Source organism: Camarhynchus parvulus, unplaced genomic scaffold, assembly GCF_901933205.1.
Source record: "Camarhynchus parvulus unplaced genomic scaffold, STF_HiC, whole genome shotgun sequence".
In the NCBI taxonomy this organism is placed as follows: Eukaryota; Metazoa; Chordata; class Aves; order Passeriformes; family Thraupidae; genus Camarhynchus; species Camarhynchus parvulus.
The window spans coordinates 1-141,091 of record NW_022148534.1 but is presented as its reverse complement, the minus strand read 5'-3'; the positions used below and the strand labels follow the sequence as shown (position 1 = coordinate 141,091).

General features: G+C 53.3%; 7 protein-coding genes across 7 annotated transcripts; 3 read left to right on the top strand and 4 right to left on the bottom strand.

Moving 5' to 3' along the window:
- Positions 1 to 73,276: 73,276 nt before the first annotated feature.
- On the top strand, positions 73,277 to 76,326 carry LOC115916897. Its single transcript, XM_030970628.1, has 3 exons — positions 73,277 to 73,288; positions 73,914 to 74,298; positions 75,854 to 76,326. Exons 1-3 carry the CDS (start codon positions 73,277 to 73,279, stop codon positions 76,324 to 76,326), a joined length of 870 nt encoding a protein of 289 aa, XP_030826488.1.
- A 4,684-nt stretch (positions 76,327 to 81,010) lies between these two features.
- On the bottom strand, positions 81,011 to 86,948 carry LOC115916900 (trichohyalin-like). Its single transcript, XM_030970631.1, has 10 exons — positions 86,849 to 86,948; positions 85,998 to 86,101; positions 85,533 to 85,902; positions 84,725 to 84,814; positions 84,346 to 84,435; positions 83,825 to 83,898; positions 83,521 to 83,624; positions 83,065 to 83,128; positions 82,468 to 82,612; positions 81,011 to 81,975 (listed from the first exon to the last, which is right to left on the bottom strand). The coding sequence occupies exons 1-10, from the start codon at positions 86,891 to 86,893 to the stop codon at positions 81,955 to 81,957; spliced, it is 1,107 nt and encodes a 368-aa protein (XP_030826491.1). The 5' UTR covers positions 86,894 to 86,948; the 3' UTR covers positions 81,011 to 81,954.
- Positions 86,949 to 88,332: 1,384 nt separating this feature from the next.
- On the bottom strand, positions 88,333 to 97,695 carry MDC1 (mediator of DNA damage checkpoint 1; the record flags this gene model as incomplete). The annotated part of the gene is given in 9 exon segments (XM_030970627.1): positions 88,333 to 88,656; positions 89,923 to 90,033; positions 90,690 to 90,763; positions 90,766 to 90,814; positions 91,613 to 91,820; positions 92,474 to 92,544; positions 93,150 to 93,388; positions 93,480 to 96,523; positions 97,649 to 97,695. Coding segments are annotated over 9 exon segments (4,134 nt in total), but the record flags the coding sequence as incomplete, so codon positions are not given.
- Positions 97,696 to 97,947: 252 nt separating this feature from the next.
- On the top strand, positions 97,948 to 109,453 carry TUBB (tubulin beta class I). The gene is made up of 4 exons (XM_030970625.1): positions 97,948 to 98,167; positions 102,322 to 102,430; positions 104,913 to 105,023; positions 106,738 to 109,453. The coding sequence occupies exons 1-4, from the start codon at positions 98,111 to 98,113 to the stop codon at positions 107,793 to 107,795; spliced, it is 1,335 nt and encodes a 444-aa protein (XP_030826485.1). The 5' UTR covers positions 97,948 to 98,110; the 3' UTR covers positions 107,796 to 109,453.
- A 1,008-nt stretch (positions 109,454 to 110,461) lies between these two features.
- Positions 110,462 to 122,029, bottom strand: FLOT1 (flotillin 1). Its single transcript, XM_030970626.1, has 12 exons — positions 121,913 to 122,029; positions 121,328 to 121,403; positions 121,153 to 121,243; positions 119,521 to 119,664; positions 117,874 to 117,993; positions 117,369 to 117,464; positions 116,536 to 116,688; positions 115,217 to 115,398; positions 114,459 to 114,504; positions 112,900 to 113,037; positions 111,807 to 111,962; positions 110,462 to 111,159 (listed from the first exon to the last, which is right to left on the bottom strand). The coding sequence occupies exons 1-12, from the start codon at positions 121,953 to 121,955 to the stop codon at positions 111,070 to 111,072; spliced, it is 1,335 nt and encodes a 444-aa protein (XP_030826486.1). The 5' UTR covers positions 121,956 to 122,029; the 3' UTR covers positions 110,462 to 111,069.
- Positions 122,030 to 124,505: 2,476 nt separating this feature from the next.
- On the bottom strand, positions 124,506 to 129,453 carry LOC115916899 (class I histocompatibility antigen, F10 alpha chain-like). The gene is given in 10 exon segments (XM_030970630.1): positions 124,506 to 124,769; positions 125,267 to 125,299; positions 125,419 to 125,454; positions 125,553 to 125,660; positions 125,746 to 126,018; positions 126,278 to 126,476; positions 126,479 to 126,552; positions 127,680 to 127,706; positions 127,709 to 127,942; positions 129,368 to 129,453. Coding segments are annotated over 10 exon segments (1,065 nt in total). The 5' UTR covers positions 129,435 to 129,453; the 3' UTR covers positions 124,506 to 124,755.
- Positions 129,454 to 137,368: 7,915 nt separating this feature from the next.
- LOC115916898 (zinc finger protein 239-like) lies at positions 137,369 to 140,204 on the top strand. Its single transcript, XM_030970629.1, is given in 1 exon segment — positions 137,369 to 140,204. A coding segment is annotated over 1 exon segment (825 nt). The 5' UTR covers positions 137,369 to 137,390; the 3' UTR covers positions 138,216 to 140,204.
- The last annotated feature ends 887 nt before the right edge of the window (positions 140,205 to 141,091 follow it).

The window sequence follows — 141,091 nt, the reverse complement described above, 5'->3', positions numbered from 1 at the left end:
GGCACAAGAAAACCGGATTTTCTGGACGGTGTGGACCTGATGGCCTGGCGCATCAGAACCACAAAACTATGATGCCTTAGTTGATACTGGTGTGCACTGTACCCTGATACCATTGGGGCATGTGGGGGCGTGTTGCAGACAACGTTTATGAAAAATCCTTTCCTTACAATTTTTCCTCCTGACAAGCTGAGAGGCCTCAGGAACAAAATGTAAACATTGATTATCTACTGCTGTGGAATGCAACAGGTGGATCTGTGATTGGTCTCATAGAGTTGTTTCTAGTTAATGACCAATCGCAGTCAGCTGGCTTGGACTCTCTGTCCGAGGCAGAAACTTTTGTTGTCATTCTTTGCTATTCGATTCTTAGCTAGCCTTCTGATGAAACCTTTTCTTCTATTATTTTAGTATAGTTTTAATGTAATATATATCATAAAATAATAAATCAAGCCTTCTAAAACATGGAGTCAGATCTTTGTCTCTTCCCTCATCCAAGAACCCCTGTTAACACCATCACAGATGGTGACCCTGAGTGACTGAAGAGGAGTTCATCGCTTGGTGAGACCCCAGAGGAACACTGCTACACTGGGCAAACCCCGAGTGTGTGGCATGGATGGTCACCTCACAAGTGACCACAGAAGTGGATTCTAGCCAGGAGCTGAAGAACTGAAGATCCTGAATTTAGACAGAGTTCACAGCCAAGGCTGACCACAAGGAGAACCTTTTGAAAAGCCTCCAGAGAAGATGTCTGGAAAGTTCGGCAGCACCAAGCAGCCTGCCAGAGCCTGGTGGACACTGTCACAAGGTACTGTTCGCTTTTCCCTTCCTGAAGATGCTGCCCTTCACAGATTGTGGCTGCAAATGTGGGGGAGGGTTCCCACAGAGGCGGAGGTTCCTTTCTGCCCCTCAGAGGAGAAACTTATTGCCCTCTGGCAAAAATGGGGTCATGAGGACAGCGTTCCTATGGTGAAGAGACTTTTCGATGGGCAAAGTTCTATGGGTTTTTTACGAATGTGGTCTATGCCCTTGATTAGTACGTATGGGAATGCATGGAATTCATTATTATGGCCCGGTGCCAAGATTTTGGTTTCCCTCAGATATATCCGTCATTCAAAATGCTCTTCCCAGTTTTGAAACTGAAAGCAGTTGAATTTCAGTGGATTGTTGATTGCAGGGGGCAGGCCCCATTGCCAGGCCCAGCAGGAGAAGACCCCCTGCAGGACCTGTTGGTTTCCCCCTCCCTGACTTGCAGCAGGGGGGTGAGGTTTTGCCTGCAGCCGAAGAAGGTTTTTTTGCTGCGTCTTTGGAGCATGCTCAAACAGAGCTGCATTTCCCCCGCCTCGTTGCTCTCAGGGGGCATCTGAGTGGGCTGTGCCACCCTGGCCAGCACCATGAGCGCCGCCCCAGCCAGCCCCATGGACCCTGCCCTGCCCAGAGTCGTGGGCAGCACCAGTCCCTGGGGCCCTGCCTCCCGAGCCCACGGGGCCGCCCCAACCCGCCCCGAAGGTGCAGGTGCTTCCCTGCACAGCCCCTACTGCAGTTGCCCCTCCAGCAGAGCCTGTGGGGGCTCTGGCCACGGCGGCCCCGCCTTCACCTGCAGCGCTGATGGCAGAGCTTTGAGCAGAGGGCAGCGATCGGCGAGTGGTGCTGCTCCCCCCGGCTGTCCTGCCACCTCCTGTGTTGGCTCCCCTGCTTTTGCAGTCTGCACCTGTGCTGCAGATTCCGGAACCTGGAGCAGATGCGGCTGCTGCCTCCGGCCCAGAGGGGGAGGCGCTGCCTCCGGCCCAGAGGCGGAGGCACTCCCTCTGGCTTCGCCGTCTTCTGCCAAACCGATCCTGGTTCGGGATGATGCTGACAATGGCGCCGAGCCTGCGGGACCCTCATCAGAGTCGCCTGCGGTCCTGCTGCCCCCAGCAGCACTTCCTGCACCCAGCGTGACTTCCCCTCCAAGTTTTTTGGGCTGTCTTGAGGCTGCCCCTGCAAGGGAGCTGGGACTGGGGAAGGGGGCGTTGGCCTCTCCTTCCATGGAGGAGGCATGGCCCGACAGCTGAGTGTGGGCGCAGCCCGGCTGCCTGCTTTCAAACTCAGCGTTTTTGGCAGGTTGGTGGGTGTTTGGTCAGGGGTTCCCCCTTGGGGGTTCCAGAAATTCCTGCCGTCCCTCACGCACTCCAGTGGCGTGGGGGAGGTGGCTCCCAAAAGTTCTGCCTCTGGTCCCCAGTCCGGAGGGGATGGGAGCGGTACCGGGAGGCATATGGGAGGAACACCTTTTGCATTTGCATTGCAGAGGCAGAGGAAACAGCAGAAAGCGACCATCGCTCGCTTGCTGTCAGGAAAAAACATTCCCAGACCCAAGATGAAGATTCTCAGGACAGCTTCTATTTCCCCACTGCCGGTATGGGTCAGTGGTTTGGGGGGAAGGAAGTGTTTGGTCACTCATTCTGCCATTGCATTGGCAGCAGGGTACAGGGTTGTGAGAACACAGAGCCCGCCTGGTGGGCCAGGCCTGGGCTGTTTGGCTTGGTTCCCTGGGACCAGGGCCTCAATCTGGCCAGCTGTTGGGTTTGGGGGTTTCGCTGCCCCCATCAGGACCTGGACCACCATTTTGTGGGCCAGTTCTGGGGTTCTGATCCTTCCAAGAGGGCCAGGGTGCCCCAGGGCCTCTCAGGCTCTCTGCTGCTGCTGCTCTTTCCAAAAAAAAAAAAGGGTTGAAAGAGCTAGTAGCAGCTCAAAAGTATTGAAGAGCAAAAACTTAGCCTCAGCCCAAGTGGTTCAATAAAGGGCTGTGGCCAAGACATTCCAGAAATTTTCTCAAAATTGTTTGAAATTGTTTGATAACTGTCAATGGATTTTTGATAGGTATTGATGGATTTTCTTTAGCAATTTGTTGTTTCAGGATTCTGGAAGCCTGTTTCAGGACCAAAAGAGACTTTCAGAGATGTCAAAGAGGATCATCTTCAGCTGAGTTCCTAAAACACAGGTGTTTGGACTTGAATTTTCTTTGCATTGTTTTGCATTTTGTTACATTGTTAGATTGTTTTAGTGATATGATAGAATTTTATGTTCTACAGGTGAAGAATTTCCCAGTTCATTCCACATCAGTACTTGACTGAGGTTTGGATTGGCAACAGATAACTTGTCACGTGTTTGTTCTTTCCTCTGCATGGGTACAGCAGACAAAATTACAAACACTTTTCTTTTTAATTTAACTAAATAAAAAAAGGTGACATGTCACAGACATCTTTTCATGAAAATCCTTTCCTTGGGATTTTTTTTCCTCCTGAGAAGCTGTGAGGCCTCAGGGACAAAATGGAAATAATGATTATCTGCTGCTGTGGAATGCAACAGGTACACCTGTGATTGGTCTCGTGTGCTTGTTTGTAATTAATGGCAAATCACAGCACAACTGGCTCTCTCTCTGTCTGAGCCACAAACCTTTGTTATTCATTCCTTTCTATTCTTAGCTAGCCTTCTGAGATGAAGCTTTTTTCCTTTATTATTTTAGTATAGTTTTAATGTAATATATATCATAAAATAATAAATCAAGCCTTCTGAAATATGGAGTCAGATCCTCATCTCTTCCTTCAACATAATACCCCTGTGACCACCGTCACAAAGTACACATAGTTCTTAGTATAAAATGTTGACACCAGCCCAAGGGCGGGCAGTGTGCTTCAGACAGACCTGCCTGACAGACGCCTGGAAAAGAATGTTTTAGATACAAGAAAATAAACAACCTTGAAAACCAGAGCTGATGAATTCCGACTCCTTTGACCATCGGGCTGGGAAAAAGAGACTTTCTAACAATCTTGGGGCCATCCTGACTGCAGAAGCTCCGAGAGGAAACAAAGAAATAAATTCAAACCACAACAAGGAAACATCCACGCCATGGATTCAGGCCTTGCCTACAGCTTTACTGAGACTCCTCATACAACCAAGGCAGAGGCACAGCATCAGTCCCTGTGAAATATTGTATGGCAGCCATATCACATTCCCCATGTTCCAGGTGAAATTCTCTCGGGTTCTCCAGCTGGTCAGAGTGACCCCGAGATATTTTAAAAAGTCTCTTTTCCCAGCCTGGTGCTCGAAGACGGAGTCAGAGCTCTTCAGTTCTGGGTCTCAAGGTTGTTTATTGTATTTTATCTAAAAAATTCTTTCTCCTGTCCAGCCGAGGTCCACTCAGCAGAAAAGTCAGAGGCATTCTGCCTGCCCCTGAGGCGGTGTTATCTCTTTATACTAAAAACTACGTGTACAATATTTACAACTACTTTCCAACGCCTGTCACCTATGTTAGGCAGTGAGCTTCTACTCTAAACCAATCTAAAAGTGCCAACATCACAGCAGAAGATGGAGGCCAAGAAGAAGAAGAAGGAGAAAGGCTGGACATACCCAGATCCCTCCATCTTGCCCCCTGAACCCCCATTCTAAAAACCCCAAAATCTATTTTTCACCCTGTGATAAATTCACTATCATTCTACTTAAACTGTCGTGGTTTGCAGATCTTGGTGACTTGCTCTATAGGTCATAATCAAAACCACAGGCATTTTGGGCTCTGTGCCAGCGTCTCTGAGCCCCCTGGCAGGGGTTCAGACAATCCAGGACAGCCAGAGGGATGTCCTGAGTTCTGACAAAATTCACATGGAGGGGAAACTTGATCTGCAGAGATACCGAATGGCTTTAGGTTCCACTCTGCAGAAGCTCCAGAATTACATTTTGCTATCCAGAGCCATAAGACTGGACACACCTGCACATCCCTTACAGCCTGGAGACTGGGTCTATGTTAGGTGGTGGGACAGTGATCCTCCAGAAGCCAAGTGGAGAGGATCATTCCAAGTCCTGCTGACCACCCTCACCACTGTCAAAGTTGCTGGCAAAGTGTGAAGGCTGACCTAGAACAGAGGCCAGACAGAGTTAAAGTAGGGATTTATTAAAACATCTCCATGGATACACCTTGGGCAGAACAAGAGCCCAGCCAGGGCTGCACCGAAGATGAACCCAAAATGGCCACAAAATGGATGACCGGTCATGGGCTCTCTGACTTTTATAAGTTGTGGTCTGTTTGTATATTGGAGTTAGTTGTCCAATTATAGCTTTAGATGATCAAGTCCCATCCTTCTTGTTTTCTCTCTTCCTTCTGCCTTTTTTATGCTCTTGAACCTGAAATTTGGATTATTTGTCCTTGGTCCCCAGCTAGAGAAAGAATTGTTTTTCTCCCTGCTCTGTGAAGAGCTCACCATCCCCTGATATGAAGCTCAGAACTACACACTAAAGCAGCACAGAATCTGAAAAATAGAAAAGCTCAAACCTGAGGTATCCAAAGGACCCTGGATTCACTGCTCCAGAGATGTCCTGCGATGCCTTTATGATGCTGAGCTTTATCCCCATTGGTCTGTGCAGCCCAGAAATAAGTTTTGCACCTTTAAGGCTGGTTCAGAGAGAGAAGGGGGCAGAGAAGAAGTGCACAGTTTGTTTTCAGACACTGCACTCACTCCTCCACATTCCTGCTCCTGCACTGTGTTGTCTGCAGCACAGACAACAGGACAGAGCTCTCCTTGGCTTTTAGTTAGTTTTTAGCTAGCTGAGGCAGAGAAGTTCCCTGGGCTGTGGCTTTTCTTTTTCTTTAGAACTATTTAAACCTGCTCTGGACTGAACACCCAGAAGAGCAGCAGCAGCTCACACCTGTGGCCCACCTGGGCAGGCCTGGGCCAGAGCATTTCTCATAAGAGACTGATAAGAGGTTGATAAAAGACTGAGTGAGCTGAGCTACAGCCCACTGAGGGATTTTCTGAGTTTGTCATCTCTTTGGAGGGGCAAGAGATTTTAATGTTTAAAATTGTTCATTTTTTGTGCTGGTGAATGCTTTGCCTGTTAAACAAGCAGTTTTTTCCACTTTCCTCCAAATAAATATTTTCCTGAACCAAGTAGAGGAAGGGCCACTTAAATTGACTTTCTAAAAGAACCCCTTCAGAAGTTTTCTCCCTAATTTACCCTAAACCAAACGCTACACGGTGCATACATAAACTGATAGATTTTATTGTACAATGAGCAGATACAAGGAATTCTACAAAGCCAACATCAGTATGAAATACTATATCAAAACCCCAGTGATCCATAACGATGTTAAAAAACAAATACAAAAATGCAGATTTGTCTCGAATCCGTCCTCCAAGGGAGGGGACAGGTGACAGCAGTGGTCCCCAATGATGTCACTAGTCTGATGACCTCACAGCAGTGATATCGCTGTCCTGAAGAAGGCTGGGGATGTCCTCGATGACTTTTTGCCACCACTCGGCCACCATGCAGCCACCACAGGGCCTGGAGAGGTGGTCCGGGATGTCCCCAAGTGGCTTCAGCAGGTGCTCCGTGAACAGGCGGTCCATGGCATCCAACAAACGCCTGCCCTCGACCACCATGGCCGCCATGTCCTCAGGGACATTGGAGGATGCCTCCTCTGTCCCCTCCAGGTTGGCTGCGATGGCCTCGAGCAGGCGCTGCAGCTCCTGGAGGAATGCGGTGGCTTCGTGACATGCGGTCACCCAGCGCTCCAGCAGCCCCAGGACTGCCTCCGCCTGCTGTCTCATCATGGTGGCCGCCCTCACCCGCTCGACAGCCACCATGGCCTCTCTCATGGCCTTGTTGTCCGCCATCACCTTGTTGGCCGCCTCGTGTAGAGCCTCCACCAAGACCACCTGCTCACTGCTCAGGGTCACTGGCAGCTGCAGGACCATAGCTGCCAGGTTATCCCCAGAATCCAAGCAACAGGTGACCTGGTTCTTCAGGTCCTTAGCCTGGTCAATGGTGGTGTCCTCGATGATCGCTGCAGCACAGACACCAACACCTGCAAGGCACTGGCCAAGTCTCTTGCATCAGCCCAGGTGGTTCCAGGGGAGGCCTTGCAGGCGGCCAGGGCCCCGCCCAGGGAGGGGACACCGTGGTGGCCCAGGGTGTCAGTGAGCAGCCAGGTAAGATTCCTCAAGGTGTCGTGCAGGCGCAGGGCCTTTGGGTAGGCAGGCTGCAGCTCGTCCTTCTGTGGCCCCATCACAGTGACCACCACCTTGAACAGGATGACCACCATGTCCACCAGCACCTCCAGCACCTGGAGAAGGGACAGAGGAGGTGTCAGGGACCTGGTGACACTTGTGGCCTCCTGTGGTGGCCCCTGTACCCTCCCTGAGTCCCCTCTCCCCCTCCCTGGAGGGCTCTGCTGTCCCCTCTGTCCCTCCCTTGTCCCCTCTGCCACCTCCTGCCACCACACTTGTAGTCCCTCTGCCACCCAACGCTGCCCCCTTCTGGCCCCCATTTCCCCTTCCCCTCCGTGTCCCCCCCATCCCTCACTGTCCCCTCCCCCCCTCTGTCACCTCCCCCCTTCATGCCACTCCCTCCTCTCCCCTTTGCAACCCCCTGTCCCTTCCTGACACCTCCCATGTCCCCCCATCCCTCACCGCCCCCTCTGTCCCCTTGTCCCCTCCTCCTCCCGTCACACCTCTTGGGGGTTCATGGTTACCAGGGACACCTTTCGGACCAGTGCCGTTCCCGGCTCGATTTATGAGGAGCGCTCTGAGACATGGGCACCACCCCTTCCAACCAAGCGGGAGCACGGCTTCTCTTGCGAGACCTCTGGCGAGAAGCGCCAAACGCGGCGCGGACCAATCAGAAGCCGCGTCTGGCAGAAGTGCTGGTGAAAGTTTCCATTGCAGCGCTGTGCATTGTGGGCATTGTGGTCCCGGTGGGGCCCAGTGGCAGAGGAGCAGGGCCAAGGCCACGGGGTGGTTGGGGGGAAGGGGGGGGCTTGGCCCCGGGGGGGGGGCCGGGCGGGAATTTGGGGGTGCCAAGGGAGCCCCGAGCCCCCCCACAGCAGCGCAGGATGGGCGACCATGACCACAGTCAGCACTGGGAATGGGGAGTGGGGAGCAGGGGAGGGGTGATGAGGGGGGGTTTGGAGGGGTTATGAAAGGATTTGTGGGGGACTGAGGGAGAACTGGGGATCCTGAGGGGATGTGGGGGGTTCTGAGGGGGTTTGGGGAGGTCAGGAGGGAGACTGTGGGTTGTGAGGGAAAACTGGGGGTCCTTAGGGGGTTTGGGAGTGTCCTGAGGGGATTGGAGGGATTGTGAGGGGATTTTGGGGGGTGTGAGGGAGAATTGGGGATCCTGAGGGGATTTGGGAGGTCCTGAGGGGGTTTGGGGGTGTAGTATATGGTAGAGATAATTCACGCTATTAATGTATAAAATATTGTAAAATCCAAACCATGCCTTTTGACCATCCTGGCCAGGAGCAGTTGTCTTATTCATATATATCTAGTTCCCGGACACGTGTTAAGATAAACATCGATGCTTTAATGTAAGAATAGAGGCTTCCAGGACGATAATCACTGGCTTCCCCGAGCTGTCAGGCTCACATGAAAGCGATTATCACCTTGCCAATTACATCTGTCAAGATAACCAACAGTGCCACCCTGATACATGTGAATACATGGCTTCTCGGAGTCGACTGACAACATCAAGACATCTGGACTGAACCTTTGTCCACCTCTGCACATGTAAAGCCACAACGATGCATGTGAAGAGACACAAAGAACATTTGGTCATCTCTGCCTCGGGCAGAATAAACTGTATAAAAACTTGCTGCATGAGGCAGCATTCATGAATTGGGGGAGACTCTGACATTCGGAGGTCAGATCCGTGTGTTCACCTGGTGCCGATCCCGGGCTCGACGTTGACTCTTTTGCTGTGGTGGTTTTGACGACCAAACTTTGGTCTCGCAGACAAATTAATAAATCTTTGCTACATTTTCTTATAAGTTTGGCTCACACTTTGAATATTTATAACAATCTGGTGACCCTGACGTGATTCGATATTGGGGTTCAGGACCCCCTTCCCACATGGAAAGCGCCCTGCTGATTTCAGTGGTCTGAGCAGGATTGGAGTCTGTGAAACCAATCAAAATCACAAGAACTGAAACCGGAACCATAGCCAAGGAGGGATAAAATGGGCCTAATTCTCGGAAGCTCGGTATGATCCAGAGGGATCTTCGAGCCTGAGGGTTTTTTTCACTCAGAAAAATCGACATGCATGAAGAAATCCACGCGGGAAAAGGAACCGTGAGTATCGCGTGGTTGAGTGGGGTGTGACCGAACGTGTATGTGAGACGTGACTCTGTCATGGGGCGAGTGCGGACCCCACAATTGCAGTTCCACCATCCCGTGAGGGACGTGGTCGGTCAGAGGGAAGCGGACTCTTTTGCTTAACACACAGGACTCGTAGAGAGTTCTGAGGGGGGAAATCGGTCACGGTTGGGTCAGGAAGGGGAAAAAGACAGTCTTGGAAAATTCCAGGAGCCAGTCTGCCTTTTGATCCCGGAGACAACAGGTAAGAAAACCGGAGATCAGTTGAAAAGTCAGCGGAATTGTTCTCCGCTTGACTGAGTAAGACTGGCAGCATTTCGCAAGCTCAGGAAATCGACATCGGACAAAGAGTTGGGACTCGCGACGAGCATCCCAGCCAGAGGAGACAAGGTGAGAAAATTCGCAGGAGGGATTTTTGGAAAAATGGGGTTGGGAAAGAGTAGGTTCCAGAGAAAACCCCAGGAAAAATCTCCCCAGGGTCCCGGGTAAGTTCTGCCAGAAATCCCAAGAGATAGTCTGTTGAGGTCAATGCTAGAGCATTGGGATGAAAGCCCCAGGAGAGTGGGCAGGTCCAAGGAGAAAATGATCCATTTTTGTATGGAAAAATGGGGAGGGAAGGAGAACGGAAAATACGTGGTTTGGCTGGTGTTCAGCACATTTGAGGCATGGACTTGTGAGTCTTTGTACGATCACGTATTTGATCGCCGCCTGCAGGATTTTGAGGAAATTGAGTATGCCAAAATGTGGAGGTACGCTTGTATGAGTTTATACCCGGTATGAGCTCCCAGACGTGTGGCAAACGGGAAAAGAATGGGAACCCTTGGACAATCTTCCACCTCCCTACCTTGTTCCTCTGCCCCAGCCCAGACTGGCTCAGGCACGACCGGTGACCGCGTTGCCTCTCAAGGCGGCAATTCCGCTGGGTCAGGTCTTGGCACCACCGCTCCCACTGCAGTAGGCTGCGGCGCCTCCCCCTCCAAGTGAACAAGCGGCGGCACCTCTGCTCCCATGTGAGCAGCTGCTGCTGCCGATCCTTCCCAAAACTGAAGAAAACCAGGTAACCATCCCAAAAGTCAGCTCTCCCCTGGCCCATCGGACGAGGTGACGAACAAGGAGGGCAACCACGGGAGACAGTGGGGATGAGGAAGAGAAGCCCGGCTTCTTCCCTTTACGGGAGGTGCTGATGGCTCCTGGAGTTATCGGCTTCGTATACGCACCGATCGACACCAGCGATGTGAGAATGTTCAAGAAAGAGATGGGAAAATTAATGGATGATCCCTTGGGGATGGTGGAAAGGCTAGATGAATTTCTAGGGACTATCACCTACACCTATAAGGATCTCCAAGCAATCCAGAGATCACTGTTCAACAATGAGGAGAGGGACATGATCAAACAAGCCACGATCAAAGATTAGGAAAAGAGAAAACCCAATGGGGAAAGCGGGGACGAGAGGTGGCCAAACCAGAAACCGTCCTGGAATGCCCAGATGGAGGAGGGGAGGGAGAAAATGATAAATTTGGGAAATATGATAATTCAGGGTACCAGGGAAGCTGTACCCAAGGGACAGAACATGAGTAAGGTACTCAGGGAGTGCCAGCGCAAAGATGAGACTCCTGCGGAATGGTTGGAGAGGCTCCACAAGGGTTTGAGAACGTATGCAGGGACGGACCCCAATTCTCCAGTGGGGATGGTTTTGCTGAAAACGCAATTTGTGGCGAAATCTTGGGAAGACATTCAGAAGAAGTTAGAAAAGATAGCTAGGTGGCAGGAACAGGGATTGCAGGAGCTGCTTCAGGAAGCCCAGAAAGTCTACATGAGAAGGGATGAGGAGAAACAAAAGATTCAAGCCAACGTATTGGTAGCTGCAGTAAGGGAAGCACAAAAGCAGGAACAAGGTAAGGATGCGGTGAAAAAGGCGCCAGCAAAGAAACAGGGTTCTTAACAGGGAAAAGGATCGAACGATCAGAGCGGGATTTTGAGTGCTATTACTGCAAAGAGAAGGGACACATCCGAAGGAATTGTCCTAACAAAGCCAAGAACCAGGCAATGTTTCAAGAAGATTAGGGGTGTCAGGGGATTTTCAGTTTGGGGTCCAGAACACCGAGGGAGCCCTTGATAAAATTAAAAGTGGGACCCCACAGGGACGAGATGTGGTTTATGGTAGACTCGGGGGCAGAACGGACAGCGGTGCAACAGCTGCTGAAGGGGTGCTCTCTGAGCGACGATTCCATGATGGTAATAAGGGCAAAGGGGGAACCTTTCGAGGTTCCAATCATAAAAGATGCAGAAATAGAAACGGAAAACAAAAAGCGCAAAGGAAATATATTGTTGATATGGGATGCTGATTTCAATTTGCTGGGGTGGGGCATGATGGTTGCTCTAGAGATTGGGTTGGCAGTGGAAAAATCCCGGCTCAAGGTGAGGATGTACAAACTCACCATCCAAGACAAAGAAAAGCTAGACCCAAGGGTGTGGTATGTTCAGCGGAAGGCTAGGAGGCTGGACATAGAGCCAATTCAGGTCAAAATTGAGAGACCAGGAGACCCGATATGGGTCAAACAATATCTCATCTCCATGGATGGGAGGAGGGGCTTGAAACCGGTGATTGACGAATTGATAAAGAAAGGAACATTGGAGCTGTGCATGTCCTGGGACAACACCCCAGTGCCGGCTGTGAGGAAAACAGATGGCAGCTTCAGGCTGGTGCAAGATTTAAGGGCTGTGAATCAGAGAACTAAGACTTTGCTCCTCATGGTCTCAAATCCTTACACTTTGTTCAATAACATTTCTCCCAAGGACACGTGGTACAGCGTGATGGACTTGAAGGACGCTTTCTGGACTTGTCCTCTAGCCGAGGACAGCAGAGATTACCTTGCATTTCAGTGGGAAGATCCAGACACGAACAGAAAGCAGCACCTTAGGTGGACTTCGTTGCCTCAGGGCTTTGTGGACTCTCCGAATTTATTCGGGCAGGTACTTGAGCAGGTTTTAAGTCATTTTGTACCAACGGAGAGAACAAAACCTACAATATGTAGACAATCTGTTGGTTGTGGGTCCAAGGGAGGAGATTGTAAGGGCGAGCACAATTGAGCTTTTGAACTTTCTGGGGGAAAAGGGGTTGAAAGTGTCAAAGTCGAAGTTGCAATTCACAGAGCCCGAGGTCAGGTGCTAAGGACATTGGTTAACCAAGGGCAAAAAGAAATTGGATCCAGAGAGGGTGGCAGGGATTATCGCCTTACCACTCCCGCAGACAAAAAGGGAGGTCAGAGAGCTTTTGGGGTTGTTGGGATATTGCCGGCAGTGGATTGAAGGGTACAGTGAAAAGGTGAAGTTTCTATACGAGAAACTCACCACGGACTGGATCAAATGGACAAAGGCGGATGAAGAGGAATTCAGGGGAGTCAAGGAAGCACTCACAGCGGTACCACTGCTGAGCCTTCCTGATGTGAAGAGACCCTTTCAGTTGTTTGTGGATGCGAGCAGTCACACAGCACACACGGTGCTGACACAGGACTGAGCAGGGGTCAGGAAACCAGTAGGTTACTTGTCGAGGGTTTTGGATCCGGTCAGCAGGGGCTGGCCCACGTTCTTGCCAGCGATTGTCGCTGTAGCATTGTTGGTGGAGGAAGCTAAGAAGGTAACCTTCTGCGCACCCTTGGTAGTATTTGCACCGCACAATGTGCAGGGCATACTACAGCAAAAGGCAGATAAATGGCTCACTGATGCTAGATTGCTGAAGTATGAGGCCATTTTGATTCACTCACAGGACTTGGATTTGAGAACAACGACATTGCAGAACCCTGTGCAATTTTTGTTTGGGGAAGCTTCGGAGGAGCTGATTCACGATTCCGTGGAGGTGGTTGAATTGCAAACGAAGATCAGGGAGGATTTAGAAGAGGAAGAATTGGATGAGGGGGAAAAGTGGTTTGTGGATGGATCAAGCAGAGTAGCTGAGGGGAAAAGGAAATCAGGATAAGGAGACATGGATGGAAAGATGGGAAAAGTGATTGAAGCAGGTCCCCTGAGTGTGAGTTGGTCAGCACAGGCTTGCGAACTGTACACAGTTCTGAGAGCCTTGAAGGGACTGAAAGGGAGAAAGGGACCAATTTTTACAGATTCTAGATATGCCTTTGGAGTGGTTCACACTTTTGAGGAAAATCTGGGAGGAAAGGGGGTTGATCAACACCAGGGGGAAGGGACTGATGCACGGAGAACTAATCTGGCAAATCTTAGAGGCTCTAAGGGGGCCAGAAGAAATTGCAGTGGTCCATGTAAAGGGAGACCAGGCAGGAATTCAGTTCCGGACCAGGGGAAACAATTTGGCAGACCAGGAGGCCAAAACTGTGGTGTTGATGACGGTGAGTTGTCACAGACATTTCTTTTATGAAAAATCCTCTCTCAGGATTTTTCCTGCTGAAGCTGAGAAGTTCAGCAACAAGACATAAACAATAGGTTATCTGCTGCTGTGGAATGCAACAGGTCCATCTGGATTGGCCCAGCTTGGATGTTTGTAGTTAGTGGCCAATCCAGGACTGAATTCTCTCCGACAAAGTCGGAGAGAGCTCCTTTGTTTTCATTCTTGACTTTCTATTCTTAGGTTTAGGTAGCAGCCTCTGGAAATCTCCTTTCCTCTTCTTTTTAGTATAGTTTTAATAGATGTATATATCATAAAATAATAAATCAAGCCTTCTGATCATGGAGTCAGATCTACGTGTCTTCCTTCATCTCAAAAACCCTTGCGACAGCCATCACAGTGAGTACCCTGGAGATCGAAGGGGCTGAGGTCCCTGATGATCCTCCTCAGCCCTCACAAAAGAAGATCGAATGTTATGAGAAGATCAGGGGAAAATTGAAAGAAGGTAAGTGGAGATTACCTGACGGGAGAGAACTAGTTTCTAAAGGTTTTACCAGAAGGATTTTGAGGAAATTGCACCAGCAAACACACTGGGGGCACAGACCCTGGCAGAACAATTTTTGAAATTTTTTGGGTGCAAGGGAATTTATGAATTGGCCAAACAAGAGGTACAGGGGTGCCTGATTTGTCAGAAAGTTAACAAATCGAGGGCAAAACAGGCTGCCCTGGGGAGCCGCCCTGTCGCGTACTGACCATTTGAAAGAATTCAAGTTGATTTCACAGAGTTGCCAAAAGCGGGAGGATTCAAATTTGTGCTTGTGATTGTGGACAAATTGACTCATTGGGTGGAGGCTTTTCCTATCTCATGGGCAACGGCTCAGACAGTGTCCAGAAAATTATTGGAAGAAATTGTACCCTGATATGGGCTGGTGAATTGCATTGATTCAGATCAAGGGACACATTTCACATCGAAGGTTATTAAGCAGATGGCTGATGCGCTAGGCATCCGGTGGGAATACCACACTCCATGGCATCCCCAGAGTTCAGGACAAGTGGAAAGGATGAATCAGACCTTGAAGGCGCAGTTATCTAAATTGATTTTAGAAACTCAGATGTCTTGGTTGAAATGCCTGCCTTTGGCACTGCTTAATATCCAAACAATGCCTCATTCGGAGATGGGGCTCTCGTCGCTTGAAATGTTATATGGGATGCCATATAGACATGGGATGCAGGTGGGACACCCCAGGTTTGAGGATTGTCAGATTCAACCATATCTGGTTGCAATCAACAAAAATTTGCAGGAACTCAGAAAACAAGGAATAGCGGCCCAGAGTGATCCTCTGGGATTCGCTATCCACAAAATCCAACTGGGTGACAAAGTGCTTGTGAAAGTGTGGAAGGAGATGCCTCTCTCTCCTCACTGGGAAGGCCCCTTTCTTGTGCTCCTGACAACACACACGGCCATTCGGACGGCAGAGAAAGGCTGGACACACGCGTCTAGAGTGAAGAAAGTTGAACATCAGGAGGAAGTGCCCGAGTGGAGGGTCACTTCTTCCCCAGGAGACTTGAAACTCAGACTCCAACGTCTTTGTAGATGAGCGATGGCAAGCGGATAAGTTGTATACCGTTTGACTATGTATGCTATCCATTTGTACATTTCAAGTGTTAATATTGTCAGGGGGTGTTTGTTGTACACTGTAGAAGGGGACAGAGGCCAAAGGGGTTGTGCACTCAGTATTTGGAAGAGAAGCTCAAGCTGACTGACCAAATCCTAACCCTAGCCACAAGTCTAGGAATCATTGAATTAGATTCACAGGAGTGGTTTCAGATTTTTCAGAATGGGCTGCGTGGAAAGCTTAGATCAAAAGCGAAGATTCTGGATGTGGAGTGCCAGAAGTCAATCAAAGTACCGTGCAGCTCCGATGCCATCAGGGTTTCATGGTGGGGCGCCTTTAAAAGGAGGTATGTGGCTAGGTCAGAGAACGTGTTCCCCAAAGAATACTCCTGCTGCCACGAAGATGGCCTTCCTCGCCGCTGGTGGCACCCCAGGGGGTGGAGGCAAAGGCAGAGGAGTACGCCTGGTGGGAATCCTGATTGGCCTGAGCCTAGTTGTGAGCGGGACACAGAGTCTGCACACTGAGGTCCCAAGGAGAGGCGGAAATGAGACCTCCGCAGATGAGTGTGGAAATTGCACTCAGGTGGTCCCAGTTGTGAAAGGGATGGAAAACCCTCAGCATACCAAGCCCTGGAAGAATGTCTCAAGGAGCCTGACAGGTACTGTTGGAAAAACAACACGAGGGTCAAATTGTGTGAACTGGAAAAGGGATTTGGTGTATCAATCCCAAGGCAGGGCTAAGGAACAGGCAGTCAGATGAGCACAAACATCACAGAAGGAAATGAAATATTGAAACAATGTCAATTCCCATTTGTAACCAATGTAACCAGACCATGTGTGTTGGGGGAAAGATGGAATCGATCTTTGTCGCATATCACCAGGTGAATCCATTGTGTTATGACAATGTGAGGCTGGGGATATGCATGATGAAGGGGAAAATGTATTGGATGGCAAGAAATGTTAAGTTTGATAGCAAGTTTACCTTGAACAGAGACCCACTCACATTGGATTTGGCACAGGCGAATGATGACAGGGCGTGCCTGCAATATGACCGGGTTACCTGCTTCACAAAAAATAAAGATGGTGAGGATCCTGAGGGAAGAATGAGGGAGATAACTCAGGAATTGAAGAGAAGGGAGTCAGAACTGAGGAGAAAGTGAGTTGAACAGGAGAGATTAAAAACTCTGGGAGAACAGTATGAATTACTTGAGAAACAATACACTGATGGGGAATTACCTTCCCTGGATAGAAATCTATTTATTGATTTGATGCAAGAAATTGCAACTGAGCTGGAATTGTCAAATTGCTGGATTTGTGGGGAGCTGAAGTCAGCAGAGAAATGGCCATGTAAAGGGGAACGTTTGGCTCTGGAACAGCTTCTGAAATGCGACAATCCGAGAGTCTCAAAATTGGCACAGAGGCCTGAGGGGTTCATTTTGGACCAGAGGGTGATTGGAACCATCTGCATCAGTCGGGAAGGAATATACCGAAATGGTGGGATACACTCCATGTGTGACTAACCTGATGGTAAATTCAAACAATAAAGGCAAGATCTGGCAGCCAGAACCCCCTACAGGGTACTGGAGCCGAAGAATGAGACCAATTGTGAATGGAACAGAAAGATAGGACTTTGCTAGGTCAAAAATCCTAAAAGTCTTCTTTACTCTCCCTCGAAAGAAAAGTAACCTATTAGGGGCTCCTCTGTATGAGACCCTGAGGAGGGGGAGAAGAAGCCTGAAAAAGATGATATTGGTCATAAGTGGCAAACAAACCTGGGGGAAGGAAGAGTGGCCAGCTGCGAGAATAATTGATTATTATGGACTGGCCACATGGGCTCAAGATGGAAGCTACAGATATAGGACTCCCATTTACCTACTGACCTGGCTGGTCAGGCTGCAGGCAGTGGTAGAAATTGTATCAAATCACACCTCTGAGGCCCTGGATTTACTTAGTCAGCAGCACACCCAGGTACAGGCATTTGTGTACCAGAATCTAATAGCTTTAGACTATTCACTGGCCGAAGAAGGGGGAGCGTGTAGAAAGTTCAGTGAATCAGAATGTTCTGTTGAGATTGACGATTATGGGGAAACCATTGGAGGATTGGCAGCCGAGACCAAGAAAGTGGCCCATGTCTCAGTTCAGAAATGGAATTCGATTTTGCAATCTTCATGGTGGGACAGATAGTTTGATGGGGCCTGGTGGAACAAAATAATAATCTTTGTGCTGTGTTCAGTAGCAGGAATCCTATTCCTGCCCTGTCTAATTCCTTGTTTTATTAGACTGATCCACTCCATGGTACAGGGGATGCAGATAGCAATAGAGCCCATGGACCCGGAGGTGACTTCTGGAAGCAACACACCTAAGATCATGAGCCTGAGAGAAAAGAAGTATGCCAGCAATGCTGCCTAAGTATTGGCAAAATTTGAGAAACGAGCGAAAACTAGTGTAAACAATACTGAGTATCAGGGTATTCCATAAGGGGAGTACAGGATAATTTAATAAAGGTTGCTCTCTTTGTGAAAGACCCTTAAAGGTGTCGCATAGAAGTAGAAATAAATAGAATTTAGCAAATTTGGTAATAAAGACAGCATTAATTAAATTAGTGATATAACAGGGGAGGGATTGTAATATATGGTAGGGATAATTCATGCTATTAATGTATGGTATAAAATATTGTGAAATCCAAAGACTATGTCTCTGACCATCCCAGCCGGGACCAGCTGTCTATTCAGATTACAACAAGTTCTTGGACACAAGATAACGATCGATGCCTTAACGTAAGAATAGAAGCTTCCAGGACAATGATTGCCAGTTTCCCAAGTTGTCGGGAGCCACCCAAGAGTGATTATTGCCTTACTGATTGCATCTATCAAGATAGTCAGTGGTGCCAACCTGATACATGTGAATACACAACTTCCCCAGAGCCTGTTGACACCATGGCACACCTGGACTCGGCCTTTGTCCACCTCTGCACATGGGAAGAAACAGTGATGCGTGTGAAGAGACACAAAGGAAATTTGGTCATCTTTGCCTTGAGCAGAATAAACTGTTTAAAACCTTGCTGCAAGAAGCAGCGAGCGTGAACAGGGGGGACTCTGACACTCGGGAGGTCAGATCTGAGTTCACCCGGTGCCGATCCCGGGCTCGACACAGTTTCTTTGTCTGTGGTGGTTTCAAAGACCAAACTTCAGTCTTGCAGACAAATTAATAAATCTTTGCTATATTTTTGATAATTTTGCTCACGATTTGATCATTTATAACATTAACTAACTGCTCTGAGTTTAGACTTAGATACAGAGCAAAGTATTTATCACTTCGAAATGCATCCCATTAACCAGACAGCCTTGTGGGAAAGACATTCTGTGCTGTCCTTGTGAGCTAGCAAGGCCTTCTGAAGATAAGGAAGGAAGACCAAGGCCATTACCATGGAGACCAGAGGAAGGAGAGAAAGTTAAGAGATACGGACTCTGGCTGGCTCGCAGAGTGACGCAGCTCCCTGGTCGCCTGCTGGGAACTTTGTTTCTCTTTTATGGCCAATGGGCACTGTATCTGTGTTAGATAGGTGTAAATATCTGGAAGAACTATAAAAGCAACGTTGGTCTAATAAATTTCTCTCTTGCACCCTTCTGATGGAGTCGTGTATTGCTGTACTGTGTCGTGCTCTATAGTAACACCTGGTGGCCATCCGCCGTGATTGCCACGGGACTGTAAAGAAGAAAACAAAGTTGAAGGGTACCCTAAAAAAATGTGAGTGAAGGCAGCAGGGACGCTGTGGAGGTCTGGACCTAATTCAGACATCTGATTTGAGGTGAGCGATTGGGAAAAATAATGGGAAATAATTTATCAAAGGAGGAAATTACTGTTTTGTCCATGTGAAAAACTTTACTGAAAAGAAAAAATGTTCAAACTTCTGATTATGTTCTTTGTAGTTTACTGATATGGTGCAAATCACAGGACTTTGAAGCTGATGCCGACACTGCCTTCAGCGTCCAGGCATGGAAAAAGGTTGGGAAGAGACTATGGGAAGTGATATCTAAGGAGGATAAGATGGTTGTTGATTTGGCTACTACCTGGAGACTGTTGTATGAGGCATTGAAGGAATGGAAAGGAGAACAAGATAGAGGGGAGGAATTGGAGGAGCAGGAATTGGAGCAAGGAACTGGAGTAGAGGAACAGGAGGAAGATGAGGCTGAGCCTGTCGATGTATCTCCCCCTGAGGAGGCTGCTGCAGCTGCTGTGGAGCTTCCCCCAGGGTTTGCTTTTACAGCAGGCTAAGACTATTCCTCAGTATTTATCTCTTAAAGACTATGTTAAACCTGTGTATACTTCGCCTGCTCAACAGTTAGCTGAACTGAGTGCTAAACCAAAGTGTCTCACGCCTGCACAGCAACTAGCAAAAATGAAGTCACAAAAGAAGCGAAGTGAAAAACAGGCTGGGTCATGGGCCCTTCTGTCTCTCCCTGGGCCGTTTGCTCCCCCCTCCCTCCCGTGGATGGGCTGCTCCCCGCCCCCCTTGAGCCGTCCGCCCCGCCTCTGCCCTCCTTCGAGTCATCTGCCTCCACATTCCCTTGAGCCAGTCACCCCCTCTCTGCCCCGCTTCGAGCCGTCTGCCTCCGCTCCAGCCCCCCCCGAGCCATCTGCCCCCCCGCCCCCGACTAGTCGAACAAACGCAATCTTTAACATTGTGTCCTGCCCTGTCCAGTGACAGCTCTGACGATGAACTGCCGGTTATGAGTACATCTAAAAAGACACAGGAGTCTGTTTCTGTTAGACCTCATAGCAGATCCAGGCCTGCTGTTTCTTGGACTCTGCCTCCCTGCCAGGTGGCTGTGACTCCTCGACATCCTTTGCACTTTTGGGAGCACGTGAGAATGCAAGCAGCTGAAGTAGGAGATTGGAATTTGTTAGAGAAAATAGGTCCACTACAAGGATGGGGATGATTGCTGCTGCTTCTGGTGGGCCTGCGGCTTTTCCTGTTTTCAAAACTGCTCCTAATTCAAGACAAGAAGACAGCCATCAGGTTTTTTCATGGAGCGTTGTATAGGACCTTCAGTCAAAAGTGGACCAGTATGGTGTTAACCCTTTGCAGGTGATGCAAGTGATTTGTGTTCCAAATGATAATGTACTTGCACCTTATGATACTGTTCACCTTGCTACAATTCTGTTTCAACCAGTGCAGTGTGGTGTGTTTCAAGCTACCTGGAAACAAATGGCTGAAAGGGTAGCTTTGGACAATATGCAGTTAACTCAGCACGATCCACGTCACGCTGTGGGAGCTGATGCCTTGCTGGGCAATGGACAATTCTCTAACCCGGATTTGCAGGCAAGATGGGACCCCCTGGTTCTTGCACAGGCCCAGCAGCTGGGTATGAGTGCCTTGCTTAAGAAAATGGAGACAGCAGCTCCTAAACCGAGGTATATTACCATCCAGCAAGGGGTGAAGGAACCTTTTCTGCAGTTTGTGGAGAGGGTTGCTGCAGCTCTTGAGAAGCAAGTGGAAGATGATAAGTTGAGGCAAGTTTTATGCCGACATCTAGCACGAGAAAATGCGAATGACAATTGTAGGAGAATTATTGATTCTTTACCAGGAGAACCCTTGCTGTCTGATCTTGTAGTTGCTTGCTCAAAGGTTGGTTTGGTTGAACATAAAATGGCTGCTTTAGCGAGAGTCATGAGGTCCTCACCCAGATGTTCTGCTTGTGAAGAATAAGGGCATGTGAAGACCCAATGGCCTCAAACTGCTGGACAGTGTGCACATTCCAGGGTAGTTTGGGCCAGTAAAGTGCCTTGTCATCGTTGTGGTAACTTTGGCCATATTGCTAAATTTTGTAAGTTAAGATCTTTTTCAGGTGGTCGACAAGTGCAGGGAAACTGGAAGAGGAACATGAAAGGGTGCGAGGAGACACAAATACCCTGATGACAATCATGAGCTCTGCCAGCACTGCAAAGCTCTCCATTTGTGACCGATACACCGGGGCCACAAGAGGCTCAGCAGGGATTGATATACCAATAGCTGACACAGTGACTATTTTGACAAGAGGTATATGTAAAGTGCCTCTTGATGCCCATGGTCCTATAGGCTGAGGTTTGAGTGCTTTTCTAATGCGAAGATCTAATAGCACTATTTAAGGTATTATTGTCCATTTGGGTCTTATTGATTCTGATTATGTGGGACAAATTCAGGCTATGGTGTCTGTTAGTGAACCTCCTGTTGTTATTCAAAAAGGTACTTGTATTGCTCAACTTGTTCCTTTTATGAGTTCTGTTCCAACTGTAGTTGGACCAGAGTCGTGGCACTGAAGGTTTTGGATCTACAGGACCACCTCAGGTTCTCTGGACTCAAAAGGCGACAGATGAGCGTCGGTAATACAATGTTTGGTCACTGCTAAGGGGTATCACCCAGAAACTACAACAATATCAGGTTTACTTGACACAGTAGCAGATGTAACTATAATTTCACAGCTTCTTTGGCCTCCAACATGACCCCTCACTCAATCAACCTTTGGAGTTGCTGGGTTAGCTGGGTCAATTGCTGGTGCTTTATCTGTGATCGCGATCACTGTAACACATCCGGAAGGCCAACAAGCTAACATTAGACCGTATGTTACTAATGCTCAGCCTAATTTATGGGGACGTGATTGCTGAACCCAATGGGGTGTTAAAATTACCACGGATTTTAGTGGGGGCCACTGGGATGCAGGGCTTTAAACGCCCGGTTGTGTCCCTGACATGGCTGATAGGTAAACCTGTGTGGATTGATCAGTGGCCCCTGCCTACTGAAAAGCTTCTTGCCCTGCGATGCTCAGTGAAAGAGCAATTATTAGCTAGACATATTGAAAACTCATTTAGCCCATGGAATACACCTGTGTTTGTAATAAAAAAGAAATCTGGCAAATGGAGACTTTTGCACGATTTGCGGCAGATAAACGCTGTGATGGCCACAATGGGTGCTTTACAATCAGCTCTCCCAACACCTACAATGATTCCACAAGGACAGGAAATAATTATCATTGATCTGAAAGGATTGCTTTTTTACAATTCCATTGGCTGATCAGGATAAAGAAAACTTGGCCTTTACTGTGCCTTTAAATCTTGAGGAACCGGCCCAAAGATATCAGTGGACTGTTTTGCCTAAAGGAATGAGAAATTCTCCAAGTATTTGTCAGTGGTTTGTGGCACAGGCTTTATCTCAGGTCCGAGAGCAATTTAGCAATTGTTATTGCTATCATTATATGGATGATATCTTGTTGGCATCCGGAAATAAACAACAATTGTTGGCTCTCAAACAATGTGCTGTGAAAAATTTACAAGCCTTTGATTTGGTCATTGCCCCAGAGAAAGTTCAAAGACAGATGCCTTGGAAATATTTGGGGTTGATAATCACCAATACACAAATTGTGCCTCAACCTGTAAAATTGGACATGGATATTAAAACTGCTGTTGACGTACAGAAATTGGTTGGTGCAATAGGTTGGCTTAGGCCATACTTGGGGATAACCAATAATCAACTGCAACTTTTGTATGACTTACTATCAGGGATAACTTCCTCTACTGATGAAAGACATTTGACTGCTGCGGCAAAAAAGGCTGTAGAAGAAGTTGAATTGGCCTTAATACCTAAATTTGCTACCAGGATAGAAGTTTCTGTTGGTGAGCAATTATTAATTTTGAGAGATGATAAAATACCATGCGGATTGTTGTGTCAATGGAATGACAAATGGGAAGATAAATTGCATATTTTGGAGTGGATATTTTTGTCTTTCAGGTCCCAAAAAACTGCTCCAGGTCTGTATGAGCTTTTTGCAGACATTATCAAAGATTGCAGAAATCTTAGAAATCTGCCGTGAAATCTTAGGCTGTGATCCTGTAACTATTGTGACACTGGTACAACAATGGTATTTTGAGTCGTGTTTTCGAAATTATTACGAGCTGCAATCTGCTTTATCTTCTTTTACAGGTAAAATAGCATATCATTTACCTTCTCATCCTATTTTGAATTTTACTAAGAGGATTCCTTTTCAGGGGAAACAACTTTGCTCTTCAGTACCAGTGGAAGGCACAACAGTTTTTACAGATGGATCTGGAAGAACTGGAAAAGCTGCTGTAGCCTGGAAGAAAGATGACTGCTGAGAATATGAAATAATGGTTCAACAAGGGTCTCCTCAGTTAATTGAACTTTGTGCCATACTTTTGGCATTTACCTTATTTCCTAGTTCCGTAAATATAGTTACTGACTCTGTTTATATTGCTAATTCAGTGAAGCAGTTGGATCAAGCTGTGTTGTATAATTTAAAGGAGAAACCATTATTTGTTATGTTGTTGAAATTGTGGACCGTTATTTGTAACCGAAAGCATTCTTATTTTATTATGCATATTCGTAGCCATATATGACTACCTGGATTCTTTGTTGAAGGTAACGCCTACGTGGATTCCCTTGTGGCTGCCTCAGCAGTAAAAATGGTGCCTAGTATGTTACAGCAAGCTGTTCTCTCTCACCAATTTTTTCATCAGGGTGCTCAGGCACTACGGCAGCAATTTAAATTATCACATAGCGAAGCAAAGTCAATTATTTCTTCTTGCCCTGATTGTCATATGTCTCATGTTTCACAATATTACGGCACTAATCCTAGAGGCTTACTCCCTTTGTAAGAATGGCAAACAGATGTTACAAAAATGCCTGAATTCAGCCATTTAAAGTATGTTCACGCCACAATTGACACCTTTTCTCATGCCATGGTTGCTTCAGCATTGGCAGGTGAAACAGCTTCAGGATGTTATTAGTCATTTTTGCCATGCTTTTTTCATCTTAGGTGTTCCATCACATTTAAAGATGGATATAGGCCTGGCATGTGTTTCAAAGAAATTGCAAGTGTTTTTCGTGCCTGGGGGGTTGGTCATTCTACTGGTATCCCTCATGCTTCGACAGGCCAAGCAATTACTGAACGTGCTCACGGTGTGTTGAAGCGCCAGGTACAAAAACAAAATGGGGGAATGCAGAAGGAGTCGCCTCAAGTGAGATTAGACAAAGCTGTTTATGTCTTAAACTTTTTGTGTCCTTTACCTGACTTACAAGTCTCTCTTATATTCTACCATTTTTCATCTTTGAATTCAAAACAACCAAACTTTAAGAAAGGTATTAGGGTTTGGGTAAAAGATTTAATGACAGGAAAATGGACTGGCCCAGTGGAATTAGTAACATGGGGAAGAGGATGCACATGTGTTTTAACAGAAAATGGCCCTTGATGGGTCTCTGCCCATTGTGTCAAACCTTATTTGGAGCACGCAGAAAAGGACAGGATGAGTGGTTCTACAGTGGGAGCAAAAATGAATAGGTAATTGCATTGGTTATTAGGTAGATGGAAGCATGGACCCTCAAGGAATGTGTGGTAAAGATGGTAATGCAAGACAGAGTAAAGGTAGTTGTTACAACGGTGAGGGAAAACTTATGCTCCCAATATGAGAGATCAGCAAACTTCGATTTATTGATTAGAGCATCAGACTTTTATACAGTAAGATAATAAGCTAATACATATTCTGTAACCTAAGCAATTTATTAGTTATTTTATACATGTCAGCTCCACCTTGTGTTTACATTTTTTAAGAATTAGATTTTCTCCTTCTCATGCTAGTTTTTAATCACCGTATCTCTGCTTCAAGGATACAGGGGCCTTGCTTCATCCACAGCTCATTAGCTGAGTTCATTATTTTCCAAACTCTTCAGCTACCTGGAACAGGTCAACATGACCTCTGTCACGCAGCCATTCCTCCACAGGTAGTTATAGGCTTACACTGAAATTCCAAAAGTTAAGTTAGTGGATGTTATTTTGCTTCATTTCCTTGAATTCTCTTATAGAGAAGTTGGTAATACTGAGAAGTATGCCTTGTACCATCTCCTTTTGTAGACCACCAACGGTCCCAAAATAGGGGAACTTGATGTACCTAAGGGAGAAGTGTTGCCTTTGCATAGGAGTTGAACTAGTAGCTGAAGTCCACACTTTAAGCAACTAGGTTGGTTGCCTGTTATGATAGCAGCAACCACTTCCAAGGTTAAGTGGATGCTACTTAGCTCTGAGTGGTGACTAGGCAGATGACTTGGTCTCTGACTCTGTATGGGAGAAAGTTATTTGATTAGAGGTGAAGGTGTCATTCTGCTACAAATGTGTCATCTGGAAATTGTGAGGTCTGTAAAGGTATTTGAAGATCTGTCTTTATGTGCTTTGTTTGTATATGAACTTTAGGATTGTGAGGGTGTGTGTTGTGGGGTTGGCAGAAGTTGGTTATCTGTCAGTGAATGAAGAATGGATCCTCCATCTGCTTGGATTTTTGCAAGGGCCCTGCAGAAGTCCTTAGCAGTTGTATTTGCGGGTCAAATACAAAAAGGGGGAATTGTGGGAAAGACATTCTGTGCTGTCCTTGTGAGCTAGCAGGGCCTCCTGAAGATAAGGAGAAGCCCCATATCTCTCCTGAAGGAACACCAAGGTCATTACCATGGAGACCAGAGGAAGGAGAGAAAGTTAAGAGATACGGACTCTGGCTGGCTCGCAGAGTGACGCGGCTCCCTGGTCGTCTACTGGGAACTTTGTTTCTCTTTTATGGCCAATGGGCACTGTAGGTGTGTTAGATGGGCGTAAATATCTGGAAGAAGTATAAAAGCAACGGTGGCTTAATAAAACTCTCTCTTGCACCCCTTTGATGGAGTTGTGTATTACTGTACTGTGTCATGCTCTATAATGACAGGCTACCACAAGCCGAGAGGTAATAGAGTCTGGATCATTAGCAATCAACACCTTGGCACAGGAGGCTGAAATAATTGCATTAACCTGGGCTTTAGAGCTGGCACAGACTCAAGGTATGCATTTGGGGTAGTCCATGCACAAGGAGCCATCTGGAAGGAAAGAGGACTGTTGAACTCACAAGGAAAAAGCATTAAACATGCACAAGAGATAATAAAACTGTTGGAGACAATCCAGCTATCTGAAAAGGTAACCATCATGCACATCAAGGCCCACCAAAAAGTGAGCTCTGAATTGGAGGAAAGGAATGAGCTGGCAGACAGAGAGGCAAAAGAAGAAGCTACAACTGATGTAATTGTTGAGACAGTTGAGGTGGTCTCAATCCCAGATGGACAAATTTTTAAGGAAAGTAAGCCAAAGTACAGCAAAAAAGGAAAAAGGCTTATTGAGAAAGGAAACTGAAGTTATAATCAAGAGGAGTGAGCTGTTGCAGATGAAGGGAAAGGAAGGCTTGCGATCCTCTCTTATATGCTGTGGTCATAGTGAAAGAGGAACATGAGAAAGCACATTGGGGAATAGATGCCTTGTACAATCACTTGAAAAACAGAATCCTAGCCAGAAACTTGCAAAGTACAGTGATTCAGGTGATTTGCCAATGTAGCCTTTGCCTCCAAACTAATCCCAAAAATATTCCTAAACCAAAGCTTGAACAAATTAAGAGAGGATATGAACCTGGGCAACAATGGCAAATTGATTTTTCAGAACTGCCCAGGAGAGGGGGGTACCGACACCTATCAGTGTTAACAGACACCTTTTCAGGGTGGCCAGAAGCTTTCCCTACTAGAACTGCCAAAGTGCAGGAGGTAACCAAAGCATTGTTATGAACCAGTACATAGCACACAGCCTGGGGATTATGTATATGTTAAGTCTTTTGCAGAGAAGACTCTGGAGCCACAGTGGGAGGGACCATTCCAAGTGCTCCTCACCACCTTTACTGCAATCAAGATGAGGGAACAAAGCACCTAGATCCATCATTCCCGAGTGAAGAAGGCTCCTGAGGCACTTTAGAAAGTTACACCAAGTAACAACAAACTGAAATTAAAACTTTCTCAAGAAAATAATGAGTGTGTGTAAAATGATAAGCACAAGTGTAATAATCCCCCAAAGAATAGAAAGACTTGTAGTTGTAATAGATAATCAAGTAGGTGTAGCTTAGAGACTTGTGGCATTTATGATTATTGCTATAACCACAGCTAATGCAGCACCACTTCCATATCGTGTGACTAGTATATAAGTGCCAAGGGAAAGCCTATGATTTTAACTTTTGTAAGTCTCTGGGTCAAATGCTAAAAATTACAAATGCAACTGTGTAAGAAAGAAGAAATGTTTGGGGATGTAAATATGTGTTTGTCCAAGACAGATTCCATGAATCTCATCAAGAATCCTAAATACTGTGACAAATGCTTAACTAACTGCACTGAGTTTAGACTTAGATAAGAGCAAAGTATTTATCACTTTGAAATGCATCCCATTAACCAGACAACCTTGCCTGTGTATGCAAGACAAGGTTGCATCTGCCTCAGAACAGCATGCCCCACTATAATAGTAGATGAGATCACTGTGAAGGAAACTCAATTTAACTTGTGCATTTGTAACTTTGTCAAAATCAAAGGATGTGCTTTTTCCTATCAGGCACCTGTTGTATCATACCAACATATAAAAGCGAATTTGATCACTGTCCAAGAAATATTGCCTGTGCCTATAGGGATGAACTTAGCTTTGGTTATCCAATTGTTAAAACATTACGAATTAAAGAAAAGTCTTAAAGAAGTTAAAGATAAAAGAAAAAGAACTTTGATTACAATACACCATGCCACAGAGACTATATGGAAAGTATTTAAAGGATTGGAAAAAGGCCCATCCCATCATTAGTGGGATGTGCTTTTTGAGTAGTCTCCAACGGCAACCAACTTGCTTATCAATACCTTAGTTCATCCAAAAATTCTTTTACTTCTCTTAGTTAGTGTAAGTTTGATTTTGTCTATTATAGTACTTATTTAGAATTAGAGACTGTTGTGGCAAGTAGCAGCTTTAACTTCAATATCGAAAACATACGGTACGGTTTTAAGAAACACCTACCACATAAGTTGGCTCGATAAAGAAGAATCTATATATTAGATAAAAGAATTTACCAGCCTTGAAGAAGGAGTAGAGAATGAATCATGATTTTAAAAATTTAAGATTTTAGCTGAGGGTTAGAACCAATTCATATTGAAGTCAGATATACCAACCACAATTGGTTAATGATTATTAGATGCTTAAGCTAAAGCTAATTGTTATATTATGAGCTCATTTGTAGAAGGAAGTGGAGCAAGTGAACCATTATAGGAACATATTGAAACCAGTAGAACAATGCCCAGCACCTGGACTCCATGTTAATCCATCCCAACAGCCTTAGATCGTGCCAGAGGGTCACAGAGACCTGATGAAGATCTTCCTGACTTCATCCCTGGGACCACTGACCCAATTGGAGACCACCCACCCAATTCAAGAGAACTGTGCACACATGAAGGACTAATAACCTCATTTTAATACAAAGCGAGAGAAGTACTAGAGTTGTGCATATGTATTATTTTGGGAAATAAATAGAAGGCAAAAATCCTTGTGCGGTGCAGTTACACATTTTGGGGAACGAATCCCCCCGTGCTGCCCACTGGTGTAATAAACATACAACTTTCTAACTTTAACTAGTTAGAGAGTCTTTGTCCCTGATTTTCAGTTTTAATGATTCAGTAACAATGCCTATAGACCCAAAACTGACTACATTTGGGACTGCACAAAAGGTTATGGTATTAAAGAAACAAAATAATAAGAAATACCCCTTAGAAGAAGCAAAAATTATTTATGAAAAAAAAGCAAATAATGGAGGATAGAAAAAAGAAATACTGCTCAAGCCAAATGATTTGTAAAAAGGGAAGAGAAGGGATTGATATAAATGTATGTTATATTGTTTGGTTTTTTGCAAATATTAAGATGAATGTTGTATGTACAAAGTTAAAATAAGTTTGCTTTTATTTCTGCTATTAACAAAAACTTAGACACAGTAGTAGTGGTAGCTGATCTAGTTGGGAGTGAACTGTCTGTTTGGTCAGGATAACATCCAGTGAACATGTCATGAGCACCCTGCTATTGATGTGCCAACTATCAGCATCTGCCCTCTGAAGAAAGTGTGGGCCAAGGCCCAGAGTGGATATAATTGCCTTTTGCCTTTTGTATTCCCTTTTGCACACTGTTATTGATCACCAGCAATTTGATATGGTATTTGATACTGATATTGATTATTGATGATTCCTTGTAGCTGCTGATTGATGCAATATAATTTATCAATTTATGTGTGCACCATACAGCCTATAAATAAATAAATAAATAAATAAATAAATAAATAAATAAATAAATAAATAAATAAATACCCTCTCTATAAATCAGCCTGGGCTGATCTGAACTCTGTGTCAGACACATCACTGACCCCACTGAGGGATGGGTGGTCAATGAATCCATCCCAACATTCCTTGAGGGGAGCACAGCCAGGGAGCTGCTTCAAGGCGCTGTCGCTGAGATATTTCCCCTTGGAAACCCTGGGTGGGATGGAAAACTGGGGACACTGGGCTGGTGACACTGGGATTGAACTTGTGGCACTGGGATGGAATTGGTGGCACTGGGCTGGTGGCACTGGGATTGAACTGGTGCCACTGGGCTGGTGGCACTGGGATGAAACTGGTGGCACTGGGATGGAACTGGTGGCACTGGGGTGCTGACAGTGGGGCAGCCCTGGGGACACTGGACTGCTGGCACTGGGCTGGTGGCGCTGGGATGGAACTGGGGACACCAGGACAGCACTGGTGGCAGTGGCACAGAGACACTGGGATTGAACTAGTGGCACTGGATGGGCGGCACTGCTGTGTCTCTGGTGCCACCTGCCACCTGTGCGGTGTCCCCGTGTCCCCGCAGTGTCCCTGGGGTGGCTGAGGACGGTCACCTGCTGCTGGCCCTGCCCGCGGTGGCCGTGTCCTGCCAGGTGGCCCAGCGCGTGAGGGGACATCGCGGTGTCACCTGGCCATCGGCGGGGCCACCTGCGGGCCGTGGCCATGCGGGGGGCGGGGCCTGGGAGGTGACGTCACCTCGCCCCGCCCCTTTCCGGCGGGTGCCATTCCTTGGCCATGGGCTCTGGCTCTGCGGGGAGATCGAACCGGCACCGAGAGATCAAAGGAACAATGGGAAGGGCTCCTGAGCGATGGATGCAAAAAGAGATTTGCCTTCGCAAACAATCGGGGCTTGGGGGGTTAATTAATTAATTAATGCTGACATCAGCAACCCAGTGCCAGCCCAGTGTCCCCAGTCCTGTCCCAGTGCCACCAGCCCAGTGCTCCCAGTGCCAGCCCAGTGCCACCGCCCCATTGTCCCCATCCCAGTGTCACCATCCCAGTGTCCCCATGCTGTCCCAGTGTCCCTGTCCCAGTGTTCCCATTTCTGTCCCAGTGTCCCCAGTTCCACCCCAGTGTCCCCAGTACCATCCCAATGCCAGCATCCCAGTGTCCCCCATCCTATCCCAGTGTCCCCATCCCAGTGCTCCCAGTGTCACCAGTTCCATCCCAGTGCCATCAGCCCACTGTCCCCAGTCCCTTTCTGATGTCCCCATCCCAGTGTCCCCTCCCAGAGTCCCCAGTCCTGTCCCAGTATCCCCATCCCACTGTCACCAGTCCCCTCCCACTGTACCCAGTCCCACCAGTTCCAGCCCAGTGTCCCTGTCCCACTGTCACCAGTCCCATCCCAGTGTCCCCCATCCTGTCCCAGTGTTCCCAGTTGTGTCCCTGTGTCCCCAGTTCCATCCCAGTGCCAAAACAGCAAAAAAGGAAGAATTTGTGAATTCTTCTCCCGTCACCAGAGAGTGGAAACACGACACGATGGAACCACAAGGAGAAATGAAATAAATTGGTTTAATGCACAAGATGGCGTGGAGGCAAGTCAAGGGTTAAAACCAAACAAAAGTACATCTGAACTTCCAGGAATGTTTGAAAATAATTTATACAGAACATAGAAAAATATATGTATATTTATGTATATATAAAATATTAACATAAAATATTATTTTAAATAATATGATAAATTAATATAATAATATATATAAATATAATATAAATTCTGTTCGTATAAAATATATTAATATAAAATATTTTTGTAAAATATATATTGTATTTCTATTTTATTACTCATGTAATTTTTAGATCAACAATATGTTATGAATATGCATAAACCCTCATGAATATGCATGAACCTCTGTGATGTAACAGGACGTAAAGAACACGGCTTAATTAAGGGTGAGCTTTTGGCAATTAGCACCAGGATTTTATCCCCTAACAAACTTTTATAAAAATTTCAATTCTGACCCGTTTCTCACAGGGGGGTCCTGGCTGATAATGGGGGGGGAACGGGACTGAGCCCCAAGGGACCCGCCAGGTTCTCCTGCATGAGGTCCTGGTGACACGAGGAGCTGGTGGCACTTGGGGAGCTGGTGGCACTTGGGGACACGAGGAGCTGGTGGCACTTGGGGACACGAGGAGCTGGTGGCACTCAAGTGTCCACAAGTCTCCCCAGTGACATCACTGCCCCAATGACATCACAGCAGTGACATCACTGTCCCTGCAGCAGCCTCGGGATGTCCTCGATGGCTCTTTGGCACCTCTCGGCCACTGCGCGGCTGCCGGGCCCACCTGGGCCACCGGTGCCACCAGGGCCAGCATAGGGACTCGAGAGGATGTTGTCAATGAGCTCAAGTGTCCCCAGCAGATGATCCCTGAACAGGCGGGCGCTGGCATCCCACAGCTGCTCAAACTCGGCCACTTTGGCCGCCATGGCCTCGGGGACATTGGAGGACTCCTCCTCTGCCCATGCCCACCCCACATCAGCCTCGAACTCATCGAGCAGCCACTCCAGATGTGAGAGGAACGACATGGCTCTGTCACACGCGGTCACCAAGCGCTTCAGTGGCTCCAGGGCCGCCCTTGCCTAACTTGTGTCACTATGGCATCCCCTCCTCACTCATGGCTGCCTCCTCCTCGCTCATGGCCACCTCCTCCTCACTCATGGCTGCCTCCTCCCCGTCGGTGGCTGCTGCCTCCAGGGCATCGCGTGCCAACCCCGCCGAGGCCACCTCCTCCCAGTCCAGGGCCATCAGCAGCTGCCGGGCTGTGGCCGCCGGGCTGTCCCCACCTGTCCCCCGGGGGGTGGCTTCATCCTGTGGGTCCCCAGCTCGGGCGGGGGCCCGTGGGCATGCAGGCATTACAGAGCTTGGTGGCCTCCTTGGCCAGCTCTTCCCAGATCTCCGTGAGCTCGAACACCAACTCCCGCCAGGCCATGGCTGCCGTTCTCACGTTGTCCCAGCTGGCCTCTGGGGTGGGTTCAAAGGCAGCCAGAGCCTGGCCCAGGGAGGGGACACCGAAGTCGACCAGGGAGGTGACAGTGCCGTGGTCCAGGGTCTCACGGAGTTTCCAGGTGAAGTTCCTCAGGGCGGCATGCAGGAACACTGGGGACACGCGCCGCCGCACGTCCCTGTGTTGCCCGGTCACGGTGGCCACCACCGTGCCCAGTGCGGCCACCACGGCGACCTGCCGCTCCAGCAGCTGCGGAGGGGACAGGGGAGGTGTCACGGACCTGGTGGCACTTGTGGCCTCCTGCGGTGGCGCCTGTGCCCTCCCGGGGTCCCCTATTCCCCTCCCTGGAGGGCTCTGCTGTCCGTCTGTCCCTCCCTTGTTCCCTCTGTCACCCTCTGCCACTCCCCTCCCGCCCCGTGCCCCCTCTGCTGTCCCCTCTGCCACCCCTCCTCCACCCCCCGGGTCCCCTCCCCCACCGCCCCCTCTGTCACCCCCCTCCCCTTCCCGCCCGCCCCCCTGTCGCACCTCTCCGTCCTCCATGCTCACTGAGGACCCGGCGGGGACACCTTGGGGACGCTCCGGTGGCGAAGGAGCCTCGGGACAGGCGCCGGTCCCGACCCAGAACCGGCCCCGGCGGCGGCGCTCGCGGAAATGGCGGAGCCTTGGGAAGGCCGGGAAAGAGCGGGCGGGGCGAGGTGACGCCACCGAGCCTCACCCCGCACTAGGACCGCCGCAATCCATGGGAAGTTCCAGCCTGGATTTGTGAGATTTTTAGGCTCCATCCCAGGCGATTTAGGCTCCCTCCCGCCATTTCCAGACGGATTCCACCGTTCCGCCGTTCCATCTCTCATTGATGAGGGAACGCGGAGCGCTCTGAGGAGCGGGCGGAACTGCCCTCAACCAAGATGGCGGCGCTGCTTCTCCCGCGAGACCTCTGGCGAGAAGCGGGGTGGGGGACGGTTGGGAGGGGATTTTGGGGGGCCTGAGGAGGTTTGGGGGACCCTGAGGGAGAATGGGGGGTCCTGAGAGGATCTGGGGGCTCCTGAGGGAGAACTGGGGGCTCTGACGGGATGTGAGGGGGTTTGGGGTTCGTGAGGGAGAATTGGGGGTTCTGAGAGAGAATTGGTATCTGAGTGAATCTGAGGGCGTCTTGAGGGGATTTTGGGGGGTTCTGAGGGAGTTTCGGGGATTTGTGAGGGGATTTGGGGGTCATGAGGGGATGTGAGAGGGGGTATGAGGGCGCTGAGGGGATGTGAAGGGTTCTGAGGGGGTTTGGGGGGATCTGAGGGAGAACTGGAGATCCAGAAGGGGTTTGAGGTGGATTTTGGGAGGTTCTGAGGGTGAATTGAGGGTCCTGAGGGGATCTGGGAGGGGTCTTGAGTGGCATTGGGTGGATTTTGGGTGGTTGTGGGGGAGAATTTGGGCTCCTGAGGGGGTTTGGGGATCCTGACAGGACTGGGGGGGGCTTGTGAGGGACTTTGGGGGGTCCTGAGGGAGAATTGGGGTCGTGAGGGGATTTGGGGGGAATTTGAGGGGGTCCTTGGGGGGAGTTTGAGGGGGTCCTGGGGGAATTTTGGGGTCCTGAGGGAATTTGGGGGGTTCTTGACTGGATTTGGGGGTTTGTTACTGAATTTTGGGGGGTCTGGGCTGATTTTGGGGGTCCCCAACCAGGTTTAGGTTGATTTGGGGGGATTTGGGATCATTTTGGGGTCCCTGTCTGGATTTTGGGGTAATTTCTGGGTCCCTGACTGGATTCTGGGGGATTCGTGTATATTTTTTGGGTAATTTTGTCTCTCCAATTTTGGGGATCTCGGGTAATGATGGGGTGATGATTTTGGGGTATTTGGTGTAATTTTGGGTTACCATTGGAGTCCCTGATGGGATTTGGGGGTGATTTGGTGCAATTTCATGGTCTCTGATAGGATTTCAGGGGTTCTTTATCATATTTTGGGGGGTTTTGGTGCAATTTCAGGGTCCGTGACTGGAGTCTGTGACTGGATTTTGGGGTAATTTCAGGGTCCCTGTTTGGATTTTGGGGTGATTTGGGGCAATTTTGGAGGGGTCCCTGATGGGATTTTGAGGTCCCTGATGGGATTTCAGGGTATTTTGGGGCAATTTTTGGGGTGGTTTGGGGTAATTTCAGGATCTGTTATGGTATTTGGATGTAATATTGGGGTATTTTGGTGTATCTTGGTTTGAACAGACAGCTGCATGCTGAGCAAGGCAGGAGACGCCCAAAATGGAAAATGTGAACACCCTCCCTCTGAATTGTTATAAATTTGAAATTAAAAGGCTCTTAGGCAAAGATATGGGAGCAGGAATAACACTTCTTAATTTGGGAAGGGAAATAAAAAAAAATTAAAATTAAAATAAGTATAGAAATAAAAATAAGAATAAATATAGCAATAAGAATAAAATTAAAGTCAGAAATAAAAATAAAGTAAAAATAAAATAAAAAATTAAAAGTAGTAAATAATAAAAGGATAGAAACAAAAATAAGACAAAATTAAAATGAGGAATAAAAAGAAAATAAAATATAAAATAATGAAAGTAAAATGAAATAATAAAAAATAAAAAAGATAAAATAATTAATGAAAATAAAACAAAGTAATGAACAATAAAGGATTGAAATTAAAATTAGATAAAAATAAAATAGAAAATTAAAAATTAAAATAAATAATGATAGAAATAAAAATATAAATAAGATAGAAATGAAATGAACAATAACAAATAAAATAAAAAATAAAAATAAAATAATAAAAATTAAAAATAATTAAAAATTATATAAAACCAAAATAAAAATAAGATAAAAATAAGAATAAAAATAATAAAAAGAAAGTCAAAAATAAAAATAACAATTATAAAAAAGGACAAAAACAAAAATAAAATAAAGTCAAAATAAAAGTAAGAAGAAAGCTGCTTCTCTGGGAAGGCAGTGGGCAAAGGCTGCTGTGGTGTTCCAAACCTCAGATTCTATCCAGGGAGGAATGCTTGGCTCCTCCCCCTGGGCAGAGCATCTCCCAATGGGATGATGTCATCCCATCAGCCCTGCAGTGATGCTCAATGACCCATTAACAGCCGATAATTAAGAATAATAGTCCATGAACAGGGGATAATAGTTAATGGCCCATTAACATCAGCTGATTCTTAATTAATGGCCCTCTCCTAGGTTCCAATATGAAGCTGTATTCTATCCCCATCCCCAGGAGCTGTTGACACCAGGAGGGGCATTGGTTTATTGTTTTTCCTGATCTCCTGTTAACGAACCCATTAATTCCATGCACTGAGCAGCAGCTCTCGTTTAAAATCTCACCGATTGCTCCCAGCTTCCCCAGCCTTCCAATCCAACACTGGAAAAGACGCTACCGTGAAATCTTTCCAGGTCACACACAAATTGTACTTTCCTGTTTGACAGCTGAGAACAACTTATCCTCCACTGTTACTAGGTAAACACAGTATTGCTTTTCAGAGAAAATCAGAGCAGGGGAGCTAGTGAAGCAGGGAGGAAAAGAAAAAAATAATTATCAAAACAACGGCAATGTTTTCCAAAATAAAACTAAAATTGTCCAGCTCTTTTACTCACTAATTTTTCAGAGACAGTTGCAAAAGCAGCTCACTATCTTAGTGAGGCTTGATTAACTGAAATCATGACTCAGAGATAACTCCCAGGGTGTCAGGTTGTGTTCTGACTCTGTCAGTGGTTTTATTTTATACTATTGCATGTATTTTGGTGATTTTTTTTCCTAACAAATTGTATTTCTGACTTGGAGTCTCTCATTGGTTTTGCTTTCAAACCAGAACATGATTTTGGTGCCCAAACTTGGCCGCAGCAAGTTTTTGCTACAAACACACTGACAAGGACCTGACACCCTGTGTCTCATCTCTGTGGTGGGTAATCAGAAGGATGGGAGAAAAAAAACCCCTTGTGTACCACAAGGAGACCTAATTTTACCTGAGATCTGTGTGTAAGGTTTCATTCTGTACTTTATATTTTTATATACATATATATATCTCTAAGAGAGCATTGGTTTGGGTATAGATTGTAATAGAATAAGGGGTGGATTATGTTCTAGGTCACAATATAAAAATGTATTCCAGTCTCATCCTCAAGAGCTGCTCAAACCAGGAGGGGCATTGTTTTTTCCTTATCTCCTGGTAATGGGCCCATCACTGCCTTGCCCCATGACTCAGAGATAACTCCCTCCAGGAGCCATTTCTGTTTGATGGGCAATCAAGGATCAATCATGACTCACTGAATGATATCAGCTCATTGTGAGATGCTCTGCCCAGGGGGAGGAGCTCAGCATCCCCACCTGGATATAATCTGGGTTTAGGGACAGAACAGGCAGCCCTTACCCACTGGTTTCCAGAGGACAAGAGCTACCAGATCTTTTCTACGGGATCACCACTTCAACATTTCATCTGGACTGCTGCCACCACCCTAACTAGCAGGGTGTAAAGATGTGTTCTGACTCTGTCAGAGGTTTTATTTTGTATGATTGCTTGTTTGTTGGGTTTTTTTCCATTTTCCTAATAAAATGCATTTCTGACTTGGAGTCTCTCGCTGGTTTTGCTTTCTAACCAGAACAATTGGTCACTGGCGATGGTTGTTTGGCTTGACTGACCAATTGGATCCACGTGTGTGCTGTGACTGGCTGGCAAGGGCCATGGGTTTTCCTTAGCAGTAAAGTGTGGTATAACAAAGGTGATCGATCAGCCTGCTGCAACCATGGAGTCAATGCTCATTATTCCCCGCTGGGCACCGCTGCTACGACAGGACTGATGATTTTTCTTTCAGCACTGCACAGTCCTTTTCCCAACGCCCCCATTTCTTACAGGATGCACTCTGAGCCTTCTCCACAGGGGAAGCTTTCTTGGGTGACTTTCCCTGAGCTGCCTTCTTGCCAGGTTGGGATTAACTCTTTCAGCTGGGCCCCTGTCTCAAAACACCTTCCAGGCAACCTCCAGCAGTTTATCCATGTCTTGAACTCCCTTTATCTTTTCTTCTTATATCATTTGAAGCCTGACCCACACAAAACAAAACCGGATGTGCTTTACCATCAGCTGATTCAGGATCTAGATCAGTATATTTGATGGCACTTTCTCTTCACCTGTTTAAAAAATCAGTGTGTGATTCATCATCATTTGTCCTCACTTGGTACAGCTTTGACCAATTTGCAGCTTTACAGAAATGTGTGTTTTAACCCACATTTCCACGAGGGTTTGATATAATTTTAATTTTGCCATCTGCTCAGGTGTATTTCCACCCCACCCAGGGTTTCCCAAGGGGAAATATCTCAGTGACAGCGCCTTGAAGCAGCTCCTGGCTCTGCTCCCCTCAAGGAACATTGGGATGGCTTTATTGACCACTTGTCTCTCGATGGGGTCAAGTGATGTGTCTGACACAGAGTTCAGATCAGCCCAGGCTGATTTGTATAGAGGATATTTATTAATTAATTAATTTCTAGGCTGTACAGTGCACACATAAATTGATAGATTACATTGCACCAACCAGCAGCTACAAGGAATCATCAATAATCAATATCAGTATCAAATGCCATATCAAATTGCTGGTGATCAATAACAATGTGTGAAAGGCAATACAAAAGTGCAGAAGCCAATATAGGATTGCAGAAACCAAAGCAGAATTGCAGAAGCCAATTATTAAATTGTCATTTATGACCCAGCTCTGCTGGAGGCACAGTGGAAAGCTGGAAGCTGTTGAGGGGACTCATTCACCCCTGTCCCTGAGTATCCCCAGAGTGTCCCTGAGTGTCCCCAGTGTCCCTGAGTGTGCCCAGAGTGTCCCCAGTAAGGTCACCCCAGGAATTCCCATCAGGATTTGGGGCAGTATCAATGAAAAATTCCAGAAAATTCCCCAGATTTATCTCACATACTGCACGGGAAGGGCACAGGTGACAGCAGCAATGCCCCGATGATGTCACTGCCATGATGATGTCACAGCAGTGACCCCACCATCCCAGCAGCAGCTTCGGGATGTCCTCGATGGCTTTTTGGCACTTCTCAGTCACCACATGGGCATTGGAGCTGTTGGAATCACAACTGAAGATGTTGTTGATGTCATCATGTGCCCCCAGCAGGCGATCCTTGGCCAGGCGGGCGTTGACCACCCACAGCCGCTCGGCCATGGACACCTTGGCTGGCAAGGCCTCAGGGACATCGGGGGACTCCTCCTTTGTCCCCTCCATGGTGTCTATGATGTCCCCAAGCAGGTGCTGCAGCTCCCGGGGGAACGCGGTGGCTTCGTCACACACGGCCACCAAGCGCTCCAGCAGCCCCAGGGCCTCCTCCACCTCCTGTCCCTTCCTGGTGGCCATCAATGCCTGGCTCTCAGCCACCACAGCCTCTCCCATGGCCACGGTGACCATCAGCACCTTGTTGGTGGCCACCACCATCCGGGCCTTGAGCACAGCCATTGCCGAGGCCCCCTCCTCCCTGTGAAGGGCCTGTGGCAGCTCCACCATGTTCTCCTGAGCTGTCCCCAAGCAGGCAGCCGTGTCCTGCCAGTTCCTGGCCTTGGCAGGGGCGGTGGCTGCAACAGCGACCTCAGCAGTGGCCACCTCCCTGCAGGTGGCACGGAGCTCGGTGGCCTCTCTGGCCAGCCAGTCCCAGCTGTCCATGAGTGTGGTCACAACTCCCACCAGGTGCTGGTCACAGCTCTTACATCAGCCCAGGTGGTCCCAGGGGTGGCCCTGAGGGTGACCAGGGTCCGGCCCAGGGAGGGGACACCACGGTGGCCCAGGGAGGTGACACTGCCGTGGTTCAAGTCCTATGGAGGCTCCGAGTGAAGTTCTCTAGGTCCTCACACAGGGAGTTTGGGGACTGCGCAGGTACTTGGCCCTGTGTGGCCTGGTCATGGTGGCCACCACCTCACCCAGGGTGGCCACCACATCCACCAGTGCATGCAGCTGCAGAGGGGACACCTGGGGAGGGGACAGGGGAGGTGTCAGGGACCTGGTGGCACTTGCCCTGGAGGATTCTGCTGTCCCCTCTGTTGCTTTGCGACTCCCTGTCCCCTCTGCCACCCCTCGTGTCCCCTCTGCAGGGACACAGGGACACCGCAGAGGGGGCACCAGGGACATGGCACTACCACCAGCCCAGTGGCACCAGTTCTGCCCCAGGCAGGTGGCACATGAGGGGCTCTTGGTGACACAAGGAGCTGGTGGCACTCAAGTGTCCACAAGTCTCTCCAGTGACATCACTGCCCCGATGAAGTCACAGCAGTGACATCACCGTCCCCTGCAGCAGCCTCGGGATGTCCTTGATGGCTCTTTGGCACCGCTCAGTCACTGCGTGGCTACCGGAGCCACCCAGGACACCGTGGCCACCACAGGGATTCAAGAGGATGTTGTCAATGACCCCAAGTGTCCCCAGCAGGTGATCCTTGGCCAGGTGGGTGCTCGCATCCCACAGCCACTCAAACTCAGCCACCTTGGCAACCGAGGCCTGGAGGACATCAGGGGACACCTCGTTTGTCCCCTTCAGGATGGCCTCAATGTCCCTGAGCCGCCACTCCATGTTCCAGTTGAACAAGGTGGCTCTGTCACATGTGGCCACCAAGCGCTGCAGTGGCCCCAGGGCCTCCTCTGCCCAGTATTCTCTCCAGGTGGCCACCCCAGCCTCTCCCATGGCCTCACTGGTGGCTGCCACCACCTGGGCACCATGCGTGGCCATTTCCCCGGCCACCACCTCCTTGTCCAGGGCCACCATCAGCTGCTGCTCCGTGACCATGTTCTCGGAGGCATCACGGAGCTTGGTGGCCTCCCTGGCCAGCCAGTCCCAGCTGTCCACGAGCCTGGCCACCAACTCCCTGCCAGGCCTTGGCTGCAGCTCTCACATTGGCCTGGGTGGTCCCAGGGGTGGCCCCAAGGCCAGCCAGGGCCCATCTCAGGGAGGGGACACTGGAGTCGCGCAGGGAGGTGACAACGCCGTGGTTCAGGGTCTCACGGAGTCTCGAGGTGAATCTCCCCAGGGCCGCGTGCAGGGACTTTGGGGGCACACAGCACTGCATGGCCTGGTGTAGCCTGGTCACAGTGGCCACCACCTTCCCCAGGGTCGCAACCACAGACACCAAAGCCTCCAGCAGCTGGGAAGGGGACGGCTAGGGAGGAGACAGGGGAGATGTCAGGGACCTGGTGGCACTTATGGCTTTCTGAGATGGCCCCTGTGCCCTCCTGGAGTCCCTGTTGTTCCCTTCCAGGAGGGCTCTGCTGTCCCCTCTGTACTTTTGTCCCCCCCTTGTCCCCTCTGTCACCCCCTTGTCCCCTCTGCCACTTGTAGCCCCTGCCACCCCCTGCTGTCCCTTCTGCCACTGCCCACTGTCGCCCTTGTTGTCCCCTCCACCCCTCACCCCCCCAGTCATTCCCACTCCCACCCCCCCTCACCCCCCTTTCCCCTCCACCCCTCTGTCACCTCCCCCCTTCCTGCCACTCCCTCATGTCCCCTTTGTGACCCTCTGCCCCTCCCGCCACTCCCCGTGTACCCCCCATACCCCGTTGGCCCTTCTGCACCCCTGTCCCCCCTCCTCCCCCACTGTCCCCTCTGTCCCCCTCTCCCCCCACCCTGTCGCACCTTTTGGAGCTGCATGCTCACTGGGGACACCTTGGGGACGCTCTGAGGATGCTCTGGGGGTCTCAGGAGCCTTGGGATGTCCTCGATGGCTCTTTGGCACCGCTCAGTCACCCCACAGGCGTTGAGGCTGTCGGGACCACCAGTGAAATAGAAGCCAATGATGTCTTGAAGTGTTCCCCTGCAGGTGATCCTTGGCCAGGCGGGCGTTGGCCTCCCACAGCCGCTCGGCCTCGGTCACCTTGGCCACCAAATCCTCGGGGATATCAGGGGGCTCTGGGGCCCAGATACCCTCATCTGTGACCAACTCCTCATATGTGGCCTCCAGCGTGTTCTTGACGTCCCCAAGCAGGTGCTGCAGCTCCCGGGGGAACGCGGTGGCTTCGTCACACGCGGCCACCAAGCGCTCCGGCAGCCCCAGGGCCGCCTCCATCTGCTGTCTCACCATGGTGGCCCTTGTTGCCTCGCTGGCAGCCACCCTGGCATCTCTCCTCAGGCGGGCTTCATGCCCGGCCACCACCTCGGCCCCCCTCTCCCTGCCCAGGGCCTGACCCAGCTCCCCCATGTTTTCCTGAGCTGTCCCATCACGGGCAGCCTTGGCCTGCAGCTCCCTGGCCCAGGCAGTGGCGGTGGCCGCCCTGTCGGCTGCCTCAGTGGCCACGCTCCTGCAGGTATTGCAGAGCTTGGTGGCTGTCCTGGCGAGCTTGGCCCAGCTCTCATCGAGCACAAACACCGACCTCTGCCACTTGCTGGCTGCCATTGTCACATTGCCCCAGGCAGTCTCTGGGGTGCTCCTGTAGGCGGCCAGGGCCTGGCTCAGGGAGGTGACAGGGTCATCATCATCGGAGGTGACATTGCAGCGCCACCAGGTGTCATCAGTGGAGAACAGGATGACCCGGAGCTCCTTGGTGAAGTCCTCCAGGTCCCAGTACAGGCGCAATGCGGACACGGGCAGCACTTCCTCGTCCACCCTGGGCAGGGTGGCCAGCAGCTCGCCCAGGGTGGCCACCACGGTGACCTGTGGCTGCAGCAGGGCCGGGGACAGCTGGGGAGGGGACAGGGGAGGTGTCAGGGACCTGGTGGCACTTACGGCCTCCTGGGGTAGCCCCCTGTCTCTGAGGGGGTCCCCTTTGTCCCCTCTGTCCCTTTGTCAGCCTCTTGTTCCCTCTGCAACCTCGTGCCCCTCCCCTTGTAGCCCGTCCTGCCCTGTGCCCCCTCCACTGTCCCCTCTGCCACTCCGTGCCAGCCCCCATGTCCCCTTCCCCCCATATACCCCGCATCCCACACCGTCCCCTCCCCTCCATATCCCCTCCACCCCCTCGGTCACCTCCCCCCTTCCTGCCACTCCCTGCTGTCCCCTTTCCGACCCCCTGTCCTCTCCCGCCACCCCCCCATGTCCCCCTCATCCCCCATTGCCCCCTCCCACCGTTGTGCCCGTGCCCCCTTCCCCCCCCACCGCACCTCTTGGAGCCCCATGCTCACTGGGGACACCCTGGGGACGCTCTGGGGACTCTCCAGGGATTGAAGGAGCCTTGGGATGTCCTCGATGGCTCTTTGGCACCGCTCGGCCACCTCATGGGCACTGGGGCCGGTGGAAGCACCAGTGAAATAGATCTTGATGTCTTGAACTGTTCCCCCCAGGTGATCCTTGGCCAGGCGGGCGTTGGCCTCCCACAGACGCTCGGCCTCGGCCACCTTGGCCACCAAATCCTCGGCAACATCGGGGGATGCCTCATTTCTCCTCTTCAGGATGGCCTGGGTGTCCCTGAGCAGGCGCTGCAGCTCCCGGGGGAACGCGGTGGCTTCGTCACACGCGGCCACCAAGCGCTCCAGCAGCCCCAGGGCCGCCTCCACCCGCTGTCTCACCATGGTGGCCCTTGTTGCCTCGCTGGCAGCCACCACGGCCTGTCTCATCACCTGGGCTTCATGCCCAGCCACCACCTTGGCCCCCTCCTCCCTGCCCAGGGTCTGACCCAGCTCCCCCATGTTTTCCTGAGCCTCGGCCTGCCTCTCCCTGGCCTGGGCCAACACGTAGGCCGCCTCTGTGACCACCTTCCTGCAGGTGTTGCGGAGCTTGGTGGCCTTCCTGGCCAGCTCGTCCCAGCAGTTCGAAAGAGCATCCACCGACCCCTTCCACTTGCTGGCCGCCATTGTCACATGGAACCCGGTGGTCCATCTGGTGCTCTTGTAGGCGGCCAGCGCCTGGCTCAGGGAGGTGACAAGGTCACCATCATCGCAGATGACATTGTGGCGCCACCAGGTGTCATCAATGCAGTACAGGGTGGCCCAGAGCCCCCTGGAGAAGTCCTCCAGGTCAAAGTACAGGTCCACAGCGGATATGAGATGCATCTTGTCCCACCTGGGCAGGGTGGCCAGCAGCTCGCCCAGGGTGGCCACCACGGTGACCTGTGGTTGCAGCAGGGCCGGGGACAGCTGGGGAGGGGACAGGGGAGGTGTCAGGAACCCGGTGGCATTTGTGGCCTCCTGGGGTGGCCCCCTGCCCCCAACGGGTCCCCTTTGTCCTCTCCATCCCTTTGTCAGACTCTCACTCCCTCTGCCACCCTGTGCCAGCCCCCACGTCCTCTCCCCCCCCCGTGTCTCCCCCACCCCCCACCTCCCCTCACTCCCTTTCCCCTCCATCCCTCTGTCACCTCCCCCCTTCCTGCCACTCCCTCATGTCCCCTTTGTGACCCTCTGTCCCCTCCTGTCACTCCCCATGTACCCCCCATGCCCCGTTGCCCCTTCCCCACCCCTGTCCCCCCTCCTCCCCCAGCGTCCCCTCTGTTCCCCCTCCCCGCCCAGTCACACCTCTTGGGGCTCCATGCCCACTGGGGACATCTTGGGGATGCTCTGGGGACACTCCGGGGGTCTCAGGAGCCTTGGGATGTCCTCGATGGCTCTTTGGCACCGCTCGGTCACCCCACAGGCACTGGGCCTGATGGGTTCACCATCGAAATAGAACTTGATGATGTCATCAAGTGTCCCCCGCAGGTGATCCTTGGCCAGGCGGGCGTTGGCCTCCCACAGACGCTCGGCCTCGGCCACCTTGGCCACCAAGTCCTCAGGGACATCTGGGGATGCCTCATTCGTCCCCTTCAGGATGGCCTCAATGTCCCCAACCCTGCGCTGCAGCTCCCGGGGGAACGCGGTGGCTTCGTCACACGCGGCCACCAGGCGCTCCAGCAGCCCCAGGGCCGCCTCCACCCGCTGTCTCACCATGGTGGCCCTTGTTGCCTCGCTGGCAGCCAACCTGGCCTGTCTGTCACCCAGGCTTCGTGCCCGGCCACCACCTCAGCCCCTCCTCCCTGCCCAGGGCCTGACCCAGCTCCCCCATGTTTTCCTGAGCTGTCCCATCACGGGCAGCCTCGTCCTGCAGCTCCCTGGCCCGGGCGGTGGCAGTGGCTGCCTTGGTGTCTGCCTCAGTGGCCACGCTCCTGCAGGCATTGCAGAGCTTGGTGGCTGCCCTGGCCAGCTGGGCCCAGCTGTTCACAAGCATGGACACCGACCCCTTGCACTTGCTGGCTGCCATTGTCACACGGTCCCAGGTGGTCCCTGGGGTGCTCCTGTAGGCAGCCAGGGCCTGGCTCAGGGAGGTGGGAGGGTCATCAATATCGGAGGTGACATTGACGTGCCACGAGGTGTCATCAATGCGGTACAGGGTGTCCCGGAGCTCCTTGGTGAATTCCACCAGGTCAAAGTACAGGTTCATTGCAGACACGAGCAAAATCATCTCATCCAGCCTGGGCAGGGTGGCCAGCAGCTCTCCCAGGGTGGCCACCACGGTGACCTGTGGCTGCAGCAGGGCCAGGGACAGCTGGGGAGGGGACATGGGAGGTGTCAGGGACCTGGTGGCATTTATGGCCTCCTGGGGTGGCCCCCTGCCCTCGAGGGGTCCCCTTTGTTCCCTCTGTCCCTTTGTCAGCCTCTTGTTCCCTCTGACACCCCCTGCTCCTCCGCTCGGAGCCCCTCCTGCCCCTGCCCCTCTGCTGTCCCCTCTGCCACCCCAATCCCCCACTGCTGTTCCCTCCCCCTCGTTTCCCCTCCACTCCTCTGTCACCTCCCCCCTTCCTGCCACTCCTTCCTGTCCCCTTTGTGACCCCCTGTCTCCTCCTGCCACCCCCCATGTCCCCCCATCCCCCACTGCCCCCTTCCCTGCCCCCTCTGTCCTCCCCCTCTCCCCCGCCCCCCCATCGCACCTCTTGGAGCCCCATGCTCACTGGGGACACCTTGGGGACACTCCGAGGATGCTCCGGGGGTCGAAGGAGCCTTGGGATGTCCTCGATGGCTCTTTGGCACCGCTCGGCCACCTCACGGGCACTGGGGCCGGTGGGAGCACCATTGATATAGAACCTGATGGTGTCTGGAAGTGTCCCCAGCAGGTGATCCTTGGCCAGGTGGGTGTTGGCCTCCCACAGCCGCTCAGCCTCGGCCACCTTGGCCACCACTTCCTCGGCAACATCGGGGGATGCCTCATTTCTCCCCTTCAGGATGGCCTCAATGTCCCTGAGCAGGCGCTGCAGCTCCGGGGGAAACGCGGTGGCTTCGTCACACGCGGCCACCAAGCGCTCCAGCAGCCCCAGGGCCGCCTCCATCCACTCCTTCAACCATGGTGGCCCTTGTTGCGTCCCTGGCAACTTTCCTCGCGTACCTTCTCACCCAGGCTTCATGTGCGTCCCGCCCCTCGGCCCCTCCTCCCTGCCCTGGGCCTGACCCAGCTCCCCCATGTTCTCCTGAGCTGTCCCATCACGGGCAGCCTTCGGCCTGCAGGTGCTTGGCCCAGGAGGTGGCGTGGGCCTCCATTTTGGCTGCCTCCGCAGCCGCCTCAATGGCCATCACCCTGCAGATGTCGTGGACCTTGGTGGCTGTCCTGGCCAGCCCGGCCCAGCTGTTCTCGAGCGCAGCCACCAACCCCTGCCACTTGCTGGCTGCCCATGTCACACGGTCCTGGGAGGTCCCTGGGGCGCTCCTGTAGGCGGCCAGGGCCTGGCTGAGGGAGGTGACAGGGTCATCATCTTCTACGGTGACATTGCGGCACCACCAGGTGGCATCAGTGCAGTACAGGGTGTTCCGGAGCTCCTTGGTGAAATCCACCAGGTCCCAGTACAGGCAGCTTGCGAACCGGTTCAGCAGCATCATCTCATCCAGCCTGGGCAGGGTGTCCAGCAGCTCGCCCAGGATGGCCACCACGGTGACCTGTGGCTGCAGCAGGGCCGGGGACAGCTGGGGAGGGGACAGGGGAGGTGTCAGGGACCTGGTGGCACTTACGGCCTCCTGGGCTGGCCCCCTGCCCTCGAGGGGTCCCTTTGTCCCCTCTGTCCCTTTGTCAGCCTCTTGTTCCCTCTGACACCGCCTGCTCCTCCTCTCATAGCCCCTCCCACCTCCTGCCCCTCTGCTGTCCCCTCTGCCACCCCCTGCCTCCGCCTGTTGTCCCCCCCCAACCCTCTGTCACCTCCTCCCTTCTCACTGTGACCTCCTGGCCCTTCCCGCCACCCCCATGTCCCCTTCGTGCCCCAATGTCCCCCTTTCACCACCCCCCGTGTCCCCCCTGTCCGCTGCCCCCCCACCACTCCAGGATTGTCACACCTCGAGGGGCTCCATGGTAGCTGGGGACCCTCCGGGAACGCTCCAGGGACACTCCGGGTGACAAACACGCCCGGGCGCCAGCTGGGGACACGCAGGAACGGGGCACGGCCAGACGGAAGAAACAGGAAGCGGTGACATCACTGCCTCCCTGGCTGTGGGGCCAGGGCGGGGTCCCCAATGTCCCCCCCGATGTCCCCAACGGGACCCCTAATGTCCCCTCAGGGTCCCCAGCAAGGCTCAAGTGTCCCCTGATGTCCTGTTGGTAACACTGGGGACACACCAGGGTCCTGTTGGGGACACTGTGGGGACGTCGGGGACATCGTGGTGACCCAAAATGGGACAGGGCACGTCCGGGTGGCCCCAGTGTCCCCAAGGGAAGGACACGGGGGTGTCCCCAAGGTCCCCAACAGGACCCCAGTGAGTCCATGGTGTCCCCAGCTGGACATTGGGGGACACTTGAGCCTTGTGGGGGACATCGGGGCAACACCGGGGCCATGTGGGGACACTCAGGGGACATTGGGGTCCCACTGGGGACATTGGGGGGACATTTGGGGGACCCTGCCCTGGCTCCACAGGTGGGGGGGGCAGGGGGGACAGTGAGGTCACCTCTTCCTGCTTCTTCCATCTGGCCGTGCCACGTTCCTGTGTGTCCCCAACTGTCACCCGGCTGTGTTTGTCACCTGGAGTGTCCCCAGAGTGTCCCCAGAGTATCTCCAGAGTATCCCCAGAGTATCCCCAGAGTGTCCCAGAGTGTCCCTGGAGTGTCCCCAAATGGCCATGGAGCCCTGTGGGGTGTGACAATCCCGGCGTGGAGGGACACAGGGGTGACAGAGGGGAAAGGAGGGCGTGGCAGGAAGGGAGGAGGTGACAGAGGGGTGGAGGGGACTGAGGGTGGCTGAGGGGACAACAGGAGGTGGCAGGGGGTGGCAGAGGGCATGAGGGGGTGACAAAGGGACAGAGGGGACAGCAGAGCCCTCCAAGGAGGGGACAAAGGGGACCCCAGGAGGGCACAGGGGCCCCCACAGTAGGCCACAAGAGCCACCACGTCCCTGACACCTCCCCTGTCCCCTTCCCAGGTGCTCTGGCCTCTGGTGTCCGTGGTGGCCGCCCTGGGCCACAGAGGGACCAGCAGCAGCACGTGTCCCCAGAGTCCCTGAGGAGCTTTGCCTGGCACCTCCATAACACCCTGAACCACCGTGGTGTCACCTCCCTGGACCACCGCGATGTCCCCTCCCTTGGCCAGGCCCTGGCCACCCTCGGGTCCACCCCGGGAGACACCTGGGCCAAGGTGAGAGCCTCAGCCTGGGCCTGGTGGGAGTCGGTGGCCATGCTGGCCCAGAGCCTGGGGGGCCTCTGAGCTCTGCGAGGCTTGCGAGGACAAGGCCACCACTGAGGCCACCAGGACCAAGAGGATGAGGCCATCCACAGGAAGACAGCTGGGGACAACCTCGTGGCCGTGGCTCAGCAGCCGCCGGTGGCTCTGGGCAGGGAGGAGGTGGCCTCGGCAGGGGCTGCACACGAGGCCTGGGTGGCAGAGGCCACGAACAAGGAGGTGGAGGAGGAAGAGGCAGCCACTGAGGAGGAGGTGGCCACCAGGAGGGGACAGCATTGACAGGTGGCCCTGGGGCCACTGGAGTGCTTGGGGGTCGCATGTGAAAGAGACGAAGAGTATTTCATCTGGGATCTGTGGCACCGGCTCCATCGAGGCCATCCTGAAGGGGACAAAGGAGGCATCCCCCAATGTCCCCGAGGCCTTGGTGGCCACGGTGGCTGAGGCTGAGTGGCCATGGGAGGCCAGCACCTACCCCTGGCCACCCATCACCAGCTGGGGACACTTGGGGATGATCTGCAGACTCCTCACGAAGCCCTCTTGTGGCCCCGATGGCCCTGATGGCTCGGGTAGCCTGGTAGTCCCACTGGCCACAGGGCAGCCAGTGATGCCAAAAAGTCACTGAGGACATCCCGAGGCTGCTGCGGGGACAGTGATGTCACCACTGAGATGTCATTGGGGTGGTGACATCATCGGGGACATCGCTGCTGTCACCTGTCCCGTCTCCCCTACCCACAAGGGATTAGAGACAAATCAGGGGGAATTTTCTGGGAAATTTCATTGATATTGTCCCAAATCCTGATGGGAGTTCCTGGGGTGACATCACTGGGGACACTCAGGGACACACAGAGAGGACACTTAGGGGCACTCTGGGACACTCTGGGGACACTCTGGGGACACTCAGGGACAGGGGTGAATGAGTCCCCTCAGCAGCTTCCAGCTTTCCACTGTGCCTGCAGCAAAGCGGGGTCATAAATGACAATTTAATAATTGGCTGCTGCAATTCTGCATTGGTTCTGAAATTCTGCATTGGCTTCTGCAATTCTGGATTGGCTGCTGCAGTTCTGCATTGGCTTTTGCAAAAGAACACTTTCACAAGTATTCTGCTCTAGTACTTGATTATTGATTGTTGATAATTCCTTGCAGTTGCTTGCTGGTACAATATAATCGATCAGTTTATCTGTGCACCGTGTAACCGATTCAATGCTGGAGTAATAAATCGATATTATATCATAAGCCTTAAAATATTAAAAATAGACAAATATTAAATAGATTAATAATAACTGTTAAAATAGGGACTATGCAATGGTAAAATGATTTTGTGTAACTGACTCAGGTGCAAAACAATTTCCTTGTTTCTCACATCTGTGGACCGACCTCTCCAGGTGATGATAACAGTGACACAAATGTGACAAGAATTCATTAATTTATCAGGGGATGTGAAACAACAGGATGGAACCAGAAGAAGAAATAAATAATATTGACCTAATCGACAGAATGTCCTGCAGACAAGTCAGAGGTTCAAACCAAACAAGAGTTCCTGGAACATCCAAACCTCCCAGGAATGTCTGAATAATGCCTAAACTCAGGAATGTGTTTGTAGCCCTGCAGTGGAACTGGATCCGGAGAACAATGGGTTCCAGATCCGGAGAACAATGGGTTAAGTTAAGGGCGAGTTCTTTGGCCAAGCGCCAAAATCCTTTTATCGCCCTTATTAAACTTTTACACTTTTCAAAGAGTGAATTTTTTTTCTCACACCCGGCTGTGGTTTGGGGTCCCCCCGCTGCTGAGCACTGACCCCGCCCCGGGTGTCGCTGGGACCCCAAAAACCGCAGCCACCACCGCCTTGTGGGGGTTGGGATTTTCTGTTCTTTCCTTGTTCCTTGTGGATTTTTTCCCATGGAGTTGCTGAGAGGCGCTGATGGCGGAGTGCTGGAGAAGGCGGGGAGGGGGAATCCTCTGGTTTTTGGGAGTTTCTCTGGGGCGGGGGGGGACAGAGATACCTGGAGAATGGGGGCAGGGGTGGGGGCAGCCTCTCTCTGTGGCTCTTTGGCATCGGAGGAGGGTGGCCAGGCTGTCGCTGCAGAGAGAATTCACGGGCACCGCGGGAGCTCAGCGCTGAGGGACCGATCACCGTCTGCTCGTGTGCCCTGGGAATCCTGAATTTCCTGTGCTCTGGGAATCCCGAACTTTGTGTGCCCCGGGAATCATGAACTTAATGTGCCCTGGGAATGCTGAATTTTGTGTGCCCCGGGAACCCTGCACCTCAGGTGCCCCAGGGCTCCTGAACTTCGTGTGCCCTGGGAATCATGAATTTTGTGTGCCCCGGGAATCATGAACTTAATGTGCTCTCGCGAATCCTGAATTTTGTGTTCCCCTGGAAATCCTTAATTTCGTGTGCTCTGGGAATCCTGAATTTCGTGTTGTTAAATATGAGAGCAGTGTCCCGGTGCTAAAGTGATTTCAGCATTTATAATAAGAAAAAGAAAGGCCCAAAGCAAGGGGGCTCGGGCCGAGCAGGAGCGTTCCCATCGAGGATGCTGCAGCGCCGGCGCTGGAGCTGCTTCAGCAGCGATGTCCCCGATGTTCCAGATGGAGCGGCACAGATTCTGTGGGTCAGAAGCCCCTTTTTATCCTGTTTTTTGTCCCTTTGGATTGGTTTCTTTTTGGATCCTTCATTTGCATGAAGGTTTAAGGTGCCTGATTGGCCCATTACAGCTCTGTCCAGGCTGGCCCATTTCACCTGGGGGGTGCTGCACTTTACTTGGGTGTATTATGGTACATTGAGTATCGTATTTCTTATAACTACCCTTTAAACCCTTTTTACAATCTCATAACCAAACAAACACTACATACTTAACTATCTATCAACTATTTTACAACAGTTTCTAACCTATTTTTAACAATTTTCCCCTCCAACTATTTGATCAGGCTTCTAGCCAGCATCAACATTTTAGAGTTCAACTTCTACTTTTCTCAGTTTCTCGTACTGTTCAAGCACATCTCTGGCATTCTGATCCCTCTGTTCTTTCATTAACACCACTTTGTCACCATTTCTCCTTTCCACATTCCCTTGCAGCATGATGCTGCTGTGGACAATGCTCGTCACTATCCAGACTAGACATGGAATTACATGTGGTGTCGCAGACATCTCTTAGTGAAAAATCTTTTCTTTGGGATTTTTCCTTCTGAGGAGCTGTGGCCTCGGAGACAGACGTAGACAATTGTTATCTGCTGTTGTGGAATGCAACAGGTCCGTCTGGGTTGGCCCAGCTTGGATGTTTATAGTTAATGGCACATCCAGGACTGAGATCTCTTGGACAGAGTCTGAGAGAGCTGCCTTTGTTATCATTTTTCTTTCTAGTCTATTCTTAGCTTAGCTCAGCTTCTGGAAATCTTTCTTTTTCTTTTTAGTATAGTTATAATATATGTATATATCATAAAATACTAAATCAAGCCTTCTTAACATGGAGTCAGCGTTCTCGTCTCTCACCTCACCTGAAAACCCCAGTGATCACAGTCACACATGTGGTAGGAATATTACACTTGCTAGGGCACACACCAAAAAGAAGACCAATTTTGTCCACCATTTACCATTCCAGGTGAACAAGTTGTCCCACCAATCAGAGTCTCCAGACAAGGGGGTCCATTTTTGTGCTTCAACATTGGTTAGTTTTCTAATATTTTGAGTGGTGTTTTTAATTACATGACCGTGGTCATCGATCTCTAGGCAGTATTCTGAAGTATTAAATTTCCCACAGATCCCTCCTTCCTCTGCAGGGAGGTAGTCCACTGCCAATGGGATCTGGTAAATCACTGACAATGTTTGTTGTTGTTGCTGGTTTATGAGATCGATGGTCAGAGTTGTTTGATTGGACGTGATTTCAAGCACTGCTTGTAGACACATGATTCGATTGGCGTGTATTCTGGGGTTCTGTACCCCCAGGATCCACCTTGGGCCCAGGGAGCTGGCCCATCAGGATCTATAATCCTTTCTGGGGTCCAAATTTCATTGTAACAATTTTGGGTTCCGCCAATTAAACTCCTTTTCGGCCCAGATCATCATATACTGGGACTGCTAAGTTTGATTTCACATCCCTAGGCAGTAAGGAAAAGGATGGTTTTATTGCTCCAATTGTGCAACTCCTGCTCCACCCTCCCGGTAACTTCACATTGGCTGTGTTACCACAGATCCAAAATAAACTTTTAGGTGCATCCCTGTTGTGGTTAGGCGCTGGCAAAATGCTAGTGATTTATGAAAATATATTCTCTCTGGTGTCTAGAGTGAGATGTGATTAGAAATAGAGCAAAGCATGCTCTAGCTTAGAATAAAGAAAAAAAACCCTTTATTAACCTACATCTATATGAAAAGAACAACACACAGAACTCAGAATGAAAACTTTCTAAAATATTCTTCCTCCCCCCACTAAATTTCTAGCACATTACAGTAAGACAAAACTTTGGATTCTCAATTCAGTTACTACTCTTCAGATAACTAACTCTTAGTCTATCACCAATTTTCAGATAATCAATTTTCAGTTTGCCAAGAAGAGAGAAGTCCCTCTTGTACCACAGGCTTCTCCAGGAAACACAGTTGAGACCTCTTGTGTTTCCATGTCACACACGGCACTGCCCGGAGATCATTTGCCATCGTGACATCTTCCTTCCCTGCCCAGTGCTCTCACCACTGCACATGGGCCAGAGCTGTTTCTGGGGCTCCCCTTTTAAGGATGCTTTGTCCAGTTCCATAAAAGCAACAGTCTCTCACTTTTGGGACACCAGTCCTCCCCCAGATTCACTCCCTGGGGCTGAGGGGTCTGAAGAACAGAGATCTTCTTCTTCACTGAAGGTCGAAGGCAACCACTACTCTCTTCACTCCTTGTCTCTGTTCATGCCACTCTTTCACATCACATCACTGCGCTCTCTTGGCTCCAAGCCATTGCTTCCCCCTAAATGCACTCTCTGTGTCACAGAAAAAAAGATAGTTCTGTCTATAACTATACAAGAAAAGTCCAGCCAAAGGCCACTCCATCATCTCCTCCCACCTAGGATTCTTCTCAACTCTTCAGACATCTTTCACTTGCACACACTTTCATCACACTCGCCTATTTCTTTTTATTTCATCTCTATCTCTCTTCGCGTTCAGCTTCAGAATAATCAGCATTTGTAAAGTTTCTATCATCTAAGAAAAGAGTTCAGATCTCGGGCTCTGCCTGTCTGGAACTCTGACGCTGCCCTGCCCAGCCCCTTCTCGCTGCACCCTCGCTGCACCGCCCGCCCCTTCTCCTTCTCAGCAGCCCTGCTGCCAGCACATGATAGCGAATTTCCAAGGAGCACAAACACAGGCACGAGCACGAGCTCTCTGTCTCTCTCCCGGGGCAGGGGAAGAGCTGCCCGCTGCTTCTCAGCGTTCTTCTCCCCTTCTCTCTTGCCGAAGCCTTCACTGCCCTTCTCTGTCCCAAGCTCTCACCTCCCTCACCCGGGCGCACGGCTTCCCCTGCCCCGCTCAGCCCGCAGCTGAGCAGCAGAGCTCTGACTTCTTTCACAGACCACAGCTAAAAGAGCTTCCCCTGAGAGCTCTCTGCTTTTAACCCCCTCTCAGAAGCGTATCCATATCCTCAGTGGCCACACCAATTGCCAATATTCCAATCTCAACATTTATTCCTTTAACCACCAAACTCTCAAAAAACTCACTTCCTTTTCAAACCAAAACAATCCCAGAAATTAGATTCTTGATTTGTTATATGTTTCCAATACTTGGATAGGTTTATCTGTTTCCCAGAATGGGTTAATATAATCTCCTAAGCATTCAAACATTTTTTCTTTTTCACTGTATACATATCTACTTTCACTTTTTTTTATTGAGCAATATGAATGGGGGGTTTCTGGGATCCACCCAGCGTATGTGTGTCATTTGATGCTAGATATCTTTTACATGGCATTTCTCCTACTCCTATAGTATACATTTTCCCTTTTTTTGATAAACACTCTTCCCCTATGACTGTTGATTTAAGCTTCCACTCTCTGTCCCTTCTTTTGGATGCTACCATGCTTCTTCTTGATGTAATCCAGTTTAAAATGTCCAGGGGACCTAAACTGATACCGTCCCATGGCCAAATTTCACTTAAGTGTGTCCCCCCGCACACCCAGCAATCGGTCAAATTAAATTATTTTGTAATTTTTTCCACCATATCGATAAAAAGATTCTTTCCATATATTTGTCCCTCTCAATCCCTTTGTCTTTTCAATTGCACTTCTTTCTCTTTGAATGTATCCTCTAAGTTGTTTTCACTTTCTTCAAAACATACCCATCTTTCTTTCATAGGGCACTCTCCTGACATCTTCTGGCTTGCGTTTGCAATACTTTTAGCCAACAAATACTTTTTCTTATCCTCTTTACAGGCTGTTAACTGGGAGTGATCGATACATTTGGGATTCCTGTTTGTGTGTACTCTGATTAATACACTTACTGTATCTCCTCTATACAAGGGACACTAACACTTCTCGCAGGTGTTTCCTCCACTTCCTTTGCAGTAAGGGAGTAGCAGCGTTGCTACCAGTGGGAGTCTGGTACAGGCTGGCCTCCTCGCCTCTTGATCCACAGGAGTTTTCTTGGTGCCCTGACAGTTTTTCCCAGAGGGAGTTCCTGATCCAGTCTTGCCTCCCACCTCTGGTTCTCCCTTCTTCTGGAGACATTCTGCCATGACACTCATCTTACCGACTGCCTTCCCTCAATTTGGTCCCAATTAAGGTTGCAAGGAGAGCGCTCTATGGAACAGTACTGGAAACTGAGATGTTATTTTGGCTGTCAATTCTTAGCTTAACAAAACTTGGACTTTATAACTGATGAAAACTAGAGCAGGCTCCCTGTGCTAAAGTGATTTCAGCATTTGTTATAAGGAAAAGAAAGGCCTAAAGCAAAGGAGCCCTGGGCTGAGCAGGAGCGTTCCCATCGAGGATGCTGCAGCGCCAGCACTGGGGGTTCTTTTCAGCAGTGATGTCCCCGATGTCCCACATGGAGCAACATGGATTCAGTGGGTCAGAAGCCCCTTTTTATCCTGTGTTTTGTCCCTTTGGATTGGCTTCTTTTTGGATCCTTCAATTACATGAAGATTTAAGGCGCTTGTTTGGCCCATTACAGCTCTGTCCAGGCTGGCTGGTTTCGCCTGGGGGGTGCTGCACTTTACTTGGGTGTATTATGGCACGTTGAGTACCGTATTTCTTATAACTACACTTTTAACCCCTTTTACAATATAATAACCAAACAAACACTACATACTTAACGATCTATCAACTATTTTACAACAGTTTCTTGTGGAGAAAGTATATCGGTGGGAGAAATGTGGCACTCGATGCGAATGATCAGCAAGACTCAAACTTTATTGATAGGCATACATATTTATATTGGTGTTAATGAAGCTAATGCATATTGCAAAGGCGAGCTCACAATTGGTTAGTTACTTATCAGTCAACTACGCCTACTTCTGCATTCTTATGGCTACTCTATTGAAACTTTTCTTCATATTTTGCCTAAAGACTTTCTCCCACATCCTAATTGTTGCATCAAGGGCACAGTGTCCTTTGCTTTATATGGACACTGACTGCTGACTCTTATACTTGTCTATCTCTTGCTTATTCATTGGTATTATGTCGACATGGCCTTTCTCAGCTAACCAACTGTCCACAAAATCCTCTACAGTTCCCCCGGTTTTCTGTTGCACAAGCATGGTCTGATTAAATGCAGCAGACACCATTTTTTGCACCATGTTCTGTAAGCATATGCAAAAACATGGCAAAATTAACATGATTAACAAAGCTACAATGCCTACTGTAATGCCAACCTTAACAATAGAACGTAACCATGATCCTAGGCCTAAAGATTTGAGCCATCCATCAATACCGAGGCCTGATTCCACTTGTAAATTTCCAGTTAACCGTCGCAGCTCAGAGAGCTGAGAGTGGACAGACTGTGCATGGTCAGAAAGGTTCATACAGCACATACTCTCAAATTCTTCACAGCTATGGCTTTGTGCTAGTAAAAGAAAATCAATTGCAGCTCTATTCTGAAGTGTTGCATGGCGAATAGAATCGACATCAAGCAAAAGGTTAGAAATTGCCAAAGAGGTGGCATTTGTTTGCTTAGCAAGCCAGCATCCCAATTTGTTTAGGGTGGCATGAGCACCTGCAGCTGCCACTCCTGGAGTCAAAAAAGATGCTGCAACTATAGCCTCTGGGGACCAAAACTTCACATCATCTTTGCAATCAGCAGTAAATGCATGAGTCATTCTTTTACTTCGATGACGGCGGTGGCTCATATTTAGTATCATGGACATATTGGGTGTGAGTAGAGACAGCCGTCCAATTGTACATGGCCCCCCACGCAGCATCGATGGGACACCGGCCCAAGCACGGTCCCCACAAATTAAAAAGTAACCTGCTGGCAATTGAATAGGGTCATTTGATGAGATTGACACTGTCTTTGTAGTATAATTGCACCAGGCTGTTGCATTACGGTACATAGCCATGCTAGAAGTTACAGTAGTAGAATGGTTCTTGGCTGGAAGCTGGCTTCTGTGATTAAAATTAAGACATGCATCTGCCATCACTGAATCTAACAGCTCTAATTCTTGGGATTCCTGCGGTGCTAAGGGAAAATAGGAAACCCATTGATCCCAGCTATCCACACTTGCTTTAGCATTGTTGGTCTTGCAGGTGGGTACATTTGAAGGGCATAGCCAGAGATCTGCTGGTAGCCCAACCAAACAGGTTGTAAATGGGTTACTGGGAGAAGATAATGACAGGCAAATAGCCTCCTGATTAGTTAAGTTTGCCGGGGTGACCCAAATATTAGTTTTGGGCTGAGGTGGGACCCATGCTTGATGGGCTTTCACTCCTCCGGCAGCGTCTCCACTGTCCATGGAGAGAATGAAAATTAGTAAAACAGCAGCATAAGCCTGCCACATCACCTTGATTTTTCCAGACGCTGCTCTGAACCACTCAGACATGTTTCTAAGGATATTTTTTCTTTCCTTTCCTCTTATTCCTCTTTGGTCTGCCCAGATTTAATCTCTTTAGGTCCCTTATACAGTCTTTCAATGCCTGGTTTTGATCTTGATCTCTCGAAATTGGACCTATTACAGTTGTTTGCGATAGAGGAATATTCTGACCACACTTAGACTGTAAAATACACGACCGAGATTGCCCTAAAATGTATTCAATTAAGTGCTGGAATTCCCACCTATACCATGCAAGAATTTTCTGTTCTGGTGATTCATACAACTGTAACCCTTGGCGACCAGGTAACCCTGTAAAGGTTTGAAGATCTCTTTGCCAGGAGTTAAACTGCCAATAAAATCTACAACTCTGGCACCACGATTCAGGTATATGAGACTGGTGTACCCATTTAGTTTGTTGACAACCCCCACAAAAAAGCAATATCCATGCAGCACAGTGTCTATCTTGACATTTGATACAAGCTAGATTCTTAGGCCCTCTAAATTCATATGCAGAAAGCACCGAATGCAAGCTTAATATATCATTGAAAGATCTGCACTGATCAACTGCTCGATCAATGGCATAACTACATTGTCCTTTTAATTTAAGTAATATTGGTCGAAGGATGATCAACAGCTTCGTCTCTACTCGCCGAAGGTCTTCCTCGCTCAGCTGACGAGGGTCCTATTCCATTTAACACAGCTGCCCTGGTCCACTTAGCAGGTACCCACAAGGATCCTGTAGGGGTAGAAACACAAAGATATCCGCGGCCCCAGTATAACATCTTAGCAGAGCCTTGCCATTGTCCTGTTTTGGGATCTCTGTAGCTGTATAAACAGCTCATGCAACCTCCTATTTTGAACCTCTTTTATAGAGGCATCTTCTATTCGTTCACACACTCCTGCAACATACAAAGAATCTGTCACTATGTTAAGAGGCCTAGGAAAATGCATCATGGCCCAAACAACAGCCAACAACTCCATTGTTTGTAAACTATCCAACTCCAAAGCCTGGAGAATCTGATGATGCCATTGTCCTGTTTCCTGCCAAGTTACAGCAGCAGTTCTGGATTTCCTTCCTGCATCCGTGTAGGCTGTTATAGCATCCGACAGGGGTTTCTGTGATCTTTTTGGGCATTGAATCCAATCCCACTGCCCTATCCAATTCAATGGTATATTGGGAATATCATCAGTAGCAATCACACTTCCAGCTCCCAACAATGCCTCTTGTAATTCCATACTGTTTATCAGGTACCAGGTCAATGTATCTTTCTTCATTGGTATCCGTATCTGATCAGGCTCCTTTCCCGTAACCTGTACCGTCCGTTCACGACTCTTCTTAATCAAATCAGCCAAAATTGCGATTTTTTGAAGAAGGGTTTTATGCTGTTGAAGTGGAGGAGATATCCATTCCAAGGCCCACACCTCCCCCGTTTTTCTGTTTTGCTGAGTAAGTGCACCCAATAAAAATTTAGATCCACACCAAACTGTTAGCTGTATAGGGAGGTTAAGTGGTAAGGTAAAGGCAAATCTCCAAGTATCTTGAGGATGAAGTGCAATAGTAAAAAAGCAGTCCTTAATGTCTATAATCAATAATGGCCAGTCTTTTGGCAACATAGCCGGGTTAGGTAAACCTGGTTGTAAGGCTCCCATAGGTTTCATTTGTTCATTTACAGCCCGTAAATCATGTAACAAACGATATTTCCCCGACTTCTTTTTAATAACAAAGATAGCGGTATTCCAGGGACTAATAGAAAGCTGTAGATGTCCTTGTTTATACTGTTCTTGCACCAATAAATGTGCTTGCTCCAGACTTTCCCTTTTCAAAGGCCATTGTTCAACTCATACTGGTGTACTAGTTGTCCAGGTTAATGGGATTGGGAAAGTCCACGCAATGGCCATTAACCCAAAGGGTGCTCATTTGTCCACACCACACCCATTTGAGCTAAAATGTCCCGACCAATAAGGCACTGCACAGTAGGGGGTAAAGGTACAATTGAAAAAACAGTCCATAAAGTTTTTCCATCAATAGTTACAGACAACATAGGTGACTTTCTTGCAAGTGTTAAACCTCCAACCCCGGTAACTGTCGCTGTGGTTGACTGTAATGGCCAGTTACGGGGCCAACAATCCGGACTAATAATGCTGGAATCCGCACCAGTGTCCAATAATCCTTCCAAGGTTTGCTTTCCACCCTGGTATTCTATTATTACAGTGCGCTTTGGCCGATCATTCAAATTCATTGTTAATAAAGTAAGTCCTCCAGTGGAACCAAAACCCCGTTCCCCCCTCGACTGTGATTGACGAGGAGGTAATGATTTAGTCATTTGCTCCAATGGAACCAATTGTGCTATCCTTTGTCCTTTCTCGATTTGTATTGGTGGAAAAGGAGTATATACCATAACACAAATTTCCCCTGTAAAATCAGCGTTTATTACTCCAGGTAAAACAAATAATCCCAGCATGGTAGCTGATGACCGTCCCAAAAGCAAAGCTCCCATAGGTTGTCCATCAATGATGATTGGCCCCTTTATTCCAGTTGGAACCTTTTCCGGCTGGGTGGTCATCAATGTCACAGCTACTGATGATGCCACGTCCATCCCGAGGCTCCCGGCGGTGGCTGGTTGAAGGGAGGCTGGGCTGAGGCGTTGACAGCAGCTACTTGTGTCCGGGCATCCTCCCGTTTCCCGAGCGATGTCGGCAGGCTGCGGTAGCATTTAAATCGGCCACTAGATGGAGCCCGTGAAGTATTTGCGGTTGCTGCTGCTTGTAACGGTGCAAGAGCAGCTAAAACTTGTGTCTGCGAGGCAGCTGCCTGCTTTTGTAATCCTACACCTAATTCCTTTATAGCTTCTACTAACATTGCTTGATTTCCTATGGGCATATTTGCCAATCGTTCTAATGCTTCCTCTATAGACCAATTAGCTCCTAAGGTATTTAATACATTCCTTGTAGCCTGATTACAATTTTGGAGTGCGCACTGTTTTAACAAAGCCCCCTTCATGTAATCAGGAACTCCTGCCCTTTCGATAGCAGCGGCTGCCTTATCTATAAAAGATCCAAATGACTCATCCCTTCCTTGCTTTATTCCCATGTAAGAAAGAATTCCTCCTGGCTCTTTGATCCTGTCTATAGCCAATCGCACCAGGCGCATAGCCTCTGGACACTTATCGGGACCAATTAGCACCTGCGCTTCTGTGCGAAGAAAAGGCCCTAAACCCATTAACTCGTCTAGGGTAATTCCGTGTAATGGGTCGCCTGGCTGCCGTACCACTGCTACACATTCCTGACAAAGTGCTTGCCAGTGTGCATTAAACAAAAGCTGCTGATGTTGAGTAAAGATAAGCTTCACTATTCCTCGACAATCAGCCGGCAGTAACACCTGAGTCCCCCAGATATAATCAAGCATTTGCTTCGTAGGCTCACTGGTCACTCCAAACTGACGCACTGTAGACTGTAACTGCGACAACAACTTCCAGTCTAGTGCAGTAATTGTTGCTTGCAAACCACCCCTGCCAGCGGTGTAAATATAACCGGACAGGCAACATCCATTGCGGCTGTTATAGCCTCTGTATCCCCCGAGTCCATGATTTCTTTTGCTACCGCTGCCCACACCTCCCTTCTCCCCCTTGCAATGGCCCCCGCTAGGTCATTCCCTGCCCCAGAGGTCGGCTCATTAGGAGAAGGAGGGGGAGAGTTTGGCCATGGCACAGGCGGTGCAGACGGTGCTGTTACAGCACCCGCGGCGGGGGAGCTGCTGCTTGAAGGAGGAGCCGCTGTTGGTGGTAAAATGACTGTAGATGTGGCAGGGGGCAGCGGGCAATCAGACCTATCCCCATAACCTTTATTCTTATCCTGTGCCATACTAGCTTGCTGTGCAGCCTTCTTTTCTGCCTGATACTGTAACAACTCATTATGCACAACTCGCCATAACTTTCCCATCTTTTTTGCTAATTTATCATCATCTAAAGCTGCATCCCACAATATATCCCCAAATTTACACCACTCTGTTAATTCATGTACTGTATGAGGATTTTGAAAAAATCCCTGTGCACACCCATACTCTAACAACGAAGGAAGCTCTTTCTGCAAATCTATGCCCTTAACCTGACGCTTTTTTAAAAAGCAAGTAAATAAATCATATGCTGCTTGCCTTTCTATTTCCATTTTTGATAAAGTCAGCGTGCTGTTGCAGCCCCACAAGGTCTCGGCAGCACGTATCGGCCAGGCTCTCCGATGAGGTCACCCAGGGCACGGCACCTTTCGCTTTTTCAGCGGTGCTTATTTGCCGTCCTCGCTGCAAAGGACCCGAACTCCTACACCAATCCACCGTGGTTGCCGTTACAGGGATCACGTCGGGGTCAACCATTTGTGGAGAAAACATCGGCGGGAGAAATGCGGCATTTGATACGAATGATCAGCAAGACTCAAACTTTATTGATAGGCATACATATTTATATTGGTGTTAATGAAGCTAATGCATATTGCAAAGGCGAGCTCACAATTGGTTAGTTACTTATCAGTCAACTACGCCTACTTCTGCATTCTTATGGCTATTCTATTGAAACTTTTCTTCATATTTTGGCTAAAGACTTTCTCCCACATCCTAATTGTTGCATCAAGGGCACAGTGTCCTTTGCTTTATATGGACACTGACTGCTGACTCTTATACTTGTCTATCTCTTGCTTATTCATTGGTATCATGTCGACATGGCCTTTCTCAGCTAACCAACTGTCCACAAAATCCTCTACATTTGGTAGCTCTATACCTTCCTTTCTCTTCCTCCCTCTTTTTTCTCATTCTTCCCCTTTTACCCAATTCCCCCCAGCGCATTTTGCTGTGGTCATTCAATAAAGGTGCATTTGTTTTTGATAATTACTGCAAAATCCCCTGTGCCGTGTTGGGTTTTTTTGCACTCTGAGATCAATTCATGAACCATCACGAACCCGTTCGTAAGGACGGACTGTGACATTAAATTGGTGTCATGGACAGGACTCTGACAGACAGAGGGGTTTGCAGGGTTGTGTGCAGTCTGTAACAGGGGAAGGAAGTTTCACTCCACAAGGGATGTGACTCGAATTTGCCACAAACTGCGCACGCCCAGGTGAAAAGCAATCCCCGTTCTCTGTTGAGGGTTCTGTCTCCAGAATTTCACAAAAGATCTCTCCGTGCAAAAGGGGGAACTGTTTCTGTTGTGTTTATGTGCATCTGGACTGTCTGGGAAGGAAGAGACAACTTGAAGAAATTAAGCAAGGGCCTCCCAGGCAAATCTGTCCCTTCACCTACCCAGGGAAGTGAGGGGAAACACAGCAATAGCTGTGTGGTTGTGTCTTGGTTTGGAAAGACAGGAATCTGCTAAGGAGGCAGGAGCCTCCCCTGAAATGGAGAATGTAAATCCTCCCCACCCCTCCAAATTGCAATAATTTTAAATTAAGGGGCTCTCAGGCAAAAATATGTGAGCAGGAAATAACAGTTCTTTAATAGGAAAAAACCCAAAAATAGAATAAACAATGCAGTCCACTAGAACAACACTGACAGAGTCAGAACCCAACCTGACACCCTGTTGGTCGGGGTGTTGGTGGCAGTCCGATGGAAAATGTGGCTGCAGTCCTCTGAAGTATCAGGTGTGGTTCTGTTGGAGCAAGGGGGTTCTGTAGAGAAGGATGTAGTCTTTCCTCTGAAGATCCAGGAGGAAAAGGCAGCTGCTGTTCCTCTGGGGAATCTCCTGGAGAAAAGCTGCGCTGGAGTTTCAGAATCGCAGACTATATCGGGGTAGCAGTGCTTGGCTCCTCCCTCTGGGCGGAGCATCTCACAATGGGATGTTACAGTTCTTATCAGTCATGCACTGATATTCAATAGTCTGTTATCAGCGGAGGTCCCCTCCCGAGGAAGGTGTGAATGTGGTCACTCAAAGAGAGAGATAAGGCAAACTGCTCACTTGACAAGGTAATCAGCCATACAGATGGTAATGGAAAACATCTTGCATGCAATCTTCAACAGGTTGTGTAACTTAAATCAGTATTTCCCTGTCCTAGTTTTTCGTCCTTCACAAAACAACTGTTTAAAGTGTACGTGCATGTGTGTGTGTGTGTGTGTGTGTGTGTGTGTGTGTGTGTATCTGCACTGCCTGGGAAGGAAGAAACAACTTGAAGGAACTAAGCAGAGCCTTCCAGGCAGATTTTGTCTCTTCACCCACCCAGGAAAGCAAAGGGGAGCACAGCAAAGCCTGTGAGATTGTGTAACTTAAGTTTGCACCTCCCTGTCGTGGTTTTGGTCCCTTCACAAAATGACTCAAAACCTCAGTGCAAAAGGTAAAGATGAATTTTATGCTCTGCTTGCTAAATACAATGCCACACCTTCTCCAGGAGGAGAAGAATGGGCAAACTGCAATTGGTTTAATTTAGAAAATGTTATTGATAGAATATGTTCTTTGCAACATGAAGCAAAATTCAAACTGGGCACAAATAAAACCCTCCTCTGCTCAGTTTTGGGAGCCTGTCTCACAGCAGCCATAGAAACTCGCTTTAAGCGAAGAAGTGAGGAAAATGCTACAATAGACTCCCTCCAAAACCCAGCTGAAGTTTTGCAAAAACAATTAGATGAAGAAAAAATGAAAATAATTTATTACGGGCTGCCTTGAGAGAGGAGCGTGTTAAAAATTCACAGAACGCTGATTCCTCAAAAGAGCCAGAGGAGAAGGAAACTCCTCCCATTAATCAAAATTACCCTCAAACAGAATTAGCTCTGATGAAAAATTGTGGGGAACGCTGTTGTTACAATAGCACAAAACCTCTCATTAAAACAGAATATAACCATACCAATGATGAGGATCTTGACCTGCACATAACCACCAAAGAAATCCTGTACACTGCTACTGAATTAACAAAACTTGCAAAGCAGTACGGGCTTCTCCCCCACAAATCTGAAACAGAACACATATGCCAAGTGTCTCTCACCGAGGGAGATCAGATTCTTTTGCCAGAACAAGAAGCCGGTGGGTGCTGGGGACATGGGGTGTTCTTAACAACGGCAGACAGACGCACCCCATGGTCCCTAACTCAGTGTGCAGCTCATTGGGCAGGGGGGCTTCACCCCTTGGAAAGGGGAGACCTTTTAACCATTGCTGGTACCCCCGGCCAACCCCTGGGAAACATTCACAAAGCTGCTTGCTTGCAAATGATGCATGAAAGAAAATCAACTACAAGCTATGAGTTAGCAATGCAATCACCTGTAAAGCCTGAAATTATCACCCCTTTAATTCAAGGGCTTTCAGAAACACTTAAACCTACAGCAATATTCCTTCAATAAACCATGGTAGCTGTATCTCCAGTAGAAACACCAGATAGATTTCTTAGTAACCAGAACGACCCATTTGTTCCCCTTTATGACTTGCTGAGCAAAGGGGTGAAATGGGATTGGACTCCTTCTCAGGAGGAAGCATTGCAATTGCTGATTTTTGAAGCAACAGCTCACCAAGCACTGCACCCTGTCCATCCCACAGATCCCTTCCAGGTGGAATGGGGATTTGCCTCCTCAGGGCTGTCAGTACACATTTGGCAGCAGGGTCCTGAGGGTCCAACAAGGCCTGTTGGTTTCTATTCCTGTGGTTTCAAAGATGCTGAGAAAAGATACACTACCTGGGAAAAAGGATTGTTTGTGGTTAGCTTACGTTATAAGTAAAAAATCTGCAATTTTTTTAAAAAAAGGTTGCAGAGTGAACAAGTTAAACCAGTTGCTGCCAAGGTGGAGTTCTGCCTGTTTGTTATTGTAATCACCGGTCGTTTTCGCTAATTGCTCCTTTTGTATCGGTAAGGCCCTGCCTGGGGCTAAGTTAATAGCTCTTCTCCCCCGACGGTGAGAGGAGGGGACATGGGGGGCATGCAAAATAACCTCAGGACCAGCATGCCAATGGAAGGAACCCTGCCAAACTTACCAAAAGGACCCCGAAAACAACGAGCCAACACAGAATTAAGAGACCAGAGTGATGTGTGGACGTGAGGAATAGAGTGCCGAGCCTGCAGAGATGCTGAAAAACCTTTTTTGCCACTCGCCCTAAGCATAGACCTCAGCTGGAACCAAGACCACAAGCCTGGAAAACATGAAAGTTTGAGCCCGGGGTTATGCCCACTGTTTCTTTGGAAACGGGACCTCACCTCTGTGTCATAGTGGACAGAGCCGCACATTCCTTCTTGTCTGAGTTGCCATGAGGGCGGGGATGGAGAGGCTGTGGATCTGATGCGCCTCCCAATCTCTAGTGGATCACTTTAAATAAAGGCATTAAAGAAGAAAAAGTCTCCTGCCCTGTTTACTTCAAAATCAGGTCTGATCAAATAACTCCGACCATCGATCTCTTAAACCAGCAGCAGCAACAAACATGATCAGTAATTTACCAGATCCCATTGGCAGTGGACTACCTCCCTGCCGAGGAAGGAGGGATCTGTAGGAAATTTAATACTTCAGAATGCTGCCTAGAGATCGATGACCACGGTCATGTAATTAAAAGCATTCCTCAAAATACTAGAAAACTAACCAATGTTGGAACACAAAAATGGACCTCCTTGTTTGGAGACTCTGATTGGTGGGACAACTTGTTCACCTGGAACGGTAAATGGTGGAAGAAATTGGTCTGCTTTGTGGTGTGTGCACTAGCAAGTGTAATATTCCTACCACGTGTGATTCCATGTCTAGTCTGGATAGTGACCAGCATTGTCCACAGCAGCATCATGCTGCAAGGGAGCGTGGGAGGGGAAAATGGTGACAAAGTGATGACAATGAAAGAACAGAGGGATCAGAATGCCAGAGATGTGCTTGAACAGTACGAGAAACTGAGAAAAGTAGAAGTTGAACTCTAAAATGTTGATGCTGGCTGGAAGCCTGATCAAATAGTTAGAGGGGGGAATGGTTAAAAGTCGTTTAGAAACTGTTGTAAAATAGTTGATAGATGGTTAAGCAGGTATTGTTTGTTTGGTTATTATATTGTAAAAGTTATATGTCTTATAACTACTCTTTTTTATTTAGATAAATATATATTTTATATATGTATATAAATATCAATATATAAATATATTAAATATATATTATATTATATATTATTACATGTAATTATATATAAATTATATTAAATATACACTTATATATTAAATATATATAAATAGATAAATATTTATTTATATAAATATATATTTATAACTACTCTTTTTATATTTAAAAGGGTAGTTATAAGAAATACGATACTCAATGTACCATAATACACCCAAGTAAAGTGCAGCATCCCCCGAGCGAAACTGGGCCAGCCTGGACAGAGCTGTATTGGGCCAATCAAACATCTTAAACCTTCATGCAAATGAAGGATCCAAAAAGAAACCAATCCAAAGGGACAAAAAACAGGATAAAAAGGGGCTTCTGTGCCGCTCCATCTGGAACATCGGGGACATCGCTGCTGAAGCAGCCCCAGCGCCGGCGCTGCAGCATCCTCGATGGGAACGCTCCTGCTCGGCCCGAGCCCCCTTGCTTTGGGCCTTTCTTTTTCTTATAATAAATGCTGAAATCACTTTTGTACCGCGAGCGTACTCTCGTATTTAACAACACGAAATTCAGTATCCCTGAAGCACACGAAGTTCAGGATTCCCGGGGCACACGAAGTTCAATATTCCCAGGGCACAGGAAATTCAGGATTCCCAGGGCACACGAGCAGACGGTTATCGATCCCTCAGGGCTGAGCTCCAGCGGTGCCGTGAATTCTGTCTGCAGTAAGCAGCAGCCTCGCTGCCCTCCTCCGATGCTAAGGAGCGATAGAGAGAGGCTGTCCCCAAACCCATCGTTTTCACCTGCCCCCCATTCTCCTGGTATCTCTGACCCTCCAGGAGAGACTCCCAAAAACCAGAGGATTCCCCCTCCCCACCTTCTCAAGCACTCAGCCATCAGCGCCTCTCAGCAACTCCATGGGAAAAAATCCACAAGGAACAAGGAAAGAACAGAAAATCCCAACCCCCAACAAGGGCTGGTGGTGGCTGCGGTTTTTGGGGGTCCCAGCGACACCCGGGGCGGGGTCAGTGCTCAGCAGCGGGGGGACCCCAAACCACATCTCTCACAGGGTGTGAGAAACAAAGTTCACTCTTTGAAAAGTGCAAAAGTTTAATAAGCGCTGTAAAAGGATTATGGTGCTCGGTCAAAGAACTCGCCCTTAACCCATTGTTCTCCAGATCCAGTTCCACTGCAGGGCTACAAACACATTCCTGAGTTTAGACATTATTCAAACATTCCTGGGAGGTTTGCATGTTCCAGAAACTCTTGTTTGGTTTGAACCTCTGACTTGTCTGCAGTCAGACATTCTGTCGATTAGGTCAATATTATTTATTTCTTCTTCTGGTTTCATCCTGTTGTTTCACATTCCCTGATAAACTCATAAATTCTTCTCAGGTTTGTGTCACTGTTATCATCACCTGGCTGATCCACAGATGTGAGAAACAACGAAATTGTTTTACTCCTGAGCCAGTTATGCAAAAGCATTTTAATATTGCATAGTATCTATTTTAACACTTATTTTTCACCTATTTAATATTTCTCTATTTTGAATATTTTAAGGCCGATGCTAATAATATCGAATAGCATTAAACAGGTTATACGGTGCACACATAAACTGATAGATTATATTGCTCCAAAAAGCAGCTACAAGGAATTGTTAATAATCAATATCATGTACCATAGCAAAATACTTGTGTTCAATAACATCATGCAGAAGCCAATACAGAATCGCAGAAGCCAATTATTAAATTGTCATTTATAACCTGGCTCTGCTGCAGGCACAGTGGAAAGCTGGAAGCTGCTGAGGGGACTCATTCACCCCTGTCCCCTGTCCCTGAGTGTCCCCACAGTGTCCCTGAGTGTCCCCAGTGACATCGCCCCAGGAATTCCCATCAGGATTTGGGACAATTTCAATGAAAATTCCCAGAAAATTCCCCAAATTTGTCTCAAATCCCGTGTGTGGAGTGGAGAGGAGACAAGTGACAGCAGCAATGTCCCCAGTGATGTCACCGCCTTGATGAGGTCACAGCGGTGACATCACTGTCTCTGCAGCAGCCTTGGGATGTCCTTGATGGCTTTGTGGCATTGCTCAGCCACTGCGCGGCTGCCGGGGCCACTGTGGCCACCTGGGCCACCATAGGGATTCAAGAGGATGTTGTCAATGACCTCAAGGATCCCCAGCAGGTGATCCTTGGCCAGGCGGGCACTGGCATCCCACAGCTGCTCAAACTCAGCCACTTTGGCCACCAAGGCCACAGGGACATTGGGGGATGCCTGCTCTGTCCCCTCCAGATAAGGCTTGATGGCCCTGAACCGCTGCTGCAGCTCCTGGAAGAACAAACTGACATTGCAACACTCTTCTATCAAGCGCTCCAGGAGCACCAGGCCTTCCTCTGCCCAATTTCCCCTCCTGGTGGCCGCCCTTATCAAGTGGGCGGGCACCACAGCCTCTCCCATGGCCTCGCTGGTGGCCGCAGCCCCCTGGGCCTCGCACGCAGCCCCTGCCAAGGCCCCCTCATCCATGCCCAGGGCCACCAGCAGCAACCGGACTATGGCCTCCAGGTCTTCCAAATCTGTGTCCCAGTCCTGGCGGGTGGCCTCGTACCGTGGGTCCGTGGCCCGGGCGATGGCCATGGTGAAGACCGTGTGAGCACAGGCTTCATAGAGCTCAGCGGTCTCCATGGTCAGTCAGTCCCATCTCTCCCTGAACGCGGCCACCAACTCCCGCCAGGCCTTGGCCGCGGCTCTCACATCGGCCCAGGTGGTCCCGGGGGTGGCCCCGAGGGCGGCCAGGGCCTGGCCCAGGGAGGGGACACCACGGTGGCGCAGGGAGGTGACATCGCCGTGGTCCAGGGTTTCACGGAGGCTCTGGGTGAATCTCCTCAGGGCCGCGGGCAGGAACTTTGGGGACACGCGCCGCCGCACGTCCCTGTGTTGCCCAGTCACAGTGGCCACCACCTCACCCAGGGTGGCCACCACGGACACCAGAGCCTCCAGCAGCTGGGGAGGGGACATCTGGGCAGGGGACAGGCCAGGTGTCAGTGACCTGGTGGCACTTGTGGCCTCCTGCGGTGGCCCCTGTGCCCTCCCAGGGTCGCGTTTGTCCCCTCCCTGGAGGGCTCTGCTGTTCCTTCTGTCCCTTTGTCGCCCCCTTGTCCCCTCTGCCGCCCCCTGCCACCCCCCGCTGTCACCTCTGCCAGCCCTCTGTCACCCTCAGTCCTCTCCACCCCTCTGTCACTTCTCCCCTTCCTGCCACACCCTCCTGTCCCCTCTGTCACCCCTGTGTGCCCCCTGTCGTCCCCCCCCCCCCACCCCCGCACCCGGACTGTTGCACCTCTTGGGTCTCCATGGCCGCTGGGGACACTCCAGGGACACTCCAGGGACACTCTGGGGACACTCTGGGGGGCGAACACACCCAGGTGACAGTTGGGGACACGGCTAAATGTGGCACAGCCGGATGGAGGAAGTAGGAAGAGGCGATTACAACGTCACTGTCCCCCTTCCCTCCCCCGACCTGTAAGGCCAGGGCAGGGTCCCCAGTGTCCCCCCACTGTCCCCAATGGGACCCCAATGTCCCTTGAGTGTCACCACATGGCCCCAGTGTTGCCCTGATGTCCCCCACAAGGCTCAAGTGTCCCCCAGTGTCCAGCTGGGGACATCAGAGACTCACCAGGGTGCTGTTGGGGACCTTGGGGACAACTCTGTGTCCTTCCTTGGGGACACTGGGGCCACCCTGATGTCCCCTGTTCCATTTTGGGTCACCACGATGCCCCCACAGTGTCCCCAACAGGACCCCGTTGTGTCCCCAGTGTCCCCAACAGGACATCATGGCGGCACTTGGGCCTTGTTGGGGACATCGGGGGCACATCGGCGCCATGTGAGGACCCTGAGGGGACATGGAAGTTCCACTGGGGACATTGAGGGGACATTAGGGACCCTGCCCTGGGCCCACGGGTGGGGGGGACAGTGATGTCGCCTCTTCCTGCTTCCTTCATCCGGCTGCAACATGTTCCTGCGTGCCACCTGAGTGTGACCCGAGTGTCACTTGAGTGTCATCTGGTCGTGTTCACCTCCGGGAAGGTCCCCGCAGTGTCCCCAGAGTGTCCCCAGCAACCATGGAGCCCCGCAAGGTGCGACAGTCCCGGTGCTGTGGGTGGGAGGGGACAGGGGTGACAGAGCAGATGGGGGAGACAGGCGGGGTGGAGGGGACATGGAGGGTGGCAGGAGGGAACGGAGGGTGGCAGAGGGGACAGCAGGGGTGGCAGGGGGTGGCAGAAGGGACAAGGGGGTGGCAAAGGGACAGAGGGGACAGCAAAGCCCTCCAGGGAGGGGACAAAGGAGACTCCAGGAGGGCACAGGGGCCACTGCAGGAGGCCACAAGTGCCACCAGCTCCCTGACACCTCCCCTGTCCCCTCCCCACCTGTCCCCATTTCCGCTGAGGTTTCTGGTGTCCACGGTGGCCACCCTGGGCGAGGTGGCGGCCACCGTGACCGGGCCACACCGACGGGGCGTGCGGCGCTGTGTGCCCCCAAAGTTGCTGCACACGGCCCTGAGGATCTTCACCTGGAGCCTCTGTAAGGCCCTGGACCGCCCCGGTGTCACCTCCCTGGGTGACCCTGGTGTCACCTCCCTGGGCCAGGCCCTGGCCACCCTCAGGGCTGCCCCGGGTGCCACCTGGGCCAATGTGAGGGCTGCAGCCAGCGCCTGGCGGGAGTCGGTGGCCGCGCTCAAGGGCAGCTGGGTCCTGCTGGCCTGGGAGGCCGCTGAGCTCCATGACATCTGCAAGGACATGGCCATTGCTGCCACCTGGGCCGGAGACCCAAAGGACGAGGCCACCTGCAGGAGAACAGCTGGGGACAACCTGGTGGCCATAGCCCTGTGGCTGCCAGTTGCCCTGGACAGGCAGGAGGTGGGCTTGGTGGGGGACGCGCACAAGGCCCAGGTGGCAGTGGCCACCAACAAGGCCATGGACAAGGCCATGGTGGCCACCAGCCGGGCAAGGGTGGCCACCAGGAGGGGACATTGGGCAGAGGTGGCCCTGGGGCCACTGGAACACTTGGTGGCCGCGTGTGACGAAGCCTCCATGCTTATCAGTTACACGGAGTCCCAGCTCGAGGAGATTGAGTGCATCCTGGAGAAGACAAATGACTCATCCTCGATGTCCCCAAGGCCTTGGTGGCCAAACTAGCCACGTTTCAGTGGCAGTGGGATGCCAGTGCCCGCCTGGCCATGCATCACCTGCTGGGGACACTTGGGGACATCCACGACCTCCTCTTGAGTTCCTATGGTGGCCACAGTGGCCCCGGCAGCAGCACGGTGGCCAAGCAGTGCCAAAAAGCCATCGAGGACATCCCAAATCTGCTGCAGGGACAGTGATGTCACCACTGTGACCTCATCAGGGCGGTCACATCACTGGGGACACCACTGCTGTCACCTGTCCCCTCTCCCCTTCCCACATGACATTTGAGACAAATTTGGGGAATTTTCTGGGAATTTTCATTGATACTGTCCCAAATCCTGATGGGAATTCCTGGGGTGACGTCACCAGAGACACCCAGGGACACACAGGGACAGGGGACAGGGGTGAATGAGTCCCCTCAGCAGCTTCCAGCTTTCCGCTGTGCCTGCAGCAGAGCCGGATCATAAATGACAATTTAATAATTGGCTGCTGCAATTCTGCTTTGGCTTTTGCAAAAAAATACTTTCACAAGTATTCGGCTCTGGTACTTGATTATTGGTAATCCCTTGTGGCTGCTCGTTGGTACAATATGATCTATTTGCTCACGTGTGCACAGTGCACGCGATTCAATGGCAGTGTGATGGTCCCTTGGGGCTCAGTCCTGTCTCCCACTCCATTCAGCCAGGACCCCCGTTATCACCAGGGCCCCTCCCCCCAATTTACCAGAGCCCCCCCACGCAGCGGAATCCCCCCATTCACTGCCTCCCCCCCCTTTACCGACCCCCCAAAGCGCTGGGACCCCCCCGATCCATGACCCCCCCCAGTGTGCCAGGACCCCCCACTCACCGCCCTTCCCCCAGCCACGGGATCCCCCCCACCCCCGACTCCCCAGTCCATGGGACCCCCCACTCACCAGGACCCCCTCCGGCACCCCCCCAGGCCCCCCCAAAACGCCCCCAGCCCCTCCCCCCCGGCCCGCGTTGGCTGCACCCCCCGGGGCCCCCGCGCCCGGAGCCTGTCAATCAACGCCGATCGGCCTTGTAGCCACGCCCACAGAGGGGCGGGACCGCGTAATTCGACCAATGGGGAGCGGCAGAACGTGGGGAGGCGGGGATTGGGGAGGGTGAGGAATGGGAGCGTGGGAAAAGCGGGGGGGGGAACAGCCAATGGGGAGCGGAGGGGGCGTGGCCTGAGGGGCGGGAAGAGGATGGCAATGAATGGGGGCGTGAAGAGGGGCGGGGCCTGGAAGGAAAAGAAACTGGGCGGGGCCTGTGCGGGCATGAATGGGGTGTGGGAAAAGGGGCGGGGCCATCAATGAGAGCCGGGGAAGGGCAGAAAAAGGGACCCCTTGGGGACATTGGGGGCAGGGGTTTGGGGGCCCCAGGGTTCCCAAATGATCCCAAATCCTGCTGGATCCCAAGGAATGATCCCAAATGATCTCAAATCCCAAATCCTGGATCCCAAAAAATCCCAGATCCTAAATGCTGCTGGATACACAAAACCAATCCCAAACAATCCCAAACCCCAGATCCTAAATCCTGCTGGATCCCAAGGAATGAGCCCAAATTTTCTCAAACCCTGGATCCCAAGCAATTCCAAAATTACACGAAATCCAGGACCCCAAGCAGTGTTAAATTCCAGATCCTAAATCCTGCTGGATCCCAAGGAATAGTCCCAAACGATTTCAAATCCTTGATCCCAAACAGCCCCAAATCCCAGATCTCAAATCCTACTGGACGCTCAAAACCAATTCTAAATGCTTGCAAATCCCAAATCTTGGATGCCAGAAAATCCCAGATCCCAAATGCTGCCAGATACCCCAAATCCGATCCTAAAAGATCTCCAGTCTTGGGTCCCCAAACAATCCCAAATCCCAGACCCCAAATCCTGCTGGATCTTCATAAACAATCCCCAAACCCAATCCCAAACCAGGGGAAATCAGAGCCCTGGGTGGGGTAAATGGGCCCTGAGGGGGTCACTGGGGTCCTGGAAGGATAAATGGGGTCCTGAGGGGGAAATGGGTCCCGAAGGGATAAATGAAGGCCCTGAGGGGTAAGTGGGGTCCTGAAAGGGTGAATGGGGGTAAATCAGGGTCCTCGCCGGGGAAACCAGAGCCTTGAGGCGCCATTGGGGTCCTGGCAGGAAAATGGAGCCCTGATGGATGGATCCAGGCCCCGAGGGGTTAAAGCCAGCCTGAAAGGTTCCCTGAGGTCCTGGCAGGGCCAGTTCTGCCCCTCGGGGGAGGATCAGGGCGTGGGGCCCTCCCTCCTCCGAGCCTCGACGCCCTCTGCCCTCAGAGCTCCGTCCGCAGCCTCTGGATGGGGACAGGGATGGAGCCCAAGGTGGGAACCCCAAAAGCCCAGGGTCACCCCCAGCAGGTACCCGAGGAGATCTGGGGGGATTTGGGAGGGATTTGAGGGGATTTGGTGAAGTTTGGGGATCCCCAGGGCCGTGGGTGCGGCCGGGACGGAAAAGGGAAGTGGAAAGTTCCGGAGTCTGGGGAGTTCAGTGGGGCTGGGGAGGGGGAAAAGGGGGCTGGGACCTCCCAAATTCTTGGTGGGATTCAGGTGGAACCCCCCAGAATCTCACCTGGGTACCTGGGAACCCCAAAACCTCCCTGAAGCCTCACCTGGGACACCTGGGAAGCCCAAAATCCTTTGAAATTCTCACCTGGGACCCCCCAAATCTCACCTGGGAGTCCCTTGGGACACTCACCTGGACACTTGGGACCCCCCAAATCCTCACCCGGGCAGCTGAGAAACCCCAAATCTTTGGGAATTCTCAATTGGGAAGCCACAAATCCCTGGGAAACCTCAACCAGGAGCCCCAAAACCTCATCTGGGGCCCCTCCAATCCCTGGGGAACCTCACCTGGGAGCCCCCAAACCCCACCGGTGACCCCCCAAACCGCCCCCCCGAACCCCTCAACCCCTCCCCTACCCCCCTAACCCCCCTTTCCTGTCCCCAGGTGTCCCCCCCTGCCCTCCCTCCCGAGGTGGCCCCGGCAAAGGCTGCACAGGACCGGGCCCTGGCGGCCCTGGTGGCCCTGGCCGAGGCCTTGGGGACACCAGACAGCGTCCCCACGGCATTGGCTGAGGCTGAGGCCGCGCTGAGCCAGGCCCAGGAGGCCCTGAAGGGGCTGGAGAGGGCCCGGGAGGCCGCGGTGGCCCCGGCGGTGGCCCTGGGGACCCTGGGGGACGAGGACGAGCAGCGGCTGCGGCAGCTCGGGGCCCTGGCCGAGGCGGCGGCGGCGACACTGGAGGGAGAGGAGCGACGGGCACGGCAGTGCCAGCGCTGGCTGCGGGCTGGGCATGGGCTGACCATGGGGCTGATGGTGCTGTGCGGGGCCGTGCGTGAGTAAAAAACCAGTATGGACCAGTATAGACCAGTTTAAACCAGTATGGACCAGTATAGACCAGTATAGACCAGTATGGACCAGTATAAAGCAGTATGGACCAGTACAGATCAGTTTGGATGAATTAGGCTGCAGGCTGGGCACAGGCTGGCCATGGGACTGATGGTGCTGTGTGGGGCTGTGTGTGAGTAAAAACCAGTATGGACCAGTTTAAACCAGTATGAACCAGTATAAACCAGCATGAATATCTACAGACCAGTAGAGAATTCCCCCTGCCCTGAGCAGTATAAAACAGTATAGACCAGTATGGAACAGTACAGACCAGTATAGAGTAGTATGGACCAATGTGGAATGGTATGGACCAGTACAGACCAGCATAAACCAGTTCAGACCAGTATACATCTTGATAGCACACTGTGGCACTACTGTGTACTGTGACTCTGTACTGCCTCAGTGGGAGGCACTACAGACCAGTTCAGACCAGTATAGACCAGTATGAATATCTACAGACCAGTAGAAACTTCCCCCTGTCCTGACCAGTACAAACCAGTATAGACCAGTACAGACCAGTATAGACCAGTATAAGGCTCTATGGAGCAGTAAGGATCAGTATGAACCAGTATACAGCAGTGGCGACCAGTTCAGACCAGTTCAGACCAGTTTGGACCAGTATGAGTTTCTACAGACCAGGAGGGACTTTCCCCTGCCCTGCCCAGTATAGACCAGTATAGACCAGTATAAACCAGTATGAACCAGTACAGACCAGTATGAACCAGTACAAAGCAGAGGGGGCCAGTTCAGACCAGTCTGGACCAGTATGAATATCTACAGACCAACAGAGACTTTCCCCTGCCCTGACCAGTATAGACCAGTATAGACCAGTATGAACCAGTACAGAGCAGCACAGGGCAGCAGGGGATGCAGGGAACCAGTGCAGACCAGTACAGACCAGTACGGAGCCATACAAACCAGTAGAGACTTTTCCCTGCCCCGGGATGGGAGACTGGGATTGAACTGGTGACACTGGGGTGACTCACTGGGGTGGTGACACTGGCACAGTGACAATGGGGTGGGGACACTGAGCTGCAACTGGGGACACTGGGCTGGTGACATTGGTATGGGGACAATGGAGTGGTGGCACTGGGACAGGACTGAGGACACTGGGCTGGAACTGGGTTGGTGACACCAGGCTGGTGGCACTCAGGTGGTGATAGTGGGACAGAACTGGTGGCACTGGGCTGGAACTGGGGACAGTGGGAGAGGTCTGGTGACATTAGGACGGAGATAGTGGGACAGGACTGGGGGCATTGGGAAGGGACACTGGGATGGGGACATCAGGAAGGGACTGGGGACAGTGGGACGGGGTGGGGGACACTGGGATTGAACTGGTGACACTGGGCTGGTGCTATGTGTGGTACTGGTGACACTGGGACAGGACTGGGGACACTTGGCTGGAACTGGGTTGGTGACATTGGGCTGGTGGCACTGGGCTAGAACTGGTGGCAGTGCCATGTCCCTGGTGCCACATGTCCAGTGTCCCCATGTCCCTGCAGTGTCCCTGGACTTGGCCCGCGCTGCCCTGGGGGTGTCCGAGGACGGTCACCTGCTGCTGGTCCTGACTGTGGTGGCTGTGTCCTGCCAGGTGGCCTGGCGGAGCTTGGGGACATCGCGGCGTCACCTGGCCACTGCTGCGCGCCACCAGCGGGACATGGCCCTGCGCCTGTGGGACCGTGCCCGGCGGGTGGCGGCCACCAGGGCCAGCACCGAGGCCGCCGCGGCCACCAACGAGGCCACCGCGGGTGTGCTGGGGCGGCTGGAGAAGGTGACACTGGCGCTGGGGACGTTGGTGGCCGCTGTCACCCGGGACAGGGAGGTGACACCCTGGGGCACACGGAGACAGGGCTTCCCCAGCGCTGCCCGGGCGCTCGGGGACATCGTGGTGGCCTTGGGGACACCGGGGGAGGGGCACGAGGAGGTGACGCGGAGGCTGGAGGTGGCCCAGGGGGCGCTGGCGGGGCAGGGGTAGGGCCAGGCTGGGGACACGGGGGTGGCACTGTCACCACCGGAGCAGGGGAACACCGAGGGACATTGGGGACCTTGGTGCCACCCCTGTGTCCTTCCCTTGGGGACACCGGGGTCGCCCTGAAGTCCCCTGTCCCGTTTTGGGTCACCACGATGTCCCCGATGGCCCCGCAGTGACGCCAACAGGACCCCGGTGTGTCCCCAGTGTCCCCAAAGGGACATGAAGGGACATTGGGCTCCTGTTGGGGACATTGGGACCCGCTGGGGACCTGGGGGGGGACACTGGGGACCCCGGCCTGGCCCCGCGGGCGGGGGGGGACGGAGGGGGCGGTGACGTCACCTCGCCCTGCCCCCATCCGGCCGTGCCCGTTCCGCGTGCGCTCCGAGTGTCCCCGGGCGTGCCCCCCCCACCCCGCCAGCGCCTCCCGGAGTGTCCCCAGAGCGTCCCTGGAGTGTCCCCAGCGGTCATGGAGCCCCGCGAGGTGCGACAATCGCGGCGCGGAGGCGGGGGGGGGGAGGGGACGGTGGGGGAACGGAGGGGACACAGGGAGTGGCAGGAGGGGGCAGGAGCGTGGAGGGAAGGGGGGAGGTGACAGAGGGGTGGAGGGGACCGAGGGTGGCAGAGGGGACGAGGGGGTGACAAAGGGACAGAGGGGACAGCAGAGCCCTCCAGGGATGGGACAAACGGGACCCTGGGATGGGACAGGCGCCAGCCCAAGAAGCCACAAGTGCCACCAGGTCCCTGCCACCTCCCCTGTCCCCTCCACAGCTGCTGGAGGCGCTGGTGGCCGTGGTGGCCACCCTGGGTGAGCTGGCAGCCACTGTGGCCGGACCATACGGGGACGTGCTGCTGGGTGTGTCCCCAAAGTCCCTGCAGGCGGCCCTGGAGACCTTCATCGGTCACCTTCAGGGCACCCTGCACCACGACGGTGTCACCTCCCTGGGCGAGGCCCTGGCTGCCTTTAGGGACAACCAGGGGGCCACCTGGGCCCATGTGACAGCCGCAGCCAGGGCCTGGCGGGACTCAGTGGCCGCGCTCGAGGACAGCTGGGCCCGGCTGGCCCGGGAGGCCACCGAGCTCCGTGACGCCTGCAGGGACACGGCCACCAGGGAGGCCACCACCGTGGCCACCGCCACCACCCGGGCCAGGAACCTGCAGGACAAGGCCACCCGCTGGGAGCCATCTCTGCACAACCTGGTGGCCGAGGCCTGGCAGCTGCCGCTGGCCCTGGACAAGGAGAAGATGACCTCGGAGGAGGCTGCACATGAGGCCCGGGTGGAGGCAGCCAAAAATGAGTTGGTGGCGGCCACTGAGGCCAGGATAGAAGCCATGGTGGCCACCAGCGAGGGGGGGGCGGCCACCAGGAGGGGACAGCGGGCAGAGGCGGCCCTGGGGCTGCTGGAGCGCTTGGTGGCCGCGTGTGACAAAGCCACCGCGTACCCCCGGGAGCTGCAGCGCAGCGTTGGGGACATCGAGGCCGCCCTGAAGGAGAGAAATCAGGCATCCCCCGATGTCCCTGACGACTTGGTGGCTGCAGTGGCAGAGGCCGAGCGGCTGTGGGAGGCCAGTCCCCGCCTGTTCATGCGTCACCTGCTGGGGACACTTGGGGACATCCGTACTCTCCTCTCGAGTCGCCCTGGTGGCCCTGGTGCCCGTGGGGTGGCCGAGCGGTGCCAAAGAGCCATCGAGGACATCCCGAGGCTGCTGCAGGGACAGTGATGTCACTGCTGTGATGTCATCGGGGTGGTGACACCATCGGGGACATTGCTGGTGTCACCTGTCCTCTCCCACTGTCGCAGCACAGGATTTGAAATAAATCTGGGGAATTTTCATTAAAATTGTCCCAAATCCTGATGGGAATTCCTGGGGTGACGTCACTGGGGATATTTGGGGACAGGGACCAACCCAGCAAGCCCCAGTCAGTCACGGGTGCTGTTTCCATGGTGATGGGGACAAATGGGGTCCTGGAAGGGGAAATGGGGTTTTGAGGGGGTGAATTGGGTCCTGGCAGGCGAATGTGGGTCCTGAGGGGGGAAATGGGATCCTACAGACGTCATTTAGCGTCCTGAAGGGGTAAATGGGGGTCCTGTCAGGTTAAATGGGGGTCCTGAATTCCGTCTGTAGGACCCCAATGAACACTTCAGAACCCTCCTTTACCCTTCTGGGACCCCATTTGCCCCCTCAGGACCTTCATTTCCCCTGCCAGGACCCTGAGTCCCCCACTCTCAAGGCCACATTTCCCCTTCCAGAACCCCAATCACCTTCCAGGACCTCATTCACCCCCCCAAGACGGGCCGTGTCACCTGGGCTCCACCCCAAGCTCTGATTGGTCCGATTGGAGAAAGGGGCGTGGCCAAGCCGGTGACAAGGTCTGAGAATCGAAACTGAAATGGATGGGGGGGGAAGAGAGGAGGTATACTCCAAAAATGGGATGGACAGCCCCCACCAAAATCCCAAAATCCTGGGAATTCCATGGGAACCCCAAAAAATGGGACCAGGACCCCAGAATCCCAGGAATTCTCTGGAAATCCCTAAAATACTGGGAATTCCATGGAAATCCCCAAAAACGGGACCCAAGGCCCCCCAGATGCCCCAAACTGGGATAAAACATTGATTTTTTCCAAGGAATTCTCAGTTTTTAATGCCCCAAATTGGCATTAAAGTTTATTTTCCTGGCAATTCCTGTATTTTAATGCTTCAGATTGGGATAAAACATTGATTTTCCAGCAAGTTCCTGGTTTTCCAGCAAAAACCCAGGAATTTTCTGGAAAGTCAACTTTTAATCCCAATTTGAGTCATTACAAAAAAGGGCCTCAGAGGGGGGTGCTGGGGGTCCTGAGGAGGATTTGAGGGGTCCTGAGGAGGATTTGAGGGGTTCCAAGAGGGTTTGGGGGTGCTGGCAATTCCTGGGGAGGTTCTGGGGGGTCCTGGAGGGCCTTGAGGGGTCCTGGGTGGGGTTTGGGGGGTCCCGAGGGGTCCTGGAATGTTCTAGGAGGGGTTTTGGAAAATGCTGGGGACGATTTGGGGGGTCCTGGAGGGTTCTAGCTGGCGTTTGCTGGTGGCCAGCATGCTGCAGGTGTGGCACCTGGTGGAGCCATGCTGACAGATCCTGCAGGAGCTGGAGGGGGATGGAACCAGCCGGGATTGTGGTGGGGCATCGTCATCAACATTGTCACAGAACATTCATGGTCATGATGGGTCATCATCATCATCATCATCATCATCATCGTCATCATCGTCACAGAATGTTCATGGTCATGATGGGTCATCATCATTGTCAAGGAACATCCGTGGTCATGAAGGGTCATCATCATTGTGGAACATCTGTGATGGTCATGAGTCCATCCATGGCCTTGGTGGGTCTTCACTGTCATTGTCGTCATCAAAGGTTATCCATGGCCATGATGGGTCCATCCCTGATCTTCAAGAGCCATCCATGGTCTTGATGGGTCTTTGCCTTTGTCATCGTCAGCATCACGGACCATGTGTGGTTGTGAAGGGTCTTCATCATCATTAAGGACCATTCGTCTTCCTGAAGGGTCATTACCGTTGTGGAATGTCCATGATGGAGATGAGTCCATCCATGGTCTTGATGGGTCTTTGCCTTTATCGTCATCATCATCACGAGCCCACCATGGCCATGAAGGGTGTCCACTGTCATCAAAGGCCAACCAAGTCATGAAGGGTCTCCATTGTCATCAAGGGCAGTCCATGGTAGTGAAGAGTCTCCATTGTCATTGTCACACACCACCCACGGTCCTAGTGGGTCATCGCGTGCCAACCACGGTGGAGAAAGATCTTCTTTGTCCTCCTACTCCTCATGGACCCTCTTGTGGCCCTGTGGCTCAATTGCGGTGGAGAAGGATCCTTGTCATTGTCATTGTCACTGTGAGGTTCCCACGGCAGTGAGGGGACAATCCATGGTGACATTAGGACCAACCATGGTGACATTAGGACCATCCATGGTGGGGATGGGACAATCCATGATGACATCAGGACCAACCATGGTGACATCAGGACCATCCATGATGACATTAGGACTATCCATGGTGACATTAGGACCATCCATGGTGGGTTCGGGACAATCCATGGTGACAGTGTGACAATCCATGGTAACAATGACCCTTCCTTTTCCTCCTCCTGGGCCACCGCGTCATCACCATGGAGCTCCTCCAGCTCTGCATGGCCACCACCACATCCTCGTCTCTGCCATCCCAGGAGATCCTCAAGATCCACGTGGAGGATGGTAACAGTGACAACGACGATGATGACAGCGATGACAGTGATGTCAACGATGATAATGACAAAGGCCCCACATGGATCATGCCAGACAACACCACCGCCACTCTGGCCATGCCGCCATCTTCTACATCAAACCCAAGCTGGCCACCGCTGCAGTGACCACACTGGACATCCCACTGCTGACCAACCCAATGCTGTCCAGATGGACACTGGTGAACCTGCCCGGCCACAACTCCTGTGCCACAGTGGCCACACGGCCCACGCGCTGGTGAGGCCGGGCACCGCCGGGACCACGGGAAGCGCTCGGTGGCAACGGCCCAAGGGCGAGCGGCGCGTCTGGCTGAGCCCGGGCTGCAGCCGTTCCCCTGTTGCCGTCCCTGTGCCCATTCCCCTGCAGCCGTTCCCCTGTGGCCGTCCCTGTCCCTTGCCCTCCCCTGACCTCAGCTGTGCCCATTCCCCTGCAGCCATTCCCCTGTGGCCGCTGCCACCAGCGCTTGCAGCTCAGGCACCACTGGGAGAGCACAGGAAGCACACAGGGGGGCTGGAGTATGGCCAGTGACTGCGATGGACCAGTGTGGACCAGTATGAACCAGTACAAACCAGTACAGACCAGTATAAATCACTGTGGAGGAATATGGACCAGCACGAACCAGTACAAACCAGTGCTGGGTCTGTGAGTGAGCACAGTGGCTCCCAGACCAGTCTGGAGCTCTGGTCTCAGTTCAGCACTGGTCCCAGTTTATCCCAGTTCCCAGTTCAGTCTGTACTGGTTCAGGCCCAGTTCCACGTTTAGCCCCACTCCCTCCAAAGCCAGCCAATCAGCGCTCTCAGTCCCGAGCACAGCAGCCAATGGCAGCACAGGATGGGCGGGATTTCTGTTACCATGGGAACTTCTGTTCCCCTGTCCATCTTTGGGGACACTTTGGGCAGGGTTGGGGACACTGGGAGGGGCTGGGGATACCTTGGGACACCTTGGGACGCCCTGGGGGAATTGGGGACATTCCTGGGACATGTGGGGACACCTGGAGGGCACTGGGGGGGCGTTGGGGACACCAAAGAACCTCCTTGGGGACATCAGGGACTCTTTGGGGACCCTCTGGGATGATCATGTTGGCTTTGGGGACATCAGGGGCTGGGCGGGGACAAAGTGACACCGAGCCAGGGCTGGGGCAGAGCCATGATGTCATCACCACCATAGTGACATCATCAACATCACCATAGTGACGTCACCACCTCCACAGTGACATCATCTCTGTCCCTGCAGTGCCACCGCTCCCTGATGATGTCACCTGTGTCCCCGATGATGTCACCGGTGTCCCCACGGGGGCGCTGGCACTGCAGGGTCCCCGATGTCCCCAAGGATGGCGGCACCGAGGGCCTGGAGCTGTGTCACCAACGGGGCCAGGGACACTGTGGGGACACATTGGGGACACTGGAGTGACATTGGGGACACATCTGGGGACACACTGAGGGGACACTGAAGACATTGGGGATGTTGAAGGACATTTGGGGACACTCAGGGACACTTGGGGGACACTGAGGGACATTTGGAGACACTGACAGGACAGTGGGGACAGCTTGGGGACACTTGGGAACACATTTGGGAGCATTGAGAGGACACTGGGAAGGACATTTGGGGACATTCAGCGACATTTTTAGGGACATCTGGGGACATTGGGGACACATTGAAGGGATATTTAGGGACACTGGGGACACACTGAGGGACATTTGGGGACACTGAGGGACACATTTGGGAACACACTGGGAGACATTTGGGGACGTTTGGTGACACTGAGGGGGCACTGGGGACATTTGGAACACATTTAGGGACACATTTGGAGACACCAGGGACACATTTGAGGACATTTGGGGACACACTGGGGACATTGGGGACACACCCACCTGTGCCCGGGCGTGGCCGGGTCCTGTCCCCACCCTTGGTGGTCTGGGGGGACATGGGGGTGACACCCTGGGGACAGAGCCACCCCTGGTGTCCCCTCGGTGCCACCCCCTCACCTTCTCCAATGTCACCTCTGGGGCCACAGTGCTGGGGACATATAGGGGACAAAGCCTCTGTGTCACCACCAGGGTCAGTGCTGTCCCCACGGCCCACACCCTGATGTCACCTGTGCCGCCAGAGTGTTCCCAGGGCCACCCTGGTGCCACTCACCACTGTCCCCACTGTCCCCAGGGCCACCCCTGATATCCCCGGTGTCACTCACCCACTGTCCCCAGTTTCCTCAGTGTTCCCAATGCCAGCCCCCAGGTGTCCCCCAGGGTCACCCCCCACTGCCCCAGTGCCACCTCTGGTGTCCCTCACCTGCTGTGCCTACTGTCCCCAGGGCCACCCACAATGTCCCTGGTGTCACTCACCCACTGTCCCCAGTGTCCCCAAGGTAACGTCCCAATGTCCCCAGCATCACCCCGCCATGTCCCCAGTGTCCCCAGTGTCACTCTGCTGTCCTCAGGGTCACCCCCAGTGTCCCCAGTGTCACTCACCTGCTGTCCCCTGCTGTCCCCTCAGGCTCCCGCTGCCACCGGAGCCGCCCCGAGGCCACCAGCACTGGGGACAGAGGGGACACTGGGACAGGGACAGTGGGCACGGCCACCACAGTGTCCCCACCTTGTCCCCAGAGTGTCCCCACTGTCCCCACAATGTCCCCAGTGTCCCCAAGGTGTCTCCAACCCCTCCTAAGGTGTCCCAAATGTCCCCAAAGTGTCCCCAAGGTGTTCCAGGAGCATCCCTACCCCCAAAGTGTTCCCAGCCCCCCAGACCATTCCCAATGGCCCAAAGTGTCCCCAGTGTCCCCCCAATGTCCCCAGAATGTCCCCAACCCCCCTCAGGTGTTCCCAGGTGTCCCCAGGCGTCCCCCAACACCTCCAAATTGTCCCCAAAGTGTCCCCACCACCCCCAATGTCCCCAGGTGTCCCTGCAGTGTCCCCAGTGTCACTGACCCTGCAGTCGGTGCTGGGCCTGTCCCAGGCGCTCACTGAGGGTCCCGAGGGCCACGACGGCCGCGGTGACATCGGCCAGGGCCACGCCCAGTGTCCCCAACAGCCTGGGGACACCAACAGGGACAGCCCAGTACAAACCAGCTCATCCCAGTACAAACCAGTAACCCCAGTGTCCCCCAGTAGCCTGGGGACAGCAGTGGGGACATCCCAGTTCATCCCAGTAACCCCCAGGGTCCCCAGTAGCCTGAGGGACACCTGGGGGACAGCGATGGGGACAGCCCAGTCCCCCCAGTCCCCCCAGTACCGGCTCAGGGCCTGGCCCAGTTTCCCCAGCTCCTCCTCGGCCGCCTCCGCCCGGAGCCACTCCTGGGACAGGGCCTGGACAAGGAACAGCCCCAGATTGCCCCCAAATTTTCCCCAGATGGTCCCCAGGTGTCCCCAACCCCGCAACTGTCCCCAGACTGCCCCCAAAGTGTCCCCTCAACTGCACCAGCTGTGTCCCCAGGTGTCCCCAAAGTCCCCAGGTGTCCCTCCCCTGTCCCAGGTATGTTCCCAATGTCCCCAGCTGTGTCCCCAGGTGTGTCCCTAATGCCCCCATGTGTCCCTCACCTGTCCCAGGTGTGTCCCCAGGTGTGTCCCCAATGTCCCCAGGTGTGTCCCCAGGTGTCCCTCACCTGTCCCAGGTGTGTCCCCAGGTGTGTCCCCAATGTCCCCAGGTGTGTCCCCAGGTGTGTCCCTAATGCCCCCATGTGTCCCTCACCTGTCCCAGGTGTGTCCCCAGGTGTGTCCCCAATGTCCCCAGGTGTGTCCCCAGGTGTCCCTCACCTGTCTCTCCTGCTCCCCCTGGCGCAGCCGCAGCTCCAACAGCGACACCTGGCGGGACCCGGCGGCCACTGCAGCGCCCAGGGAGCGCACCTGGGACATGGGGACAGGTGGGACACAGGTGGGACACAGGTGTGACATCTTTACAGCACCCAGGGAGCGCACCTGGGACAGGTGTGACACAGGTGACATCCCTGAGGGACACAGGTGACCTGCCCAGGTGACCGCCAGACCCTCCCCAAGGGACACAGGTGTGCCCAGATGTGCCCATGTGACCCTAAAGGGACACAGGTGACCCCAGAGGGTCCCCCCAGGGGTGGGGTTGGTCCCACCTGTGGGGTCTCACTGCCCCAGGTGTGGGGTGTCCCTTGTGTCCCCTCACCTGTCCCTGCAGCCGCAGCTCCTGGCCCCGTTGCAGCCTCACCCGCAGCAGCAGCTGGAAAACCTTCTGGCGCCAGCGGCCCAGCAGCACCTGGGGAGAGAGAGCTCACCTGGGACCCCAAAAACACACCTGGAGCACCCCAAAAACACACCTGAGACCCCAAATACACCTGAGAGACCCCAGGCACACCTGAGACCCCAAAAATTCACCTGGGGAACCCCAAACACACCTGAGAGATCCCAAGAACTCACCTGAGACCCCAAATACACCCGGGCCAGCCCAAACACACCTCAGAGACCCCAAAAACTCACCTAAGACCCCAAGTACACCTGAGAGACCCCAAATACTCCTGTGGAACCCCAAACACACCTGGGACACCCCAAACTCACCTGGAGAACCCCGAAAACCCCACCTGAACCACCTCCAATGTACTTGAGACACCCCAAACACACCTGAAGCACTCTGGGGTGTGTCCCCAACGTCCCCAAGTGTGTCCCCAGCGTCCCCAAGTGTGTCCCCAACCCCTCCCAGGTGTGCTCAGGTGTCCCAGATGCACCCAGGTGCCCTCCAGGAGCCTCTGGGTGTCCCCAATGTCCCCAGTCCCCCCAGGTGTGTTCAGGTGTGCCCCCAAATGTCCCCAGGTCCCCCCAGTGTCCCCCAGGTGTCCCAAATGTCACCAGGTCCCCCCAGGTGTTCCCGGTGGAGGACAGGGTGGCTCCGGCCCCGAGACGAACCCAGAACACCTGGGACAGGTGAGACTGGGAAGCACTGGGAGCACTGGGAAGCACTGGGAGCACCGAGGTCTCACCTGCTCTGGGCTTGGCTCCGCCCCCTCTGGGCCAAGGCCCCGCCCCCTCAGGGTCTCCATCTCCATCTCCAGGATTTGGCTCCGCCCCTTCTCTGCATCCAGCTCCGCCTCCAATCGCTGGCCACGCCCCCTCAGGGTATCGAGTTCTGCATCCAGCACCTGGCTCCGCCCCCTTTCTGTCTTAAGTTCCGCCTCTAGCCGTTGGCTCCGCCCCTTTTCTGCTTCAAGCTCCACCTCCAGCTGTTGGCTCCGCCTCCTTTCTGCCTCAAGCTCCGCCTCCAGGCATTGGCTCCGCCCCTTCAGCGCTTTCAGCTCTGCCTCCAATTCATGGACACGCCCCCTTTCTGCCTCAAGCTCCACCCCCAGGGACCTGTGAGGGGGACTGGGGTTACTGGGAGCACTGGGAGGGAGAACTGGGAGTTACTGGGAGTTACTGGGGGTTACTGGGAGCACTGGGAGCCTCACCTGGGGCGCAGCACAAAGTGGGACGGGGGGATGAGCCCCTCCAGACTGGGAGGGGGCAACTGGGAGCACTGGGAGGGCCCGGGCGGGGCTCGGCCATCGGCGACCTGCGGGGGGAACAGTTCCCAGTATGGACCAGTATGGACCAGTATAGCCCGTCCCCAGTCCCAGCAACCTCCCAGCTCCCCCTCCCCACGCTCCCAGTCCCTCCCAGCTCCCCCCAGTACCTTCCAGTTCCCCTCCCAGTTCCCCCGCGCGGTGCACGCCGGGAAGGCGCCCCCGCCGCCGCTTTCCCGCGCTCCCGCCTCAGCCAATCAGAGGCGGCGGCTCCCGGATCCCGCCTCACACTCCGGCCAATGGGACGGCGCGTCTGGGGGACGTGGGCGGGGCTAGGAGGGGCTCGGGTCCTGGAAGGGGAAATGGGGGTCCTGAAAGGCTCAGTGCAGCCTTAGGGCGGGGTTAATGCGGTCCGGGGGTCTCATGGAAGGGTAAATGAGGGTCTGAAAGAGTAAATTGGGGTCCTGAAGGGGGACGGGGTCCTCGCAGAGTAAATCAGGATCCTGAGGGAGGACTAGGGTCCTGGCAGGGTCATTCAGGGTCCTGAGCGGGCAATGGGGTCCTGGCAGGGTAAATCGGGGTTCTGAGCGGGCAATGGGGTCCTGGCAGGGTAAATCAGGGTCCTGAGGGGACACTGGCAGGGTCATTCAGGGTTGCCGAAGACTCCACACCCATCCCGGAGGGGTCCCGCTGTCCCCAAGGGGTCCCTGCTGTCCCCAAGGCCCCCCAGTCTCTCCCACCCCACACCAATCCCGGGTTTTATTCCCTTTTTTAACCTTTTGATTCACTTTTTTTACCTTTTCTCGCTTTTCCCGCCCTACACCCGTCCGGCCCGTTGCCATGGCAACGCTGCACCCGCCCCTTCTGCATCGCCATTGGCTGTTTCGCTGCGCGAGCGCTGATTGGCTGAGAGCGGCAGGGGGCGGGACAGGAACCCGGAAGTGTCCTTGCTCGTTGCCATGGTGAGCCGCTCGGGCGTTTCCATGGTAGCGAAAACCCCGCCCGTCCTGTGCTGCTATTGGCTGCAGTGCCATGGCACGAGAGCACTGATTCGCTGATGATTGAGGGGGCGGGGCTAAAGGCAAAAGGGTCCCCGAAAGGGTGTCCAGGGTCCCCAAAGGGAACTTTGATGCCCCCCCACCCCGGCATGACCAACCAAGGGGGGTCCCCAATGTCCCCTGGTGTCCCCAAAAGGATTCCCGATATCCCCAAGGCCACCACGACCAACCCAGGGTGTCCCCAGTGTCCCCAAGGGGTCCCCAAAAGGGTCCTTGGTGTCCCCAAAGTGTCCCCCAGACAGTCCCTGGTGTCCCCAAGGGCTCTCTGATGTCCCCAACCCCCCACGGCCATCTCAGGGTGGGTCCCCAATGTCCCCAGGGCGTCCCTAAGGGGATCCCTGGTGCCCCCAAGCGTTCCCTGATGTCCCCAAAAGTGTCCCCAAGCCCCCCACGGCCACCCCAGGGCTGTCCCCAGGATGTCCCCAAACCCCCCTGGCTCCTCCCCTCCCCAAATTTGGGATTTTGGACCCCAAAAACCCCAAACCCCAAATTCCGCTGTCCGCATTCACTTTATTGGGGCTCCCCGGCGGCTCCGGGTCCGGGGGGGGCTCGGGGGGGGCTCGGGGACCCCAAAATTGGGGGGGGAACCCTCGGGGGGACCCCGGGTGCGTTTTGGGGTGGGATTTGGGGCTTTTTGGGGGTTCCCTGCATTTGGGGGGGGTCTGCGCCCGCTCCGGGTCCGGGGGGGCTCCAGGGGGGGATTTGGGACCCCAGAATTGGGGTTGGGATCCCCAGGGGGCCCCCGGGGCTGTTTTGGGTTTTTTTGGGGTGGGTTTGGGGTTTTGGGGGGTGGGTTTGAGGGGTTTTTGGATGTCCCTGAATTTGGGGGGTCCCGAGGGGGATTTTGGGGGGGTCCCTGACGGCTCCGGGTCCTGGGGGGCTCCTGGGGGGTCTGGGACCCCAAACTCGGGGTTGGGACCCTCTGAGTGACCCCGGGGCCGTTTGGGGGCTTTTTGGGGTGGATTTGGGGTTTTTTTGGGTGGATTTGGGGTTTTTTGGGGGGTCCCTGAATTCGGGGTTTTCGGGGGATTTTGGGGGGGTCTCCGCCCACTCCGGGTCCTGGGGGGGCTCGGGGGAGGGGTGGAGCCCCCAAAATGGGGACGGGAATGGGTTTGGGGTGGGATTGGGGTACTTTGGGTGGGATTTGGGCGTTTCTGGGTAGGATTCTTTTGGTTTTGGGGGGGATTTGGGGTTTTTGGGGTGGGATCTGGGGTTTTTGGGGGAGGATTTGGGGTTTTTCGGGGGGGATTTTTCCGTTTCTGGGCGGGATTTGGGGTTTTGTGGGTGAGATTTTTTTGGTTTCGGGTGGGACTTGGGCTGTTCTGGGCGGGATTTGGGGTATTTTGGGGGGAGTCAGGGGTGGTTTTGGGGGGCTCGGGGCTGTTTTCGGGGGGCTGCCAGGGGCTCAGCAGGAAGGGCGCCAGCTCCAGGCGCTGCCGCAGCACCCCCGAGAGCAGCAGCTCGGCCGAGAGCAGCGGGAGCCGCGCGGCCACGGCCGGGGGCCAGAGCCAGCGGTCCTGGGGACACGAAATGACCAGGACACGGGGCTGGGGAGCCAGAAACACAGTCAGGAACCCCAAAAACAGTCAGGAACCCCAAATAACCCAGACAGAACCCCCAAATACCCCGTCAGAAACCCCAAATAGCCCAGAGAGAAACCCCAAATAACCCAATCAGAAAGGCCAAATATCCCACATGGTCCAGTCTTGGGGACACGAGATCACCAGGACATGGGGCTGGGGGAAAACCCCATCAGAAATCCCAAATACCCTCTAAGGAACCCCAAATACCCCATCAGGAACCCCAAAAACCCCATCAGAAACCTGGAATACCCCGTGAGGAACCCCAAATAACCCATCAAAAACCCCAAAAGCCCCGTCAGAAACCCCAAATAACGCACCCAGCCTGGTCCTGGGGACTCGAGATCACCAGGACATGGGGCTGGGAACCCCAAAAACATAGTGAGGAACCCCAAATAACCCATAGCCAAACCCTAAATACCCTGTCAGGAACCCCAAATACTCAGTGAGGAACCCCAAATAACCCAGTGAGAAACCCCAAATAACCCTCACAGCTCGGTCCTGGGGACACAAGATCATCAGCACCCAGAGCTGGGGGAAAGGGGTCAGGACCCCAAAATCCCATCAGAAACCCCAAAACCCAGTGAGAAACCCCAAATACCCCCAAAACTCCAGTGAGACTCCCCCCCAAAAAAACCCCCAAATACCCCCAAAACCTCAGTGAGAAACCCCCAAAACCCTGCTAGAAACACCAAAAGCCCCCAAACAACCCAAGACTCCAGTCAGAAACGCCAAATACCCCAAAAGAACCCCAAATACCCCAAAAAGATCCCCAAAACCCTCAGTGAGAAATCCCCAAAAACCCAATAGGAACCCTCTGACCCCAATGAGATCCCCCAAAACTCCCAACGGGGTCTCCCCACAGAGCCCAATCTGGGATCCTCAAAAATACCCAAATACCCCAAAACCCAGTAAGGAGCCCCCCAAAAACCTCAAAGACCCCAAAAAAACCCCAACCCCCCAAAACGCAATGAGAAATCCCCCAAACCCAGTGAGAAACCCCGAAACCTCCAAAAACTGAATGAGAAACCCCAAGTACCCCCCAAAACCCCTGAAATACCCCAGGAGAAACCCCAAAATCCCCCAATCCCCCCAATGTCCCCGATGTCCCAATGTCCCCAATCCTCCACTGTCCCCAATGTCCCTAACTCCCCAATGTCCCCAATACCCGTAATGTCCCCAACACCGTCCCCAATATCCCCAGTCCCCCTCCATGTCCCCACTGTCCCTCACCGCGTGTTCCCGGGGCAGCTGTGGCAGGAAGGTGCCACCACAGCAGGTGACAATGTCCCGCATGTCCTCGGGGCACGGCTGGACACTGGGGGTGACGTGCACCTGGTAGCCCTGGGGACAGAGAGGACATCAGGGGGACATAGGGGACATTGAGTGGTTGGGGACATTGGGGACAGGGGGAGAAAGGGGACATTTGGGGGTTGAGGACATTGAGGGGTTCAGGAGATCATTGGGGGTTTGGGGTACTGGGGACATGGGGGATGACTGGGGGGACATTGGGGACATTAAGTAGGTTGGGGACATTAAGGGGTTCAGGAGATTGGGGACATTGGAGAAGTTGGGGACATTAATGTCATCATCACCTGCAGGTGGGGATGCCACTGTGCCTGGGGCTGGCTCAGGGATGGGTTTAGGTGACATCTGGGGACATTTGGGGACAGTGTTACCTGCAGCAGGGGCCACTCATGGGCCCGGGGACATTTAGGACATTGAGGACATTGCTGTCACTGTCACCTGCAGCAGGGCCCAGGGTTGGCACAGGGATGGGCTTAGGTAACATTTGGGGACACTGGGGACACGGCTGTCACTGTCACCTGCAGCAGGGGCCGTTGCTATGCCTGGGGCTGGCTCAGGGATGGCTTTAGGTGGCATTTGGGGACATTTGGGGACATTGGGGCAGTGTCACCTGCAGCAGGAGCCATTGCCATGCCTGGGGCTGGCTCAGGGATGGCTTTAGGTGGCATTTGGGGACATTGGGGCAGTGTCACCTGCAGCAGGGGCCGCTCCCGGGCCCGGGCCAGCGCCGGGCGCAGGCTGAAGCCAAAGCGCCGCTCACAGCGGGGTCCCGGGGCAGGAAGGGACCTGGGGACAGCGGGCGGCCACTGTGGGAACTCTGGGGACAACGGGGACACAGGGGTCACACACGGCCACCAGAGCCACCCCAGGGTCCCCAAGACCACCCCCTTGTCCCCAGAGTCCTTTTGATTGTCCCCAAGTCCTTCCCCTTGAACCCAAGGTCACCCTCACTTGTCACCCAAAGCCCCTCTGTCCCCAAGGCCACCCCCAGTCCCCAAGGTTCCAAAGTCCCCAAGGCCACCCCTACTGTCCCCAAGGCCACCCCTACTGTCCCCAAGCCCCTCCCCTTGTCCCCAAATCCCCTCCCACTGCCCTGAGTTCCCCCTGTCCCCAAGGTCACCCCGATGTCCCCAAGGTCACCCCACCCATCCCTAAAGTCCCCAAGGTCAATCCCCCTTTGTCACCATGTCCCCAGTGTCCCCCTGTCCCCAAGGCCACCCAATGTCCCCAAATGCCCCCCAAAGTCTCCAGTGCCACCCCCTGTCCCCAATGTCCCCAAATCCTTCTCCTTGTCCCCACACTCCCCTCATTGTCACCAAGTCCCCCCGATTGTCCCCAACCCCCTGCTGTCCCTGATGTCACCTGCAGCAGCCATTGGGGGGTGACAACGGGGACACCCCTGGCAATGGCACAGAGGAACCTCGGTGTCCCTGATGTCCCTCATGTCCCCAGTCCCCCTGATTGTTTCCAATCCTCAATGTCCCCCGATGTCCTCAGTCCCCAATGTCCCCAATCCCCCAATGTCCCCCCATTGTCCCCAATCCCCCCACCCCTGATTGTCCCCAGTGTCCCCAATGTCCCTGATGTCCCCACCCCCCGCTGTCCCCGATGTCACCTCGAGCAGCCACTGGGGGGTGACAATGGGGACGCCCCTGCCCAGGGCACACAGGAACTTCAGTGACCGGCGGATGCCATCGGTCACCAGGTGGCTGCAGTCGTGCACAGACGTGGCCTCGGTGCCACCCAGCGCCCCCGGCCCCCAGGGAGGCCCACCTGTGAACAGCCCGGGGACGTGGGGACACAGTGGGGCGAGGCCACCAGGCCTGTGAACAGCACCTGGGGACAGTGGGGACATCAGTGGGGACATCCCTGAGTGCCACCAGGCCTGGGGACAGCACCTGGGGACAGTGGGGACATCAGTGGGGACATCCCTGAGTGCCACCAGGCCTGGGGACAGCACCTGGGGACAGGTTGAGGACAGCCCTGGGTGGGTGGGGACATCTAGGGGACACTGGGACAGGTCGGGGACACATTCAGGACACACTGGGGACATCCCTGAGAGAGTCAGGGACACTGTGGGGACATCCCTGAGGAGTTGGGGACACCTGGGCGACACTGGGACAGGTTTGGGACAGTCTGGGGACACTGTGGGGACATGCCCAGGTGCCACCAGCCCCAGAGCAGCAGCTGGGGACACAGCGGGGGTGGATGGGGGGCACTGGTCTGTACTGGTCCATACTGGTCCGTACTGGGAGGTCACTGGGGTGTCCCTGGGGGAGTCACTGGTCTGTACTGGTCCATATCGATCCTTACTGGTCCATACTGGTCCATACTGGGAGCACTGGGTGGGATCACTGGTCCGAACTGGGGTCACTTAGGAGTTACTGGGGGACTACTGGTCTGTACCAGTCTGCACTTCTATATACTGGTCTATACTGGTTCATAATGGTCCCTACTGGTCCTTACTGGTCCTTACCGGATCTGGGCGGAGCCCGGTGCTGCCCGGGGGCGGAGCCTGCGCTTGGCACCCTCTGGTGGCTCCTCCTCCTCAGGGGGTGGGGCTGCAATTGAGCCACGCCCATTCCCTTTTATGGATGTGGAGGGTGTGGCCTTTCAAGCACTGCCACTGATTGGTCCTGTCCCCTCTGGGGGCGTGGCTTGGGTGAGGGGCGTGGTTTGGGTGAAGGGCGTGGCTTGGAGCCTTGATTGCGCCCATTCTGGGTGGGGGTGGGGCCACGTGAGGCTCCACCCCCTCCACTCACAGCCAATCGCCGACTGCGCCGCACCTGGAGAGGAGGGGCTGTGGTGGGGACCCCAAAATCCAATGGGAGCCCCCCAAATCCCCCAAGTTCACCCCAAATTCCACTGGGAACCCCCAAAATCCTCCCAGGAACCTCCAAAATCCACCTGCCACCCCCAAAATCCCCTAAATTCACCCCAAATTCCACCTGGGACCCCCCAAAAATCACCCAGGACCCCCAAAAATTCACCTGAGACCCCCCCAAACCACACTGGGTCTCCCTAAATCCACTGGGAACCCCAAACCCCACTTGGGACCCCCCAAAATTCACGCGGAACCCCAAACAATCCACCTGGAACCCCCCCAATCCCCGGGGAGCTCCCAAAATCGACCAGAGGCCCCCAAAATTCACCTGTGGGGTGGGCGGAGCTTCTGCTTCCTCCTGGGCAGGGCTTGGGGGACCCTCAACATCTGGATTTGGGGCCGCCTCCTCCACATCTGGAACTTGGGGCTCATCCAGGACCCTTTTGGGGCTTTCCGGGCGTTCCACATCTGGGGCAGGGGGCAGGAACAGCTGGGTGGCCACATCTGGATTCAGGCCAGGGCTCCCCGGCCCCTCCACATCTGGATTCGGGGTGTCCACCTCCACATCTGGAATTTCGGGGACTTCTGGGGTTGTTTGGGGCCTTTTTGAGGCTGCCACATCTGGATTTGGGCCTGCCTCCTCCACATTTGGATCAACATCCCCCAGCAATGTCCTGTGGCCCCTCGGTGACTCCCCCACATCTGGATTTGGGCTCTCCATGGCCACATCTGGAATTTCGGGCGGGTTTAGGGGACTTTTGGGTGGTTTTGGGGACCCAACAGCTGGTTCTGAGGGTCCTTTCCCCCTCCACATCTGGATCAGGGGGCAGGAACAGCTGAGTGGCCACATCCAAGTCCTCCTCCCCCTCCACATCTGGATCTGGGGTCTCCACCCTCACAATGGGAATTTTGGGGGCATTTGAGGCCATTTCGGTTTGTTTTGGACCCAGAACATCTGGATTTAGGCCGTTCTCCACACCTGGATGCGGGGGCAGGAACAGTTGTGTGGCCACATCTGGATCCAGGGAGGGCAGCCCCTCTACATCTGGAATTTTGGGGTCCTTTGGGGCAGTTCTGGGGCCTTCCGGACTCCCAGCATCTGGAGAGGGCAGGAACAGCCGGGTGTCCACATCTGGATCCGACTCCTCTTTCTCCTCCACATCTGGAATTCTGAGGTCCTTCGGGGCTGTTTTGGAGCTTTCTGGGCTCCCAACATCTGGAGAAGGCAGGAACAGCTGGGTGGCCACATCTGGATCTGACTCCTGTTCTTCCTCATCTGGATCTGGGGTTTCCTCTTCCACATCTGGAATTTTGGGAGGGTTCTGGGTCATTTTGGGTCGTTTTGGGCTCCCAACATCTGGAGAGGGCAGGAACAGCTGGGTGGCCACATTTGGATCTGACTCCTCTTCCTCCTCCACATCTGGAATTTCCGATGGCTTTTGGGTCATTTTGAGCTGTTCTGGGCTCCTAACATCTGGATCTGCCTCAGCCTCACCCACATCTGGATTTGGGGGCAGGAACAGCTGGGTGGCCACATCTGGATCCCACCCTTCCTCCTCTCCCTCCACATCTGGTGTTTTGGCCACATTTTGGGTCCTTTGGAGCCTCCCAACATCTGGATTTGGGGGTTTCAGTCCAACATCTGGAGTTTCAGGCACATTTTGGGCAATCTTCTGTCTTTTTGAGGGCCGAACATCTGGATCAGCCTCATCCTCCTCCACATCTGGGTCACTCTCCCCCACCAAGGCTCCACATCTGGATTCAGAGCCTCCAACAGCTGGATTTGGGGTTGGTGTGGGCACATCTGGAGTTTCAGTCACATTTTGGGTCATTTTCAGTCTTTTTAAGGGCCGAACATCTGGACTCATCTCATCCTCCTCCACATCTGTCTCGCTGTCCACCAGCAGTGTCCCACACCCAATTTTTGTGCCTGAAACATCTGGATTTGGTGTTTTCAGCCTCACATCTGGAGTTTCAGGCATGTTTGGGGCCGGTTTCGGTCTTTTTAAGGACCCAACATCTGGATTTGCCTCCTCCTCCACATCTGTGTCGCTGTCATCCAGCAGCGCCCCCTGACCCCTCTGTGACCCCTTCACAGCTGGATCTGGGGGCTGTGGGGGCACATCTGGAGTTTGGGGCACGTTTTGAGGAATTTTCAATCTTTCTGAAGGACGAACATCTGGATTCACCTCATCCTCCTCCACATCTGTATCACTGTCCACCAGCAGTGCCTGACACCCATTTTTGGTCATTCCAACATCTGGACTTGGGGTCTGTGCCACCACATCTGGACTTTCAGGCACATTTTGGGTCATTTCAAGCTTTTTCAGGGTCTCAACATCTGGATTTCCCTCCTCCTCCTCCTCCACATCTGTGTCACTGTCCACCAGGAATGCCTGGCACCTGATTTCAGGGCCCAAAACATCTGGATTTGGGGGCTTCGCAGCCACATCTGGAGTTTCAGGGACGTTTTGGGTCGCTCTGAGCCGTTTCAGGGGCTGCACATCTGGATCCCCCTCCACATCTGTGTCGCTGTCCACCAGCAGCATCTGACTCCGGACTGTGGGGCCTGGAACATCTGGATTTGGTGTCCCCCATCGCACATCTGGAGTTTTGGGCAAATGCTGAATCCGTCTGAGCCTTTTTAGGGGCTGCACATCTGGATCATCCTCCACATCTGTGTCGCTGTCCTCCACCAGCGTCTGATGGCCGATTTGGGGCCTTTCCACAGCTGGATTTGGGGTCGCCACGTTCACATCTGGAATTCTGGGCACTTTGAGCCTTTTTGGGGGCTGCACATCTGGATTCACTTCGTCTTCCACATCTGTATCGCTGTCCACCAGCAGCATCTGAGAACGGAGTTTTGGGCCTGAAACATCTGGATTCAGGGGTTCTGCTGCCACATCTGGAGTTTCTGGCAGGTTTGGGGGCATTATGAGTTGTTTTTGGGGCTGCACATCTGGATTCTCCTCCTCCCCCTCCACATCTGTGTCGCTGTCCATCAGGATTCTCCAGTGTGCAATTTTGGGTGCCGTCACAGCTGGACTTGGGGTTTCCACCTCCACATCTGGAATTCCAGGGATGTTTTGGGTCACTTTAGGCCTTTTCTGGGGCTGCACATCTGGATCCTCGTCCACATCTGTGTCACTGTCCACCAGCTCCATCCTGTGTTGCATTTTTGGGCCTGAAACATCTGGATTTGGGGTCCTTCCTGCAACGTCTGGAGTTTCTGGGATGTTTTGGGCAATTTTCAGTCGTTTTGGGGCCTCCACTTCTGGATCAGCCTCCTCCTGCTCCACATCTGTGTCGCTCTCCACCAGCAGGCTGCCATGCCCACTTCTAAGCCACAGAACATCTGGATTTGGGGTTTTTAGCCTCACATCTGGAGTTTCAGGGACATTTTGGGTCATTTTAAGACATTTTTGGGGCCAAACATCTGGATTTGGCCCCTCCTCCTCCACATCTGTGTCACTGTCCACCTGCAGCGTCCGGTGCCCATTTCTGGCCCATAGCACATCGGGATTTGGGGTTTCTGCTGCCACATCTGGAGCCTCTGAGGTGTTTTGGGCCACTCTGGGCATTTTCAGGTCCCCAACATCTGGATCTGGCCCCTCCCCGATCACATCTGGGGCATTTTGGGAGCAGGGAAGGTGTTTTGGGGGGCCCTCAACATCTGGGGGCACAGCTGGATCCTCCAGGGCACTGCAAACGAGGGTTGGGGGGGCTCAGGAGTTTGGGACCTCCAAAATCCCCCAAGGATCCCAAAAATAACCCAAAGAGCCCCAAAACCCCTTTCAGAACACCACAAACTGCCCCAAAGCCCCCCAAAAAACCCCACAGAGACCCCCAAAAATGCCCCCAAATTGCCCCAAGGATCCCCAACTCCCCCCCCCAAAATACCCCAAACTGTTCCAGAGACCCCCCCAGAACTCCCACTCCCCCCAAAAAACCCCTAAACTGCCCCAAGACCATTCCAAACAGCCTCAAATTCCCCAAGGAAGCCCCCAAAATCACCCGGAGTCCCCCAAGCTGCTCCCAAAGGACCCAAACCACCCCAGAGGCCCCCAAGCCCCTGCCTGGGACCTCCCAAACTGCCCCAAAAAGACTCAAAACAAACCCAGGGACCCCCAAAATGTCCCAGGGACCCCCCAAAATTCCCCAAGATGCACCCAGGTGAGTGACCCAAAATCCCACAAGGATCCCCCAAAACTGCACCCAAAAGACCCGAAATCCCCCCAGGGACCTCCAAGCCTTCCTGAGGAAGCCCAAATTCCGTCACAAAACCCCCAACGCCCCTCAGGAACCCCAAATTCTCTCATAAAACCACCAACCCCTGTCACGGACCCCAAATTTCCCTCAGGAACCCCAAATTCCCTCACGGAAACCCCAACTCACATCAGGGGCGCCCCAAACTCCCCTCAGGACCCTTCAACCCCCTCAGAGAGCCCAAACTTCCCTCAGACACATCCAGCCTTCCTCAGGGACCCACAAATTCCCTCATCACGTCCCAACTCCCCTCAGAAACCCCCAAATTTCTCTCCGGAACCACAAATTGCCAAGCCAAGCCCGCAAACTTCCCTCGGAGACCCCAAACTTTCCTCAGAAACCTCAAACCCCCGTCAGAGACCTCCCCCAATCTCCCTCAGGGACTCCCCAAAACTGCCCCCGAGGCCCTCAGTCCTCACCAAGGACCGCTCCAATCCCCGCTGTCACTTCGAAATCCCTCCAGGATATTCCAGAACCCCCCGGACCCCAAATCCCCCCAAACTCCCCCAAAATTCCCTCAGGGACCCCAAAAGCGGCCCCGGCTTCCCTCCCCCCGCTCACCCCTCCCGCGCCATCACCGCCGGGCCCCGCCCCCCGCGCTCCCATTGGCCGCTCTCTCCGCGCGCTAACGCGCATCCGCACTTTCCATTGGCTGATGTGGATGTCGATCATCGCCAGACCATCGAGACGGGGCGGGGTGGTCCTCCGAGAGCACCGGAGCGCCGGTGGGAGGGGCTTAAAAGAGGTTTAGACCAGTTGAAGAGCAGAAAGCTGGATTGACAACACAATTAACCAATAGAATGATGGAAAGCGGGCGGTGCCGACCAATGGGAGCCCCGGCTTTGTCCTATATGAGCGCGCGCGGGGCCGTGGCTGCCGCCATTTTCACAGCCGTCGCGCTCGCGCCTTTGCTCCGCTCTTAAAGGGGCCGCGCCGCCTCTTTAAGTTTTTTTATTCCGTTTTCCGAGCGCCTCCGCGCCGTCCGGGTGGGCCCGAGCCCCCCCGCCAGACTCCGCCGCCGCCATGAGGGAGATCGTCCACATCCAGGCGGGCCAATGCGGCAACCAGATCGGCGCCAAGGTGAGCGCGGCGGGCCCCGCCTCCATCCCCCGCCGCGGCGGCGTTACCCCTTTAAGAGCCCCCCCATCCCCCGCGCGTCAAGACAAAGGGTGACCCAAACCAGGGCGATTTTACCCCAAAATCGGCGTTTTCCCCCCACAGAAGCGCCTGCGAGGGAAGGGGGCCTTGCTGAATGGGGCGGGTTTGGGGTTAAAATCAGGAGATTTTGTCCTTAGATGAGGATTTTCGGTGGCTGAACGCGCCCCCCCCGCACGCGGCCGCAAAATGGCGGCTGAGGGCGGCGGCCCCAAACCGCGGCGAATTCGCCTCCAAAATCGCCTTTTTTTGGGATGTTTAAAGAAAATATTACTATTTTATCTTAATTTAAATGACTATTTCAAAGATTTGGCCGCGAATGGCCCTTTTTGCCCGTAATCGAGGGGGTCTGGCTGAGGATGGGCGGGGAAGGCGCCAAAATGGCGGCGAGGAGCCCCGAAATTAAAGGATTTAACCTCGAAATTAGGTTTTTCACAATAATATATTTATAGTTAAATTTCAAACATTATTTATTTCGTTTTTAAAGCACCATACTTTAGATGCTGCTTTTTTAGTCTGCAATCGGTTGTTTTCACCCCATAATTGGGTATTTTCGCCCCTAAAATCGGCTATTTTCACTGCAAAACCGTCTAAATTTACCTCAGAAAATGTGGATTTTGAGCCCCAAAATAAATATTTTTGACCCCCAAACGGGGCGTGACGCCCAGAGGGGTCAGACCCGAAAATGGGAGCATTTATCCCCCCCAAAAAAGCGGCGTAACATCCACAATAAAGATTTTATTCCCATAATAAGAGGTGTATTCCTATTTTTTTTTCCAAAATGGGATTTTTTAATCCACAAAATGAAATTTTTTTAACCTTTTGGACTGGAGGATTTTATGACAAAAACAGGTGGTTTTTATTCCTTAAATGTGTATTTAAGATCTTTAAATTGCAATAATAATCTCAAAAATTGATGGGTTTTTTACTTTGAATCAGCGTTTTTCGCTGAAATGCCCTTCTTACGCCTAAATATGGATGACTTTATTTTCAAAAAAGTATATTTTAGTTCTCAAAATGTTAATGTTTTGGATTTAAGGGGTTATTTTTTCATTGAGGAAAGGTTTTTTGCTGCTGAAATGCCGCTTTTTGGCCACAAAACCTTGTTTTTTCCCAGCCCCAAGATGGAGCTTCGGAGCTCCAGCTCAGCATCTTTGTTTTGCAAAACAACATTTCCGTCCAAAATCAAGATTTCTGTCCCCAAAACGTGGAGTTCTGAGGAGAAAAAGGACTGGGTTTATTTTCCAGAAGGAGAAATTACGGTTACAATCGGGATTTTCTGCAGCTCGGAGGGAGCTGCCAGCCCCAAAATGGAGGTTTCCAGCCCCAAAATGGAGGGTCGGGGGAAGAATCGCAGCTTTGTGCTTCCAAATCCGCTTTTTTCTTGCCTCAAAATCACTGATTTTTCTCCAAAATTAACGGGGTTGGTTTAAATTTTTCCTTTTTTTAGCACAAACTGGTACTAAAAAACCCTTTTGCCCAAAAAAGTGTTTTTTTAGACCTCGGATCTTGCAATTCTTCAGACCCAAATGTCATTTTTACTGTTTCAAAAATTCCTTTTTTCCCCTGAATATCCACTTCACCCACAAAATGGCCTCTTTTAACCCCATATTTCTTTTTTTTTTCTTTTTTTAATGTTATTTTTGTCACAAAATCGCCCTTTTCAGCCCCAGCCCCCTCTCTTTGTGTCTCCAGCCCGCATTTCCTGCCCCCAAACGAACATTTCCATTTCCTGCCCCACACCGAAATCTTTGTTCTCCAAAACGCTTCAAATTGGAGTTTTTAACCCTAAAAAGCGATTTTTTTTAAGCTCTGGGGAAGAGGTTTTAAACCCAAATTGCGATTTTGAGGCCCAAAAAAGAGTTTTTACTGTACAGAAAATACTGGTATTTACCAGGTCAAATTTGCTCTCAAAAATTGTGTTTTAGCCCCAAATCCGCTTTTTTTTACCCCAAAATTCGCAATTTTTACCCTTAGATATCCATTTCTCTCCATAATCCATATTCCTATCACTAAACTCTCAATTTCTGCACCAAACTCACATTTTTCCTCAAAACCCATAATTTTTAACCCACTGTTTCCCAAGGCTCCAGAATGCACGGGTTTTTTACTCTGAAATGCTGTTTATTCGAATTTGAACTTTTTAAACTCATTTTCTTTGTCATTTGCCCAAAATCTCCATTTGTATCCCAAAGGAACTTTTTTTGGAGGTATTTCTTTCCTACGTTCCTCGAAACTGCTCTTTTTTAACATTTTTGTCCCATCAGCCCCAAAATCCCTATTTTTAACCCATTTTTGCTCACAACCCCCTAAAACGCCAGATTTTAACCAATTCCTTTCCTCATCTCCAAAATCTGCATTTTTAACCCTATTTTTTTTCTTTTTACTTCACATTGCTGGGTTTTAATCCCTTTTTCTCTCTCACATCCAAAATTAATATTTGTAAGCCCTTTTTCTTCTATTACCCAAAACTGTGGTTTTTAAAATACATTTTTCCCTCAAATCACCATTTTTATCTCAAATCACTATTTTATACCTCTTTTTTTGAATTAACAATCTCAAAATTAGTGGCTTTTATCCCAAATTAATATTTTAATGCCATTCTGTTCTCCACGGCCCCAAAATCTCCATTTTTTGCTGCATTTCTCATCTTTAACCCCAAAATCACCTTTTTTCACCTCATTTTCCCCTCACGCTGCGTTTCCCCCGGCCCATTTTAACCCCAAACCCCCACATTGGTGGAATCTAAACTTCAAATCCAAAACTCAGAGCCCCCTGAGCCAAATGAAGGTATAAAAATCCTGATTTGGGGTGATGAAAAAGCCGATTTGGGGTGCAAGAAGCCGATTGTGGAGGGGTTGGTTTGAATTTTAACGAGTTGCCGCCATTTTCCCGCGTTCCCGCCCTTTTTGGGGAGCGGGCCCGCGCTGCGCTGGCCACGCCCCCTCCCTCACAGACCCCCGCCCACTTCCCTTCCCCACACCTCCAACCCCCAAAAAATCCTAAAATCGCCTTTTTCCCCCCCAAAAAAGGGTCGTGGAGTGGCTGTGTGTTGTAACCACACCCTTTTAGGACCTGAGCACACTCTAAATTTATTTTTAAAGCCCCAAAAAATCCCTATTTTTCAACCCAAAAGAAGGTCCTGGCTGTGGGGGAGGTCTTGTGGATCCTGCCTGTCACTTGGCCACACCCCCAAATTCCTTTAAATCCCTAAATCCTTCATTTTTTCCCCAAAAACACTGCCTAGGGGAGGTGGGTGGGGCCGGGTTTACATCTCATTCTTTCTATAGGATCCCAACATCCCATTTTTTCTCCCCAAAATCAGTCCCGGGTGTAGCAAAGTGGGTGTAGCCCCTCTGCGCCACAAGCTCTGCCCCTCTATCCCAGACTACGCTATCAATTTCCCTTTAAATCCCAATTGTTTTTTTTTTAATCCATATTTTTTGATACTTCTCAACTGCTACTTTGTACTTTTAAATCTCAATTTCTTATTTTAAAATTTCTGAAGTTTTTAGCCCCAAATCCTCATTTTTTCCCCCAAAATGGGGTCCCAGGTGTAGCAAAGGGGCTGTGGCCCAGCTGCCCCCACCCCTCCTTTAGCTCAGCCACTTTTAGCTGCCAACTCCCATTTCTCACCTTAAAATCCCCAATTTTTTTTGATCAAAATTCTAATTTTTTTCCCTAGAATTGAGTTTGGGGTGGGCCTGCCCCACCTGACCATACCCCTCTTTATCTCCTGCCCCTTTTAACCCTGACCATGTCCCCAAACCCCTATTTCTGACCTCAAAATCCCCATTTTGGCCCCTAAAATCTCTTGTTTTTTCTTCTCCAAATCCTGATTTTTCCCCCAATTTGGGTCCCATTTGTCACAAAGTGGGCGTGGCCCAGCTAATCTCACTCCTCCACAAGCCCCACCCCTTTTAACCCCTGGCCACGCCCCCCACCCCCCTTTTCCTCCCTAAACTCCCCATTTTTCCTCCCATAACCCCCGGGTTTTTCCCCAAATTCCCATTTTTTGCCCCGAACCCGCTCCTGGGCTGTCCCTGAGCCGTCCCCAAGCTGTCCCCTTGTCCCCACAGTTTTGGGAGGTGATCAGTGACGAGCACGGCATCGACCCCACGGGCACCTACCATGGGGACAGCGACCTGCAGCTGGACCGCATCAGCGTCTACTACAACGAGGCCACAGGTGGGGACACCTGGGACAGCTGGTGGCACCTGGGGACAGCTGCCACACCTCCCTAGGCTCCTCTGCCCTTCCCCCCCTTGTCGTGTCACTCGATAGTGTGGGTGGCACTTGGTGGCCTTTGTCATCTCCCCAGTGTCACGTGTCCTGCTGTCACCTCCCCAGTGTCACCTTCCTTTGTTTGTCACTTTCCTCTGCTGTCACTTTGTCACTTCCAATGTCACTTCCCCTGTAGCGGTAAGGGGTGACCTGGTTTCAAAGAATACAGCACGGCAACCCAACTCCCTCATGGGTCACTCGGGCCAGTGACACACGCTGACACCAATGTGGTGGACGGTCAAAAGGCGTTTATTCTTACATCTCGGGGGTTTATATAGGTAGGGGTACACTACGTAAGGAAGGGGGTCGTGCAGTGTTCTCTCTAAGACCAAATAAGGAGAAAAAGGTTACTGGCATCTCTATGTTAAGGGGGTACTAGTTTGGCTACATTCCAAGGGTGATTGTTATCGGGGACAGAGGGGGGAGAGAGGTTTCTGCATCTCCGCGTGACATCCCGATATCTTGCGAAACGCCTGTCCCTGCCTGCTACATTCCCCACCCCTACATTGTCACTCCTTGCTTTGTCACTCTCCTGTGTCACCTCATCCTCCCTATTGTCATCCAGTGTCACCCCCATGTCCCTTTCCTGTATGTTACCACTTTGTCATCCCTATGTCACTGTGTCCCCATGCTTCCCCCTTAGTGTCCGCTTTGTCCTGCTGTCGCATCCCAGTGTCACTTTGTCCTTGTCCATGCCCTGTGTCACCTCATCTCCTGTGTCCCTGAGTGCCACCCCCTCCTTTGCCACGCCAGTGGGGTCACCTTGTCCTGTCACCTGCCAGTGTCACCCCCAGTCCTGTCACCCATCAGTGTCACTTGTCTACTGTCACCTTGATCCCCTTCAATCGTGGGGATCCCCTGGTGTCCATTGCCACCTCCTCTGTCACCCTGTGACCCCCCTGGTGTCCCCTCCCAGTGGCACAGCCCTGGTATGACTGCATCCTGTCCCTTCCCAGTGTCACCCTGTTCCCTGTCACCCACATCTTGTCCCCAATGTACCTCCAGTGTCACCTGTCCATTGTCACCCCCCATGTCACTTGTCCCCTGTGACCCCCACCCTGTCCCCAGTGTCCCCACCCACCCCATGTCACCTGTCTGTTGTCACCCCCCCACCATGTCACCTTGTCCCTGATATCCCCCCGGTGTTACCTGTCCTTTGTCACCCCTCTGTGCCACCCTGTGCCCCCCAGTGTCACCTGTCCATTGTCATTTGTCTCCTCCCTGTCCTCATGTCCCATCTGGGTTGCTCTGGGGGAGTTTTTGGGGTTTGTTGGGGAATTTGGGGTGAATTTGACACTTCTGGGGTTATTTTAGCGCTGGTTTGGGATGATTTGGGGGTAATCTTGAGAGGCTTTGGAATGAATTTGGGGGTTTTGGGGTTGAATTTGGGAGATTTTGGGGTGGTTTTGAGGTGATTTTGGGTGGTTTAGGTTATTAGGGCTGGCTTGGGGTGAATTTGGGAGTTTTGGAAGTTCTTTGAGGTTGAGTTGAAGGGAGGTCTGGATTGTTTTTAGGTCATTTTGGGTGTTCTGGGGCAATTTTGGATAATTCAGAGTGATTTTCAATATTTTAGGTTGGTCAGAAGTGGGTTTGAGGTGATGTTAGATGGTGTGAGAATGATTTAAAACATTTTGGAGTAATTTGGGGGGTTTTGGCGTTCATTTTGGGTGGATTTGGAGCCATTTTTGGGATGATTTTTCCTGGGTTTGGGGTGAATTTGTGTGGTTTGGGGTTAACTCCAGCTGATTTGGGGTAATTTTGGGAGTGGTTGTGGATCTTTGGGGGTGAATTTAGGTGGATTTGGGGTGGTTTTGAGGTGATTGCAGATATTTATGGGGTAATTCTGGGTGATTTGGGCGTTTTGGGGGGTTGAATTTTGGTGTCATTTCAGGTGTTTTAGGGTGATTTCAGACTTTTGGGGCGATTTTGGGTGTGTTGGTGTCACATGGGGTGGTTTGGGACATTTTAGGAATGGTTTTGGTTTTTTCTGGGGCGATTTTTGCTATTTCTGGGCTAACTTTGAGCGTTTTGGGGGCAATTCCTGGTGGTTTTGGGTAATTCCAGTTGGGTTTGGAGTGGATTTGGGGTAATTCTGGGTGGTTTTTGGGTTCTTTTTGGGGTATTTCCTGGTGGTTTTGGGATAATTTGGGGCAGTTTGGGGGTGTTTTTGAGTAGTACTGGATTGTTTTGGGTTATTTCCAGGTGTTTTGGTGTAATTCCAGGTGTTTATGGGGTGATTTGGGTGTATTTAGGGTGATTCTGGGTGGTTTCAGGTTGAATTCTCTGGGTTTCGGTCACTCCCCAGGGGGTCAGTACAGGCGCAGGGCCATGCTGGTGGTTTTGGGGTGAGTTCTCTGGGTTTTGGTGACGTTTTTGCTGTCCCCAGGGGGTAAATACGTGCCCAGAGCCATCCTGGTGGATCTGGAGCCCGGCACGATGGACTCGGTGCGCTCCGGCCCCTTTGGGCAGATCTTCCGGCCCGACAACTTTGTGTTTGGTGAGTGACACACCTGGGGCACACCTGGGGACACATCTGGGGACACATCTGGGACAACTTGGGCATATTTGGGGGCTCCTGGGGACATTGGGACACACTTGGGGACACCTGGGACATCTGGTACGCACCTGGGGACACCTCGGGCATGCTTGGGGCCACCTGAGGGCACACCTGGGACATCTGGGGGCACACTTTGGGACATTTGGGACATGCTTGGGGACACACCTGGGACACCTGGAGGCTCCTGGGGACACCTGAAGACACCTGCGGGCACACTCTGGGACACCTGGGGACACTGGAACACACTTGGGACACACCTGGGGGCTCCTGAGGGACACCTGGGGATGCTCAAGACATCTGGGGACTCTTGGCACATGACAAGGACAGCTGCAGATGCCTGGGACACACTTCAGGACACGCCTGGGAGTCTTGAGGACATCTGCAGACACCTGAAGGCTCCTGAGGACATCCTGGGGACACGTGGGGTTGCTGAGGGACATTAGGGATATCTCTGCGTGTTTGGGGAGCACATGGGGACACTTGGTGCCTCTCGAGGGACAGCAGGTTCACTTCAGGACACACGTGGGGACATGCAGCAATATTGGGGGCAGCTGGGGACATGTGGGAACACACCTGGGGACACACCTGGGACAGCAGGGGGTGGCCTCAAGGGACAGCAGGGCCCCAAAGAGGAGATCAAGGTCTCCAGGTGTTCCCAGGGTGGAATTGGAAGTCCCAAGGGTGGCATGAAGGTCCCCAAGTACCCCACAAGGGTGGGTTCAAAAATCCTCAGGTGTGCCCAGCTGTGGCATGAAGGTCCTCAAAGTCAGGTTAAGGTCCCCCCAAGTGTCACCCCAAGGTGGGTTTGAAGGTCCTCAAGTGTTCTGTAGGGTGGAGTGAAGGTCCCAAAGAGGGGGTTGAGGATCCCAAGTGTCCCCAAAGTGGAGTTAAAGGTCCCTAAGGATCCCCAAGTTGGGGTTGAACCTCTCCAAAGGGTGGGGTTGAAGGTCCCTGAGGTCCCTACGAGTGGGATGGAGGTTCCTCAGGGGTGAGGTGAAGGTCCCCAGAGAGAGGACAGAAGTGCTTGAGGTCCCCAAGAGTGGGAAGAAGAGTTGCCCAAGGTCCTCAAAAATGCTTTGAAGGTTCTCAAAAATGGTTTGAGTGTGTCCAAAGCCTTCAGCATTAACCTGAAGATCTCCAAAGGTGATTAAAGGTTCTTCAAGGCTCCTAAAGGTGTTTGAGGGTCCCTAAAGTCCCCTGGAAGACCCCAAACCAACTTTTCCACGTCTGCCCCTGGCCTAGGGTCACCACAGGGAGGGGCTGAGCTGGGGGGATCAGGGGTCCTCAAAGGTCCTCAGAGATGATTTTAAGGTTCCCAAAGTGGCTTGAACATTCTCAAGGTGGAAATGGAGGTGCTCATCATCCCTAAAAGTGATTCAAGGGTCTTCAAGGTCATCAAGGTTGGGTTGAGGGTCCCTAAAGATTGTTTGAAGCTCCCTAAGGTCCCGAAAGTTACTCTGAGGGTGTCCAGGTTTGAGGGTCCCCAAGATCCTCAAGGTTGGTTCAAAGTTCCTCAAAGGAGATTTTGAGGCTCCCCAAGGTGGTTTTAAAGTTCTTGAAGTCCCTAAAAATGGTTTAAAGGTCTCCAAAGGTGGTGTAAAGGTTCTCAGATGTGGTTTGAAGATCCCCACCCAACCCTTCCTCCCCTTTCCAGGCCAAAGCGGTGCTGGCAACAACTGGGCCAAGGGTCACTACACGGAGGGCGCCGAGCTGGTGGACTCGGTGCTGGACGTGGTGCGCAAGGAGGCCGAGAGCTGCGACTGCCTGCAGGGCTTCCAGCTGACCCACTCGCTGGGCGGCGGCACCGGCTCGGGCATGGGCACGCTGCTCATCTCCAAGATCCGCGAGGAGTACCCCGACCGCATCATGAACACCTTCAGCGTGGTGCCGTCGCCCAAGGTGTCAGACACGGTGGTGGAGCCCTACAACGCCACGCTGTCCGTGCACCAGCTGGTGGAGAACACGGACGAGACGTACTGCATCGACAACGAGGCGCTCTACGACATCTGCTTCCGCACCCTCAAGCTGACCACGCCCACCTACGGCGACCTCAACCACCTGGTGTCGGCCACCATGAGCGGCGTCACCACCTGCCTGCGCTTCCCCGGGCAGCTCAACGCCGACCTGCGCAAGCTGGCCGTCAACATGGTGCCCTTCCCGCGGCTGCACTTCTTCATGCCCGGCTCCGCGCCGCTGACCTCGCGGGGCAGCCAGCAGTACCGCGCCCTCACCGTGCCCGAGCTCACCCAGCAGGTCTTCGACGCCAAGAACATGATGGCCGCCTGCGACCCCCGCCACGGCCGCTACCTCACCGTGGCCGCCGTCTTCCGCGGGCGCATGTCCATGAAGGAGGTGGACGAGCAGATGCTGAACGTGCAGAACAAGAACAGCTCCTACTTCGTGGAGTGGATCCCCAACAACGTGAAGACGGCCGTGTGCGACATCCCGCCGCGCGGCCTCAAGATGGCCGTCACCTTCATCGGCAACAGCACGGCCATCCAGGAGCTCTTCAAGCGCATCTCGGAGCAGTTCACAGCCATGTTCCGGCGCAAGGCCTTCCTGCACTGGTACACGGGCGAGGGCATGGACGAGATGGAGTTCACCGAGGCCGAGAGCAACATGAACGACCTCGTGTCCGAGTACCAGCAGTACCAGGACGCCACGGCCGAGGAGGAGGAGGATTTCGGCGAGGAGGCTGAAGAGGAGGCCTGAGGGGTTTCTCCAGAGCTCCCGGTCCTTGGCAGTGTTGCTCCTCCCTTTCCCAGTGAGTTGTCCCAGAGAGGCGTCAACCGGTGGGCGGCGCCTTCAGTGTCATCGTCATTGTCCTTCATCATCGTCAGTGTTGGCCTTGGCCATCGGCAGCGGCAGCAGCGGAGTCCCCACCTGACCTTCAGCATTGTCCTCATGGTCTTCAACCTTCATCATCGTCATCCTGGAAGAGTCCCCAGCCTTCAGCATTGTCCTCACGGTCCCCAGGCTTCACCATCTGTGAAGAATCCCCAGTCCTCATCATTGTCATCCATGAAGAGTCCCCACCTTTCATCATCAATGAGTCCTTGGTCTTTGCCATCCTTGAAGAGTCTCCAATCTTGATCATGGTCAGAGCTCCCAACTTCTGTCATCTTCATCCTTAAAGAGTTCCCAATTCTCATCAGTACTGAAGAGTTCCCAACCTTCATCATCATCATCTTTGAAGGTCTCCAGCCTTCAGCGTTGTCCTCACAGTCCCCAACCTTCATCATGGTCATTCTTGAAGCGTCTCCAATCCTGATCATCATTGAAGAGCCTCCAATCCTGATCACGGTCAGAGCTTCCAACTTCCATTATTGTTGAAGGATCCCCAAGGTTCATCATTGTCAAGGAGTCCCCAGCCTTCATCCTCGAAGAGTCCCCAGAGTTCATCGTCATCCTCCTCGCAGACCCTCCAGGATCTCCTGGCCTTCATCGTGGTCCTTGCAGAGTCTTCAATCTTCATCATCCTCAGCCCTTGGTCTTCACTGGGGCTGGTCAGTTGGCCTTGACCTTCATCATAATCCCTTCATCATGGAAGAGCCTCCCAAGAGTTTTTGACCTTCACTCTCATCATGGAAGAGTCGCTGACCTTCATCATCATCGTGGAAGATTCCTTGACCTTCATCAGGGTTGGTCACTTGGCCTTGACCACCATCATCCTCATCATGGAAGAGCCCCCAAGAGCTCTTGACCTGCAGCCTCATCCTGGAAGAGTTGCTGACCTTCATCATCATCATCATCATGGCCTCCGCCCCTCCCCCGCTGCCACCACGGCCTCTTGTCCCCTCCCCTGCCCCACTCTGGCTCTATTTTCCCAAATTTTTTGTAATTTTTCCTAAGTTTTAATTGTTTTTCCCAATTTTTTGTCATTTTCCCCCATTTTTGGTTCATTTCCCTCCTCATTCAAGTCTCTCCTCATTTTTGATCATTTTCAACCAATTTTCCTTGTTTTTGGTCAGTTTCCCCCATTTTTGCTCTTTTTCCCTCTGTTTTTGCTCACTCTCAGCCCAATTCCATTCCTTTTTCCCAACTTTGGGGTCCTTCCAGTTTTTTGTTGATTTTTCCCCATTTTTGCTCAGTCATTTTTTGACCCATTTTTCTCCATTTTGGGTTTGTATTCCTCAATTTTTGTTCATTTTCCCCCGTTATTTGTCACTTTCTCCCCATTTTTTATTTGTTTTCCCCATTTTTGTCCGTTTTTCCCATTTCCCTTCCGTTTCTCCCCGATTCCGTCGCCGTTCCCGGTGTCCGGTCGCTCTCTCCCATTTTTGGATGTTTTTGTTTTTTTCCCGTTTCTTTTGTTTTTCATATTGAAAAGTCGCCCCCGGGTCCAGAATAAACTCGGGATGGAAAAGCCACCACGGGTGTAATCTCCTGTGTCACCTCCTGGGTCACCTGGAGGGGTCTGGGGTCTCTGAGGGTCCCCAATGTCACCTGAGGGTCCCCAGTGTCACCTGAGGGGTTCCAGTGTCACCTGAGGGGTTCCAGTGTCACTTGCAGGGTCCTGGGGTCACCTGGGGGGTCCCTGTGTCTGCTCCTGGGAGTCCCCAGTGTCACCTGGGTCAGCTGAGGGTCCCTAATGTCACTTGGGGCACACCTGAGGGTCCCTAGTGTCACCTGGGTGTCACTTAAAGGGGTTCCAGTGTCACCTGGAGGGTCTCATTGTCACCTTGAGAGTCCCCTGGGGTCACTGGGACAGATCTCAGTGTCACCTCTGGGTTACCTCGGGGATCTCACTGTCACCTGGGGTGTCCCCATGTCCCCAGCTGAGGGTCCCCATTGTGACCTCTGTTACCTGTAGGTCCCGATGTCACCTTGGGGTCACCTGGGGAGGTCCTGGGGTCACTTCAGGGTCCCCACTGTCACCTTGGAAGTCCCCATGTCCCCACCTGAAGGTCCCCAGTGTCACCTGTGTCCCTATTCAGGGTCCCCATTGTCACCTGGGGACCCTGTGTCACTTGGGGGTCCCCGATGTCACCTGTCCCCTCCTCTCCCCACAATGTCCACAGGGTGTCCCCTTGTCAGTGGTGGCAGCGTGGGAACATTGCTGGCTGGGGACCTTCGGGTGGCACCGGGGGTGGTGGCACTTGGGGAACACCTTGGGGACAAAGGGACAAGGTGGGCACTTACAGGGAGTGGGGACATGGGGACATGACAATGGCATTCAAGGGTGACACTTTGGGGATATGCAAAGGGTGGTGGCACTTTGAGGACACTTTGGGGACAAGGTGACATTGGGAGGTGGTGGCACCTTGGGGACACATTTGGGACATGATGAAAGGGAGGATGGTGGTTCGTGAGTGACGCTTCGGGGACACTGCAGGGGTGGTGGCACTTAAAGGACACAGGGACACTGCTGTGGTGGCTCCTTGGGGACACTTTATTGGCATGGTGACACTGGGGGTACTGGCACTTCGGGGACACTGACAATGGTGGCACCACAGGGACACTTTATTGACCTAGCACTGCAGTGGTGGCACCTTGGGGACACTTGGGACAGGGTGACACTACAGTGGTGGCATTCTGGGGACACGGAGGACATGGGGTTCATGGTGGCACCTTGGGGATGCTTTGAGAATGTGACATTTGGGGGTGGCACCTTGGGGACATTTCAGGGACATGATATTTGGGCATGGCACTTTAGGGACAAAGTGACACCAGAGGGTGGTGGCACTACTGGGACACTTAAGAGACAAGGTGGCACCACAGGGACACTTTGGGGACATGACATTTGGGGGACACTTTGAGGACATGCTGACTCTGCAGCAGTGGCACTTTGGGGACATGCAAGGCGTGGTGGCACTCTGGGGACAAAGGGACTTGGGGGCCGGTGGCACCTTGGTGGCCCCAGGAGCCACTGGTGGCACTTTGGGGACGCGGTGGCATCGGGGTGGTGGCACTTGGGTGGCACTTTGGGGGCACAGCGGGGTCCCAGTGGCTCTGGGGGGTGGTGGCACTTGGGGACACTTTGGTGTCACTGGGGGGTGGCGCTCAGGGACACTTTGGGGGAGTTCTGAGACGTTTCAGTGGCTCCGGTGCCGCCCTCGGGCTCCGTTGGGGTCACCTGAGGGGACAAGGGGGGACCTGGGGGTGTCATCTCCCCCCAGGGGTCCCCAAAATCCCCCAGATTCACCCCAAACCTCACCTGGGACCCCCAAACCCATCCAGGACCCCCCAAAATCCCCCAATACCCATCTGGGACCCCCCAAAATCCACTCAGGGACTCTAGTTTCTACCTGGGATCCCCAAAATCCCCAAATTCACCCCAAATTCCATCTGGGATCCCCCAAATTTTTCCCACGATTCCCCAGACTCACCTGGGACAGCAACCCCAAATTCACCCCAAAATCATCCCAAAATTCACCTGGGCTGCTCCAAACTCCACCTGGGACCCCCAAATTCACCCCCAAACCCCCTGAATCCTCCCAAAGCTCACCTGGGAGCCAAAAATCCTCCTGGGACCCCCCAAATACCCCCTGGGACCCCCAAATTCCCCTAAACCTCACCTGGGACTCCCCAAAATCCCCCAAATCCCTCCTAAATCCCTCCTGGGACCCCCCAAAACCCCACAAATATCAACCTGGGACCCCCAAATTCCCCTAAAGCTCACCTGGGAGCCCAAACTTCCTCCTGGGACACCCAAAATCTGCCAAATATCCATTTGGGCCCCACCCCCAGATCCCCCCTGGCACCCCGAATTCCCCCTCTCACCTGGGAGCCCCTGGCCAGCGCCCCCACGGCCCCCGGCAGCCGCGTGACCAAGTCCAGGATTTCCGAGGGGATTTTGGCCACCCCGACGGCCCCGGAGCCGCCCACGAGCGTCACCCGGCGCGTCCCCAGCAGCGGCTGCGCCACCGCCTCGGCCACCTGCCCCCAACGGCGCCCAACATCAGCCCCGAAAGCGGCCCCACATAGGGGATTCCAAAATCAGGGATCCCAAATCAGCCCCAAACCAGGAGTCCCCAAAATCAGCCCCAAACTGGTGATCCCGATATCAGCCCCAGGTCAGGGATCCCCAGATCAGCCCCAAAATCAGCCCCAATATCAGCCCCAAACTGGGATCCCCAAATCAGCCCCACATCAGGGATCCCAAAATCAGGGATCCCCAAATCAGCTACAAAATCAGCTCCAAAACTGGCCCCAAATCAGGGATCCCAAAATCAGTGATCCCAAAATCAGCCCCAAACCTGGGATCCTAAAATCAGCCTCAAAACTAGTCCCAAATCAGGAATCCCCAAATCAACCCCAAAATTGGCCCCAAACTGAGGATCCTGAAATCAGTGATCCCAAAATCAGCCCCGAATCAGGGATCCCCAAATCAGCCCCAAAACTGGCCACAAATCACAGATTCCTAAATCAGGAATCCTCAAATCAGGAATCCCCAAATCAGCCCCACACTGGAGATCCTGAAATCAGCCCCAAACCTGGGATCCTAAAATCCGCCCCAAATCAGCCCCAAAATAGGGATCCCTAAAATCGGGGATCCCCAAAATCAGCAACAATCCTGGGATCCCCAAATTCCTGTCTCCAGTTCAGGTATCCCCAAAATCAACCGCACAACCAGGGATCCCCAAGCGTCCCCAAAACATGTCCAAAGTGTCCCCAGTGTCCCCAAAGTGTCCCCAAAACACACTCAAAGTGTGCCCAAGTGTCTGCAACATGTCCCCAAAGTGTCCCTATGTGCCCCCAAATGGCCCCAAGTGTCCCCAAGTGTACCCAAAACATTCTAAAAATGTCCTCAAAGTGTTCCTGGGTGTCCCAAAAACATCCCCAAAGTGTCCCCAGGTGTCCCCATTGTCCCCACCTGGGGCAGCCTCTGCAGCACCAGATCCACCACGGCCGCGTCCTGGAACTGCCCGAAGGCCTCGGCCTTGGCTGCAGCTGCCGCGGCCTCAGCGCGGGCACGAGAGGCCACGGCCGCGGCACGGGCAGCGCCCGTCACCTGTGGGGACATGAAACGGGGTTGGGGACACCAAAATGGGGACAGAACCCCCAAAAACGGGATCAGGAACCTGACATGGGATTGGGAGCCCAGGCACGGGCACGAGAGGCCACAGCCACGGCACAGGCAGCGCCTGTCACCTGCGGGGACACAATATGGGACTGGGGACACCAAGATGGGATTGGGGACATTGGAAATGGGATTGAGGACATGGACACGGGACTGGGGACATGAAATGGGATTGGGAACCCAGGCATGGACATGAGAGGCCATGGCACGGCCAGCGTCCGTCACCTGTGGGGACATGAATGGGGTTGGGGACACCAAAATGGGATTGGGACATGGACACAGGGTCAGAGACATCTGAAATGGGACCGGGAACCCAAAATCAGGATCAGGAACCCGAAATGCCATTGGGGAAATCAGAAATGGGATCGGGAACACTGGAAATGGGATCAGGGACCCAAAGGGGACCACGGATATCGACACAGGATCAGGGACCCAGAATAGAGACCGAACCCCCAAAAACGGGATCAGGAACCCAAAAATGGTGACAGAGTCCCAGGAACGGGATCGGGAACCCCAAAACAAGATCGAGACTCAAAACAGGATTGGGGACATTGGAAATGGGATTGGGAACCCAGGAATGGGATCAGTGATACAAAATGGGATTGGGGACCCAAAACGGGATCAGGAACCCAAAATGAAATAAGGGACAATGACACAGGATCAGGGACCCAACATGGGACTGGGGACCCAAAATGGGATGGGGGACCCCAAACAGGATCAGGGACTCGAAACAGGATTGGGGACCCTAAATGGGATGGGGAACCCAACATGAGATCAGGGACCCAAAATGGGATAGGGACCCAGGAACAGGATCAGGAACTCAGGAATGGGATCAGGGCCCAAAAGGGGATCGGGAACCCAAAATGGGACTGAAGACCTGAAACAGGATTGGGGACCCAGGAACAGGACTGGGGACACTGGAAATGGGATCAGAGATGCCAACATGGGACTGGGGACACTGGAAACAGGATCAGAGACATGAAACGGGACTGGGGACATCAGAAATGGGACTGGGAAGCCAAAATCGGGACTGGGGACCTGAAACGGCATCGGGGACATGGGAAATGGGACTGGGAACCCTAGAACAGGATAGGGCCCTGGAAAGGAGGGCAGGACCCCTGAAAATGGGATTGAAAACCCCAAAAATGGGATTGGGAACCCAAAAGGGGATCAGGACCCCCTGAAATTCTGTGAGAGCCAAAAATCCCCCAGGGAAGCCAAAATTTCCCAGATTTGGGGCCACAAAATCCAACTGTGAGCCCCAAAATCTCCTCAGGACCCCCTAAATCTCACCTGGGACTCCCAAACCTCACCTGGGACCCCCCAGATTCCCCCGGAACCCCCAGACTCACCTTGAGGGTCTCGGCCTCCGCCTCTGCCTGCAGCAGCACCTGTGTCCTGTAGGGGGCGCCAAGTCAGGGGGCGGGGCTGCTCTTAAAGGGGCAATGCCATTCTTAAAGGGGCAATGGTGCAATATGAATGGGCCCACCAGAGGGGGTGTGGTTTATTTGAAGGAGTGTGGATTCTCTTAAAAAGGGCAATAATACTTAAAAGGGCAGTAACAGCACCCAAGAGGGGGTAACATGTATCTTAAACGGGTTACGGCTACAGAAAGACTGATGGGGTCCACCAAGGTGTGATGGTAGCTGACTGGGACAAGGCGTGGCTTCTCTCTCAAGGGGCGTGGCTCACCTAAAAGGGCCACGGCTTTACAAAGGTGGTAGGACCCACCACTGTGAAAGTATGGCTTCTCCTTGAAGGGGCAATACTTGTCTTAAAAGGGCAATGGGTGGGATACCCTGAACTGCCATTGGGCCTAACTGGGTGAGGGTGTGTCTCCTTCTTAAAGGGGCAATGGCTTCACCTTTACTGGTGGGGCCCACCAGGTGTGTAACTCCCTTTAAGGGTTGGGGCTTCTCTTGAAGGGGCAATGACTCCACCCAAAATGGTGGGACCCACCACAGGGAGGGTGTTACTTCTTAAAAGGGTAACACCTCTTAAAAGGGCAATGTGTGTGACCCACCACATTGAACACCACCACACCTGAGCAGAGGAGGGCGTGGCTCATCTCCAGAGGGGTGTGACCACCCTTAAAAGGGCGGTGCCTCACCGCTGTGCCTCGGCCAGCCGCTCCAGCCGGTAGCGCTCGGCCTCGGCCGGTTTGCGCACGGTGGCCTCGAGCTCCTGGCGGCGCCGCCCGACCTCCTGCTCCTGCAGCTGCACCCGCTGCGCCCGCTCCACCAGCGCCACCTCCCCGCGCTGCGCCGCGATGGCCTGCTGGGAACGCGCCGCCTGCGGGGGACACAGGGATGGGGGACAGGACACAAATCCAGCAGGGGAGGGACACGGGTGAGACAGAGTAAAAGTTCTCCAGAGCAGAAATCCATTTTGATTTAGGTGAAATGTGAAACTCTTTGAGTTGGTCTGTAGTTTGAAAACACAGCTATTTAACCTGACTGCAAAGCCTAGGCTCAGAGAAACTGCTTCAGTGAAGGACAGAGATAAGGGGAGCGAGACAGAGGGTGATAGAGAGAGACAGAGAGACTGCTGCGAGAGCAGGTCAACCTGACCTAGGAATTCTTTCTGATAAAGAAGAACTGCGGCAAATGTCACACGAAATTCATAAAAATAAACATGTATGAACCTATTGTGAAATTGTATGCATATGTATTTGAGAGGAGGATAAAAAAGGACTTGAAGTCCCCAGAAGTACATGTGGCTTTTAAGGAGAGTAATCTCGCATGCGTCCAGCACTGTAATGATAAACATACCGGCTTTACAACTTTCACAAAGTTGTGGAGTTTTGTTTATCTCTGCAAAACACGGGGACAGGGGGACAGGTGACACAAGGGACACAGGGACAGGTCACAAACCCATCCAGGGAGGGACATGGGAACAGGTGACACAGGGACACAGGGACGGAGGACAGGACACAAATCCATTAGGAAACAGACACAAGGACAGGGGACACAGGGACAGGTAACACAGGGACAAGTCACAAACCCATCAAGGGAGGGATATGGGGACAGGTGACACAGGGACCCAGGGATGGGGGACACAGGGGACAGGTCACAAATCCATCGGGGAGGGACAAGGGGGACAGGTGACACCAGGCAGGGGGGGCCAGGTATCTCTAGGGGAGCTCAGGCAGCCTGGGGGTGTCCTCAGGTGACCCAAGAGACCCAAATTTGGGAAAAACCCCAGGATCTGGAAGTTCCAGGTGTTCTGGAGAGTTCCACGTCTCCAGGTGAGCTCCCAGGTCCCATTCCAGCCCCCCCAGGTGTGTTTGTTACCCATCTTCAGATGCGTGAGTTACCTGTAACTGAAACGCCAGATAGGCCATGGCCCTGTGACACTCCCAAGTGTTCCCTGCCCCAGGTCTGTTTGTTCCCTGCCCCAGCTGTGTTCCCTGTCCAGGTGTGGCCTCACCTGCAGCTGGAAGGCCAGCTCAGCCGTGGCCCTGCGGGCGCTGACGGCTCCATCGCACTCAGCCTGGGCCACCTGGAAGTCGCGCTGGGCTCGCGCCGTGGCCTCCTCGCTCAGCAGCTGCGCCGACACCTGCTCCTGCCGCGCCCGCGCCTCCTGCGGGGACAGCGGCACTGGGAGGGACTGGGATGGGATGTGGGAGGGACTGGGAGGGGATGGAAGGGGCTGGGAGGAAACTGGGAGAGGTTGTGAGGGACTGGGAAGGACCAGGATGTGACTGGGACAGACTGGGAGAGACTGGGAGGGACTGGGATGGACTGGAAGGGACTGGGAGAGCACAGGGATTGGACTGGGAAGGACTGGGGAATGGGGTACTGGGAGCACGGGGTGTACTGGAGGTGTTGGGGCAGTTGGGGAATGAGAGTACTGGGGGTACTGGGAGGAACTGGAATAGGACTAGAAAGGCACTGGGAGCACTGGGAGGGACTGGGGTACTGAGAGGAGCTGGACATGAATTGGGAGGTGCTGGAGTGGGATTAGTGGGGTACTGGGAGAGTACTGGGAGCACTGGGGGTACTGGGCAGTTTGGGGAATGGGGTACTGGGGGCACTGGGAGGGACTGGGACAGACTGGAATGGGACATGAAGGGGGCACTGGCAGGGCATTGGGGAACAGGGTACTGGAGCTATCAGGGGCACTGGGAACACTGGGGTGAACTGGGGGCCACAGGGAGAGCACTGGGAATACTGGGGAGTGACTGACAGGAAGGTGACCCAGCTGCCCCCAGGTGTCCCCAGCTGTCCCCAATGTCCCCAGGTGTCCCTGGTGTCACTCACACGGATCCCAGCATCACGTTTGGCCTCGGCCTCTCCCACGCGGGCGTCGCGCTGCACCTGCGCCGTGCGGCCCTTCCCGAGGGAGCGCAGGTAATCCTGCACAGCGACATGCCTGTCACACCTGTCACACCTGTGTCACCTCCCTGTCAGCTGCGTCACACCTGTGTCACACCTGTGTCACCTCCTCTTCACCTATGTCACACCTGTGTCTCTTCCCTGTCACACCTGTGTCACAACTGTGTCACCCCATCCCCCCCAGGCACATCCCAGGTGTGTCTTAGGCCCCCCCAGGTGTCCCAGCTGTGCCCAGGTGTCCCCATCTTGTCCCTGGACATCTCCAAGTGTGTCCCAGGTGTGCCCAGGTATCTCCAGCTGCCCCCCAGGTCTGTCCCAGGTCTGTCCCAGCTCTCCCCAGATGCCCCCAGGTGTATCCAAGGTGTATCCTGGATGTCCTCAGCCATGCCAGGTGTCCCCAGGTGTCCCCAGCCATGCCCAGGTGTGTCACCTGCTCGTCGTGCACATCCTTGAGGGTGTAGCTGACCACAGAGATGCCCATGTTCACCAGGTCGGACGAGGCCACGCGGAAAACCTGATCTGAGAACTTCTGCCGGTCCTTGTAGATCTCCTGGGCGGGGCCGGGGCAGGGCTTAATGGGGCGGGGCTCAAATGGGGGTGGGGCTTGGCTGGGCAGGGCCCGAGAGTGGGGTTTAAGGTGGGCAGGGCTCAGTGGGGTGGGGCTAAAAGGGGCAAGGCTTAGTAGGGTGGGGCTCAAATTAGGCAGGGCTTAGCAGAGCAGGACTCAAAATGGTGGAGCTTAGACGGGTGGGGCTCAAGTAGTTGGGGCTTAGCAGGGGCTCCAATTAGGCAGGGTTTAGCAGGGGCTCAAACTGGGCAATGTTTAGTAGGGTGGGGCTCAAATAGGGTGGGACTTAGTGGGCCAGGGCTTTGCAAGGCGGGGGCCAAGGGGGTGGAGTTTAAATTGGGCCAGGCTTATTGGGGTGGGGCTTTGCGGGGCAGAGAGAAAATAAGGTGGGGTAAGTACAGAATTGCATAGGGCTGGTGGGCGTGGTTTATCCAGGGGGCGTGGCTTGAAACAATGGGTGGTGCTAGGTAGGTGAGGCGCTATCCTAGGGATGTGGCTTTGATCTCAGGGGTGTGGCTTGATTCTGTGGGTGTGGCTTAAGCAGAAAGAGGTCAGGCTTAAGGTGGGATGTGACCTGAGCCAGCTGGGCATGGCTTTGGAAAGTGGGTGGAGCCAGGTGAGTGTGGCTTTGTTTTGGGGGTGTGGCTTGTACAGAGGTGTGGAGCCTGGTGGATGTGGTTTGATCCAGCGGGTGTGGCTTGATACAAATGGGTGTGGCCTGAACCAAGGGGTGTGGTCTGAACCAAGGGGTGTGGTCTGAACCAAGGGGTGTGGCTTGAGCAAGGGGTGTGACCAGGTGGGTGTGGCTTGACCCCATGGTAGAGTCAGGGGAGTGGCTTAGCCTAGGGGGTGAGGCTTGACCCAAAATGGTCATGGCTTGAGGAAGGGCGTGGTGCTAAGTAAGTGTGGCTTGAATAAGGGGTGGGGCCATGAATATGGTTTGTACTGGGTGGAGCCAGATGGGTGTGGCCTAAATTGAGGGGTGGGGTCAGGATTAAGGCAGGGGAATGGCTTGAGTCACGGGGTGGAGTCTGGTGGGTGTGGCTTTGAGATGGGGTGGGGCTAATACTGGGACAGGGTCAAGAAGGGAGGCGGGGCTTTTGGCAGGGGTGGGGCAGGGGTGGACAGAGCTTTAGAGGGGGTGGGGCCAAAGAAAGAAGATCTTCTGCTGGTGGGTGGGGCTTTAACATAAGGATGACATATTGTGGGCGTGGCTTCACCAGTTGGTGTGGGCTCCTCCAGGAGTTGGGGCTTATGGGCCAAATGGGGAAGGGTTCTCTTAAAGGGCCAGATCCCACCCCAATGGGGGGGTAGGTGACCAGTCCCTGAGGGGGTGTGTCAATCCAGGTGGGCATGGCCACATCAGGGGCATGGCTTCTGAGATCTAGGATTTCTTAAAGGGGCCACATCCCATCCCAAGTGGGGAGCATCAGTTGGATCCCAAATGGGTGTGGCTGTCCTGGGAGGGGCGTGGCTTCCCCAAAGAGGGCGTGGCTCCCCCAGCCCCACCTCCACGGTCATGTGGGCCATGATGGCGCGCTGGTGGCCCTCCAGCGTCTCCAGGGCGATCTGGCCGATCTCGCTCTCCGACTTGCCCAGGAACATCTGGCAGGCAGCTGCGAGCATCTCCTTGTTCTGCCCCTGGATCTTCACCTGTGGGGGGGCTGGGATCACCTGGGAACCCCCCAGCCACCCCTGGGGCCTCCCAAAAATGGCATGGCTCCTTTAAGGTGTAGATGTGTCATTGCCCTTTTAAGAGACTGCTTGCTTGACAGGGTTCGGACCACCAGGGCAGTGCCCTTTTATGGAGTCTCATCCTCTTGGAGGGGGTTTGGGGGTCCCCACCACCCCCAGCCCATTTCTAGGGGGGGGTCTTACTCCTCTTAAAGGGGTCCCCACCAACAAAAACTCCTTTTAAGCGAGGTCAAGACCCTCCAGTGGGATTTTGGGGCCCCCACCACCCCAAGCCCCTTTAAGAATTGGACCTTGACCCCTTTAAGAAAGGTTTAGGGAGGCTGTCCCATCACAAACCTTTTTTGTTTTTAAGGGTCTTAAAGAGTGTTTAAAGGGTTTTTAAGGTTTATACTGGGTTTTTTAAGGGTTTTTAAAGGGTTCTTTTACACCCGTCCAAGCCACTTTTATGGGGGATTCCACCTCCCCTCCCAGGGGTTTGGGGATCCCCAAAACTTAGAGCTCCTTTTAAGGGATTCCTCACCCCTAAATGGCCTTATTAGGAGTGGTTTTAACCCCTATAAATGTTTCCGGTGGGCCTCACCACTCCAAACCCCCTTTAAAGGGCTCCTCCCCTCCCCCGCGTTGTTTTGCGCTTCCCGCTACCATCGCCGCTTTAAGAATGCCCTTAGGTAGGCCCCACCACAACCTCAATTAAAAGGGCAATGCCCCCCTGGTTGATTCGGGCAGAGGAGCCCTGGGCGGGTTTGGGGGGTCCCGGGGGGGGGATCTGGGGATCCCGGAGGATTTTTGGGAGGTTCCAAGGAGATTTCGGGGGTTCAGAGTGTGGTTTAGGGGGTCCCGAGGGGACTTTGGGGGTCGCCACATGGGATATTGGGGGCTCCTGGGGGAATTTTGGGGGTTCCCAAAGAGATTTTGAGGGATCTGCATGGAGTTTTTGGGGTCCCAGTGGGGTGTTGGGGTCCGGGGAGGGTTGGGCGTACCGAGGGGCATTTTGGGGATCCTGGGGAGGATTTTGGGGGATCCTGGGTGCATTTTTGGGGGTTCTGATAGAGGATTTTTGGGGCTCCAGAAGGGTTTTTGGGGGTTTGATGGGAGATTTTTTAGGGGTTTTTGGGTGTCCAGGAGAGGGTTTTTGGGGATTCTGAGGGGGGATTTTCAGGGGCCAAGGAGGGGATTTTGGGGGGATTTTTAGGGTATTTTTGGCAGTCCAGGAGGTGATTTTTGGGAGCACAGGAAGCAATTCTGGGGGGAATTTTTGGGGGATATTTTTGGGATTTTTGGGCTGGTTTTGGGGTCCAGGAGGGGATTTTGTGGGGGGGGAGGCGTTTGGGGATTTTTGACAGTTCTGATGGGGGATTTTTGGGGGTCCATGAGGGGATTTTTGGGGTGGTTTTGGGGAGATTTCTGGGGTATTTTCGGGGTGGTTTTGGGTCATTCCGGGGGTACCTGTGCGATGCCGGTGACGGAGATGGGCACCCCGTGGCGGGTGTAAACCTTCTCACTGCGCACGGGCAGCGTCAGCGTGTTCAGGGAGATCCTGAGGGGGCCACGGGGGTCACCCCAAATCTCTGGGCACCCCTCCCCCCCCCGAACCCCAAAACCCCCCCGGGCCCCTCCTCACCGCTGGATCTGCTGCAGGCACGGGATCACCAACACGCGGCCCCCGGCCACCATCACCGGGGGGCTGCGGCAGAAACCTGGGGGCACCGAGAGCTGGGGGGGACCCCGGAACCCCGGGGGACACAGGAACGCCCCCAGGAATCCCCGGGATGGGTTTGGGGGACCCAGGAGGGGTTTGGGGGGGTTGGGAGGGGTCCAAGGAGTCCCAGGGTGGGTTGGGGGGTCCAGGAGATTCCCAGCAGTTTTGGGGGAGGGAATTCTGGGGCTTCCCTTGGAGGCTTTTGGGGAGGATTTTAGGGCTTTCCGGGAGGTTTTGGGGATTCTGGGGGTTCCTGGGAAATTTTGGGGGTTCCCAGGAGATTTTGGGCGGGGGGGGGAGGATTCTAGGTGTTCCCGGGAGGTTTTTGCAGGGAATTCGGGGGATTTCAGGGAGTTTTTGGGGGTGTCGGGGTTTTTGGGGGGAATTCTGGGGGTCCCCGGCAGTTTTCGGGGAACTCTGGGGGTTCCCGGGAAATTCTGAGGGGATTTTGGGGTTTCTCGGGAGTTTCTGGGGGTCCCCCGGAGCCCCCGGGCCCCCCGAACTCACCCGACACCACCATGGCCTCGTTGGGGCCGCAGGTGAAGAACATCGCGGCGGGGAGGGGCGGGGATCGATCGGGATCGATGGGGATCAATCGGGATCGATGGGGATCAATCGGGATCAATCGGGATCGATCGGGGCCGATCGCGAGCGATCGTGATCCGCGACCGCCGCCCCGATCCCGGCAGCCCCCGCGCTCGCCACTTCCGCATTAGCGTGGTGACGCCACCGAACACGCGATTTCCCATTGGCTGCTGCGCCAAGGGCGGGAAGGGGGAAATCTGTTCTGCCTGGCAACCTGTGACGTCCCTGATTTCCCGGCGCTCCATTGGCTACGCCCTGCTTAGATTTTCGTATTTTCCATGGGAAATGAACAGTTTCAGTCAGGGATGAACCTGGAGGTGAGGGCAGTGACGGGGCCTGGGGAGCACCAGACCATGGCCGGGTCGTGGTCAGCTCATGGTCATCCCAGGGTCAACTCATGGCCATAATTTTATTATGGTCATCTCACGGCCACAGTCATGCCATGGTCAGAATCATCTCATGGTCACAGTCATGTCATGGTGATGCTCATCTCCTGATCACCAACGTCTCATGCTCATGGTCATCTGATGGTCAGGATCATGTTGTGGTCATGTCGTGGTCATTTCTTGGTAGCAATTCCTCATGGCCATGGTCATCTCAATGTCATTGTTATGTCATGGTCACAGTCATGGACATTTCTTGATCACTTCATGGCCATGGTTGTGTCATGGTCATCTCATGGTCATCTCATGGTCACAGTCCTCTCATGGTCACGGTCATCTCTTGGTCTCAATATCTCATGCTCATGGTCAACTCACTGTAATGGTCATCTTATGGTCGCCTCATGGTCATGATCATCTCATGGTCATATTCATCTCCTTATCACCATAATCTCATGGTCATGATCACCCCATGGCCACAATCATTTCATAGCCATGGTCATATTGTGGTCATCTCTTAATCCAAATCATCTCATGCTCATGGTTCTGTCATGGTCATTGCATGGTCATCTCATGGTCCTGGTCACCTCCTGATCACCATCATCTCATGCTCATTGACATCTCACTGTAATGGTCATCTCATGGCCACATCATGGTCATCTCAAGGTCATGGTTGTGTCATGGTCATTGCATGGTCAAGGTCATCTCATGGTCATAATCATGTCATGGTTGTGGTCATCTCACGATTGTCTCATGGTCTTGATCACCACATGGCCATGATGTGTTGTTGTCATTTAATGCTCATCTTTTGGTCACAGTTATCACATGCTCACAGTCATGTCATGGTCATCTCAGGGTCATGGTCATGGTCATCTCATTGTTACCTCATGGTCAGCTCATGGCCACAATCACATCAGGGTGATCTTACACCTGTGGTTGTGTCATGGTCATGGTTATGTCTTTGCCAACTCTTGAATCTTGTCATGATCTTGATCATTTCATGGTTGTGGCTGTATTATGGTCACAGTCATGGTGATCTCATGGCCTTGATCACCACATGGCCATGGTTGCATTGTGGTCATGTCTTGGTCACAATCATCTCGTGGTCATGGTCATTTCACGGTGATGTCATTTCCTGATGACCATCATCTTAAGCTCATGGGTATCTCAATGTAAGGGTCAGCTCACAGTCACCTCATGATCATGATCACACATGGTCATGGTGTGTTTTGTTCATCTCATGGTCATCTTTTGGTCACAATCATCACATGCTCATGGTCATCTCATTGTAATGGTCATCCCATGATCATGGTTGTGTCATGGTCACGGTCATTTTACGATCACCTCATGTTCAACTCATTTGCCACAACCTTATCATGGTCATCTCTCAGCAATGGTTGGGCCATGGTTGTGGTCATCTTATGGTCACAGTCATCTCATGGCCATCACATGGTCATGGTCATTTCCTGATCACCATCATCTCATGTTCAGGGTCATCTCACTGTAATGGTCATCTCATGATCATGTCATTGTCACTTCATGGCCACGATCATGTCAGGGTCACCTCAAGGCTGTGGTTGTGCCATGGCCAACACTCATTCATCTCTTGGTCTAAATGATCTCATGGTCTGAGTTGTGGTTGTGTCATGGTTATGGTCACAGTCATGGCCATCCCATGGTCATGGTCATTTCAGGGTTGTGTCACTCATGGTCATTCTCACAGCAATCTCGTGCTTGTGTCATGGCCATGATCATGGCCAGGGAACCTCTCAGAGATCCTGAGCCCTGATTTTGCGACACTCAAGGACCACTGGGGACAACGAGGCCTGGCCTGACCCCTCTCCCCATCTCACTGCCCCTCCAGGAGCCCAACGTGGCCAAACCCTCCTGGGGACACCTCGGACATGGGACACGGAGCGGGAAATGAATCCTGGGGGCTGGAGCTGGGTGTGGCTGGTAAGTCCCCATCCTGCTCCTTGTGTCCCCATCCTGCTCCTGGTGTCCCAGTCCAGCTCCTGCTGTCCCCATCCTGCTCCTGCTGTCCCCATCCTGCTCCCAGTGTCTCCATCTCTGTCCCAGTGACCCCATTCCCATTCCTGGCTCCCAGAGATGAACTGCCAGGCACTGGAGGAGGGAACTCGGATTTATTGCCCCAAGCAGGATTTATTGCCCCAAGCAGGATTTATTGCCCAAAGCAGGATAATTTCACACCAGAAGCGAAGCATTGGGAATATTTGTGGTTGTTGCCTTTAAAGCATTTGAAAACGGGAAATGGATCCATTAGCAAGAGCTGTGGGGTGGGTGGGAGCAGTGGGATGAGCGCTGCTGGCAGCTTTCAGCTTTCCTGGGAAGAGGGAAGGGGCCGGATCCAGCTCCATGGATTGCTCAGGCAGTGATTCCTGCCAGGATGAGAGAGGGTCACAGTGTCACCCTATCCCTGTCCCCATTCTACAGGATGGACCTGGCTGGAGTCCATGGAGAGCAGGAGCTGCTCCAGAATCCCACCTGATCCCACCCCAATCCTGCTGAAATCCTGCTCCATCCATGCCACCTGATCCCACTCCATCCACTCTGCCCCAGCCCTGCTCCACCCATCCCACCCCATCCATCCTGCCCCAATCCTTCTCTGGAATCCCAGCCTGATCCTGCTCCATTCCATCCCACCTGATTCTTGTCTGGAATCCAGCCCTGATCTCACTTCATCCCTCCCACACCAATCCTGCTCCATCCATCCTTTGTGATACTGCTCCAGAATCCAGCCCCAATCCCACTCTACCATTCGCCCTGATCCTACTCTGGACAGACCTCTGCTCTGATCCAGAATCCCTCCCTGATCCCAGTCCATCCATCCTGCCCTGATGCCTCTCTGGAATCCCACCCTGATCCTGCTCCGTACCTGTGGTCAAGCCATTGGTTCCCACATCTTTTCCTGCAGAAAGAGAAGATCCATGAGATTCCAGCACGGATTACACACTGGGATTGACCCCAGGATCCATCCTGGGATCTGCACAGAGGGGATCCAGAGCTGGATCCAGCACTGGAACTCACCGGCTGCCGGGTTGTATCCATTCCTGTCCCTCCTCCCTGTGGAAACAAAGTGGGATCAGAGTCGGTGGCACAGGATTCCCAGAACGGTGCCGGGTGGATCCGTGCCCCTTCCCGACCCGCATCCCGTGTGTTACCAGATTGGAGCCTCCAGATGCTGAATCCGATGAGGACAGTGAGGATGAGGATGGCAGCGATGATGGACACAGCGACCACCACGGTGAGATTCCCGCCAGATGTCGGCTCTGGGAAACGCGGGATAGTGAGGAGGGGGAGGGGAATCCCCATTTGGGAATTCCAAATTCCCAATTCCCACATTCCCAGCCTCACCCCAAGCGAAGATCCCGGGCTCCGGCATTCCGGGATGCTCCACCCTGCACCGGTACTGCTCCCGCTCCTCCGGCAGCGCCTCGATCCTGGCCCAGGTGTGGAAGGTGCCGTCGCTGTTGGGAACGATCCCGCCCCACTCCGTCTCCTGATCCAAGGTTTCACCCCCCTTCATCCAGCTGACTGCGATGGTGTTGGGGTAGAATCCGTACGCGTGGCAGGACAGGATCAGCGTCCCGTGTTCCTCTCTTCCGGACACATGGACATCAGGGGGCTCTGGAATGGAATAATAGTGAGGGACATCCATGGAATTCCCATTGGAATGGGACGGGGTGAGTTCTACCTACGCAATTCCCACAGGAATGGAATGAGAGTGAGATCTGCCCATGGAATTCCATGGGAATGGAACAGAGATCTGACCATGGAATTCCATGGGAATCGGATGGAGATGAGACCTACCCATGCAATTCCCACAGGAATCCCATGTTCCCAAGTTCTCCATAATCCCAAATTCCCACAGGAATTCTGCTCCCACCTTTGTGCTCCAGCTCCTTCTGCCCGTATCCAACATATTTCTTGAGCCATTCGGGGCACACGTCCTTCAGGTAATTTGTCCATCTCTCAGCCTCCTCTTCCTGTTCCCAGCGCCTCCTGGTGATCTCAGCAGCGCTGTCGGCCGCCACGAATTTCCTGAATCCCAGGTCAAAGGAGATGAAATCCCGCCCATCGTAGCCCGTATCGGCTGGGATCCACGGACGCTCCCATCGGACAGGAGGTCACAGCCATAAAGCCACAGCCGTGTGTGGAGACCTGGGGGGATTGTACCCACAGAGACCCATGGAATTGTGTCCCAGCCCCACAGAGCCCCATTCCAGCCCCCTGGAGCCCCATGGATCCACATCCCTGCCCCATGGATCACAAGATATCCCATCTCAGCCTAATGGATCCCCGTTTCAGCCCCTTGGAGCCCTGTGAGTCCACAATTGGAGATCTAGAGATCCCATCCCAGCCGTTCAGTTCCCATTCCAGCCCCACAAATCCCATCCCAGCCCCATGGAGTCATATCCCAATCCCATGGATCCAAACCCAGCCTCACAAATTCAATCCCAGCCCCATGGATCCATATCCCAACCCATGGATCATGAGATACTCCATCCCAGCCTAATGAATTCTCATTTCACCGCCTTGGAGCCCTGTGAGTCCACACCTGACACCTACAGATCCCATTCCAGCCCCATGGATCCCAACCAAGCCCCACAACCCATCCAGCCAGGATCACAATAGCTCATTAATATCCCCAAGCCCTTGGAGCCAATCACACCAGCCTACATCCCATCCCAGCCCCACATATCCCACCCCAACCCCATGGATCCCAACCAAGCCCCACAGATATCATCCCAGCCCCATGGATCCATATCCCAAGCCATGGATCACCAAATATCCCATTCCAACCTAATGGATCCCCATTTTCAGCCCCCTGGAGCCCTGTGAATCCACATCTGAGACCTATAGATCCCCTTCCAGCCCCATTGATCCTCACCGCAGCCCTACAGTTCCCATTTGAGCCCCACAGATCCCATCCCAGCCCCATGGATCACAAGCTATCCCATCCCAGCCTAATGGATCCCTGTTTCACCTCTTGGAGTCCTGTGAATCCACATTGGAGATCTACAGATCCCATCCCAGCCCCATGGATCCCCAACCTCATGGATCCCATTCCAACCCCACAGATCCCATCCCAGCCCCACGTATTCCCATCCCAGCCCCATGGATCCCAAGCCCAGCCCTACAGTTTCTATCCCAGCCCCACAGTTCCCCATCCCAGCCCCATGGATCCATATCCCAACTTGAGGATCACAAGATATCTCATCCCAGCCCCACAGTTCCCATTTCAACCCCACAGATCCCATTCCAGCCCTACAGATCCCCCCACTCACCCCTGCTCTGGTTGTATCGTTCCTCGCTGTCTCCAGGTTCCCGGCATCGATGTGCTGGTTCCTCACAGCACGCTGGGTCTCCCTCTCCCAATATTCCGGCTCGACTCCATCCTTCATCCACTGCGTCAGCGGCTCCATCCGGCCCCGCTCGCTGTCGGAGAGCACAAAGGGGATCCCATCCAGGTACCCAATGGCCATGAACTGGGGGATCCCCGGGCTGGGCTCTGACACCGCCACGTGCAGGTAACGCAGGGAGTGGAGAACTGGGGGGACACAGAGTTTTGGAGGGGTTGAGGGGATCGCAGATCAATGAAAGGGGAACTGGGAGAGCTGGGAAGGGGTTTGGGGATCCTGGGGCCAAGGAAAGGGTGTGCAGGGTGGGAGAGGTGGGATGGACAGGAAAGGGACTGCAGGGGGTCCTGGTGTCCAGGAATGGGGGCTCAGGGGGTTCCAGGGTTATGGAAGGGGGGGGTTCAGGGACTGAGAGAGGAGGGATGGGGGTTCCAGGGGATCCCTGTGCCCAGGAAAGGGGGTCCAGGGATCCCCAGTGCCAAGGAAAAAGGAGTCACAAGGTGGGGAGATCTGGGATGGCGGGAATGGAGGGCGCGGGGGTCCTCAATGCAGAGGAAGGGGGGGGCTGGGGGCTGAGAAAAGCAGGAATGGGGGTACAGGGGGTCTCAGAGACAAGGGAAAAGGGGATCTGGGGAAGAAGGGATGGATAAGAAAGGGGGTGCAAGGGGAGATTGGTGCTGGATAAGGGGGTGCAGGGGGGCCCTCGTGCCCGGAACTGAAAATTCAGGCAGGTCAAGGGGCCCAGAATCACCTGTGGGACCCTCCCGGACCCCCTGAGACCACCTCGCCCCCCCCCTCCCCCCGCAGGACGCGCAGGGGGTGGAGAACTGGGGGAATGCAGAGATTGGGGGCTCTGGGGGCGTCCAAGGGCCGGGAAGCGGAACCGGGAGAGCCGGGAAGGGTCCAAGGTTCAGGGAAGGGACTGGGAGAGGCGGGATGGGGGATCCAGGGGGTCCCTGTGCCCACCAAAGGGGGTCCAGGGGTCCCCGGGTTGAGGGAAGTGGGGTCTGGGAGCTGGGAAAGGCAGGAATGGGGCTCCAGGGGGTCCCTGGGTCACGGAAAGGGGGGCTGGGGCTGGGAGAGGCGGGCGGATCCCGGGGACGCAGCTTGGGAGACGCGAAAGCGAGACGGGGAAAAGGGGAATTCCAGGCAATTCATCTGGATCCCACTGGATCCTCGCCGAGACCCTCTGGGACCCCCTGGAACCCCTTCCAGGAAGCGCCGGGAATGGAGAACTGGGGGGACGCAGAAATTTGGGAGATCTGGGGGTCCAAAAGCCGAGGAAAAGGGCGGGTCTGGGGTCTGGGAAGGGCGGGATGGCCGGGAATGGGGGTGCAGATGAATGGGGCTCCAGTGGATTCTGGGGGGATGACCAGGAGTGGGGGTTGCAGGGGGAGGGATTCACGTGGACCAGAAATGGGGGTTCAGGGGGGGTCTCGGTGCCAAATAAGGGGGCACATGGGGGTCCCGGCAGTGGGGGAGGGGATGGAGGGGGGGTCAGTAGACCCAAAATGGGGCTATAGGGGATTCCCATGCCCGGTAATAGAAGTTCAGGAGGGTCCCGGTGCCCGGAAATGGAAGTTCAGGGGGCTCCCGGTTTCGGGGTTCCCACTCACCTTTGGTCGCGCCCCCCGGGTCCCCCAAGAGCCCCAGGAGCAGCCCCAGCCCCAGCGCTGCAGCCATGGCGCTGCTCCGCTCCGGCCCCGCCCACAGACCTGGCCCCGCCCCAGACATAGCCCCGCCCCCAGAGCCGCCTCCGGTACCGCCATTGGCTCCGCTATTTCCTGCCCGCCAATGGCAGCCCGATCTGTCAGTGACGTCACCGGTCGCCGGGCAGATCCCGGTCTCCCAGGTTGGGACGCGGAAGCGAAAGGGACCGAGGAGGGCGGAGGGGGGGACGGGGGAATTCCAGAGAATCCCCCGGGATCCCTCTGGATCCCCGCTGGGACCGCCCTGGAGCCCTCTGAGAACCACCTGGGACCCCCTGGGACCCCCTTAAGAAAGCGCCGGGAGTGGAGAACTGGGGGGACCCGGAAATTTGGGAGATCTGGGGTGCAAAGGTGAAGGAAAAGGGCGGGTCTGGGGTCTGGGAAGGGCGGGAGGGGCGGGGAGGGGAGCGGGGGGTCCCAGAGCATGTGAAGGGGATCCAGGAGGGGGTCCCAGTCCCGGATGGGGAGGGGGTCCGCCATGCCCAGGAACGGAGGTTCAGGGGGTCCCAGGTCAAGGGAAGGGGGGTGAGGGCAATGGGGGTCCAGGGGGTCCCTGTGCCCAGGAAAGGGGTGCACGGCCCCGGTGTTGAGGAAGGGGGGGGGGCGCAGGAGTGGGGGTCAGGTCCGGGGTCAAGGAAAGGCGGGGCGCGGGGTCTCTGAGGGGGAGGGCCGGGAAAGAGTGTGGGGGTGGGGCTGGATAGGGAGTGCAGGGGATCCCCGTGCTGGATATGGGGGTGGGGGGTCCAGGTGCTGGGAATGGGGGGTGTGGGGGTCCTGGTGTAGAAAGGGATGCAGGGGATGGGGAGAATGGGGGGTTCAGGAGGTTCCAGGGCCAGATAAGGGGGTGCAGGGATTATCGGGGCGGGGGGGTACAGGGGGTCCCGGTGCCCCGAAATGAACGTTCAAAGGGGTCTCTGTGCGGAAGGGGCGTTCGCCCGAAATGGAAGTTCGGGGGCCCCGTGCCGAGAGGTTCAGGGGGTGCCGGTGGTGGGGCAGTCCCGGGGGTCCCCGGGCGGATCCCGGGGCCGACGTAGCTCGGGACGCGAAAGTGACCGGGGCAGCGCGGGGGGGGGAGGGACAGAGCAAATCCTGAACCCCTGGAACCCCCGCCGGCCAGCAACCCCGCAGGACGCGCCAGGGGGGCAGAACTGGGGAATGCAGAGATTGGGGGCGTCTGGGCAAGGCGCCGGGCCGGGAAGCGGAACCGGGAGAGCCGGGAAGGGTCCAAGGTTCAGGGAAGGGACTGGGAGAGGCGGGATGGGGGATCCAGGGGGTCCCTGTGCCCACCAAAGGGGGTCCAGGGGTCCCCGGTGTTGAGGGAAGTGGGGTCTGGGAGCTGGGAAAGGCAGGAATGGGGCTCCAGGGGGTCCCTGGGTCACGGAAAGGGGGGGCTGGGGCTGGGAGAGGCGGGCGGATCCCGGGGACGCAGCTTGGGAGACGCGAAAGCGAGACGGGGAAAAGGGGAATTCCAGGCAATTCATCTGGATCCCACTGGATCCTCGCTGAGACCCTCTGGGACCCCCTGGAACCCCTTCCAGGAAGCGCCGGGAATGGAGAACTGGGGGGACGCAGAAATTTGGGAGATCTGGGGGTCCAAAAGCCGAGGAAAAGGGCGGGTCTGGGGTCTGGGAAGGGCGGGATGGCCGGGAATGGGGGTGCAGGGGGTCCCAGAGCACCGACGGGGGGTGCGGGGGGATCCCAGTCCCGGATTGGGGGGCAGGGGGGTCCCGTGCCGGAGAATGCGGGTTCAGGGGGAGTTTCCTTCTTGGAATTCGGGGGTCGAGGGGGTCCCCGTGCCCGAAAATGGGGGTTCCAGGGGCGCCAGTGACCAGAAATGGAGGCTCAGGGGGGTCCCTGTGCTGCCGAAGGGGGTACAGGGGGTTGGCCTGACCGGAAATGGGCGCTCCAGGGGGTACACGTGCTCAGGAATGGGGGTTCAGCGGGGTCTCGGTGCCAGATAAGGGGGTACAGGGGGGTCTCGATGCAGGGGAAGGGGATTGAGGGAGGTCACAGGACCCAAAATGGGGGTTATGTGGGGGTTCCCTGTCCGGGAATGGAGGTTCAGGGGGTCCCGGTCCCCAAAAATTGCATTTCCAGGGGTTCCGGTGACCAGAAATGGGGGTTCAGGGGGAGTCCCTTCCCGGGAATCAGGGTTCAGGGGGGTCCCGGTGCCAGATAACGGCCTGGCTGCGATCCGGTGCTGGGGAAAGGGGTGCAAGGTGTCCCCGTTCACAGGAATGAGGGACTCAGGGGATCCTGGTGCAGTGGAATGGGGGTTCAGGGGACTTGGTGCCGGATAAGCAGATGCAGTGGGGTCCCGGTGCACAGAAAATGGGGTTCAGGGGGGTTCTCTTCCTGGGTTACGGGGTTCAAGGGGTCCTGGTGCCTGAAAATTGAGGTTCAGGGGGGTTCCAGTGCCGGATAAGGGGATGCAGTGGGGTCCCGGTGCCCAGGAATGGGGGTTCAGGGGGGTCCTGGGGCCAGATAACGGCATGGTGGGGATCCAGTGCCAGGGAAGGGGCTGCAGGATTGGGGGGCTCGGGGGGTCCTGACGCAATGGAATGGGGGTTCACGGGGTCCCACTGCTGGATAACGGGATGCACTGGGGTCCCGGTGCCCAGGAAATGGGGTTCAGGGGTGATCCCGGGGCCGTGGGGCATTTGCCGTGCGGTCTCTGCCATTGCTGTAGTTCGCAGCCTCCTTTTTATCCTCATTTTCCCGGCCTCATCTCCCTCTCCCTTTGCCCACTGGCTGAGGTACTTGGAAGGTTCAAACCTCCCGATCCGCCAACTGCATGTCCTCGTTAATGTGCACCCCCACTTTTGTAGAACAGCCGATATTCACGGCTCTGTTAAGTGTTTGCTCTTCTGGAAGTTCAGGAATTCAGCGGGACTTTGTCTGAGCAGCAGTCCATGTTAACTAGCAACATTTTTTGAAACTGATGGCTTCTAACGTTACTTCCTTATCTACAAGTCCCTGGCCCTATCTCCAAGCAGACTGACTCATTGAGTCTGTTTTTTCTTACTGGGTCTTTGGTTTTGGGATTATTCCCAGTGCCCTCATTCCCTGTCCTTCTGGAGCCGTTTCTGGATCAGGAGGCCTGGCTGCCACTGCATCCCCTCGCTCAGCTGCTGAATGAGCTGCGCTCTCAAGGTGTGGAGCATGGTAAAAAGATGAGAGTTGCTGTAGCACATCAGAGGAGAAACAGCATTTGTTTAACCCATGGTCTGCCAGGGAACCATGAAACCGTGTCCCATTCCCATCCTTTCCACATTTGGGCTAGAACATGAGCTGCTTTCTTGTTTCCTTTGTTTTCTATTTCACCACTTTTCCATTGTCATCTATTTGCCAACAGCAGTTTGAGTCATTTAATTTTCCACAAACTCCTCCTCCTTCTGCTAACAGATGATCTGATCCCATCCTATGGTGAAATGTTGTGTTCCTCATTTCAGTGGATTGGTCAGCAGGAAGGTCAGGAGCTGGAGCTGTCTGGTTGGTTATTCCGAGGACAGCTTGTAATCTAATGATGCCATTGAAATGAGAAATGGGTTCTGTGGCTCCTGATATGAATTGGTTGGGGTTCCCAGGGCCTGGTCCATGGTGTTGTGGGATTTCTTCTGGTAGCCTTTCAGCTTTTCAGAATTGCTTTTGCCCCCCTGTTAGGTGCCTTGGTGTCAGCAGAAGATACTGAATCCTTCCTGCTCAGGGCATTTCAGTGCCAGGCTCTCACAAGCACCCACAGCTCTGCGGGTTGAGCTGAGCATGGGGCGGTGACCTGCGCTTTGTCTGATTGCCCGTCCTTCCCTCCCCTGGAACAGGGTGTTGCTTTTAGACACCACTTGGCCTGGTTGCTTCAGAGTACTTTGGAGAGGCTCCATATCTAATTTTCCCTCTTTTCCCTGGGTCTGCCCACACTTCAGGGTTCACTTCAGCATAGGCCTTGCCAGCCATTTGACACAGAGGTACAGCAGAACTGGCCTCTGTATCACCTTTTATAATATTAATTTGTGTTCTCAATTTAGCGATGAAATCCCTTCCCAGTAAATTAAAATCACAAGTATGAGCAAATAAAATTAATGCATTTCAAACCCATCTCCCAGATCTACTAATAGTGGTTGAATAAAACCATACATCTTTCCCACTTATCCCCTCAATAATCCAAGACATTTTTGGCATTTCCCCCCTTAGGTCTAAGATTCAGAGTGTGAATCTGTGTCCATCAGGAAATGCCTCCTCTCCATGCAGACCCACCCTGAATGTTCTCAAGGGCTCCAGTGTGGAGGATCCCTGGTGTGATGGGAGCTGTGACAGCCCTGCCAGTCCATGTCCATCAAGGAGTGGACTTGCTGGTCCTGCGGGTGCTGCTGTCTCTGCTTGCAGTGTCCTTGTGCCCTGCAGCTGGAGCCCTGATTCCTTGCCAGGGGCTGTTTGGGTGGGCTCTCCCCTGCCGAGGAGGGCAATGCCTGTGCCAGGTGCTTGTGGCCGAGCCCGTGCCCTGGGTGCTGGGGCCCCCTTGGGCCCTGGGGTTGATCCCTGAGGGGCTGTAGGAACTGTGCCCTGGCCTTTGCCTTCAGCTTGGCCTTTTTCTGCTCCCTTCTTGCATTCACCTGCTGTGCCTTTGTGCCCAAGTGCTGCAGGGCCTTCTTGTGCCCCTCCTGCAGCCCCCCTCAGTGCCTGTGGGTGCTCATCCTCTGACAGCTGCTGAGCTTTCTGCAAAATCATTCGTTTCTCCAGTGACCCCAACAAAACCCTAAAAAGAAAATCCTGATCCGTTCCATGTGCAATCCCCATTTCCCAGATGTTCCTTGCTCCGCTGTGCTCAGGGTGCCCCCCCAGCCCGCATCCCAGAGCCGGTCCCTGTCCTGCCGCGGTGTCCAAAGGCGCCCCCCGGCGGGCAGGGGCCGGCAGCTCCACGGGGCCGGGCAGCGGCCGGGGCGTCCCGCAGCCTCCTGGGGGCCGGGGGCCCGCTGCGGGCCCTGCCCGGGGCTGGTGGGCTCAGGCAGCGCCCGGCGCTGAGCCCCGCTGCCCACAGCCCCGGCCCGGCCCCGCAGCTCGGCACAGGCCCCAGCCCGTGCTCCCGGTCCTGCACCTCTGCGCCCGGTGCTGCCGCTGCCCCGCACAGAGAAACCCCTGGAACCCTGACCTCCTTGTTTTCCTGGCCTGGAAACCGGGGATACAAACGATCTGGATCATCTGGCAAATTTGGAGGCTAAGACTCTGCTGAAAAACATCCCAATTGTCGGTATTTTTCTCTTCCTCCTCTTTTCCATCATTCCTTTTCCTTCCCACATAGATTCCTCCTGCTTCTTCTTGCCTTAACCATATTGCTGCACATCCCCCTTCACCCAGTCTCTTGCCAGCACACCAACACCATCCATCCCCTGTTGTCTAAATCCCTTCTCCACTTCTCTTATTGCCCCCTGGGTGTCCATGTCCTTAATAACCTCTGGGGGAATGTGCAATCAACCTCAACCTTCTCCCAAGTGACCCTTCAGAGATATTTTGGGATCATCATCCCTTTGGCACTGGACCCCTTCCTGGCTTTCCCTTTTCTGTCCTCCATGGGTGCCCTGCCATGTTCACTCCCCAAAGATCCCAGTGCACTCACTGATGAGATTTTCAGTGCTCTCTCCCTGCTGACTCTTCACAGCCCCCCTGATGTGTCACTCGTCTGTCTCCTGCTCACTCTCGGGTACCCAATCAATCCCCGGTGCTGCCGCCCCCCAAGGGAGCCGATCACCCAAACTGGCTGAGGCACCTTCAGCTGCACTCACTGCCCGGCACCCCTGACTGTGGAAAGAATTCCGGATGAGTCCCAAGGTGTGTGGACAAGTTCACATCACCAGAGGTTTCTGTCCACAAAGCAGACAGAGGAGTCCTGTAAAAGTAATTTCATTCCTAAAAAAGGGAGATGCCATGGAACATTTCCCATGTGGTCTCTGCAGTTGTTGATGGACACAGCCTCCTGTGCATCCTGATTTCCTGGTCACATCTCCCTTTCCCCATTGGCTGAAGTACTTGAGAGGTACAGACTGTACTATACCCACTTACACCTACCTACACCCACTTACTACATCTCCCCTTAATATGCTCCCTGTCGGGATCTCTGGCTGGTCAGAGTGACCCCGAGAAAAGTTGGAAAGTCTGTTTTCCCAGCCCGGGGCTTGAAGAAGGAGTCAGGGCTCTTCATTTCTCAATCTCAAGGTTGTTTATTGTATCTTGTCTATAAAAAATTTTCTCCTGCCCTGCCGAGGTCCATCCAGCAGGACAGTTCCAGGCACACTGCCTGCCCCAGGGCAGTGTTATATCTTTATACTAAAAACTACTAAAAACTATGGATACAGTCTTTACAATTACTTTCCAATACCTGTCACCTACGTTAGACAGTGAGCTTCTACTTGAAACCAATCTGTAAGTGCCAACATCACAGCAGAAGATGGAGGCCAAGAAAAAGAAGGAGAAAGGCTGGACACGCCCAGATCCCTCCATCTTGCCTCCTGAACCCACATACCAAAAACCCCAAAATCTAGTTTTTCCACCCCGTGTTAACTTCACTGTTATTCTACCTAAATTGTTGTGGCTTGCTGATCTTCATATAAGGTTGGTAATTTGCTCCACGGGTCATAATCCACAGGTGTTTTGGGCTCCTTGCCAAGGCTTCTGAGCCCCCTGGCAGGGGTCTTGGCTGTCCTGGACAGCCAGAGGGATGTTCTGGGTTCCCACAGCTCCCCAGTTTTGTATAGCAAACGATATTCACGGCTCTGTGAAGTCTTTGTTGTTCTTGAAGTTCATGAATTCAGCAGGACCGTGGCTGAGCAGCATTCTGTGTCATCAATTAAGAACATTTTCTGAAACCGATGGCTTCTCCTGTCACTTCCTTTTGTACAAGTCCCTGGCTCTTTCTCGAGCAGATTCACAGCATCTCTTTGTAAAGACACTTTCCTTTTGTTCCTTTCATGGGTTCCCCCGTTTGTGGGACATCCCCCTGGAGCTGGGTGTCCCCCCTTGCTGCAGCCCCAGCCCTCAGGTAGCGCTCAGCCAATCAGAGCACGCGGCGCTGATGACTCAGTAGTTGCCAGGCAGACCCGCAGTTCCCAGCGTTCCCCATCTGTGCTCCGCCCTCGGTCCCAGCGCCCCCCTTGAGGGGAATTTGGGGAGGTGGGAGTGGGGCAGCACCAAGGCCGGGCCCCCCCGCGCTGTCCTGGCGGGAGCGGCTGCAGTGGGGACCGAGTGCGGGCGGGAGCGGCCGAGAGCCCAGCGCTGCCCCAGCCCGACCTGCCCCAGCTCCATCCCTGCCCCTGCCGTGGGATGCTGTGGGTTTGGGGGAAAGAGGGAGCCGGCAGTGGGTGCTGGGCCTGGGGGCAGGAGGAGAAGGGAAGGAGAAGCAGAGTTGAAGAACAAAATGGTCAAACGCTGCACGTGGGAAGAGAAGGTGGGATTGTGCAGGAGAAGGAGGAATAGCAGGAGGAAGAGGAGTGTGAGAAGGAGTAGGGACACAGGAGGGGAAGGACGGTCATGAAGTGGAGGCCTCACAAGGTTCCACCTCTCCCTGTATCTGCAGCCTCCACCCCCAGCTCCAGGAGCGTTGCCCCCCCCACATGCAGCAGATGACCGGGGGATCCACGATTTTCACTGGGGTGAATCTTGGTGTTTCTGAGCTTTCTTGTGCTAAATGCTGTTGCTTTGATTTTTGTAGGGGCTGAATATTTATTTTTTCAAGGGGGTTTTTGCTAAATCATGATGTTTGGGGAGTTTTTAATCTGTGTCTTGGTGTTGGGAAAATTTTTGTGCTGAATCTCGGTGTTTTGGAGGTTCTTACAGACACAAGATGTCCAATTAGTTCCTGAGATGAACTCCCAGTACATGGTGCCCTCTTTTTTTTTTTTTTTTTAACCCAAACCAGGATTTATTATTCCCAAGGCTTGGCCGGATGCAGGAGGAGGAAAAGCCCTGGAGATCTCACACAAGGAGTGGCTGCAAACCCAGCCCAGGGAGCTGCAGGGAGGAAAGAGCCCCCCTGTGCCAGGAAGGTGGCCGGAGATCCAGCCAGAGCTCAGAGCTGGTGGAGAAGCCTCATGGCAGGGAGAAGCCTCACAAGTGCTTGGAATGTGGGAAGGGTTTCAGCCAGAGCTCCAACCTGATCCAGCACCAAAGGATCCACACTGGGGAACGGCCCTACGAGTGTGGGGAGTGTGGGAAGAGCTTCAGACAGAGCTCTGGCCTAATTCAGCACCAGGTGATCCACACTGGGGTACGGCCCTACAAATGTGGGGATTGTTGGAAGAGCTTCAGAGACAGCTCTGACCTGATCCGGCACCAGATGATCCACACTGGCGAAAAGCCCTATGAATGTGGGGAATGTGGGAAGAGCTTCAACCAGAGATCCCACCTGAACCAGCACCAGAGGATCCACACTGGGGAACGGCCCTACACCTGCTTGGAATGTGGGAAGAGCTTTGGGTGGAGCTCAGACCTGAGAAAACACCAGCGCACCCACACTGGGGAGAAGCCCTACGAGTGTCCTGAGTGTGGGAAGAGGTTTCAGATCAGCTCCACTCTCCTCAGACATGAGCGGATTCACACAGAGGAGAAGCCCTTCCGCTGCCCCGACTGTGGGAAAGGCTTCAACCGCAGATTCGCCCTCGTCTCCCACCGGCGTATCCACTCCAGGGAGAGGCCCTGAGAGTGTGGGGAGTGTGGGAAGAGCTTCTCCCCAAGCTCAGCCTTGACCAGACACCAACAGAGGCACCACTGAGGGAAGCCCTGTGAGTGCCCTGAGTGTGGGAAGAGCTTCTTGCGCTGCTCCAGCTCCATCCCCCATGGGAGGATTCACATTGGATGATCCCCAGTGACCCCTGTTAGGCAGTGCCCTGGTGATCTGTGTTGGGATGACACCTGGCTGGGGGGCTTCACATCTTCCTGGCTCCCTCTGGGCATTTGGACGAATGCAGGGAGCAGAACATCCATCAGGATGTAGACCAACAATGGGAATTCCTTGGGGAGAGCAGATTTTTTGACTTTCAACCCCAGAACATCTTTTGCGTTCAATCCTATCTTCTGGTGGCATCAAGGAGTTCTGGATGGTCTTGGAGGTCTTTTCTAACTTCAGGGATTCCATGATTTTAATTTCCTGTTGCCTAAAGGCGTCTTCCACAGGCAGATGATGAAAAAGTAAGGAAAAGACCAAAATTTTGGAGACAGTTTTTGGAAACTCCACCAAAAAAAGTTCTTCCCTTCCACCCAAGCAGGTGGAAGCTCAGCCGGCACGGACATGGAAATAGTTTTCTTTTAAGCTTGATTTTCTCTTCTTCCCTTTAAAATATCCAACACAGGGGTAAAAATAAAGACATTGAACTAAGACATGGGTGTGGTCATGGCAGAACACAGACATGGTGGGACAGAGACATGGAGAGCAACATGGGGACACATGGACATGGAGGGGGACATAGCCATTCATAGGGACATGGGTGGACACAGGCATGGATGGAGATGTGGGGAACAATGACAGGGATGGAAACAGGGTGGGGAGACAGCCATGGGTGAGGACATGGTGGGACATGGCCAGCGACATGTGGGGACATGGCCATGGCCGGTGCCATGGGGAGAACTTGCGGGGGATGTGGGGGATGCTGGGTTTGAGGGAGTTGAGGGTTCCTGGGAGGGACCTGGGGCTTGCTGAGGCCTTTGGGGACCCCAGGCCGAGCGGCTCCAGCTGTGCTGGGAGACCCTGGGGGAGGTTCTGGGGCAGCTGCTCAAGGACCCCCTGACCTGGAGCCCCAGCCGGGCATTGGGCTCCTGGAAGGGGATGAACGTCCTTGTCCCCAGGAGGGAAATCCCAGCACCCCCAGGGTGTCAGGGGCAGCTGAGAGGCCGCAACAGGAGGGGAAAGCCAGACAGAGCTGTTCCCCTCCAAAACTCAAAAAATCCCAAATCTCAGGGATTCCTCCCAGGAAAAACCATCCAGCAGCTGCCAGATTTTAGGGGAAGGGGGTATGTGATCCCCCAGACTGAGCAAGAGGGACCTGGATCCCCCAAAACCAAGCATGAGGGTGAGGGATGGGGCTGGAGGGACAATGGCAAAGGGGCAGAACAATAGGGGAAAAGAGGAGTCAAAGAGAGTGGGGGAGGCATGGGACCCCAAAATTGAGTTGGGGGGGATCTTCAGTTCGGGGGAATGATGGGAGAGGGGAGGAAAAGGTGGAGGTGGAACAGAAAAAGGGCAGTTCCATGGGGATCCCTTTGTGTTCCCCACTTGATCCCTGGAGTGATTCCCTGGGGCTCTGGGGGGAAATGGCAAAAAGCCGGTACGGTGTTTAGAACCGGGAATATTATAGCGTAAAGCTGGGAATCAGTGTGGGAACCGGAATAAATACAGCGTAAAACTGGGAATTGGTGGGACAGCCAGCATGGTGAAAAAACAGAACTTTGCTAAATAGACAGCAGAAAGTGCTGTGAGGTTTCTGGCCCTGTTTTTGCGGACTGGAATCACCTAGGAGACCATGGGAGCTTGGACGTCAGCACCAGAAAACTCCATAATGAAGGTACTGATTTTCTTCTTTAAAAGGAGAGGGGTTGATTACAATGAATGAGCCCTACAAGCTTTGTTCACACGGTGTGAAAGCCATCAGCTGGATGTATCAGAAGTGGCCGTTTTAGATTTGCCCTTTTGGCAGGGAGCTGGACAATATATATTTGCAGCAGCCTCTAATGCTGAGGACACAGCCATGGGTGTTATAAAGCCTTGGTCAGCAATTATGGGACTTGCTGTGAAACCCAATCACGTTGGGTATTTTAAAGTGATGGTTAAAAATATTAATGCAAAGAGTATTTAGGGGAAGAGCAATTTTTGTCAATAAGGGGCTCCTACGACATTGAATAGCGGGAGCGGGCAGGCCCGAGCGCACGCTTCCGATTGAAAAGTGTCCTGCCACACTGGGATCTGCTGGCTTGAGAACTGCTGTGAAAAGCGCCAATCACTTGGGGTTTTTTTTTTAATTTTAAAAGCTTAATAGTAATGAAATGGTTATAAAAATATTAATACAATTAGAGTAATAATAATTTGGACAATTTGAATTAGGAGAATATGAGACAATAGAACCAAAGCGTTACAGACGTCCGGGTACCTTTTACTGGACAGTGTCCTTCTGTTTGAAAAAGGACACCTGTTAACAAAGGATTAACTCTAAAAAACAATAGCCTGTTGCATATTCAAACGTTTCATACATGATGCATAAATTCCATTCAAATAGAGGATTCTGTCTGGTCATCGTCAACTTCTTCCTCTGAATCTAACAGCGCCTTCCAGGCGGGAAGAAGTTCATTTCTTCTGATAAGAGGGCAAGAAATTCTTTTTCTCTGAATGATTTAGGTGTCCTGTGGCTGCTATCTCACTGCAAGTCCTTTCTTTAAAAAAGTATCCTACATAGCATCATTTATATTTTAACATTTTTTATAACCTAAAACTATATTTGACACACTACTTAAGAGAATTAATACAGCATTACTTTCTAACACAACACATATAATATTCATTTTAAATTTGCAAAAAGCCAATCATCAAATAGGCATTTGTCACAACCCCCACTCTTATTCTTTGTAAATCATTTGGTTTGAGCAATATTTCTTGTCTAC

Coding starts and splice junctions, on each gene's coding strand:
- LOC115916897 (XM_030970628.1), top strand. Junction 74,299..75,853: donor GGTGCTGTGCGGGGCCGTGC/GTGAGTAAAAAA, acceptor ATGTCCCTGCAG/TGTCCCTGGACTTGGCCCGC.
- LOC115916900 (XM_030970631.1), bottom strand. CDS start 86,893: ATGGCAACGGGCCGGACGGGTGTAGGGCGGGAAAAGCGAGAAAAG. Junction 84,815..85,532: donor CGGAGCCAAGCCCAGAGCAG/GTGAGACCTCGG, acceptor CTCTCTCCCCAG/GTGCTGCTGGGCCGCTGGCG. Junction 84,436..84,724: donor AGCTGCGGCTGCAGGGACAG/GTGAGGGGACAC, acceptor CCCATGTCCCAG/GTGCGCTCCCTGGGCGCTGC.
- TUBB (XM_030970625.1), top strand. CDS start 98,111: ATGAGGGAGATCGTCCACATCCAGGCGGGCCAATGCGGCAACCAGATC. Junction 98,168..102,321: donor GCAACCAGATCGGCGCCAAG/GTGAGCGCGGCG, acceptor TTGTCCCCACAG/TTTTGGGAGGTGATCAGTGA. Junction 105,024..106,737: donor GCCCGACAACTTTGTGTTTG/GTGAGTGACACA, acceptor TCCCCTTTCCAG/GCCAAAGCGGTGCTGGCAAC.
- FLOT1 (XM_030970626.1), bottom strand. CDS start 121,955: ATGTTCTTCACCTGCGGCCCCAACGAGGCCATGGTGGTGTCGG. Junction 115,399..116,535: donor AGCTGGCCTTCCAGCTGCAG/GTGAGGCCACAC, acceptor TGTCCCCCGCAG/GCGGCGCGTTCCCAGCAGGC. Junction 111,160..111,806: donor CGCTGGCCAGGGGCTCCCAG/GTGAGAGGGGGA, acceptor TTGTCCCCTCAG/GTGACCCCAACGGAGCCCGA.